Consider the following 144,179-nt stretch of genomic DNA (forward strand, 5'->3'; position numbering starts at 1 on the left):
CCCTGCTTGGCTCCTTCCTCTTGCTCCAGTGCCAGGCACATTGAGGAGGGAGGGAGGGAGGAAAAGAGAGAGGCAGGAGAGTCCAAGGCCACTGGGAAGGATCCTTTCTTCTGAACCAGCTACATGAGCACTTCTCTAACAGTTTCTGGGAATCCAAGGGTTCCAGTAGGGGTTTGGGGGCAGGCTGGGGAGCTTTGGGGGGAGCACTGTCTTTTTATCTGGGAGTTTGGCATCATGGTGTATTTAGAAAAAGAGTTCTCAAGACTGAACCATTGATCTGGTCTGGCAGGCAGAAAAGAGGACCCAGAGAGGTCAGAGATTGGTCCAACTTGCCCAGCAGTGGGGTGGGGTGAGGGGTGGGATGAGGGGTCAGGGGAAGAACCTCAGCTTTGGGGCTTGGGTATGAGGTGTGCAGTAGTCTCTTCCCACAGAGCTTCCAGCTGGGGTGGGGAGCTGGGGGAGGAGAAGGAGGAACTGGATCTTAGGGAAGCTGGGTGTTGAAGACTGGAATCCAGGGCCTCAGGGGAGTGGGTGATCCTGGGGGCTGAGGCTGGCCCCCAGGATCTTTATACAGCAAGGGGTGTTGGGAAGTGGGGGTACCACTCGGGCTGAGACGTGTTGTGCTGTACCAGGCCCTAATGAAGCCTGAAATGCACCTGCATATGGGTCGAGCTGTGATGGCCTCTAGCGTCCTCTTACAAGCCCAGGTCTGTCCCACTGAAGGGGCCAGTTTTTCTTTGCTGGGCACCTAGAGGGCCGTTTATCGAAAACTGTGTTTTCATGGTGAGCAGTTTGTTTTTACTTGGATTGGGTTTATCTTGAGGTGGTTTGGGGGAGACTGAGGGAGAGTGGGAGGTCAATGCTACTCCTTCCACCTCATGGATGCCTGTAGGGTCCCCGTAGTGGAGCTGGGCCTTGTGACCTTGGAGTTTGAGGGGAAGCTGTAGGCACGGAAAGAACGGGCCACCTGCACCCCACAAACCTGCAGCCAATGGACATGTTCCTCTGCATCTAGTGCCCAACTGGTGCCCTGAGTTAGATACACAGCAGAGTAGAAGTGGGCATTCCTATCTCAGTTTTCCAAAAGATTCCAGCCTACCTCCTCTCTCCCAGCCTTGGCCCACCCACAGCCCTCTTACACCGTTCAGATCAGTCCCATACAGGTTCCCACCTTTTGGTTACCTTCTCCCAAGCTGGTCTGTCCCAAACATCCAAGGGATGAGCTAGGAGTGGGAAGTGGGGGCTGGGTGAGAAGGAGTCATCCGGGGACCCATCGGCAGTAGCTCTGGCTCCGCAACACGTGATCTGCACCCACTGCCCGCCCTTCCTTTTCCCCTCTCCCCTGCCTCTTCTCGATCTCTGGCGCCGGACGGGCCGAACCCTCGCGGAACTGCGGGCGTCTGGCTCCAGAGAGCCACCTCCGCCTCTGCGGCGGAAAGGCCGGCCCGCCTTGCCAGGAGGCCCGCTGGGTTGGGGAGGGCTGACTTTCAGCTCACCGGGCCCCGTCGAAGCCGTCGAAGATGCGCCTTCGATCCCCGGGCCAGCAGCAGGAGACTCGCGCGGCGCCCCAGCAATGAACCCATCCGTCGCGGAGCAAGGGGATTATTAGTTTGCTCTTCATGGAGCGTCGGTGGGCTGGGTGAAGGCCTTGAGAGATCGAGTGGGTGGAGGGAGGTCTGAACACCGCATCCAAGCACCACGGGGCCTCTAGGGGCGAAGGCCAGGCAGGACCCCGCGGGCGCGGCAGGCTCGGGTCTTCCGGCTCGCTGGGACCCGCGGCGGGTCCTCCCGACGGCTCCGAGCCGGCTCAGCCGTGCGGCTGCAGTGACACCCAGTGGCGGTAGCGGGAAGTGCAGGCGCCTGTCCCTCGGCTGCAGTTGTTAAGTCCGCGCCTCTCGAGGTTCCCACTCGTTGTTACGAGCGGGCACCCCCAGGAGAGACGGCCTCGCTTTGCAGACTGCCCCGCGGGGCACTTCCCTTTCCCCTCCCCCAGTTTCCTCCCCTGCAGTCGCCCGAGCACTGGGAGATCCTGCAAGGCTGCAGTGCCCGGAAGGGCGGGGCGGGGCGCAGCGGCGGCGCTGGGCTGTGACCCTGAGCAGTTTCACTTCTGGATCCTGCTCGCGGTGTGATGGGAGAGTACCTGGGCTGGGGGAGGAGGCGGGGAACACACGGCTCGCCGAGGTCCAGCGCTCAGGACCCCGAGTAAAGGATGGGTTTTTACTTCTGGGGTGTCACGCGACCCACGCCTTCCTCCATTTTCCACCCCGCCCCACGGGTTCCACTCCGCTGTCCCCGGAGCCACGGCTCCTCCCCAGCAGCCGCCGCCTCCGCGGGGGCTGCCGACCCCCGGAGAGGCCCCGAGCGGCGTGGGCGGCAGGAGGAGCGAGCTGTGAAGCCGCAGGCAGGGGGTTAGGCTGCGGGCTGCTGAGACGCCGAGCTGTTTCTCAGAAGTGCAGTTGCCCCTCCCCTCTCACCCCCCTCAGCTCCCACCTCGCACCGCACTCCTTCCCCCTGCCCCCACCCCGGCCTTCGCTGTCCTCTCCCAGGAAACCCCAACCCGGGAATCTGGTGTCAGGGTCCACGAAGATTTAAGAGAAGGTCCTGAGAGAGGACGGCGCGGGCAGGGCCGAGATTCAGACCCAACCTCTCTGCTCATATTCCGAGCCTCGCGCCATCCACTGCCCGGTCCCCACCCCACCCCCAGCTTGTGGGCCAGGGTTGGAATTTTATAAAACGGGTTCCTGTGACCACTTGGGAACATCTTAGGCCTCCAGTCTCCTGGCTCCAGCGCCCCACCTCCCTCCCAGTGCCTGAGTTTTGGGGGAGAGAAGGAAGAGCAGACAAAACCCTTTCTCTCCTATTCTTGTTTCTGGACAATGGGAAAGCCCTGGCTAGAGCAGTGGGGTTGAGGCCAGGCTGAGTCTGTTGGAAAGAACTTCAGAAACCCCTGACTCCGGGCGGGGTAGGGTGGGGGTGGAATCTAGGCGCAGAGAGAGAAACCAAAGTGTCCAGAGTGACCCAGAGAGCGGCAGGGCTGAGGTTGCAACCCAGGAGTCCGGACACTCAGCTGGAATCAGTGAGGCCAGCGTTTGTTTTTTGGAGACTTCAGGGCTCTGCTGGATTCAGTGACTCGGCCTGCTTTCTCCTGCTTTCCCCCATCGCGGGCGCACGCACACAGTTTGTGAGGAGAGGGAGGTGAAGGTGCTGAGGATGTGATTCCAGTGGGGGTGGCATGGGGATGGAACCCCAGGAAGGATGAGCCTGGGGAAGGAGGCAGCATCTGTCCCCCACCCCACACTCTACTTCCCATCCACCAGCCGCCGCCCCCAGGGCTGTGGTTTATTTGACTAGGCAGCCCTGTGGGGCCGGGGGGTGGGGGGCACTGGGGGGTTGAGGGGAAAGGCGAGGTGATGGGAAAAGCTGCTCTGGGGCTCCCTGCCCCCTCAGTCCTGGGGAAGGGGGACGCTTGACATCACCCGCAGGCCCTCTAACCCCATTCTTTCCACTGCAGGCTCTTTCCTTGTGTATGTTCGGTTATTCTGGGGGAAGGTCTGTTATTTGGGGGGAAGGGAGGCAGCTGCCTACTTCACAGGTCAAGACAGAGTTAAAAACAAAACCGCAGCAAATTCAACACCCCGTGTCCTTCAGGGACTTTCCATGACACCTTCCTTCCCCCTCTCCCCTCAAGCCAGGGAGCACCTCCCCAGAGGGCCTCCCCACCCCAGGTGCAGTGGCTTTTGGCTTTTATGCAAACAACTGTCTGACTGGGAATGCTCTGCAGCCTGACCTTGTGTGTCCTGTGACCTTGTGTGTCCTGCAGGAGCTCCTCTGCCAGCCCTCAGCTGGCCTGGCCTTCCCAGGACTCTCACCCTTTGCCCCCAACTCTTCCTCAGACTCTGGATTCCAGGGGATGGGAGGGAGGCCAGGAAGCCAGGTCCTTGGCCCTCTGCCTGCCCTGGGGTGGCAGTTGCCTGCAGGTGGAGGTTTGCACCGCAGCAGTGAGCAGTCAGGGTGAATGGCCTGGTTGTGTGGAGAGATGGGGGAGGGGGAGGGTGCAGGTGTGGGGTGGCCTCCAAGGCCAGGCCCACCCTGCTGCCTCTAAAGCATCCACTCAGTTCCTGAGAATTAGTAAAGGAAGCTATCCTCAGGCTGGAAGAAAGTCCATTCAGCCCCAACCCCAGCCCAGTCAGCTGCCGAGCTGGCTCCTCAGCCAAAGAGGAGTCTCCCTGCCTCCCTTTCCTCTTCTTCCTGAGCTGCTTCGGCTTTGGGAAGGGAGTTAGGATGGGGAAAGCCACAGATCATCCTCTCCAAGGCTACCGAGTGGCCATTTTTAAATGTATTCAATGCTTCCAAACATGGGCAGGCTGCCAAGCCGTTCCTCCCTCCCTGGCCTTAGTGTTGAGATTGGAAAACCAGCTGGACAGCCCCAGGACAGTCTGGTGGTATTGAAGGGAGGGAGATGGGTGCTGAACTTAGAGCCGTGAAAGCTGCCACCAACCTGGCCCCATGTTAGCTAGTCCTGAACTTCAGCAGTGTCTTCCTCCCACCTCTTCCCCAGGGGAAGGGAAAGGTGCTCTGGGTGAGGCTGAGCAGAAGGCCAGACCAGCTCTCAGATTCTTTTCTGAGAGAGAATAGAGGCTATCAACACAGGAAGAGAGCCACGTGATCCCGGCACCACTCTCCTAGGAGTTACCCCCAGAGGCACCCAGTTTGGGCCTCCAAGTATCTACAGACTACATCTCAATGTGGTGGCTGAGTTCAACTGCAAGTTGAGTTTCCCAGCGTGGATGTTTCTGAGACCCCAGAGATGGAAAAGTCAGGAGTTGCCTATCCTTTAGGAAGGATCCCTGCTGGGAAGGGAGGGTGGGGTGGTGTCTTGGAACTGGGAGACACCATGCCCAGTGTGTTGTGTTTGCCATATCCAGGCCCCCAACCTCCTCAGGTCCCCTTAGTGAACTAAGGGCCAGCGGACCCAGAGTCCCACCATGGGGACACGGGGCCAGGAGTAGGACACCAATGGCAGGCTCAGCAAGGCATCAGGCAGGATGTTTTAGTTCAGTGATAATTCTGCTTATCTAAGTATCTGAACTTTAAGAAAGAGCCAGAGGGGGTAAATTAAGAAAATACTCCTAGGGGCAGAAGGAATTCCATTTTCCAACAACAGCAACAACAAATGACAGGCATGCGCGATGGTTAAACACACCAGTATTTTTTATTTCATTTTTCAATGTAAAAATCAAACATAATAAAGAAACTTTGAAAACTATCAGCAGGGTTGTTTTCAAGGCGGGAATGCACTCATTAGGGTTCTGGCAAAGTGAGCATTGCTACATTTCAAAAGCTGAACCTGTACAGTCTTTACAGAGGAGTAGGGCGCTACAGTGCTCCAAGGGGTCGGACTCCAGGTCAAGAGGGAAGGTCACTGCTGGGCAGGGAGGGCATTTCTGAGAAACCCAGAACAGAGTGCTGTGAGCTCAGACTGCGTCAAAACCACTCAGCAAGGTCTCCCTCCCTCACTCCTGGTGGGAAGGCAACCCTGAGCCCCAAACCCCGTTCCCTTCTCTGCCCCCTCCTCCACCCCGTCATTCTGCAGACAAGGGTCATCCACAGACCACACGTGTGGTGGCTTTGGCAGCCAGAAATTAAAAATAAGCTACGGTTTTTCCAGTAGCCAAAATGATCCCTCACCAAAGCTTACAGACTGAGAACTTGAGCATGTAAAACCACAGTCTGGGTAAAGGGATGTCTGCTTTTCAAATGACCTGCTAATTCTTTGCAACCCACAGTAATTTGGTTTCTGTGAACCCACAGAAGCAGGCCCACTGAAAAGGGCCTTGTCTGCTAACCTGGAAAAGTCCTTGTGTAAATGAGTCACTGGCAATGGGATCAGTCATTTTTAAGGCTGCCCCATTTTCCTAACATGTCAAAAGGTCTATTCTCAGTCTTCTTAGGAGAGGAAGAAGCAAAGCTGCCCCCACATACATAAAATGAAGTAGGCCCCACAGACGCGTGACTTGGGCTTGGTGACACCGTGGGACTGCTCTTGGGCTTTCTAGAGTGGGACTGATGGAGAGATGGATGGTGAGGACCACTTGAGGGAACTAAATCGCTGGGAGAATTAATGGTGGAAGGCTCATAAGATGGTGAGGGAGCAAAGCCAGTCTACTTATCTGACAGCAAAGTCATGATGTTTCTGTACCGTGTGGTTCATACCCATTGGTTCTAAGGCTCAGCACAGTCTTTACTCTTAGGCATTAAAACAACATGAAGCAAACTGTGTGTTCGGGATCAGCTGCCTCTATTGCAAGTGAATTTCTATCATGGTCTTAGTATGATTTTTGAATATTTTCCATGTCTTTAAATCCAGATACAGAAATATGTGGGAAATCTACAGCCACCCAACATAATCCACCCCCTTGCCCCTCAAAAACAAAGTAATGTTACCTAATAGACAAAATTACATAAAACCTCACAACATCCTTGGGAGGTAGATATTGTTATGTCCTTACATTTTTAAAAATCAAAACATTAACATTCCAGTTTCAAATAACAATTCAATATCACCATATGACAGTTCACTATTGTAATATTCAGAGGAAACTTGCATCCAGCTTCTTCAAAGTGCAAAGACCTGTTTCTCATGTTGATGACACGGCGTGGGATAGGCTATATACAGCTTGGGTCAACAAAGGTACAGTCTTGTGCTAGGAGCTACACAAGTCGAAAGCCTAGACCTCTCTTCTAGGCTCTTCCAAGTTCACAGTCTCCAACCCTGGGTTCACTGATCATTCTCAGACCTTTTCAGTCGGTTAGGCTTAGAGACGAGTCCTTTCCCTGGGATGGCCCAGGTTTAGCTTTTGGTTTTAGGTCAAAATTGTCCTTTTCACAGGCACTTAAATCCCCAATCATTCTGCTTCCTGAACTCTGCCTATAGAGAGTCTCTGAACTGTACTTTCTGTCTGAGCATAAACAGCTCCTAATTCTTTAAAAGATGAGGAGGATCACTGCATATTTCTTATCTTCTGCACAGCCTGAGTCCATTTTCTAGGGCAAACTTTTCATCACTCCCCTTTCTTTTCTCTTCTTGAGCTCAAACTTCTAGTTCTCTTTGTCAAAGAGCCTGGAGACTCCGAGGACTCAAATCTTGAGTGTTATAGAGTTTCCAAATCTCCACTAGAGACCAACGTACCTACTCATAGTGGGGTACACTTTAAAGTTAGGACTTCAAACACTAGACATTTAACATTTACACTGCAGTCTTACTGCCTGTCCTGGGATATATATCAGAAGTATTGCTTTTCCCCCCTAAAAACATTCTAAACCTCACACTTAGCTGAGGGAAAAAAAGCAGAGGGGAATAAAACAGTGATACAGAAGCTCCTTGGAAAAAGCATTATGCTGGTGCTAGATTTGTTACTAACACAGTGTTTCAATTGAATAAAATGTGTTTTTAAACATCTCTCTTTGCAAAAGAAATCTGAGGTCATTTTACTTCTGGGTCTGGCAAAATGTTAAATAAGCCTTGCCTTTAAAAGGTGAGACATTTTGTCACTGATAAAGTTGGAAGCTGAGTCAGGAACAGCTTAGAATGGATAACAAAGCATAACATTAGCTAGCTTATCTGTGTCAAGGTTAATATCTTCTTGGAAGAATGACTTAAAGAATCTAAAGACTGCTGGATTTCTTAACATTTTTTCCTGGTGGTGGTGTGGAGTGTAAGAGGGGAGACACCTCTACCAGGGAACTGCAGGAGGGAACACAGGCAACACTTCCAACAACAATAAAGAACGTTTGGAGAACAGCTCTCTTCCTTTTCCACTCTTACCACCTTGGCTGTAAGGGAATTTTTCACAGGTTTGGTTGCTCCTCAGATTTCGGCCTCCTGGGTGTGCAGTGGGGGCCTGGCTAATAAAAGGATTGGGGAAAGTGAAGGAGAGAGAAAACCTACACAGCCCACAGTCACAGGGACTCTGGCTGAAAAAAGAACTGTGCTGTCAGAAGCTGCCGAAGACCTCTCTGTAAAGCAAGGTCAGATGTAAATCTTAACCTGCCCTCCTCTCTAGGCATCTCGCTAAGGTTCTTCTTCACCTCCTTCCCCAAGCAAGGGAGAGGGTTAAGTAGGATAAGGAGTGCCTGCAGAAGCAAGTGTTTACCTGTGTTGTGGCAACTGCTACATTCCACCCTGTTCAATTTCAAGATTTAAGAATGTGGAGTTTCCACATACACATTTTCTCTGGACTTGACATGTCCCAATCAGAGGCCCAAAATGCAACAATGAATGTGCAGCCTGTGTGAGAGGTCACCTCACTCAGAAAACTGACCTCAGAACGATGGAAATCATTCAGAAAATCCATTAGTCACAGAGAAAACCAGGGTCATAGCTACAGAGTCCCCATCTTGGTGGGAAGGGCTTTAGTTTCACTATCTTAAGGTGCAGAAGATGATGTCTTCTCTAAAGACTCTCCCACTAATCTGCTGGAAATACTCGCTTTCCCTAGCTTTCTCTTCTGCTAATCCTTGCTTCCGGATTCTCTTCCTTTTGTCCCCTAAAGAGTCAACAGGATGTGTGGTATTTCAAAAATATAACAAGCAGCTCCTCTTTCACAATGGGTGTAAGCAACCTGGTGTGGCTTGGGGTCTAGGATTACAGAAACACAGTGATGTTCAGAATCCCGCACACTGAAATCCAGCTAGTCTTCTAGCTGAAATCTCAAACATGTTGGGACTGTTGCCATAGAATTTCACAAAATCTTTTTTTCCTGAGACAGACGCCATGCTACAAAGAAGGATAAGCCATTTGTGCAGTCTGAGGTGGAACATTTAAATTACTGGCAGCACACAGACGCGTTGAGTTTGAGCCTAATGCATAAAGCCCTTTCGAAATATCAAGGCAGATACATAAAACACTGTTCTACCAGGAACTGGGGATTCTTGCCTCTGCTAGAAATGTTCTCACAACTGACTCTTAATTTGTAAATAGGCTCCATGAAGTGGTCCCTGGAAGCAGCATCTATTTTTCCTAACACAGTTACTTTCAAAGGAGAGAAAAAATAAGGCTCTGTAAGCAGCAGCAGGGGCCAGTCTGTGTGCTCACTCGGGGGCAAGATCAAGATACCTTCCTGTTTTTTGTTCCTCCCCTTCACAACTCACAACTCAGTGGTTAAAGGAAAAGCTATACTACCATTTTCACACCAAAGAAATGTGAAACATATATTCATAAACACATACGCTTCTGCTCAATACCCATACATCAAGAGGTTAAAAAAAAAATTGTGGTTACTACACAATCACATAAATTTAAAGCTGGAAAAGATCTTCAGAGAACATCAAAATCCAATCCAACCCCTAATTCTATGGTTGAGGAAACTTAGTTTTAAGAGTTACATGATTTGCCCAAAGTCATTCCGCTAATTAGTGGCAAACATGGAATTCAGCTAACAGATTGTGTGACCCCTATTCCAGTGCTAATTTTACAATTATCACAGCACTTTTCCTTGACAGCATGTCTCCCATAATTAATGAGAAAGATGGCCAACACATCTGCAGAACCAAGAGCAAATTTTCAGGAAACTGTGGAATACAACAGCTCCATTTAAAATGTGTGTGGGGGAGGTGGTGGAGTCCCCAACCTGCCTGATGGAGGAGAGCCTGCCAGCAGAGGGGCTCTCTCCTCATCCATTCTGAAGCTCAGCTCTGATCGTGGTGTTTAGCCTTGATTCCTTCCTGTGGGGTGGGGGAGACTAAGTCATACTTTGGGTATGATTCTTTGTTTTTTTTGTTGTTTTTTTGTCAAAAGTCATTGGCAAGTTTGCTTTGGATTTGTACACCAATACTCCAAGAAGGAGATGAAAAACTTCCAGGTGGGTTGTTCCTCCCTCCCTCCATCCCTGGTGATGCTGCTGAATCATTCCCCCTTCAGAACCATGCCTGCCAATCTCCATCATAGGAAAAGGATGCCATCATCCAAGCAGACAACCTCCTGGAGTTCCAATGACGGTCTAAGTTTAAACCACCGGTTCTTCTGATACAGAGTTTCTTCTGTGCATGGTTTAACCCAAAGCAACTTTAATGGGACAGGGGAGGATAAAAAGTAGAAGCAGAAGTATCATCGGATAACTTGGGTTTTTTCGCTTGTGTGATAAGAGGTGGATCTGATGCTTGGAGAGTAGGGGCTTTTGGTAGCTTATTTTATGGCTGCTCTTTTCCTTATTGTTAGACTCTAATTTGGGATGGAGAGTTCATATTCTAACCCTTCAAACTTGTGTGAAGTGCACATGGGCCAGGTTTCCCAGCAAGGTTAGCTGGTCAACAGTTCTTCTCTGTGGACCCGAGCATAGGACTATGAGGCTTCTCCACATATGGCCAATGTATTTAGAAAACAATGTCTCACACAGCACAACCAAGGGACTCTTCTGATTGGCAACAGACTCCAAAGAATGCCTGTCTATTGCTACAAAAGATTATGACCAAATATTTCACTGGCTTTTAAATATAAAATCCATTGGCTTTTAAATTTCCCTGATGGGAAAACACAGGTCTCACAAAAGTAGTAACAAGATATATCTGCAAATGATTTCTGAATGCGGACAGCATTTCTCTGCTGCCCACACGAACGTGATCCTTTGGACACTAAAATGTTGTGGAAAGGGGTTTGGAACTGAGTTTGAGAGTGACTTGTTAGGTGAGTGGCATTATCAGTTTTTTAAGAATGACATGGAATGATCAGGTGACGGTCGTCTCTGGGCCTGGGTGTTCACTTCAGCATGGCTCTGTGCTCTCCTCTGGCTATATGAGATGAGAACTCATAACGATCATGGCTTCGATATCCACACATGTTACACTCAAAGGGGTCACGAAAGCCATGGCAACCCATGTGAATAGTGAACATCACGTAATCCAGGAAAAGGACTCGGCAGTGGTCACACCGGTACACATCCGTCACCTCCCCTTCTTTGCTGATCACTTTGATGGAGTCTCTTGGGCAGATGGGTGGGGGCTTGAGGAGTTCATAAGAGCGGGGGCCCTCCTTCAGAAGTGGCATCCCATTGCGGGCCCGAGGAGGGACCATGGGGTTTTGCTGGTAGATGTGATTCTGGCGTTCCTCGTGGTTGCTGTCAGTGTCCGTGGAGTCGTGGCCACTGTTGGTGGGGGACAGACCTCTTTCAGAAGGCAGGCTCTTCTCTGGCAGGTGGATGTTCTTCTTTTCCAGCTCCTGGGAGGCACCATTTGGCATCTCGGCACGGGTGAGGGCTATGGGGTACATGCTGCTGATAACCGGGACCATTTCTGAGGTGGGAGCAGGTGGTGTCTGGACCAAGGGGCGCAGGGCTTCGGCCCCAAGATAGCTGATGGCGTTATTGATGGCCTGGTCCATCATTCGGGTCTGGATCATCTCGCTCTCCTTCTCGTACATGTAGCTAGGATTATAGCTGACATCAAAGCAGTGGCGCTTCTCACCTACAACAAGGGAAAGAAACAGTGACAAAAGGAACAACACAAAGGCACAGAGTTTTTAGAATGATTTTTCTGGAGTCCTTGAGAAATGAGGAAGGACAAGCTGCCTGCTTAAGAACACTCAGCCCAGGCGAAATGGTCCTGCACGGTGCTGAAGTCTCATGGGACAGTGGTTGACAGCACATGTTTGGACAGTCAAAATAACTGAAACCAGCAGGCAAGAGGGAGTCAGAGATGTCACTAAGTTTAGGCTACAATGTGAGTTGTTTCCACTGCTCATGTCAGAGGGGAACCCTGGAGAAAAGAAGCAAGAGAACATTAGGAGGGGGTTTAGGAGGGGGCGGGGAGTTGCCAGTGTCAGGAGCGTGGGGGCTTCTGCATCTCTACTGTTCGTGAACTCTGAAGATGCAGTCCATTCCTGAACTCTTAGTTTGCTTGTCCTTTTCTGCTTGTAATACGAGGGAGCTAGGGGGCCGGATGTGCTGCAAAAAGTGGGGATGCTCTGCCCTCGGCAGTTTTTTAAATAGCTGCAGAGGCAGAAAAAATAGCCCCCAAAACTCCAACTTACCACTCCTGAAACACATCGGTCATTAGATGGACTGAGATTTAAATAAAAGCGCTTCAAAGGCAGGGAGTTTTAGAAAGGCTCTCTTGATGAAAGATCATGATGTTTGTCCTCATCAAGTGTGTTATTCTTCTTTTGTTTGAAAAGATGTGTCATTGATACATATGTGATCATTAGGACTTATCTCACACTTAACTGAAAAATTTATTTGTGGTCACCCTCTCCTACTTCTCAGGTCAAACTGCTGAGAAATTTTAAAAACAGAGTTTAGCCACCTTCAGGGCGTGTGGGTGTTCTGTGTTAGAAAACAGGCTCTGGCCACAGGGAAGGCAGAAGCTGGGTCTGCAGTGATGGCAGGCGTGCTCAATGGTGAGTGGCTGGTGGAGGCACAAGAAAGTGGGGAAGACGTGTCAAGGGTTGAAAGTGAGGCCAAGGTCACTCCTGATGCTTTTTCATTCTGTAGACACTGGATTCTGAGAGATTTGGTAAATGATAACCTGTCTTCCCTAACATTTCCGAAGCATGTTATGCTTGTTCCAAAACTTGTCACTGCCACACAGTAAAGGCTTCAGGGAGGAAAAAACACAAAAAGACAAAAAGGATTGAAAGAACCAGTTTCTGTTCTTGAGGACTCTCCAACCTAGGGAGAGAGAAATAAGACTTGGATAGTTGGAACTGGGGAAAAATAAATGCTAAAAGTTTAGAAAGGGCTGCCTTGCTCTATAGAAGTTTTTATTCTAAATGCCATGTTTGAGGCATTTAAGCGGGGGTGGGGGAACATGTCTTCTGTAAAAAGGATTATAAGGCAAGGGCAGGGCAGTCTGGTACAAACTATTTAAATGTTAAAGGAATACAAAAACTTCAGGAGTACTTTCGGAAGGGAAAGTATTCTTGGGAAATCTAAATTTTGAGAAGGGTCTTGATGAACTGGTTGGATTTAGATTTTCAGAGATGCAGAAGAGACATCCTAATTGAGACATGAGCATGAATCAAGACAGACACGAGGGACCAGCCAAGCTATGAGCAGGGAGGAATGAGAGTCTGGATACAGCAGTATCAGGAAGTATGGAATAAAGGATTTCTTAGACTCCACTTATCCCTCCACACTGTGCAGCAGCAACACCCCAGGGCAGAGCAGAAGCTTCGAGCAAGAGCTAGACGGCGTGGATTGGATGCTGCCTCCTCATCACCAGTGGTGTGAGCTTGGGTAAGTTCCTTAACCTGTCTGTGGCTCCGTGTCCTGATGTAAAATGGGGATAATAATTGCATCTACCTTAACTAGTAAGAGCTTAGAATAGTACCTGGCACACTGAAAGCACTTGGTAGACATTAGGGTTTTGGTTTTTTTTTTTGGTTTGAATCGGCTTGCATTTTCTTTCTTTCCTTTTTTGCTAAAAGAAATTTGTTTTTTTTAAGGAAACTTTATATCACCAACATAAATGGAAAACCAGAGTCACGTGCCACAAATAGAAGGTAACTATGAAAAATAAAGACAACGAAACACAGCAATTTATTAAAGTTTGATCAGATACTGTAAGTACCTGTAGACAAAGATCCCCTCTTTCTTTGCTAAAAATAGAGTTTACGAGTGTGCGATTAGTGCTGAAGACAGCTAACATCTAATAAAGTCAAAATCTTTCTCCTTGGTATAATCAGGAAGATTCAAAGAGAACTAAAAAGAAAACAATTTTCTAGCCATGTAGATCAAGGTTTTCAAATGCCCCGTGAGCCTCCCAGCCTTTTGCCTCCAACATTTTGGGGAATGTTGAAAAAAGGTAACATGGTGGGACCAAATGATGCCCACTCTGAACAATCAACAAACAGTAGGGCTTAGATCTGGACAATGGCAAACCTCTTATGCTCTGGAGCAAGAGAGGCTTGCGGTCAGAATGTTATTTTAAGGATATTAATGTAACAGCAACGTGTAAGGTGGACCAGAACAGTGAGAAGTTGGAGACAGAAAGACTTGCTAAAAGACCTAATCAGATGGATTTGTCCTGCATCCCCACTACCTAAGGCCAACTTGACAGCTTCCAGACAAATACCTGAGAGAAAAAATATGTTAAGAAAATCACCATGCCTTAACTACTCAATAAAAAGGAATAGAAAAAGACCTTTGCCAAAGTAATCAATAGTTCTTTCAAGTGCCAGACTGGCTGTCTCTCTGATCAGAGCTGTTTGGAAGAATGAGACTGGAATACGAAAGCTGGCTTAAGTCACAAATATTCATTCCCCTGAAAGTGACACAGAAATGATGAACTTTGGTTTCCTGGCCTTTTCAACGTTACTGATGATTTTTCAGTGAGCTAACTCTACTCAGTTCCTCCAAATACCAGGAATCTCTGGAAGTCTTTTTTATCTTTTCGCCTATCAGAGAGGCTCCAAAAAGTTTCCTAGGTGGGGCAGGCACATCCCAACCTCTGCTTTTATTCTTTCTCCCAAGAGTTTGTTTCGCCTACTTAGGCCAACGATTTCACAGTCTCTACCACCTGCAGCACATGTCAGAAAACAGCTGAGTGCTAAGGTTGTAAGAGGCAAAACAGCAAGAGGAAAATCAGCTCTGGATGTGGAAATATGTGACTGAGTTCTGTGGTTAACGCAGACCATTGTTCATTTTTAAGAAGATGGGAGAGCCTCAGATCTTCACGTGCACGCAACCTGCCCTCATCAGATCCCCTCATCTCTGAGTTACGGTAACTTGAGTAGTGCAGATGATTATCAGTCACCTGTAGACACGATGACTCAATGTGTATGAAACTCAGGAGGGGTAAGCTACAGTAATTGAAAAGCCAGCAGCTCACGTTTCTTTAGTAACACACTCATAAAAAAGGTTAGTCAAACCACAAGAGTGTAACTGCTCCCAAACCTGCTCAGAGCCTCCAGTCCAGCTTCTAGTCAAAATCAAACCACACCTCTGCGTGATTAATGAGAGCAGCTTTGGGCTGAAGTGGAGGTTTTCTTCCAATGAGAATACAAATGGCAACAACAAGTCCTAAGTTTAGAAACCCAGGCTGCCTCACTGGGCTGTTCCCTACCTGTGATTCCTTTTAAAGGTGTCAATCCCTACTGCCTAGGCTTCTGGTAACCCTGAACTGAGCATCTGCCCGTCCTGAGTTGTGGCAATGTGGTGAGGGCATATGGTTTTTGGCTGCTAAGTGCCAACCTGAAAGGACAGAATCATAGCCTAGAGCTAAAAGGGACCTTAGCTGGGCATGTGGATTCAGATTTCTGCCTTGGGCATCCAGGGACAAGATCCACCCCTCTAATCTGTTTACGTCTCTACTTCACAGTACCAAGCACTGGGCCTTATGTGTAAATACGAAGAAGAATAGCTACTATCTATTGAGTCCTACTATATACCCAGTGCTGTCCTAGGTACTTAGCCTATTAACTCATTTAACCTAAGATGAATTATCATCTCTTAGTCAGATGAAGGACTTAAGGCACAAACAAGTTGACTAATTCGCACAGGTTGCTCAGCTGGTAAATGGAGCTGTGATCCAAGGGCCCATGTATTTCAGTAAGTGTTTGAGCATTAACTGTTTCCTGGCTGCTACCTTACCCGTGTCTCAATCCCACCACCAGCAATGACTCTGGATTCTCTGCTGGGATGGTTCCCGTAAGCATAGAAAAGCAACTGTGCTTTGTTCTATATGGACCAGTACCATGCATTCAATAAAGACCTAGATGCGTAGAGTTGTCATGATGTCCGTAAGTGCATGACAGAGTACGGGCACATGTGAGCACTCAACAAGTGGCAGATCTATTATTATCATTGTTGTTAGCTTCATACCATGTTAGGAGCTTTGAAGAATACAAACTTAACTGCAATCCAACAGGAGATGTAGCATGTACACAATTTCATTACATATTAGTATCCTTAATACTATGCGGTGGAACAAAGTTTAGAGTAGCCAAGACAGCAGAGAGAGGAAAATACATACCACACCTCAAATATGCCAAATAACATGGGACAAATATTAATTTATTCTTCCTCTAAAGTCTGCTTGAAATCTGAGGTGGTGGAAGTGATGGTGATGGAGACAGTTATATATATCACGAAAAGCAGACTGTTAAACCCGCCTGGATTGCAGGGGGAGGGCAGAGAGAGGACTCAGGACAGTGTGGGAATGTAGCCCACGTGGAGGTTTAGGGCAGATGGGAGGGAGGGCATTCCAGACAGTGAGCATGGAAAGAATGATAACACAGAAGTGGGAGTAGTTCATTACGGCTGACTTAAAAGATTAGCTGGCTGAAATGATACATTTAGAAAAGACAACTTAGAGACAGATTGTGAAAGGCTCAGAGCGCCTGGGTGGTTTAGATTTTATTCTGATGAGAAGCCATTGAAAGATTTTTTTTGACGAGGAGGAGAAATGATTTTGACATTAGAAAAATAACAATTCTCATGTGATAATCATCACAACAGGGTAATGTGAAACACCAGGGTTTTCATTAAGGCTTTAAGCTTCTTCAAATCACTTAATTGTATCTGCTGATACCTTCATACCATTTCCCATGTGTATCATCACTTACTCTTACTCCAAGCACATATCCTCCCCCTAAAAAAGGGCAGGTAAGTAGGGTGAATGGAATATCTGATGATGGTGATGGCTTTGCTCTCACTCTAAGTGAGACTGAAGTGGCTAACACCTCTTCCAGAAGGAGGGGAACAGAGGGTAGGAAGCCACAGAACAAGAAGCAGGAAGGAGGAGAAAGAAAAGAAAGAGCTGTGGGGGTGGCGGTGAGGAAAACTGAGCTGGAGACCACGTTCGGTTGCTGCAGAAGCTTTTGTCCTCTGTGAGTCACCATGAAGTGCTATTTGGTTGTCATCTGCCCTGATGGAGTCACCACAGCTCTTTTCTCAAGAAAACACACCCTTAAGAGAGAATGACTGGCCTTCAGGAATTTTTCTTCCACCAGCTTTCAGTGACTAGATCCTCCCCTTTTCAAAGCCCCCGTGTAGCGCACATGACATGTACAGCTCTGGGTGACTTTCTGAGGAAGGCAGGCCTTGGACCGCAGCATATTACAGACCCAGGCTCTGGCCCTGCTCTGTCACCTACTAGCTGCTTCTCTCCATCTTTCCCATCCCCCTTCCTCCCTTAATGAACAACAAACTTCACCTACTGGTTCCTAATATTCCTTCAAGTTCAAAAAGGCTATGACTTTGGATGCTTATAGGATTAGGGATTTCGGCCCTTTGGGAAGGGACGGGAGAAGATACTTTTTGCTTTTAGAAATAGGCATTAAAACTGCTTCCTGTCACCCTGTTAACCAAAGCAGACAATTTCTCATTAGTTACTTCACAGGGAGAACCGACAGTGTTTGCTGAAGTGTCAAAACCTCACGACATGTTTACCGGGGGTGAGTGAGATCTTTTTTCATGTTCTTTTCAACGTGAAAACTTCCTTTAATAAAGTAATACATGAAATTTAAAAAAATAGGGAGATGCTATGGTAACCACTTTGGTCTGAATAACACATCTGTTTTTGGAGAAAGAATGAAAATCAGAAAAAGAAATATGCAGAAATGTAGTCATTTTTCTCCTCCCTCCAGGAGAGAAATCTGGCCTCTATTTTGAGCCAAGTATTTGAAGATGGCCTAGTTAGAAGTATAGTCAAGCAAGTCTGTAACCGGAGAAAAAGATTCAGAGAAAAGACAGTCCCTATGGGGGTTAGGTGCTAAAAGCAAGGTCTTCTTTGGAAAGAACAACTAAGAAGAATTATTTTGATGACGTAAAGATGCTGATTTCTAATGAATGTGTGTCAATTTATTTCCCATTTTATAGAAAGTGATACAACATTTCTTGGAGAATTTAGAAAAAGGTGATTCATTTTTCTCCTCCTTGGGTGATTTTCTCCTCCTTACTCTTCAACAGAGGCATGTTTTTGTGTTTCTAAATGCATTTAGACAATACAATCCATCCTGCTTCCTCCGTCATCTCTAATGGGTGAAAATGCTTTCTACAGGTAATTATCTCAAGCCTGTTAGGAAAGTAACAGGCTGATCTGATGGTATAATCTTCACCTTTACCCTCACAGTTCAAGAGGTCAGAGAAGCCAAGGCTGGTCTGGGAGCAGTGCAACCATCAGCCAGGATTAAAGGGAGTGACTCATTCTTCCTTCACATTTTACCCACTGCCATTTCCCTGGCAGCTGAATCCTTTCAGAAAATGGTGCCTTGGAGAGGAAATAGAGGAGAGAAAAGAGGGAGGGAAGATATTAGCTCCACAAGTCTTATATCACCACATCCTGAATACTGCATGGTGTCATAATGTTCCTTTAGTTCCCCTTTGAAATTATTCTTTTCTATCAAAAAGGTTGATTAAGTTAAGTGATTCAGAGAGTTTTAGTAAAAAAAAAATCTCTTAAGGTTCAGGGTATAAGCTAATGCTAGAAGATGAGAACAGTGCTAGGAACCAGACTATCACATACATGGCAGGACCTCTATAGACATTTGCATGATAAATGAATGGACAAAAAGAGTGGAAGAATTGGTAGTAATATTCTAAGTAAAATACGTAAATGTTGAACTAATGTAGATGTTTTACAGTTACTCAGGTTAAATGACACCTTTCTGAAGAAAACACCCTAAATTATATGATATGGTTTATAACATACAATAAACATATAATAACATATCATATCTACACAATCTTGAGAAAAAAGTTATCTGGAGTTATACATATTGACTTAAAGTGGTGCTCATAATTGCTGGCTTTTATACTTCATCTTACAGACTTACAGAATGATGGAGCTGGGAGGGACCTTCTCAATCATTTTATCACCTGTTCAGTCTATTCATTTCACAGATGAGTAAACAGAGGCACAGAAAGGTTATGTGATTTGTCTAAACACACACAGTTAAGAAATGACTGAACTGGAACCAGAACCTGGTCTTCTGGCTCCTAATCCAGTGCTCTTCCTACTGCACATTACCACAATTTACAAAAAAAAAAAAAAAAAAAATTCCCCCAGCTATTCAGGGCCCTAAAGTCCTGAAGTTGCTACCTCAGCTCAAATCAAGAACTAACTAGACTGGGTTTCCTGATGCCAGCAGAGAGAACATGATGGTTCAGAAGATGAGAGAAATCAGTACCTACCAGATCAGCATCCCTCCTGAGTCTGGAAATGGAAGAGTGAAAACCCTCTGGTCATAACGGTCTTAAACAAATGGAATGGATCCCTGATGCAATAAGCAAAATGGCATGGACTTGGACATACAAAACGTGTTTTTAAACCCATGAAAATACCAAAGCAACTTATTAAGTAGGGCTTTAGTTCAAGGACCGGTTTAAGGAAATTATATGAACTAAGTACCTTCTCTCATACTTTAATTCTCTTAGACCAACATGCATGGACCATAAGTGGATTGAAATTAAGTCACTTTACATTTTTTTCTTGCCCATTTCTTCCCATATTCCTCCACCTACATCAGCTGCAGCCATTTCTACAGTCAAAACATCCCCCAAATTACATTATACTCATGGCACAGAATAATAATTCAAGCTTCCTTTTGTACTCCAGACAGAACCTCTTTACACAAGTACAGCTCAAAAGATGTATGAGCAATATTTTAATATAATGTCTTGGTGTCATGACTCGTCCACTGTGCCTAAACTCCATATGGAGGTCACTGCATGTCCCCTGACACTTCCCTCAACGAGAGGGGAGTTGGTGATGAGGAAAGAGTCTCTAAATTGAAATGCACCAACTTTAGTCTGACACGATTTATTCTTACAGTAACTAAAAGGATACAAAAACTTCTCAGCCAATCAACATAAAATAAATAAGCATAAAGACCAAACTGGATAGCTTTGGAATATATGGGTTCCTTCAATATATCTCTATAATTCACATAAAATTAAAAAGCTAATTAGACCAGAATTTAGAAATTACCTATACCAGAATAAAATTTAATCAGATTGAAAAACCAGGCAGGTGCTTGATATCTGTAAAAGCTATTGAAAAGAATAAACACAAAATAACTGAAGTAAAAAATCAACAGTAGCAACAGCTTTGGAAAAACAGACTGACAGGTTTCTAAAATATTATTGGTGTTGAGGAAGGTCTATTTTTGTGTGATAACTATTTTTGTTCAATATCACCGACTTTCAATTTATAGCAAAACCGATACACTCAATTCAGCTGCCTAATCCACAAATACAAATCTATTTTAAATATCATAGTCACATTCAGGTAAACATCTGGGAGAGTTCAACAAAATATTTCTGCCATTTGGCAGTCCTAACACTTTAACGGACATAATTATTTCTTAGCCATCTCCTTGCTGTGTTTTTTGACAATGTGAAAACCAATGGTATAAAAATTAACTCCAGTAAGACAAGTGACTAAATCAAACCTTGTTATTTAAATCTATGCATTCTCAACCACATTCTTTTAAAACCAATTCTCAATCAAATTCAAGAAAATATAGCAATACATTTTAGAGCCTGAAAAAAGTTTGAGCATGATAAGGGAACCAACTTGTAAAATATAATTACAAAAGATTACAAAAATGCTATCTTGAACATCTTACTGGTGTAAATTGCACAAACTCTCTCATGCAACATATGTCATTCAAAATAAAGAGGAAGGAACAGCATTTCTAACACCAACTTCATTTAAGATACTGGATACCAAATACTCTCTTTAGTAGTGAAGATTTTTTAGTTAAAAATATTTTATTTTATTTGCTCTAGTTATCAAAGTGAATCCCAAAGAATAAAACTTGTAAATGGAAAAATCAGTTATCTTAACAGAGATTAAACTAGGAAAGGCCTGGGTAGTAAGCATCCTATGTTATCTCATTCAAACTATCTGCTAACAACAGCAGGAAAAAGGGTTGTATTCTTACCAATGAATTTCTGAGGCATTGAGCTTTTTCGCTTTGCCACATTGCTTGCTAATCTGTCCAGAACGAGAGCTCTTTCACTTCCCATCTCTGCTTTGATGTGTCTTGCCTCCACACTTGCTGGTTTGGAAAAATGAAAAAAGAAGAGGGAAGAGAACACGATGATAAATGGAGAGAAAAAGAAATACACTGGAAGGAAAACTGTCAGAGGTCTGATGCAAACTCTGTTGTTACCTGTTATTACTGCTCAGATTCTTGCTTGGGGTACCTGCTGTGGTCAGTGAAGCCAACACCAGGGCACATTCAAATCTTGCAGTCTTATGCTGACATGGGAAAGCCCGACCCATCCCCAACAAGTACCTTCATTAGCAAGAGGAAGTATTAAATAAACAGCCTGGACGTGGTTGGTTGCAAAAAGATAGATAGATGGAGATCTTCTAACCCCTGATCAGCCTTCTTTCTGATTCTGAGTAACTGCGTGTGACACCTGCAGACTGATATAATTCTTCTTAACAACTTTGAAAAAAAAAAAAAAAGGATGGTGCCCCAGATTTACTGCTCTGTTTATGTTAATAGCACTTTTGAAAATAGATACACTTACCGAGACAGCAAGAAATCTACTCAGTGATTTGTGTATTGAAATTCTGAGCGGTTTTTTCTTTTTCTTTTTCTTTTTTTTCCAGCATGCTCCTTTCAGTTCCTATCTTTTAAATTCTATTTTTCTGGTCTCGGCATTGTCTGTTTCTTATGCTCTTCACATTTCAAAACTGTCTCGGTTAAAATTTCCCTGAGCAACACTTCTGTCTTGAAATTATAGAGCAATTTGTATAATGGATCTTTATTATATTTCTAATGAAAAATGTGAATAAAAACTGACTAACAATATGGTCTGATTGTCAATCCACAAACAGAACTTCAGGTGGTATAGGTCTGTAGTTCTCAGACCTGCCTGAATATTAGAATCACCTGAAGAGCATATAAGACACACTTATGCCCAGGGCCCCTTTCAGATCAGTTAAATCAGGATCTCTGGTGTAGGGGCCTAGGAAACAGTATTTTTAAAGCTTTCCAGATGATTTTTAAGATGTAGCAAGAATTGAGAAGCACTGAAATAATATATAAATAGTGCCAACATAGAATCAAACTGGAATAAATGTAGTATAATTTAGTCTGGTACAGCATGTGGTACCCAATAAGAGTTTACATCTGAAGTTCAAAGAGACACCAGCTGCTCTAAATACAAGCCTTTAAATTTTAACACATGATGCTAGTCCAAGGCAGGGGGTCAGTAAACTTTTTCTATAAAGGGTCAGAGAGTATTTTAAACTTTGTGGGACACATACAGTCTCTGTTCCATACTCTTTGGTTCTCCCTTACACTTTACAAATGTTTAGCCCTAATGTGCACAAGTAAGTTGCTGACTGCATTTGGCCTGAGTGTCATAGTTATACACACCCCTGCCCTAAGCAAACACGTTGTGATGCTACAAACATTTCTCTGTTTTATCATAAGCATTTCCAGAGGTCCAAACTAAATGAAGTATCCATACACTCCCAATGTCTCTAAGGAAGAAGAAACTGAAGTCAGTTTAAGGGACTAGAGTAAAAAGCAAGTGATGAGTGCAGAATGGAATTTCCCACCCCCCTAAATATATACACAAATTTAGGAATTGTCGGTACTCATTCTGCAGTTAAAAGAGTTTACTGTATGAAGAGATTCTAGGGAGATGGTGAAGGACAGGGAAGTCTGGTGTGCTGGGGTCACAAAGAGTCGGACATGACTGAGCAACTGAACAACGACAATATACAGAAATAATGTTCCAAGTTTCATGGTCTCTGGGACATTCAGAACCACAAATGGACACACCCAGAGAGAAGAAAACTGGCCATCTCTGCAGTAAATGAAAGACAAAGAAAGACCTCAAGGGCAAGACTGTCAAGAATGGCCAGGGTGAGGGTTCAGAGCCAAATCAGAAAAAAAGAATTCAAAGTATTAAATAGTTTTCATTTTATTATTGGCACCTTTTTGGTTTTGCTTTTAAAAAACTCCTTGCCAGTCATTACACAATAAATTATAAAACTCAATTCAAGAATAAAGTTCAAGAATAAAATGAAATCTGGCTCCAAAAGTGAATAAGAGAAGAGACTGATGACAATGCCCATATTTACTGGACTTTGTTTCTTATCAAAAATAATTCTGTCCTCTAAAGAAATAAATCCCAGCCTCCAGTTTAAGCTATAATAACACTGTTTGTATAAATGAAGATAAGAAGGATAAAAATAAGGGGGCTGGGCAACTTTGGGGCTAGTAGTAAAGCACTGTGACTTCAGCTGACAGATCGCTGTAAATAACGGGTACTTTAGTGACAGGACGCTGCTGTTGAGCGAAGTGGGTCAAATTCTGTCCAGCACAAGGATAGGTTTAAATGACCAAACAGGAAACTATTATACATATTATTTCCTTTCACACAAACCACCACCAGATGTGGCACTACCCAGAGCCCCAAGAGCAGAGAGATGAAAGACAAAGGCCTGGGATTTGAAGTAAGCTCCTGAGGCTGTTTTAAGGAGGCTTTTCTTAGGAGTGTCGAAGAGGCAGCTCAGTTTGTGCTTTGACTTGGTTCCAGCAACCTTGAGGGGATTAAATCTAGGTAAGGTCTTTCCCCACCCCACCCCTGCCCCATGTATTTACTATCAAAAAGATTCATAGTAAAATAAGAATGAAAAACACTACTTTGGGAATTTTAAACTTTCTCCCCATCTTACCACTACTCTTTTTCAGTCTTTCAGTCACTCCTCTAAAGGCCCCGTTATCACCCAGAGATCTGTCAGTCCCAGGACTTCCTGCAAGCATTATGCTGTCAGTTTGGTTTTCCCGTTTGGCTCTCGGGAGTCCCTGTCTACATTTTACCAAAGTCACCATCAATCACCACAAGCATCTTTCTGAGGACACATATTCTATGTATTCTATATCTGGGAGGATGCAAAAGCGGGTATACAATGACCTGAATAATGTAATTGGGGCATGCCACTAAATGGCAACCTTTAGAGATAACATCATCTTTTATCCCTGGTTACTCACCAAGCTTGTCTTGACAGTCATTTCCAGGTAAATCGTACTCTGGAAATCAGTGACCAAATGCCTGACATTTAAAAAGATAAAATTCTGGAGTGTTGATGGATATACAGATAATTTGAGGCAAACGGGGAGATTTTCCCATACTTCACAACCCTGATTCAATTGAAAGGAGTCCCCTGAAACTACTAATCTTTTCTTTTGTCATACCGAGAGGCCTGTGGGATCTTAGCTCCTCGAACCAGGGACTGAACCCCCACCCTCAGCATTAAAAGGCAGATTCTTAACCACTGGACCACCCTGGAAGTCCCTGAAACTCCTAATCCACAGGGCTGCCATCTACCAACACCCTCCTGCAGGGCCATTCACTCAAAATATCAGCTTCATGATGCCAATCCTCAGTGTATATGTGCATATACTCTAGAGATTAAGTTAATCTTTACTAAATTAACTTGTTTTCCAATTGGCAAGTTAGGCAAAGGCTACAGTTTCAATTGATTATGGCTTGGAAGGAAAGTTATGACCAAGCTAGATAGCATATTCAAAAGCAGAGACATTAGTTTGCCAACAAAGGTCCGTCTAGTCAAGGCTATGGTTTTTCCAGTGGTCATGTATGGATGTGAGAGTTGGACTGTGAAGAAAGCTGAGCACCAGATAATTGATGCTTTTGAACTGTGATGTTGGAGAAGACTCTTGAGAGTCCCTTGGACTGCAAAGAGATCCAACCAGTCCATTCTGAAGGAGATCAGCCCTGGGATTTCTTTGGAAGGAATGATGCTAAAGCTGAAACTCCAGTACTTTGGCCACCTCATGCGAAGAGTTGACTCGTTGGAAAAGACTCTGATGCTGGGAGGGATTGGGGGCAGGAGGAGAAGGGGACAACAGAGGATGAGATGGCTGGATGGCATCACCGACTCGATGGACGTGAGTTTGAGTGAACTCCGGGAATTGGTGATGGACAGGGAGGCCTGGCGTGCTGCGGTTCATGGGGTCGCAAAGAGTCGGACACGACTGAGCGACTGAACTGATACTCTCATTTTCTTCCCCCAAACTTTCAGTCTATTGCCTTGCAGTTATTGGACAACTGCTGTACTAAATGATGCACCCTGTAAAACACAAAGAACTGCTTTGGAGTCAAGACAATCTCTGGGATTACAAGGAGTCCAAGCAGTAGACTGAAAAGGGGAAAAAAAAGGACTTGGCGTTTGGTCCTCTGCTTCAACTTTAAGACCCAACTGTCTATTTATACAAACAGTCTAGACGTGTTATCTTGCCACATCATGTCTCAGAATTTAAGTAGAGGGAAACCAGTTTGGCAAGATAGTGAGGGAACAAGATAATGGGTTTAAATGACGAAATAGGAAATCCGTTCCTGGGTGGTGTTTGGCAGTTTAATGTTGCAAGGGGTGGGTGTGGGGAATATGGGATGGTGGCAAGGAACAATTTGCACACTTGCTTCATGAGTGAGCATAGTAGGAGTAGGACTAATTCTGGGTCAGTTCCCCTTCATGTTACTTGCCTACTAGTATACAGGGGAGATAACCATTTTCATTAGCAAAATGATTTTAATGACATATTGGAAAAATAAATAATCAAACATACTAAATCAAAATTATAGAATAAGTTACTGTCTTTAATCTCTGTACAAGTGTTAATAGTTCATCTGGTTTTTAGTTAACTGGTTGCATGATGTCATTTCTATTTCAAAGTGATTGTAGATTTAACTATATAATTTGTTATGTTTTTGTTCAAAATCATTCATTAGATCTTGAAGTGTTAAATGGAGCTCAAATAAGAGACATTGCTTCCTGTCTCTTCTATAGTGTGGTCAGCCAGTAGCTGATGGAGAGTGGAACAAAGGGGTGATATTACGCAATAAGAATTGTCTAACAAGAGATTGCTATCAAGCAAACCAGGTTCTAGCAAAAAAGTTGCATAAAACCGTTGCCTTTTGGAGCATGTACAATGAATACTACTTGTGAGTTAGTATTGACTTTCTAAAAAGAATAATCTGTTGGGAAAACAGACATTTAAAACATTTTAAGCGCTTTCTTTGGACTGCTATTTGGTAAAAGTACGGATTTTTTCCTGAAATTCTCATGCTTGTATTATCTCAACCACAACAATGAGGATGAAGATAAAAGGTTTTGACTTCTAGATTCATAAATAAATATAATTACTCAATTACTTTAAAAATCTTGTTATTGCTAGAACTCATTGTCATACAAAAATATGTCCCGCTCCAAGTATTCATAATTTGTGTGAAATGAGGCTAAATGAATCTCTATACCAGCTGTTAGTCCCTTTCTGGAATAAGGATCAAGCTAATGAGAAAATGAAATCTGTGGTTGTCTATATTCATTCTTCTTTACATATATACTCCATTAAGACAGCAGAATTGGGAGTATCCTGATGATGTCTGGTATAGAAACTTGAGCTGAAGTAACACCATTACATGTGTCTCTGTTAGACCTTTATATTAAATTAATAGATCCAGTGCTCAGTCCCTTGTTGGACTGAGTTCTTTGAGGGTAGGGGCTTAACCTCCACTCATCTTTACAAATAGCTCTGACACAGAGCCTGGTCCATGAGAATGCAATGAATGCTATCAGAACAAATGAAAATGATCAGCAAGGGCAGGAGTCTTGTTGCCCAACACGACCTTCTTTTGCAGACTGGTCTCCAATCCAAGGTCTTTTCATTTGTCCTGCTTCCATAAAGGCCCGATTCCTGACTGGGGCAGGTTTGTCCCAAGGCTCAGCTCTCACAGTACGCTACACTTCAACTTACAAGAAGCACTTGATGAACGGCTGGATGGCATCACCGATTCAATGGATAAGAACTTGGGAGAACTCCAGGAGATGGTGAGGGACAAGGAGGCCTGATGTGCGCAGTCCATGGGGTCACAAAGAGTTGAACATGACTGAGCGACTGAACAACACTTGATGAATAAGTGCCGCATCCACAGTAGAGCATCATCCCTTTAAAAGCTAGTAATAGGACTTCCTCAGTGGTACAGTGGATGAGAATCCACCTGGCAAGGCAGGGGGCAAAGGTTCGATCTCTGGTCGGGGAAGATTTCACACGCTGCAGAGCAACTAAAGCCTGTGCACCACAACTGCTGAGCCAGTGCTCTAGACCCACAAGCCATAACTACTGAGCCCATGAGCTGCAACTACGAAGCCTGCACACCCTAGAGCCTGTGCTGCACAACAAGAGAAGCCACCACAATGAGAAGCCTGTGCATTGCAATGAAGAGTAGCCCCAGCTCACTGCAACTAGAGAAAGCCCAAGTGTGGCAATGAAAACTCAATGCAACCAAAAAAAAAAGAAAAAGGAAAAAACCCTAGAGATGAAGGGATAAGAGGTACCACTGGTGATACAATATTGGTCAGGTTCAAAATGGAACACTATGTCCAGACCTGGACTCCCAATTTTAAGAAGGAAACAACAGAAACCCTATAGGGAGCTCTGACAATAATCAAAGGATTGGCTTGTGTTCAATTAAAGATTCTTTATATTTTGGATTTTAGGAAAAATCATGAGAACTATTTGAAATATCAAAGATAGACATGACATACAGTGTTCACCATTCATGATTAAACTGTGACTTTATACATTTTCTAACCTGAAACCACCATAACAATATATATATATATTTTTTAATCAAAACTTGCTGACTTAGTTAGCCTTTTATTTTTTTGCTGAGACTTTAAATGTTTTGCATGCATTCATCAAACCAACCTATGAAATGCAAATTAACTCAACCTCTGTATTTCAGTATTTCCTGAATCACTTTGTACCACTGAAGATAACAAAAAAGATTCTTTGAACACTTTTATTTTTTAAAATTTAATTTAATTTCTGTATGTTTGGCTGTGCTGGGTCTTCACTGCTGCTTGGGCTTTTCTCTGGTTATGGCGAGCAGGGACTACTCCTTAGCTGTGGCATGTAGGCTTCTCATTGCAGTGACTTCTCTTGAGCACAGGCTCTAGGATGTGCAGGCTTTAGCAGTCGTGGCATATGGGCTCAGTAGTTGTGGCTCCTAGGCTCTAGAGCACAGGCTCAATAGTTGTGGCACACAGGGGCACACGGGGTTAGTTGCTCTGAGGCATGTGGGAACTTCCCAGATCAGGGCTTGAACCCATGTCTCCTGCATTGGCAAGCAGATTCTTTACCACTGAGCCACCAGGGAAGCCCCTCTATCACCACTTTTCTAATTTGAAATTCCTAAAAAGGTCATGGGGATAGGAAGTAAGGTGGTAACCTTTCTTTAAAATCACTAATTTTGAACTTATTGTTCATAGAGGATATTTTACTCATGTTTTCCCCTACCTCCAGGACAATCAAGACAAATATACATACAAAAGTGTCTATTAATAAGTATGTGTGTTATTCTACTTTTGCTAACTAAGTAATATATAACCTTCAAAAATACATAACTAATTAAGCCATTTTTCCAAAAGTAGAAAAAAACTAAATGCCCATTAACTAATATATGAATGGATAAAAAGCAGTGAATCCATATAATAGAATATTATTCAGCTATAAAAAGGAATGAAGTGCTACCACATGGATGAACCCTGAAAACATTATGCTGAGTGAAAGAAGGTAGATATAAAAGGCTACACATTTTATGATTCTATTCATAATAGAATGTCAGAACAGGCAAATTCTTAGAGACAGAAAGTAAATTAATGGTTGATAGGGGCTGAAGAGGGGGGAACAGGAGTGATTGATAAGGGGTACAGGGTTTCTTTCGAGGTGAAAAAAATGTTATGAAATTGGAGTGGTGATGGTTGTATAACTTTGTGAATACATTAAAAACCACTGAATTGTATACTTTAAAACAGTGAATTTAATGGTATGTGAATTACGTCCCAATATGTCTTTGAAAATAAAAAAATAGCTAATCATGAAAACAACAAAAGTTCTATTGATTTTTAAGCAAGTCATTGAATTTTTGATGAGTTTCAGTATTCTCAATTCTAAAATGAAGAGGTGGGATCAGATGCTCTCTTTAATTTTTCTTGCTTTAAATATTAATGATTCTACTTGGAATATAAGAGTTTCATAACTTGAGAATTTCTCATAATAAGAGCTTTGTCTATTGTATGAAATATGGAACTTCAAGTAAAGATGCCCAGGTATTGCCTGACTAAGCTTAAGCATGTTGCTTAAAGATGTCAAAATCCAAGTTTTAGGTTTTTAAGAGTAAACATTTCTCTTTAGAAATAAGGAGGAAATCCAACTCCTTGATAAAACTAAACATGCCATCAGGATAAAAAGCAGAAGCAGTGCACACCAACGGAATTCAGTTGGCCAGCTCCTAACACCATAAAATAGGCTTTATCTAAAACAAAAGTTTCCTTTCACTCAAAACGGATACAGTTAAACTACTCAAGATTTCCACTCCATTTTTCCTGAGTTTCACGTTATTTCTGTCACATTTTTGTAATCTTTCTGTTTTAGAATTTTCAAACTATTCAATTGCAACTACTACCATCAAACACCAAATCCCATGAAGATTTATGCCTACTCTAAATAAGCAACTGGTTTAAGTAACCAAATAAAAATAGCAGGCAGTCCATGGAATTCTCTAGGCCAGAATACTGGAGTGGGTTGCCATGCTCTCCTCCGAGGATCTTCCCAACCCAGGGATTGAACCCAGGTCTCCCACATTGCAGACAGATTCTTTACTGTCTGAACCACTAGGAAAGCCTAAGAATACTGGAGTGGGTAGCCTATCCCTTCTCCGAGGGATTTTCTTGACTCAGGAATTGAACCGGGGTCTTCTGCATTGCAGGCAGATTCTTTACCAACTGAGCTATCAGTGAGGAAGCCCAACCAGGCTGATGGTCAATTATATGGGTCAAAGGACAACTGCAGGGATGTTACACAAAAAGGTTTCAGGTTGAGAATGAATGAATGAATTCATCCAACTCAAGAATGAAAGGAAATAAAACCACAACTGATACACGGAAAGACATCTGGTGTTTCAACCAATTGCCACCAGGCATGTAATTCAAAACATGGAATAAAATTTGAAATTCCCAGAGCCAAATATAAACATCACAATAAATCATATGAGTGGACAAGTACATGATTTGGGGGCCCTGTACAAAGAAAATACTTGTGGTTTTAATGAACTCTGCCCTAGCCACCCCTCCAGCTGCCTCTACCCTCAATCTTTGCCATTGTAGTTAATGGCAGCTGCGTTCTTCATCACATTGCACATCAATCTGTTAAGAAATCCGGCTGGTTCTATCTTTATACTATATAGAGTTAGAACACTTTGCATCACCTCTACAATTACCAAGACAATTTTCTTTTGCTTGAATTATTGCAATGGTCTCCTAACTGGACTCCCCAGTTTCTAACCTTGCCCCCAATACAACCTATTCTCAGTAGCAAGTAGAGTGATTTTTTTTTTTTTCAAATGAGAAGTCCAATCATGTCACCTCTCTGTTCAAAACCTTCTAAAGATTTTTAATTTCACTCAGAGTAAAAGCCAACATCTTTACAATGGCCTACAAAGCCTGGTAAGATCTGGTTTCCTATTTCCTCTCTGGCCTCATGTCCCATTACTCACTTTCTTCCAGCCACACAGGACTACTTACACTTCTTTGAATTCAAGCCCCAGGGCCTTTGCACTTGCTTTTGCCTAGTGATCTGTAGGGCTCTCCCCTCATTCTTTTAAGTCTGTTAAAAGGTCAGCTGGCTGATGTTTCTCCTAACTCACCTTCAGCCCCCAGTACCTGCTTTATTTTTCTCAATAGCAATTAATATCCTTACAAAACATCAGACAAAACTGTGTGTTACTTTTTCACTTTGTTTCTAGTCTGTTTTTCCCAATGAGAATATAAACTCCACGTGGGCAGGGTTTTTTGTATTTTGTTTACTATTGCAACCTACCTCGGAGAAGGCGACAGCACCCCACTCCAGTGCTCTTGTCTGGAAAATCCCATGGATGGAGGAGCCTGGTGGGCTGCAGTCCATGGGGGTGCTAAGAGTCGGGCACGACTGAGCGACTTCACTTTCACTTTTCACTTTCATGCATTGGAGAAAGAAATGGCAACCCAGTCCAGTGTTCTTGCCTGGAGAATCCCAGGAACAGTGGAGCCTGATGGGCTACTATCTATGGGGTCGCACAGAGTCGGACATGACTGAAGCGACTTAGCAGCATTGCAACCTACCACCTAGAACAGCAGGTGCTCACTAAATATGTCCAGAACAGGTGTTGCACGAACTCACCAGTCTCACCCAGGTCAGTGCTCTGAAGAAATGTACGGCAGCGCTCCTTGTGCTCCTCAAGGGAACTTCTCTGCTTGTAACTCCTTCCGCAAAACTCACATTTATAAGGTTTCTCAACTATAAGGAGAGCACAAGGGGCACTCAGTGACCCTCAGGGGTTATAGAACAAACGGTGTATTGGGGCCCTGTGAAAACTGTCCCCTAGTAAGGAGACTGCTCAAAGAAGCCAGAGTACTTGGATACTCGTGCATCTACATTACTTTCAAATTCAGTAAACTGAAACAAGGTTATGGCCTATGATTGATTCTCATGTACTCTTTGAAAGGATAGGTTCCTTCCACAAATGAAAGGATTTAGACTTAATCACTATCCTGGAGCACAGTGTTTTGGGTCCAAATCCAATCTTGCTTTTTCAGGAAAAAAATACAAACATGAACATTTTATTTTTCAAGGAGATTCATGTGGTTTAAGAATGAAGTAGGAAGAGATCCTGTATTCTGTGACATCCAGCTGGCTGTAAGTAAAGAATACTGCAGTCTGTGGGTATTAGCCACTAAAAGTCTTTTTAGAGCATTGACCTATTTCAATAAATGTAGCTTGTCTTTGCCCAGTGGCTATAGCAAAGTCTGGGCTCAATTAATAAAAACTGACCTAATCAACTGAGGATCGTTTTGAATAATAGAAATAAGAAGGAATTTCAAAAAATGACTTCATCTTAATTTCTAAGATAAAGCAAAAATTTCCTCAAAAGTTCATCCATACAGTACAGGCCACCTTTACTCTCCTAACTCCTCCAAATACCTTACTGTTACAAATAATACTTCAACTCTGCATGCAGGGCTCACCTTTCTGACTTGTCAATAAAATGTACACCAGAAATTTTTCAGAATTTTAGGGACTGAGTTTTTTTTATTTTCATGTCCTCTTGCTCTGTTTAAAATAGAGCCTTTGGGGCTTAAAGCACTGAAAGATCCTTATGGAATCACAAATTAAAATAAATGCAGGTTTTCTGGGGCTAGGAATGTTAAGTTTCTACATAAATTGAGGTCCTCTAGAATCTTAAAAATGACGCTATTGTTGGATCTTACCTGGAAAAAGCAATAGAAAAGAACTACTCTAATTTTTTGGACCAAACTCAGCCTTAACTCATTACTTTGAACAATGAGCTGTAAAAGAAACCCTTCTTTTACCCTTTACCATCTCTCACAGTGGGTTTTCTTGGGGCTGATTTGTTTAATCCTTAGTCTCTGAATTGTGACCAGTTGCGGGTTTAGGGCTGGGTTTTAGTCAAAGCAGAATGTGGATTAACATAAAAACAAGCCCTTTTTTTCCCCTTCAATTAAAATTTTGTCAGATAACATCAAGAACATGAGGTCCCATATTTGAAAATAAACCCAGTTTTATTTTTCTAGGAGGGAAATTCTAAATGTTAGTTTAATGTGGTTAAAATAAGGAGTGAAAACATCAAGAGAGAACATAGCTTTTTATGAATTCTTATTGCTGCTCATCTTTTAGATTAAAAATAAATCGGGTGATCAAGAAGAAAGTTTGGTTTAAGAAATTTAGCTCATATACACCTAAAACTAATATAATGTTGTATTTTTAATTATATCTATTAAAAAAAAGAAAATCTAGACCAGAATGGCCCAAACTCCCCAAATTAGCCCAGATTAGCCAAAATTTACCTTCAACAGAGATTCATACCCAGTTTACAGTTTTACACAACTTACAAACTGTACATCATTTACTTTATCCAGACTTTTGAATGAATAGTATGTGTGTATATTTTTAGGAAAATATTCTTTTAATAAAGTTTGACATAAAAATATTGATGGCTATAATGTTTTTGCAAAAATTTAAAAAGCATTTTTACAGTGTAGGCTTCTCCTGTCTGACTGTGTTGTTCTCTAGGGGTGCAAAGATGGTAAGGAGATGTTCATCCCCATTGAGCCAGACGGAGAGCAATTAATGTCTTAATGGAAGTGTAATTAGCCCTAGAGGTCTCTGCTGTTGTAACCCTTCAGAACCGAGTGACAGATTAAAACCTCCACACTTAACTCTTTCTAGTTTCCTCAATGGGCACGGAGAAAGACATATTTACTAGATATGGAATGCTCATTGCTCTCACTTACCAGAATGTGTCCTAAGATGACCTGTGAGTGCATCTCTTCTCTGGCATGCGTAGTTGCAGAGGTGACACTTAAAAGGTTTTTCCCCTGTGTGCAGTTTAATGTGGCGGAGGAGGTTACCTTTCTGAGTAAAAGATGCCCCACACTGATTACACTGGAATGGGCGTTCACCTTTAAAAAGGACAAAAAGGAGATTTCTGATCACCCAGCAATTGGCGAAGCATATGCACAGATTCGATGCCTATGGCAAAAGCTCATTTTTCAGATAGTTTCTGTTCATTTTGGGATCAGATGGGAGCTGTACTTCAAGGGAAGCCTAGGACTGACTTAAGGAATCCTCCTTCTAGAAGAGAAAAAACATTCATCTGGCAAGGCTAGCTATCACCTTGCCTTGGATCAGAGCAAAAAAAATGAGTAGCTTTAGAAGTGCTTTCTAGACTTAAGTTTTCGCATTACTTAGCATTCCTTTTAAATAATCTCAATCTATAAACAGTCACAGACTGAAGTCCTAATAAGGTATAGACAGCCAGAAATGCTTTTTTTTTTAAATTGAAAAAATGCTTTTTAAAGTCTCCATATCCTATGTTAGATGAAATCTATAGGGCTTGGTGGTGTTAAGTTTGCATGCATCTCTATAGACTGCCTTTTGTTGTTTGAAAATAAATTTTTTAAACTGTTAATAAAAACTGAATCCTTTGATCTACCAAATTTGAATCCAATACTATAAGGAGATCTGCTGTTTTAAATGGGTTGCCATTTCCTTCTTCAGAATTCTCGCCTGGAGAATCCGAGGGACGGAGGAGCCTTGGGGGGCTGCTGTCTATAGGGTCGCACAGAGTCAGACACAACTGAAGTGACTTCGCAGCTTAGCAGCAGCTGTTTTAAAAGTTACACAAAATATATGCAAGATGCTTAAAAAGCATATCACAAAATTTAACTCCCACTTGTTACTGAAGAAAAATATTTGGCTGACCTAGAACACTGTGATCTCTACAGTCTTACTCATAGCATTTGTGATATGCTTGACAAATGCATGGTAAAGCAGGAATAAAAATCACTTGGTAAATGGAAATGCAGAGAGGGAAAGAGATATCAGAATCATGTAAAAAATCAATGAAAAGTAATCAAAAGTAAGTTCTAAATTACACCACTTCTTTTTTTATGTGGTTGAATTAGGACAGTTTTCAGAACAATGGATAGAACAGACTATTTACCAGTATGGCTCCGCTTATGAACCATTAAGACATTGAAGCTAATGCAGGATAATCCACACACATCACAGTTCATCTTGCCACTGGTTGGCCTGCTACTATCATATGAGACAACATGTCTCTCCAACTTAATGTTTTCATATTCATTATATTCTCTTGAATAGCTGTAAGGAATTTCAGGCTCTTCTGCATTTCCCATGGGCTCTGGCTTTAAAACATTCTCATCCCTTTCACTGTATTCATCTTTCACTTTCATTGAATCATCTGCAGGAAGGAAAATGCAAGAAATGAACAATGATTGTTTTTGCAGCTATCAAAGCAGCTCAAAGAACAGAGACCCACAACTGACAAATACCAAATGAAGCTAAAAATATTGTACATCTACAAAACAAGAAAACACCATTAGGATGATCACTGATTATTTGAATTCAGAGCCACAGTCAGGGGAAAACACAGACACACGTGTACACACACACAAACACACACAAAATAGATGACAGCATTTTAGGCCATTCAGAAAATTAGAGATAACAGATTTTAGCTATGACTGCTCAGAGCAACTATGAAAAAAACATTTTGAGCAATTTTTCTCCAGTACCGGGGGAAAAGAAAGGTTCTCAGATTTAGTACCTTTTTTGGTGGCTGCAGTTACAAGGCAAGGTGATGTGCTCTTTGGTTTCAAGAAGAAAATACTATTTTAATTCTTCAGTTGCACCCAATTTAAGCCACTAAGACTGAGAATTGAATAGTTAACAATTTTTTTTTTCCCTGATTTTAAGACATGCCTTGCCTCTTCCCCTTCCATGTACACAAACTGCTACAATGAGTCTTATCTCTCTCTCTCTTGGAACTGATAAAGAGACAACACTGAACATAGAGGAAGCTGGCAGTACTAGTGAAATACTGTTGAGAAAGATAAAAGGAGAAGTAATCCTTTAACATAACCTTCTAAGGAGTCACTTTCATTGACACAGGTAAATGAAGCTCAACCTAAGCAAGGGGACAGCACCAATAACCAATACCCAAGTTGAGTGAAGTTGCTCAGTTGTGTCTGACTCTTTGCGACCCCATGAACTGTAACCCACCAGGCTGGAGTGGGTTGCCATTTCCTTCTCCAGGAGATCTTCCCAACCCAGGGATCGAACCCAGGTCTCCCACATTGTAGGCAGACGCTTTACCATCTGAGCCACGAGGGAGGGAGGGCTAAACTCGAAGCCCTAGAATAAAGCACTGGATAGGAGAGATGTGGCTGGCCCAAGTGAGTTGGCTGATCAGGTACTATTTAAATAAGAGCTGCAACACTCTTAAGCTGAAGAACATAAGAAATGAAGAAGGCAAATTTATGTACTGATACTAAGAAAACCTAAAATATTTGCCTGATATAATAATAATAAATATTTACAAGGGATTTTTCACATATAAAACATGCTGCATAATGCTCACTTAAAAAAATCATTCTTAAAAACTGGAAATTGTAATGCTGCATGGGAATCACAAGTCAATGGGATTTCAGGGCTGGAAGAGAATTTAGAGATCATCTGTTCCAACCCTTGTTCTTCAGATGGGGGAATCCGGGAACAGAGATGTTTTGGGGATTAGCCCACAGTTACACAGCCAGTTAATAGCTGATGAACTGGAATTAGAACACTGAACTTGGATTTGCTCTTGCACTCTGACACATAGAGTCTAATTTGCTCCTTATATCATATTGCACACTCCCTCATTAGTGGTGTAGATGTTAAAGACCAAAACACTCTGAAGAAAAGATATTTAAAAAAATGACATCCCTTCCAAACAACACCAGTAAGTGCAGCTCCTGTTGCCACACAGGAGGAAGTATAACTGCAGCTGTGCCTGGCTTGCTACCTTCTACTCAAGTTTCAATTTTCACTTCTATCAAGGTTACCTTTCATCTGTATTAACTGTGTTTGCTTAATAGAGCAAGACAGGGCCTAACCACCAACAGAGGAGCCATTGCTGCAGCACGGTTCCACTGCTTCTCACCACGGTTCATGGTTCATAACCTTTTACTCTTTGATTAGAAGAGATGGAGGGCTGCAGGAAACATCCAGTGTGTTTCAAAGTGGCCCATCCTATGTATCTGGGTTGTATATGAATTGATATCTATTTCCTACATGGAGAGAGAGTCATCCCCTTCCTTGGACACATCTTGCCTGCTTTCAGATGGAATATGTTTCCTTAAGTGGTTTTTGCTTTTTAAATTTTTTTTAAACAGAAGGATGCACCTGAAGCTTGTACCCTCCTCCTCCTCCATCACTCCAGCTGCGGGTGATATCCCACCAAAGCTTGAGTGCTCTTCAGTTTGCATGTAGGCGTTTAAAACAACCTCAACGGAAAACTTCAGCTACTGAAAACCAAAAACAGCATATAGAAAAGGCCAGCAGAAATGGATCCTTTTCATTTGGGTTATAAAATGTTAATATGAACAGACTCAGGCTGTTCTGTAGTCCATGATAATTAAAATCTGGTAAAATCAATGTTTTGAGTCTTTCTGAAAACACAAGACATAAGAAGGTTGCTCCTTCTCTCAGGATTTTGGTTTTAATGGGCTTGACCTAGAAGTCAGTACTACACCGACCTAGCTCAAAACAAGTCCTTGGCTTTTGTTCTTGAGGACTTAGCTGTATAACAAGGAAGACAGTATTTGAGACTCTAAGGGAACAGATCCAAGCACATGAACAGGAAATTGAGGCAGTCCCTTGGACTTACTGGACCAAGAGAGTTCCTGATTTGCTCTTGGGGTCTTACCAGTTTTAGATAAAAGATCTGGATGGCCTCTCTGCATGGTTACTGAGGATCAACAATTCATCATGGTTTACCATGTGAAGATAAACAAAGCTGAATGCTAGAATACAGTAGTATATAAGACACAAAATGGATTCCTGAGAGATTATTGGGCTTAGCACCTAGTCTCCAAATATAGTCCACCAAAACTACCAGAAAAGAAACTAGTCTGCTCGAAGGACTAAGAGATTCATTCCAATCCTTGGGAGGAAAGTTTGTAGGAGCAGAGGAAAGGGAGTTGGAGGGACATTCTACTTAATGTCCCTTGAAAATATTAATAAATATATCTAGTGGTAAATAACCCACCTGCCAAAGCAGGAGACGTAAGAGATGCAGGTTCAATCCCTGGATTGGGAAGATGCCCTGGAGGCGGGCATGGCAACCCACTCCAGTATTCTTGCCTAGAGAATCCCATGGACAGAGGAGCCTGGTAGGCCCCAGTCCATAGCGTTGCAAGGAGTCAAACACAACTGAAGCGACTTAACACATGCACACACTAACATCAAACTTACCATTTTGAACTCCAAACTGCTTCTAATGTTTGATGTCTTTTTTTCCCATCTGTACCTGCAGCATTCAGGATCTTAGTTCCCCGACCAGGGATCAAACCTGGGCATCCTGCATTTATTGGGAGCTCGGAGTCTTAACCACTGGACCACCAGTGTAGTCCCTATGATGTCTTTGGAGTCACCATGGCATCTTCCTTCTTCTATTCTCCAAATATTGAAACTGGACGACTTTTCCATCCAATCTCCACATCAAGTCATCTCCAAGACCTATAGATTCTATGTTCTCAAGATCTCTAGATGCCAACACCTCTTTTCTATTCTCTTTGAAATTTAGTTTAGCCTCTTATCCCATCACACCCAAACTCTCTCAACATTCCCTTTCTAGATAGATTTAATACAAAAGTAACCTGTGCTTACTGTCTCTACAATCTCAAAACTGATATAAAATTGCCTGTAATCTGGATTCTGTCTTCTTAATTCACTGAATCTGCTCCCCTAAAGATCGTCAATAAACTCATGATTAAATCCAGTGGTTTTTTGTGTGCCATTCTCCCCAACTTCTCTGCAGCCCTTGATACTGTTGACTACCACTCCTTCTTCTTCTGTATTCCTACTTCTTCAGTGAAACTGAAACTTCTTTCCTCACCTTCTGTGAGTGAGTGTGAAAGTCGCTCAGTCGTGTCTGACTCTTTGTGATCCCATGGACCATACAGTCCAGATTCTGTATGGCCAGAATACTCCAGGCCAGAATAATGGAGTGGGTAGTCTTTCCCTTCTCGAGGGGATCTTCCCAACCCAGGGATCGAACCCAGGTCTCTCGTATTGCGGGCAGATTCTTTACCAGCTGAGCCACAAAGGAAGCCCAAGAACACTGGAATGGGTAGCCTATCCCTTCTCCAGCCGATCTTCCCAATCCAGGAACTGAACTGGGGTCTCCTGCATTGCAGGTGGATTCTTTACCAACTGAGCTATCAAGGGAAGCCTACCTTCTGATTACTTCCTTCTAGCTCCTTTCTCCGTTTTGCCTCCTAAATACTGTCCCTATCCTTCTTTCTTCTTCCCTGCTAGACCTCCTTCCCTATTGCAATTTTCTCCACTTTTAAGACTTCAACTAGCACCCCAAATACATAATTTCTCTCCCCTTCTTCTGTCCTGTGTTCCCAAAGGCCTCCTAGGTATCGTCACAGTTACTCAGGTTAGAATCTTTACAGTCATCTTTCCTCCCTCTCTTTTTTCCTACAGTCTCTTTTTCCTCCCTCCCCCACGTTTAATCACTCATTGATTTTATTTCCGCACCCTCTCTCCAATCTGCTTCTCCTCCCTACTATTTCGCATGCTCATTATCCCAAATCTCAAACTCTGATTGCTCTCCTTACGATCTATTGTGGTAGCCTCCACATGGTGCTCTCTGCCTTCCTTCTCTCTTCTTTCCAGCACATCCTATGCTCTGCCACCAGATGGTTCATGTAAACGATAGCTCTGGTCACATCATGAGCCTGTCCAAATTCTCCAATAGTCTCTGCTGCCAACAACATGAAATGCAAACTCAGAAACAAAGAATTTAAAAGACCTTTCAATATGTGGCCCCAACTATCTTGGTAATGTTGATTTGGAATACTCAGGTATCTTTAATGAAACTAAACAACTTCTGAATATTCTTCCTTTTATTATTTCCACTGCCAAAAAGATCTTTCTCCAACACTGCCAAAGGTCCAAATCCAACACATCTTTTAAGGCTAAATTAATTTGCCATTTTCCTCTATTATGCCTTCCCTGTTCCCCCAGCTGCAAAATAATCCATTCCTTCTTTCTCTGAGTTACTAATAAAGTCACTTCACCTCCCATATGGACATATAAGCTATCTGAGGTCAGAAGTTACACAGGTTTTTTTTTTTTTTTTAAACTCAGTATTCCCTATGACACTGCTGGAAGGTTGTGGGGTTTTAAAATACAAATTTTAGGGGCCCCAAAATTTTAGGGTGTGAGGACTGGAAACATGCATTAAAAATATGCTTTCCAGGCAAATCTTATGCACGATGGAGTTTGAGAACCGCGCTCTGCGTAAAGTACATACAAAGTAAATACATAGTACATGGATCTACTACTGTGTTAGCCTCCTAACTGGTCTACAGTGGATATGACCTCTCTTTTAGACTATATCCTATTATCGAATTAATCAGCCTGTAGTATACTAAAACCCTTGTTCAGAAACTTTCAAGGATTTCATTTTGTTTACAGAATCCAAACTCCTTATTTAGACATTCAGGGGCCTGTCCAGAACCTGCCCCAAGCTGATCTGACCCTCTCATATCTCACTAGATTTCCTGAATCATCCTTCTCTCTAGACTAGAATCTTGCCTATTCAAAGTGAAGTCCTTGGATCTGCAGTTCCAGCATGCCTCCCAGGAGATTATTAGGAATGCAGACTCTTAGGCCTCACCCCAGACCTACTGGATCCACTGTGCATTTCAACAAATCCTCAAGGATTCTTATACACAGCAAAGTTTGAGAAGCACAGTAGTGATCTTACTAAATGCAGCTTTCTAAGCCTCTTCTCCAGTCTTTTCTTTACCTAAAATGCCCTTCCCCACGTCAACATTCTATTCAAACTTGCAGATGCTGTTTAAATGCCATTTCTTCCATGAAGTTTTCCTTGATACTTTAAATTAGCAAAAAATCCTCCTGTTTCTGTTTTCATACAGCACTACACATAAAATCAATAATACTGTTCCACAGATTTATATTATACATTCAGAGATGTTTATCTTCATTTTTCCTTGATTTTTCAATTGTCAGTGACTGGCAACACCTGAACTGTTAATAAAGGCAGAAAATCTTAAAGATCTGGCAAGAAATACTTGAATATACTTGAGGAATAGCCCCACAGTAACCCGAAGTCTTTTGTACAGTGAACAGACCTTTTGTAATATGAATAATCTGCCATTTCAGTTTTGTAAATTATAGTCGCTTATTATATGTATCAGGTTTCTTAGACACATGACTTTGATTGCCACTTAAAAGACTATCAAGAATCTTCTTAGGCACTAGCAATATTTTATTTCTTAAGCCAGGTGGTGGGTCCATGGATGCTTGTTATTATTCTTTATACATGTAAATATATTTGCCTTTTTGAATGTATCATATACTTCATAATAAAAAATGTTAAAGGCTCCTGAGTAAATTTTTTATAATCGAACTTGTAGAGAAAAGAACACACCAAACCACAAATTGCTGATAAAGGTAATTGCTAAACATTCCCAGAGGGGGGAAAAAAGATGTCTAAATTGAATCTAACCCATAGAAAATTAGATTAGGTTGCACTTCTTTCTAAAGGACCTACTCTGGGGTACAATTGCTCCCATCTTTGTCTATGTTCTAGAGGCCACTTAGGAAGATGACACACACTAACACACACACACACACACCCCAGAGAGAATTTTGCAGGCTGAGGAGAACAAAGGCTTGGCTCACTGGGGCTGATGCACATGGTTTCATTTCCTGGGGTGATGGTTATCACATGAAAGGCTTGCACTCCAGAGTAGACATTTTTGGTTTCACCTGAGACACTGCAAAAACAATGGGTCTTGGAAAGGATCCAATATCTAAATCCTTCAGGGGCAATAGCAGTCTCAGCCAACTGTGCCTCAGTTTGTTTTTACAGGCACATAAAATGCTCAGTTGGAGAGAAGAACCTATCAAAGATGGCAAACAGAAGAGGCAACTTGGATGTCTTGGATAGTATGTTTTTAGTATGAACTTCCCAGTGTAAAAAGCGGGTTCTGAATTTCCACTCTGAACTATGAGATCTCAGAATCCAACTCAAAGAACAAAGTTTGGAGTAATAGCTTCTAGTTTGCCAGAGATGTTGTGAGAAGGGACAAAACCAGATAGCAGCTTTAGACAGGGAAGATACAAAAGGGGATGTTGTTTAAGTGTTTTACAAGGATTGGGGGTCATAACCATGAAATCCTCGGCACATGCAAAAGTCAACTGGATAACAAAGAAGCTTAATCATCTTAATGTGGCATTTTAATGATGCCACTGATTTGCTATGCCAATTCAGAGATAATGAGGCCCTAATGCTACAGATGTTCAGCCAGGCTAAAAGAAAAGGGGGGTGGGCTTTTCTAGCATGCCATTTTCTAACTATCCAATTAAACAAATTGTGAAAGCATCTAAATAGTTTACCAGGTTTTGACAGCTGTTAATAGGATTTAGAAGCTTGAAGCACTAAAGAGCAAAATGGGAAATACATGTACTGTAGGTATTTAGTCTATAGAGTTTGTTGCTATCACCCAATATAGCAAAAATAGATTAACTAGAACAGTTCTCCTTATAAAATTAATGTCTGTACTTCTTTCCCACAATGGCTTCTTTGTAGTATAAACAAGAACACTGAAATTATGGGTCATTTTCATTTTCTAATTTACATTTTTATGTGAAAAGTGAGGAGGGAGAAAAACCAATGATATTTTGAGAAGTAGAGAATATGAAGTTTTAGTATTTTCTAACCAGTAAAATAAAATTTCAATGAAAGTAAAACTTTTGGTCATTGATATATCTATTGTGTTTTTATTCTTCTCTTCCTTTAAAATTTAAAATGATAGGCATCTTGTGACTTTAAAACACTTATTTTAAAATTAGGAAAAAAAATTGGTAAATATGAATTAGACTAAGAAGAGATAAAATATTGATATCAATAGTGATGAGATAAGAGGCAGCAGTTTGGATAATATTTGATTTGACTTAAGTTCTCATTAAAACATATTCTTATCAGACTTTAAATTTGCTCTTAAAGAATCTAAACTAGTAATCAGTAAATCATGTCACTTCAAAGTCAAGAGCATTAACATGAAAACATGAAGAAAGTTACAGTTGCAAGGAACCACCCTTGATTTTACTAGAGACATTAATCTTTGTCTTATTATCTGACTATCAAATAGCTCATTCATTGCCATAATAATAAGTAAAAATAATTTTGCTTAATAATTTCAGTGCAACTCTTGCTTCTCCATTAGAACAAGAGGAGATTTATTACTTTTAACAAGAATACACTACACATCAGCAGTAGATATCATCCAAACTGCTACCTCTTATCTCAACACTATTGATATCAATATTTTATCTCTTATTAGCCTGATTCATTTTCCAATTTTTTCCTAATTTTAAAATACGTGTTTTATAGCCGATCAGTTGGGCTAAGTTCTTCAGCTACCATCAGGCCAGGTGAATTCTTTATCTTTTGAATTGTTGTGAGGAGTGAAAAACATGATGTGTGGAAGCTCCTTCTAAACTATAAAAAAAGTATACAGTTTTTCATGTCTGTCCATTGTAGCTATGAACTTTATTGATCAATCTTTGTGTTTATTATTTTATATTTCTGAGAAAGAACTGCCATCCACTGAAAAATAATGATTGAAAAAAATATATTTAAAGAGGTTAAGGTTTTAGATGTTGCCTAAACATACTAGAGATAGACTAAAGTATGGACCTGGTAGATATTTCATTTATAAATCCAGAAGAAAAAGCTTTCTTTTCATTCACGATTTTCTTGTGTATAGAATATTCACTTTATCTTTCTATCTTTTAAAAAATTGAACAGAGCTCAATCCTAAAAATTTAAAGTATATTAAAACATAATTCTTAGGGACTTTCCTGCTGGTCCAGTGGTTAAGAATCTGACTTCCAAAGTAAGGGACACAGGTTTGATCCCTGGTCGGGGAACTAAGGATATGCCTCAGGGCTACTAAGCCTGTGTGCTGCAACTACTGAGCCAAATAAATAAATAAATATTAAAAAGAAACATAATTCTTAGAAAAATTAAAAAATTGTTGTCCAAATACAATTAAATTGGTTAAAAACATCCTAACTGTCATAACACCAAACTCAGCATCATGGGTGAGAGAAGGAATGAAAATGTCTTCTAAATATATTCAGAGCATAAGTAGTTCTTGTTGTACATAGTACATGTGTGTGTTATGTTAACTGTACAACAGTTAACATGTTTATTTATTATTTATTTCACATACAGATTAGAAGTATCATCAAGGCAGAAGCCAGGTTTCAGTAATATTTGTGTCCCTAGAACCTTTCAGAGGGCTCACTTATTGAATGAAAAAATGAATGCATGAACGAACTCCTTGGGCAGCCTGAACCAATTTAATGATAATAAAAAGGCCAGCCAAGGAAGACGTCATAAGAGAAGAGGGTTACATCCCTGGGTCAGGAAGATCCCCTGGAGAAGGAAATGGCAACTCACTCCAGTATTCTTGCCTGGAGAATCCCACAGACAGAGGAGCCTGGTGGGCTATGGTCCACAGTGTCGCAGAGTTGGACATGACTGAATGACTACACACAACATGAAAAGGAAGAAGTCAGTCCATTTGCTGAACCACCCCCTAGCTTGTCTACAACAGTCTGAAAATGAGCTGTGCTATGAAGTTTCTCCTCATGATACATTAGGAAAAACCCCAAGCCCCACAGTGATAATAAGTTTTCTAGTTGATTTCTTTGCCAAGTGTGGTCTGGCTTCAGGCCCTCTTATTCTGCTACTTTGGAGCAGGCTGCCACTGACCAGCCCCAGCTCCTTGAACCTCTTCCCTGAACTCTAGTCATTCCTTCTTCTATTTCTACCTCGTTTATTTTCCATGTTTACTTGTCTTTCTGTCTCCTAGGTGTGAACAATCTCCAGGGCTCTGTTTCTTGAACTTTTCGGTTTTTTCACTCCACATATTCTCCTGATCCAACTTTTTTTGCTAATGACTCCCAAATCTGTATTTTCAGCCAATCCTGCCTGCTGAGCCCAACAGATACTGCCAACCACCTCTTGGATTTCTTCCACTTGTTTCATACTCAGTCTAATGCACTGTCTCTCTCTTCTGTACTTCCTTTCCACATCTGCGCCCCATGTTACTTCCCAGTTTCTTCTCTGTGTAGTGGCTCCTTGATGTCAATGTCTACACCCTCAACATTTAGCACTCTGCTGGTACAAAGTTTAGCAACCACTTACCAAATGAACAGAAGGAAGGGAAGAAAGAAGTCAAGAAGGAAGGAAGGAGCAAAAATTATTTGTTCTTTGCTTAGAGTACAAAATTAGGCTGGAGATGTTTCTAAAATACTGCACAGTTTGTAATTTTGCTTAAGGCTAGTGTCTTAGGCCATGGCAGAGGAAAACAATAAATTGTATTTCTAACTTAAGATATACCAACCAGACACAAAGGGTATAGAGGATTCTTGGAAGAGAGAAAAATGAATATAAGGATTAAGATTGAAAAGATTCTTGCTTTTTTAAACATTAAATTAAAACAAAATATATACAAACTAATATAAAATTTACCACCTGCTACACATTATTTGGACTTTTCTTCCTCTCTGCTTCATCCATTCCCCTCTCTCTGTTTTCCAAATGATGGAAATAGAGCACTAAGAAACAATGGAAGGAACTCAGTACTGATTTGTCCTAGGTAAATGTACATTAAAAGCACATAAGGGAATAAGCTATTTTGTCACTGGAACATGTTAGTCCCTGAGGGTAAAGTATAACTGCTTAACAGCTGCCCAGTGACACACTTCAAGACTGCAAGCAAGAAATGCATCCTAGCTCCACCAGAAACTGTGGAGGGAATATTGACTGGCAGAATAAAACCAGGACGGAATCCAGCCAACAAACTGGAGTACAAGCCTCTTTCTATTTCAAAAGGCAACTTCCAATGATCATAAATAGATGTTTCTAATAACAGTATTCAACTAGCACCAGAATGGCTACTAATCATCATAAAGAAAGGACAATATCATATTTCACTCTCATTCTGCCCACTGAAAATGGATTTGAATGTCTTTTTTTTTTTTTTCAAAGTTCTGATGAAAGAGAATGAACTTCAGAGTAACACAGAATCTAGGTTCAAGTTGTACTAACTAGCCATGTGATCTCAGCAAGTCACTTGACTTCTGTGAATTTTCTTATTTGTGCAATGAAGATAACATCTACACCTAACAAGATAGTTACGGTAATTAAATTGGCAAAATAATGTATATAAAGGCCAAGCATATTAGATGACATATAATATCTTTGTGACCTTGGAATCGATTTCTTACATTTGATACCAAAAGCATGATTCATAAATGGAAATATCTTACGACTCAATAATGAGACAAATAACCCAATTTGAAAATGTGGAAAAGATCTGAATTGACATTTCACCAAAGAAATTACACAAATGAACAATAGGCAAACGAAAAGATGTTCAACATCATTAGTTACTAGGGAAATGTGAATGAAACCACGATAAGATACCTCTTCACACTCACAAGAATGGCTAGCATCAAAAAGACAGATAAATGAGTGTTGGCAAACGCATGGAGAAAATGGAACCCTACCTAGTACACTGTTGGTGGAATGAAAAATGGTACGGTCATTTGGGGAAAAAAAAATTTGTCAGTATAATAGGGAACCTTCTGAAACTGCTCCCAATAATCCCTGACTGCTAGTATGCATATCTTGTGTAATCTCACTTTGCACGTGGGTTGGATGTAGGTGACGTGCTTCTAATTAACAAAACATGGCAAAAGTGATGGGAAATCACTTCTATTTATTTTAGATTTTTTTGATGTGGACCATTTTTTAAAGTCTTTATTGAATTTACAACATGCCTTCTGTTTTATGTTTTAGTTTTTTGGCTGCAAGGCAGGTGAGATCTTAGCTTCCCGACCAGGGATCGAACCTGCAACCTCTGCACTGGAAGGCAGTCCAACTAGTGGGCCACCAAGGAAGTTCTCCACTTCCTTTATTATACTGTAAAAGAATATGGCTTCCATCTTGTTCTCATTCTCTTACTCTCTCTTTCTCTCTCTGGTGCTTCTCACAAGCTTCTCTAATGAAGTAAGCCAGACAGCTCACATGGCAAGGAACTGAGGGTAGTTTCTGGCCAAATGACAGTGAGGAAAGGAGGCCCTCAGTCCAAAAACCTTCAAGGAACTGAATTCTGACAAGCACACGAGTGAATCTGGAAGTTGATCCTTCCTTACTCAAGCCTTCAGATGAGACTGCAGTCCAGGTCAACACTTTAATTGCTGCCTATGAGAGATTATGAAGCAGAGGAACAAGATAAGCTGTGCCTCTGTTCCTGAGATAATAAATCTGTACTGTTAAGCTTCCAAGGTTTGGGATAATTTGTTATATTGCAACCAATAACTAATACAGACTGTTTCTTACAATCCAGCAACTCCACTCTTAGGTATCTACCCAAAAGACATGATAACCTATGTCTACACAAAGACTTGCACACAAATGTTCATAGCAAGATTATTCATAAAAGCCAAAACAAAAATGGAAACAATCAGAGTATCCATCAAATGGTGAACTAATAAACAAAATGTACTTTATCAATACAATAGAACACTATTCAGAAATAAACAGAAACAAATTAATGGTACATGCAACAACATACATAAACTTAAAAACATTATGTTAAGTAGAAGCAGCAGAGCAGAAGAGTACATATTGTATTATTCCTTTTATATGAGATGTCTAGAAATGCTATGTCTATAGAGACAAAAATCAAATTAGCTGTTGCCTAGGGCTGGGAGTAAGAATGGGAATTGACTGCCAACAGGTACAAGGAATTTTCTTAGCGTGACAGAAATGTTCTAAAACATGGCTGCCCAACTCTGTAAATTTACTAAAAATCACTGAATTGGACACTTAAAGATATGGAAATTATAACCACATTATAGCTGTGGTTTTTTTTTTAAAGAAAACTATAAGAATTTTTTACAAAATCAACAACTAATAGCTAACAACACTGATAAATACTCTCTCAAGAGGGAAGAGTTTAGCAGCTCATTCACCAATTATTATAAGAAACATCGTAACAAGTGTAGCTTTTGAGCTATGATTAAGCTCATATGAGAAACCCTCATAAGACTATCATTAACTCCTTTTATTCTTGTGCAACTGATTTCATGCCCTTTTCCAACAATTTAATAAATTCTGTATTAAAAAAACACAAGATGTATCTGCTAACTGGTAGTAGGAAAGAGGCTAAAACAAGCAACTGTAAGAATTGGCCTCATAGGACATTTCTACAGTACTTAATTATTTTATTATCTACTACTTCAGATAATACCTAACTATTGATTTTTGCTTTCTAAATTGTACTAAAATCCATAAAAATCCAGACTTTCTAACTGTATTAGCTCTTTGTCACATTTTGCGTTTTTATGTCTTTTTATGTGGTTTTATGTCTCACTTTCTATTCTGTTAATGGTTGAGTACGCTTTACTAGGCTATGACTATTACTTGATTAATGAGTGCTATCTCGGACCTACAAGTTAGCAGTGGTATAAAGCAAATGGGGAAGCTCTCTGAGGATTCACTCAGGAATGTGAGAGTTTAGTTCTCCCATTAGAAAAGAAGAAAATAAAGAATTATCTTTTCTATATAGTCTTAAGAGAGAGAACTAGTACAACCTGAAGGACTAGAACTGGAAAATCAAGTTCATGGTGAGTAAGAGTTCATATAAAAATGCCAGAAATAGTTCTGGACTGCAAGCAATGAAGAAAGATAATAAAGGTACATTAAAGTGGATGAGCATTATGGCCAGAAGCCTAGGGTGACTTAAGAGACGCTAATAAAGAGCCTTTTCTATATTTTCCAGGGCTGCTATGAACTTCCTTGAGGAGTAACAAAGGCATGACTGGGATTTCTGCTTCTGCAGACGCAGGTGCAGAAAAGCCTGGTCCTAACAAATCTTGTCAACGTTTTTAATGCCACCAGACTGACTAATATAGTGAAACATCTACTTCCATCCTGTTATTACTTATTCAGTTGACATAATTAACAAATCTATTACGGGTAAGGCCACAAATTATTTTTAATTATTAAACCGTGGAGTTCCACATGTAATGTTTCAACAGCATCATTCACTGCAGAATACAGTTTTCAAGACTGTCATTTCTGCAGCCTCAAATCTAGATCCAACTGCAGTCGGTTAAAAAGCAGATTTCAACCAGGCAGCTGAATGAGAAAACATCTGGACCTACCAGTCAGAATGAGAAAGGTCGCATGTTAAATCCAGATAATCTTGTTTATTGGTGTTTGAAGGTTATACACCAAGGGCTGGATTACCAAGGTCCTCCTTTAGGCCTGGTTCTGATATCTTCATTCATCTGCTCTGTGTGTGACACTTTGAAAACTCAAAGCTTTAAAACTACTGTGTTGTCAGTCACTTCCAAATGTAATTTTCCTAACTCTAAGCCTGAATACTATGTCAGCCTACCACTAGACTGCTGAATATTAAGTGCTAGGAGAAACTACATAACAGAATTGTCAGGGGCAGATGATGTCTATTCTTCTAAAACCCTGTTTTCCAAGTTGCCACTTGGCATTTTTTGTGGATAAAGCATTTCTAACATTCTCTATCAAAACTTAAAATAAAAAAAGGAAAGGCTTTTGAAACAGCAAGGAATATAATCAAAAGGTTGCCCTAGGATAGGGTTCAAATTGGTGATGAAGAAAGAAAGAGGATTGTGCTTATTTCATGATTTTCATAATTAGTATATATCAGTATTATTTTATACACACACAAGAATGAACCAAAATTGTTTATGTTGAAAGCATAGGGACTATTACATATAAACTATTAAAAAAACAGCAAAGTTAAGAAGCCTTAAGACCTTACACATGTTGGTCAGGGAATTTTCATCTTTCTAGGTTGTGGATCTACCTGTGAGAACTATATTGTACATAGAAAAATGCACACATATCAAAAAACAAAATTTTACATAGTTTTGAAGAGGTTTTCAAACCTTGAGGTATCAAGTCTATATTAGGCTTTTAATCAGGTCCAGTCTTAAACTGATGGCTCCTTATATTACACTGCATTTATTTTACATGATAGCAGTTGGTCTTCAATTTTTTTGCTTGCATAGTCTCAAAGAATTTTGAAAAATTATATTTACCCCTGGTATATAGTGGACATTAAGTGGATATTAGGTTGATATCTATAACTTATCATAATTTAAAAGTTTTTAGAAAAAAACACAGTTTTGTTTACTGTAAATAATGATGGTTAAAACTCACTGCACCCTTTCAAATGGGCGTTGCTGCTGGTGCTGCTAAGTCGCTTCAGTCGTGTCCGACTCTGTGCGACCCCATAGATGGCAGCCCACCAGGCTCCCCCGTCCCTGGGATTCTCCAGGCAAGAACACTGGATTGGGTTGCCATTTCCTTCTCCAATGCATGAAAGTGAAAAGTGAAAGTGAAGTCGCTCAGTTGTGTCCGACCCTCAGCGACCCCATGGACTGCAGCCTTCCAGGCTCCTCCATCCATGGGATTTTCCAGGCAAGAGTACTAGAGTCGGGTGCCATTGCCTTCTCGTAATGGAATATAAATATTAGTGATTTGATTTACTCCCTTATAAACTTAAAAATATATAAATAATCTTTAAAAAATCAGAAAATTTCTCCTTGAACTTCTATTTCCATTTTCCTTTTCCCATAGAATTTTATCTTTATGCTATTCTTTTATGTTTGAGTCTTCTATTGCTCATTCTATCATATGTCTCTATAACAAAAACAACTATAAAAAGAAAAGAAAAAACAACTATATACAAAAATAAAATATTTTTATTACCATGAATTGCTATGTGTCAATAAAATTTCTTTGAGATTGAGTTATCATTAAAATTATTAGCATAAAATTGATGAAAACAATATAGGTATGTTAAAAATCTTGATCAATAACTATTAAACATAAAAAGTAAAATGTTGAGAATGCATCTCTAAATGAAATGGATGAAGGGGGCATGCATTTATGAAAGTTTGAGTAGAGGAATTATCTCTTGCCCCTTTGTTTGATATCTTGGAAATATATATATACACATACATATATACATATTTTTTATTGGAGTATAGTTGCTTTACAATGTTGTGTTAGTTTCTGCTGTACAGCAAAGGGAATCGATCACATGTATACATATATCCCCTCTTCCTTGGATTTTCTTCCCATTTAGGTCACTGAGTATAGCTCCCTCGGCTACACAGTCTGTTTTCATTAGTTATCTGTTGTATACATAGTAATGTAAATATGTCAATCCCAATCTCACCTCATCCTCCCCCCTTCTTGGAACTATTTACAGTTTAGGGCAAAGAATTAAGATTTGCGATGGTGAGAGATGTGCCTTTCTTCTATAAAGTGAAGAAGGGTCACTGTGCAAGAGGAGGTGGGAAATAAGAACCTCAATGGTAGCAGCCTAGTAGGGGAGATCAGTTCCAAAAAAGAGAACATGATGAAGATGAAGAAATAGAAACTGATTCTCTTAAAATTATCCACATCCATGTAACCCTTGGAATGTCTCCCCATATCCTGGTTTGGGGAACACTGCTAAAAAAGACCTCAAGGCCAAAATGTACTCACATGCTCTTCTTCACTTAATCAATTGACAGTTATTTAGTGAGCACTGGGGACAGTGCAGATGATGAATGGATAAATGAATAGTTGGATGGAAAGGCAAAAAGAAAAATGGATAAATATTGACCATTTACTGTCAATAAATATTGACCACTTGGCATAAAAGGAGAAAGAGACTAAAGACTGTCCTTGCCATGTCAGCAACCCTTTGAGGTCAACGAAGTACAGTAAGATCCCGCCACAATGCATCAATTTGAATATAACAGGACTAGCGATTGCCTGCAGCTGTCCACTCTTCCTTTCTCTGACAGGAGCAAGCTAAAATTCTTATGTTATGAGATTAGGTAGGGAAGTAACTGCTTCATGATTACTTGAGACTTTAAAAGTTTAATATATGGCCAGTAATGTCTAGTCTAAACTTCACTGTTGTTGCTTTGTGCTTTTTGTAATATTATCTACCAAAACCCTCCTATATTTCATTAACTCTGTAAAAATGTGACCCCCATATCTTAAAGACAAAAATTCTGGATCCTGCCTACTATGCTGTGGAGATATTTCACATACTCTTCTCCAACACTATTCGCCTTTGTGCAAATTACAAAAAAAAAAAGCCCCTTTGACAAGTTATGAAAAATGATGACCTAGTGAGCCAGCACAGGATTTCATTCGGTCCTCAGTCCAGTGGCATGCTGGGAAATGCTTAAAAACCCAGAGGGGGGCCAGAGCTTCTTCACAGCATTTGCTGATGGCAGTGGTATAAATATCATAGCCTATTTCAAGCTATCAACATGAAGTCAGCGGCTCACTGAAAACGTAACAAGCAGTTATGAGCTGCCTCTGGCGCATCACTGGGACTCCTCTTACCCCACAGCAGGATGCATTCATGTGGTTACCACAATGTACCAGGGCACAGAATGGCCCGGTCACCATGCCTGGTGCCAAACTCAGTTTGAGCAGCTGAACTCCCTTGGCAAGAGCAGATGCTGGCCAAGTTACTGGGCACAAATGGGTGTTTCATGCATACTGCTAACCAACTGGAGTAATCTACATTTCATTTCACTCCTCTTGCCTCCACTCCAAGGAGGCGCCAGTATTATTGTTCCACAGTTAAAGGAAAGTCAAAGGAAGGAGAAAGAGTCTTGGAGAACCCACTAAGGACAGTGGGCAGACCTATTTTCTTGTCCATTATTACAACTGTACATTTCTATGAATGACAAATATCTTCCTATAATTTCCTTGTGGTTCACTGTGCCACAGAGGTTGGTGAGAAAAAAAAAAAAAAAGAATCCTGGGGTGTTTTTTGTTTGAAAAAACGTCAGGGAGGGGTGTCTGGGTTTTATCACCAACAGAACTTACCCGTTTGACACAGTATGAGCCGTGAAGCCTCTCTGCCCATTGTGAGCACTTACAGAAATCCCCTGTGAGTGAACTTCTGCAGCAAAGCACTGCTGATTTTGTAAGATAACCCCCGCATCCCATGAGCGGCAGGTCTTGATCTGGGCTTGAGAGATGTAATATTTTGATAAAAAACGGCACTTCCTTTTGAAGCATGTACTTGCGTGTGCTTAGCAGTACCACTGGAACCTCAGTGAGCGCCTAGGCGAGGCTGACTTGGTCTCTCCCAGCTCCCTCCAGCCATAGACCCCTCCTTCACACATCTAAATGTAGCAGTAATTAGCATCCATAAGCCACAAATGTGGCTTTTTTTTTTTCCCCCTTTCAGAAGCATCAAAATAGTTTGTATTTCTCATGAGTGCAAAAAAGTTGTACACCTCAAAAGACAATAAGACTCTGACATGGAAAACTACTGAGGACGGGAGCTCTAGCTCCTAAGGGGAGGAGAATGATTTGTTTTCAGCAAACTTTCTAACTTTCTAAAGTTCTAAGCATAGCATCACCATAGAGAAAATTTAAGGCCTTTCGAAAAATGATCAGATTCAAGTTTTCTCATGGTTACGATCCTAACTCTTACATAAACAAATAATTAAATAAATACACTACTTGATCACCACTGTATATTTATTTAAAAAGAAATCTATTTCACAATGAGAACCAGGTATAGCCAATATTCGGTCCTAAAGATTCTGAAGATGAAGAGTGTACCCCCAAAGTTCATGTCTGTCAGAAATTTCAGAACGTGACTTTATTTGGAAATTGGGTCATTATAGGTGTAATTAGTTAAGAGGAGGTCACACTGGATGGGCTTTTAACCCAGTGACTAGTGTTCTTGTAAGAAGAGGAGAAGACACACATCAATACACTCAGAGAAGGCCCTGTGATGGTTAAATTGGAGTTGTGCTGGTACAAGCCAAGGAACACCCAGGATTGCTGGGAGTCACCAGAAGCTAGAAAGAGGCAAGGAAGAATTCTATTCTAGAGCCTTTTAGAGGGACCATAGTGGTGCTGACACTTTCATTTGGAATGTCTAACTTCCAGAACTATTAGAGAATAAATTTCTGCTGTTTAAGCCACCCAGTTTGTGGTAATTTGTTATAGAAGCCCTAGGAAACTAATACGAAGGGTAAATGTGCCACTTAAGCAGAGTAAACAGCCGAAGCTGATAGATACTGAGATATATTGTGTACTTTTTGCCCAGTAGCAGCTCAAGAATAAAATGCTAGCCTAAGTAGAAAGAGATGGTAGTTGATAGGGGAATGCTGAAAAATGGAGGCCAGTAGAATATTAAATGCAGGGTATTGGTAGCCAAATTTATATTCCCTAATTATTCAAAGAAGAAAAGCAATGCCATCACCATATTCAAAAACTCAAAACATACAGATGATGGAATTTTTCCTTCCCTATTCTAAGTGGGAAATGGCAAGGGTTAGGGATTCAATTTCAGAGGAAGAAGGACTGAAACAAAAGCTGTGAGGTTCTATGTCAGACATGCTGCCTTTAACTGCATTTCTTTTTCACAGGGCCCTGCTAGGATGACATCCCACCATCTGCTGTGTCATCTCTACCTAGTTATATCCTAGGTACAATCACCGTTAAAACACATTTTACCTCTAACTCTGATCTCCAGAGGCTTTAACTTATTGTATTCTTCTGTGAACACAGGCCAGATACAAACAATAAGAATATTTTCTCTTGTGATACATTATGATTGCTTTAATTTCTACTTTTGACAGTACAATATCTCAATGACATTTTCGATCCAATAGGAAAGTCCCAATATCCTCTGTATTCAGTGAAGCACCTATGATACTCCCAGCACTCATCCGATGCTAAACAAAAATAAAGACCTGGGGAACCCTTGGTTATTTCTTACTGCTCAAGATCAGTTCGACTTAGGGGAGTTCAGGGGAGAATGGATACATGTAGATGTATAGCTGAGTTCCCTCACTGTTCACCTGAAACTATCACAACCATTATTTGTTAATCAACTATACCCCAAAATAAAATAAAAAGTTAAAAAAAAAATCAGTCTGACAACAGATGGAGTTGGTCACTGCTAAGAAGAGAAATAATTGTTCACAGGAGTCAATGACTAGGCTGGAAAAAGAACTCTCAACCTCTTCAAAAATCCAGGTGGATTATATCACTTCCTAGATGAGTATTTTTGAAAAGACGTAAATGTGGGCCACAAGGGTTTTTTTTTTTCTCAAAAAGTTTATAATGTAATGGGGTGAAAATCTGTCATGCACAAACAAATCCAGATAGAGTATAATAAAGCTTAAATAAACAGTAATTAAACACACACCCAAACATCAGCTCTAAGACCATACTTGAGGAGGTGGGGGTTGGCACAGTACAAGAAGGCCTCATGGAGGAAATAAACTTGAATTGATTTAAATATCTCTAGTGCTTCAGTCTACTAGATTTACATTTTCAGGAAGAAAGGAGGAACCGACTGAGTGGCAGACACAACACTGAATCCACAAATGGTTTTATTTGTGACCAATTGGCTTATATAAACTATAGTGGCATAAAGCTATACCCACAGTACATGTGTGTGATAAACAGAGCTGTTAGTGATGTATATTTTTCAAGTTTAAAAAACAATCCTGTTAGACCCCCACTGATGCCTTTTTGATATGGTTACATGAACCCTGTTCCTTTCAAGAACAATAGCTTTCTCAAGCTATCACACAAAACATGCATACACTAGGCCAAGAGTCGGCAAACTATGGCTTGCAGGCCAAATCTGACCCACTCAGTGCCTGACGTTGTAAGTGAAGCTCTTGAAGGCCATGCACATTCATTTCTGCACCTGCTACAGTTGCTCTACATTACAGCAGCAGCGTTGAGAAGCTGCAACAGAAATTGTGTTGCCCCCAAAGTCTAAGGTATTTACTAGCTGGCCCTTTACAGAAAAAAAATTGCCAACTCCTACACTAGGGAAACAAGTATGGGAAACAAGTAAACATAAGTTAAATGTTTACACCTTTTAAAAGTTTTTTTCCCAAATATTTTATTTTGTTTTTCAAACAATACTAGTTGGGTAAAGCCTTTTCCCTCTAAAAATTTAGTTGGTCTTTCCACAAAAGAAAAATAAAGTAAGTGTTTCTAATTTTTCTATAAAATAACTTTTTAAGAGTTGGAAAATTAGAAAGAGGCACATGACACATTTAAATATGTACATTAAACATGATTACAATTATTCTGAATTTAAAACATTACAAGATTGGTCTGGTCTTAACTTTCTGGAGGACATTAAAATACACTTCCACAAATTTAAAAAAACTAAGATCCTCTAAAGCAAAATAATCATTATTACATTACAGCTAAATTTCTCTAATTACCTTTTTTTTTGGCATGCAGGATCTTAGTTCCTTGATTGAACCCATGCTCCCTGCAGTGGAAGTCTGGAGTCTTAACTACTGGACCACCAGGGAGGTCCTCCTAATTCCCTTTAAAAGTATAATCCTAATTCTAGTCTTAATGTTTCTCCACATTAAATATAGGGCTTCCCTGGTTGCTCAGACGGTAAAGAATCTGCCCGCGATATGGGACACCTGGGTTCAATCCCTGCGTCAGGAAGATCCTCTGGAGGAGCGTGTATTCAACCCATGCTGAATATGGCAGAAGTGCTTTAATATATTGATATATTAAGATTCATTACTATATATCTTTTCTCAGGCAATGCTACTTTTCAATTCTGTTATTTCATATTTTAGCATGTATAATTTGTATATACTGATCATATGGTATCTTTTTAAAAAGCAGACACCTGGTAACAATCTTTCCCAAGATATATGACCCCGATCAAGTGCCAGCATTATGTTACATTACATGACAGTAGTCAGCTTAATCATGAAATGAATTAATCTTTCAATGCTAAAGGTAGCCTATTCACTTCTAAATTGGACTTAACTGTTTCTTCTCTTTCCCAAATTATTTAGAATGATTGATAATATCTTCTAGTCTCTACCAAGAACTACATGACACTCCCAGACCCCTAACAAGTGAGAAAAATAGACAGATATTCCAGTAATCCACTGACATGTAGCTGGACATGACAGCAGTTGGAGATGACCCTCAGAAGCACCTCTTGATCAGGGTCATAATACTGTTGCATGGACTCCTCAAGAAGTGATATGCCACATGGCTTTTTATAATATTTGTTTTAAATTCCTATAGTTGAACAGTTATTTGGTTTCTTCTTTACATTTCAATATTTAATCTTTTCCCCCCAACTATCTGAAAACATAAAACTCAAAGGCTACTTCTGAACCCAGAGCAAATTCTAACATAAATTGTAAATTCCCAGACTGAAAGCAGTATAGGGATCGCCATTTCAATCCTAAACTTCATGGTGTTATCCACCAGACCTCAGAAACCCTAACCTGGAAAAATGCAAGCCAGTGACATGGTTATCATTTGCCTCATTCTGATTGTGACTCCATGGTTGTCACCTTCAGAAAGTTGCACAAAGTTGGTAGAACACCATATGCCTTTCCTCAGCACAAATGACCACATCCTGTGCCAGGTAGCAATTTTCAGTCTCTGTGGTTAAGAACTGGTACAAATTAATGTATAGCTAGGCAGAGCTGGAATGTTAGTTGAAGCTGTGATTTGAATCTCAGAAGTTTTAGATATAGACCTTCATTTCTTGGGCCTTAAGAATCTAAGACAAAGAAGACGATTCAGAGAAACAATTTTTGTCTTTTTCTTTTCTTTCTTTAAGGAAAATGTGTGTGTGTGTGCATGTGTGTATTTTTAACTGAACAAATATTTACTGCACATGTACTACCAAGTACTATTCTAGGTACTGCAAATACCTAGAGCAAAAAAGAAAACTCAAGATCCTAGCTCATGAAGGGGGAAAAAGAGACACAATAAACAAATAAAACTCCAAAATTATCCATTGCAAAGTGACATGCAGAGAATTAAAATAGGCTACTGTGTTAAAATAACTGGGTTGTCAAGGAAAGTCTCTCTGAAGAATGTCATTAAGATGAGATCTGAGTGATATTCACAAAGCAGTACTGATAATATTTATCAACATAAATATTAATATAAAATGTTTACAATGCTAAATAAATATAGTGCTCAAAAGTCACAAAAACAGTCTGGAAGTATTTCATATGCTAATACAGACTATATTTGAGTGGTAGATCAGAAGTCGATTTTTCTTTTTTCTATTTTTATGAACTTTCTGAACTGTGGTAAAACACAAAAATACAGTTAGTCTTTGTCCCCAATTCCTTACACAGAGTTCCTAAAACCCTTGAAATTTCCTAAGTGATGGGAGCATCTTTTGCTATTCATAACAAGCTCCTTTCAATCATACCTGAACTTGTGTTACTGAGGTAACTTGGGGTGCAGCCCCTAGATAGCCTCAGGATGGGTTGGTCACCAGAAACACCAAGTGATTAGAGGACTGGAATTTTCAGTGCCACCAACCAACCTCCAGGAAGGGAACTGGAGATTGAGCTCTATAATACTTTTGAACTGTAAGATTCAGAGAGCATCTGGTGAGGACACCAAACTGCTGAGCAGGTTGTATGCCCAGGGAGGGCATGGAAGCTTTGCACCCCACCCCACCCTCCATCCCATAGCTTGCCCTATGCACCTCTTCCATTTGACTGTTCCTGAGTTGTGTCCTTTATGATAAACCAGTAATAATATGCAAAGTGCTTTCCTAAATTCTGAGTCATTCTAGCAAATTATCAAGCCTTGGAGCGGGGGGGGGGGGGTTATGGGAAATCCTAAATTTGTAGTCAAATTGGACTAAAGTGCAGGTAACCTGGGGACCTGGTACTTTCAACTGGTGTTTGAAGTGAGGGTAGTCTTGTGGGACTGAGCCCTTAACCTGTGGGTTCTGTGCTAACTCCAGAAGTTAGTATCAGAATTGAACTGATGTCTGGAGAATCTGTTGTTGGTGTTGGAAAATATCCCAGAATAGGTGTCAGGAGTGGGATTTGCAAGAACGGCCCTTGCTCATAGAACATATAGTTTGGGAAGAAAAAGAGGGGAATGAAGAACCTCTGATTCTTGTCCATATGGTCACCCATGTTACAGAGCAGCAGTTATGCTAGGATCAGTTACTATAGAGTAAAATTACCCAGAGTATTCAGAGATGGATCCAACTCTTGGGAAGCTGATTCACTGGATATGTGCAGAAATGCAAACTAATAAGAAAAAAGTGAAATGCGTAATTCCTTGGTCACTGTTATTGGCAAGAGCTGAAATGAAGAGAGTTCTGGGTCAGACCTTGATGACAGATCAAGCTCAGATTTCAGTTGGATTCTGCTTCAGATACGAGGCTCAAAATTTCCCCTAAAATGAAAAACTATGCAGAGATGGCAGAGAGTACCTCTAAGAAGGTACTTCATGTGGTAGGAAGGCAAAACCAAGAAACTACTGAAACCAGGGGGTAGAACGTGAAAGAGTTGTCTTATTTTGTGAATCAGTACCATCAGTTTCCTGGAGAACTTTTAGTAAAACAGATTGTGAGAGTGACTAATTCAGGGGCACTGTCTTTAGTTCTGAATGCTATAGAGTGGAAGAGCATGTCTGGGTTGATAAAGGACCCACTGCTCACTATGAAACAACTGCAGATGGTTATGACCCAGCCAGACACACAGCATGTTTTCCAGGAGGAAATGGTCAGCCTGATGGACTGGATAAAAGCCACCATAAGGTCTGCTTACGCTGAGAAAGAGGACCATCCAACTCCCTCTGTAAGTGCCAAGTAGAACAACCCAGATGAAGCAGCTGATATGTTTCATATGTAAGCCAGATGAGACTGACTTTATGACAACCAAGATAGTCACTCACTGAATATGCCTATTACCCAGGTCATAGTAAATGCTGTGGATTAAGGGGGTGTTCTGATTGATTTCAAACATATACAGCAGTAAGTGGCAGCTTGCAGCAAGTAGCAGTAAGCAGCAGCTAAAAGCAAGGTCTTAGCTTCCCAGACTGAGAGTCCTAACCACTGGACCACAGGGGTCAGAAGTTAGGGTCTGAGTCCCTAGTCTTTGTCTGCCTAGTCAAGAACAAATTCAGGTGAGAAGGTAGAAGGTGAAGAGTAAAGTAATAAGTTTATTAAAAAGGAAAGTACATGCAGAAAGGCACACAGGTGAACTCAGAGAAAGAACTGCACCTTTGGGAAGTTTAAATTCTTTATGAGGGGGCAGTTTTTCAGGTCTTTTGTCTTCCCTTAGCCCAATCATCTTTTTTTGTCCCCTCCCACCAGCCCACCAGTTAATTTGTCTCAGGACTCTCCCCTGAGGTGTGTAAGCACCCTTAGCCAAGAAGAATCTTGAAGTGAAGGCTTCTTGGAAAAGCAAGACTCACTATGGCCTGGCATTAATGCCTTTTTTTTGACCCCAAGGAGCCTTTCTGCACACGTGTAGTGTCTCCGTTGTCCCAAAGTGTGGGGGTGGGGGGGCTGAGATCCCTTACTCTTTCATGCAAACAGGGTTTGGCCCCTCTTTGTCCTTGCCATGACTATTATCTTAAGGTTTTTACAAGAGACCAGACTGGCTATTTACTCTGTTTCTTCTGTTACTTGCCTTTTGGTGGGCAAACAGGAGGCTGATTGTAAATGCCTTAACTAGAGCCCACCTATCTCTTGTCTCAGGAAATGCAAACAGGAGGCTAACTGTAAGTATCCAGCATGAAGCCCACTTCTTCCTGCCCCATGAAATGCAAACAGGAGGCCACTTGTAAATGTCTAACCTGGAGCCCATGTATCTCCTAACTCATAAGCATGCACACGTTGTATATAGCATGGTAAAGTTACTGCAGCCACAGAAGGAGATGAGAATAAGGCCTGGAAGGAAGAAGTTTATTACACTCACATGATCCACAGAAGGGGTCACCACATAACAAACAGGGCCACAGGGGAAAGTGCCAGTGCCAGTCAGAATACAGAAAAGAGCAAGGAAAATCCTAGGCTGAGAGCCTTCATTGGACTTTCTGAGAAAAGGTGAGGCAGGCAGGATAAACAGTTAAGGACTGGTTGGTTTGAATAATTACAGCAGGCTTTGTGACAAGTGGTCTCTAGTTGTTTGGTACTTGGCCCTGGATTGATTACAGGCAAGAGAAATATTAGTTGAGTTCATGAGATTTAGATAAGGAGATAGTAGCTGGGGGGGTATAGACTCAGGATTTGGTTGGTTTGTATATGAAAAACATGCTCCTGGCCAAGTCCTTTGCTATCTCTAACAGAAACAGAAGAGATTAAGAAGAGGTGGCAAGAATACACAGAAAAGTTATACAAAAAGTGTCTTAACGACTTGGATAACCACAATGGTGTGATCACTCACCTAGACTCAGACATTTTGGAGTACGAAGTCAAGTGGGCCTTAGGAACTCCAGCTGAGCTATTTCAAATCCTAAAAGATGATGCTCTTAAAGTGCCACACTCAATATGTCAGCAAATTTGGAAAACTCAGCAGTGGCCACAGGACTAGGAAAGGTCAATTTTCATTCCAGTCCCAAAGAAGAACAATGCTAAAAAGTGTTCAAACTACCATACAGTTATACTCATTTCATATGCTAGCAAGGTTATTCCCAAAATCCTTCAAGCTAGGCTTCATGAACCAAGAAATTCCAGATGTACAAGCTGGATTTAGAAAAGGCAGGGGAACCAGAGATCAAATTGCCAACGTCTGTTGGATCATAGAAAAAGCAAAAGAATTACAGAAAAACATCCACTTCTGCTTCACTGACTACACTAAAGCCCCTGACAGTGTGGATCACAACAAACTGTGGAAAATTCTTAAAGAGATGGGAATACCAGACCACCTCACCTGTCTCCTGAGAAACGTGTATGTGAGTCAAGAAGCAATAGTCAGAATCAGACATGGGAGAACTGACTGGTTTAAAACTGGGAAAGGAGTATGACAAGGCTGTATATTGTCACGTTGCTTATTTAACTTATATGCAGAGTACATAATGTGAAATGCCAGGCTGGATGAAGCACAAGTTGGAATCAAGATTGCTGAGAGAACTATCGACAACCTCATACATGTAGATGATACCACTCCAATGGCCAAAAGTGAAGACAAACTAGAGAGCCTCTCAATGAGGGTGAAAGAGGAGAGTGGAAAAAGCTTAAAACTTAAAGCTTAAAAGCTTAAAAAGCTTAAAATTCAACATTCAAAAAACTAGGATGAAGGCATCTTGTCCCACCACTTTATGGCAAACAGAAGGGGAAAAAGTGGAAGCAGTGACAGATTTTATTTTCTTGGGCTGCAAAATCATTGTAGATGGTGATTGCAGCCGTGAAATTAAAAGACGCTCGCTCCTTGGAAGGAAAGCTATGACAAACCTAGACAGCATACTAGAAAGTAGAGACATCTCTTTGCTGACAAAGATCCATATAGTCAAAGCTATGGTTTTACCAGTAATCATGTACGGATGTGAGAGATGAACCATAAAGAAGGCTGAATGCTGATGAATTGATGCTTTCAAATTGTGGTGCTGGAGAAGACTCATGAGAGTCCCTTGGACTGCAAGTCAATTCTAAAGGAAATCAGCCCTGAATATTCATTGGAAGGACTGATGCTGAAACTGAAGTTCCAATATTTGGCCACCTGATGAGAAGAGCCGACTCACTGGAAAAGATCCTGATGTTGGGAAAGATTGAGCGCAGGAGGAGAAGGGGGCAGCAGAGGATGAGATGGTTAGATACCATCACTGACTCAATGGACTTGAATTTGAGCAACTCTGGGAGATAGTGAAGGATGGGGAAGCCTGACGTGCTACAGTCCATGGGGTCACAAAGAGTTGGACACGACTTAGCGACTGAACAACAACAAGGACTGGTTATCCCTGAAAAGTCAGTCTTATGGAAAGTTGGGTGGACCAAAGGGACCCCCTGCTAGTTCCCCTGCTTTAAAGGGCCCCAAAGAGTCAGACACGACTCAATGACTAAACGACAACAAAATCTACTCTATTCACTCCAGTATAAAAATCAGAAGGTAAAGATTGCAGTGAGAAATCTGATCTGAAATCATCTAAAGCAAGTCAGGCAGATTAATCTCTGTCATAACAAAAGAGCCAGGGTCCCCGGCTCAACCTGTCACTTAGGGACCCAAAGTCTTCTGTCAGTCAGGAGAGAGGAGAAGAAAAGCTTTTGGAACTCCATGACATGGGTACTTCAAGCAACATGGTACCTGAACTTGTTAGCGGAGCCCTAAGTGAGTGAAGTGAGTGAAGCCGCTCAGTTGTGTCTGACTCTTTGCGACTCTGTGGACTGTAGCTCACCAGGCTCCTCTGTCCATGGGATTCTCCAGGCAAGAATACTGGAGTGGGTTGCCATTTCCTTCTCCAGGGGATCTTCCTGGCTTCAATTAGATTGAGAGAATAAAGAAATGTAAGGTTTGATAGGATTAAGGTGGTGGTTTGGATGAAAATTGGGATGTTTTAAACAGGTTTTGTTTGGAGAAATTGTGCCTCCTTTACCTGAATGTTTTATAAGAATGGATATTATGTCTGATTGGGAAACATCTCCCTTACCTAATATTGTAAAATTAACCCCTGTGGAGGAGGCTAACTTAGAGTTGTAATTTAAAAAACTGGGATGAAGACCTAAATAGACATTTCTCCAAAGAAAACATACATGCCAATAAGCCAACAGGCCAACAGGGACAAGATAAGATGTTCAAAATCACTAATTATTAGAGAAATGCAAATCAAAATTACAATGAGGTTCCACCTCACACTGATCAGAATGGCCTTAATGAGAAAGTCTACAAATAATAAATGCTGGGGAGGGTGTAGAGAAAAGAGAACCCTCCAACACTGTTGGTGGGAATGTAAATTGGTGCAGTTACTATGGAAAACAGTAAGGAGGTTCCTCAAAAAACTAAAAATAGAGTTGTCATATGATCCAGCAATCCCACTCCTGGGCATATATCCAGACAAAACTATAGTTCAAAAAGATACGTGTGGCCCAGTGTTCACTGCAGCACTATCTACAACAACCAAGATACTGAAGCAACCTAAATATCCACCGATTGATGAATGCATAAAGATGTGGTATATATATACAATGCAATACTTGTTATTATTGTGTAGTTGCTAAGCCTTGTCCAACTCTTTTACAACCTTATGGACTATAGCCTGCCAGACTCCTCTGTCCCTGGGATTTCCCAGGCAAGAACACTGTAGTGGGCTGCCATTTCCTTCTCCAGGGAATCCTCCCCACCCAGGAATTGAACCCACGTCTCCTGCAAGGGCAGGCAGATTCTTTACCACTGAGTCACCAGCCTCAGACATAAAACAGAATGAAATAATGCCATTTGAGGTAACATGGATAGACCTAGAGACTGTCATACTAAGTGAAGTAAATCAGATAGAAAAAGACAAATATCATATGACATCACTTATACATGGAATCTAACATGTGACACAAATAAACTTATTTATGCAATGGAAACAGACTCATCGACTTAGAAAACAAACTTATAGGTTACCAAAGGGGAAAGGAGCTGAGAGAGAAATAAATTAGGAATTTGGCATTAGCAGATACAAACTACTATATATAAAATAGATAAACAACAAAGTCATAAAGAACTATATTCAATATCTTGTATAAATCATAATGGAAAAGAACATGAAAAATAGTCTATATTTATATATATATATGCAAAACTGAATACCAGAATACCAGACCATCTTACCTGTCTCCTGAGAAACCTGTATGTGGGTCAAGAAGCAACAGTTAGAACCCTGTATGGAAAAACTGATTGGTTCAGGATTGAGAAAGGACTTCAACAGGGCTGTCTGCTGTCACCCATTTGTTTAATCTATACGCTGAGCACATCATGAGAAATGCCAGGCTAGATGAGTTAAAAGCTGGAATCAAGATGGGTGGGAGCAACATCAACAACCTCAGATATGCAGATGATACCATTCTAATGGCAGAAAGTGAAGAGGAACCAAAGAGCCTCTTGATGAGGGTGAAGGAGGAGCATGAAAGAGCCAGCTTAAAACTAAATATTAAGAAAACTAAGATCATGGTATCCAGCCCCATTACTTCATGCAAATAGAGGGGGAAAAGATGGAAGTAGTGACGAATGTCCTCTTCTTAGGCTCTAAAATCACTGATGGTGACTGCAGCCATGAAATCAGAAGGCATTAGCTTCTTGACAAGAAAGCTATGACAAACCTAGACAGTCTTTACTCTGCTGACAAAGGTCCATATTGTCAAGCCTATGGTCTTCCCAGTGGTCATGTACAGTTGTGAGAGCTGGACCGTAAAGAAGGTGGAGTACCAAAGAATTGATGCCTTCGAACCGTGGTGCTGGAGAAGACTCCTGAGAGTCCCATGGACAGCAAGATCAAACCAGTTCATCTTAAGGGAAATCAAGCCTGAATACTTATTGGAAGGACTGATGCTGAAGCTGAAACTCCAGTACTTTGGTCATCTGATGCGATTCACAGCAGACTCATTGGGAAAGTCCCTGATGCTGGGAAAGATTCGGGGCAGAAGGAGAAGAGGGCGTCAGAGGACGAGATGGCTGGATGGCATCACCAGTGCAATGCACATGAACTTAGGCAAACTTCGGGAGATGGTGAGGGAGAGAGAGGCCTAACGTGCTGCAGTCCATGGAGTTGCAGAGTCGGACATGACTGGGTGACTGAACAACATGTACACCTGAATCACTTTGCTGTATACCAGCAACTAACAGAACATTGTAAATCAACTATACTTCAGTTTGTTTAAAAAAACGAATATAAGGGTTGATGGATTAAGGTGAAAGTTTGCAGGAAAACTGGTATGTCCTAAGTGATTGCATCTCTTTTACCTGGATGTATTATGGGAATGGTTGCTGTGTCTGACCAGGGAACTCTTTCGTAGAACAGGAGGCATGAAAATCTATCCTTCAAGTAATATTAACTGGACATACTAAATGAGGATGAATAAGATTGCCCAAGTCCACACAGGGTAGAAGAGAAGCTGGAGCACTGGCATGGGCAAATTCTATGCAATAGTTCTTTGTGGAGCACAGATTGGGGCTTATGGCAAAAACCTGGGAGTGCTTCCTAGTGACAACTATGGCGATGACAGAAAAGAGAATTTCTACTTGAGGGGAAAGTAGTAGGCTTATATCAGACATTAACTGAAACTGCCCCAATGACTGCAGGACAAACAATAATCTCAATATCTGAAATACCCATGGTATCTTAGATGGTATCAGAAAAATGTTCTAATGAGGAGGGCAATGCCCACAAGAGTGCCACAAGAAAATGGAAATGGCTTACACAGGATTATGCTACAAGAGAATGCAAGCTAGAGATATAAGCAGGGAGCCTCTTTTCTATTAGGACTGACTTTGGAACTGTGTAAGGAACTGCCAGATTCTATCATCACATGGACAGTGCCCTATAAACTGCTCTCTTTTTTTAAAGCTTTTTATTTTTTATTTTTATTTTTAATAGCCGATATCCTATTTGAAAGACCTTCTTCAATCAGAAGATTGAAGAAGGTAAAAACAATTCAGTTTGGTGGGATTAATTACACGCTGCTTTCCTAGCACTGATGGAAGAATCGAACAATAATGAAAGCCTCTATGTTTTGGTTTTTATCTGACTAATGTGTGATGGTCAATGACCTGGCCATATTGATAGGCAGAAGGCAATAGAAATCTGGCCTATTAAAGGGATGCCCACATGGAGTGGAACCCTGCAGAAATCACTATGGAAACTGGAGAGTACATTAAAGTAGGACAGGTTGATGTTCAACAGAAGAACCTCCTTCTAGACTAGATGATGATCAGTCATCCATGGATACTGTGGTTGGATATCGTGGTATATTAGCTTGAGATGGCAACCTGGGTCCATGAAATGAGTAGACATTTGGGGACCAAAGTAGTGCAGAGGGCTGAATCTGGACATATTCCTTTTGCACTCTTTGAGGCTCAAAATGCCAACAAGAACTGTTCAGTATGCCAACAAGAGAAACAGAGGCTGCAGATGGCTATGGGGGGATTCCTCAGGGGGAAGACCCCATGCATAGGTGGTAAGTGGATTATACTGAACCAATGTCAGTAGCCCCAGTAGGGCTACAAATGGGTTTTGACAGAATAGACATTGACTCTCTACTGAGTTTTGCTTACCTGGTGATAGATGCAGAGTCCAAGTACTATAAAAGAATTGGAATAGAAGATATTGAACACATTTGGATCATCAAATCACATTTTATCAGAGAAAGGAACACACTTTACAGCTTATAATGCCAAATAATGAATAGTAAGAGAGATTCTTCTCAGAATGTTTCATAGAAAATTGGAACAAGCATTTGAAATACTCCTTGTTTAAAACAGGGGGAGATGGAGGCATGAAGGGTTGGTTAACATGTTTTCAAGAGTAAAAAAAAAAAGAAGATACAATCTGTTTGTAGGATATATATTAAATTTTAAGTTGACCTTAAAATGCATTCCAATATACATCAGGTACAGACAAATACTGTTTGATTCCATCTACACAAGACACCTAGAATAGTCAAATTCATGGAGTCAGATAGTACACTGGGAGACAGAAGGGGCTGGGGGGTAGAGGGTAGGGAGAGGGAACGGGGAGTTAGTATTTAATGGGGACAGAGTCTCAATTTAGGAAGGTAAAAAATTCAGGAGATGGATGATGGTGAGAGTTGCACAATAACGTGAATGCATTTGGTGCCACTAAACTGTATTAAATATGGTTAAAATAGTATGTTTTATATTATGTGACTTTTACCATAACAAAAAAATTTTAATAGATTAAAACATAAAAAAAAAAAAAAAAACATAATAGGGCTAAGGCAGCATTGTTCCCACTAGAGGGATTCCTCTGTTTTTCTGGGGAAGAGAGGGTGGTGAGAGGCTGCTGGTATGATTATGCAATTTTTTTCATGAAAGGAAGATGATGGTCTGACCATATGATTCTTTCCAAGGAGAGAGGACACTGGTATGATAAATATACTTTTTGTTTTCTTCTCCATATACCTCAACTTTCTCTTTCCAATCTGATGCCCTGTGGTCACAGGACCTGGGATGCAACTACAAGTGCCAGAAACAGGGATGATTCCTAGGCAAGAAATTATAACTATAGTTTTACACCTTTATGTCAGAATTCCTAAAGGCCTGGCAGGGCAGGTAGTGCCTTCATTCTATTTGACAAAATCAAGGTTAACACTTGAAAGTAGCTATTGCCTGGTGGTAAAAAAAAAAATAGCCCAGTGGTTATGTAGCTAAGTAATTCTACCCTATATGAATAGAAATGAACTGAAGGGGAAGCACTTACTACACTAGTATGTTGCCTGAAATCTAGAACAGCACAGTTGCTAAATCCAAAGTTCCTTCCAAATGTGGAAAAGTTTAGGTATAAATAAATGGAGAGAAGGAGGAACAGTAGTTCAGGGTAACGGAATGAATCAATGGGCTATGCAAATGAAGGAAATCTAATATCATATTACAATCTCAACAGAGGCTCAGAGCAAGGGAATAATACTGTCTTTTAGCTCAATTATGGGCTTCCTGGGTGGCTCAGAAGGTAAAGAATCCACCTGCAATGCGAGAGAGCTGGGTTCAATCCCTGGTTTGGGAAGATCCTCTAGAGAAGGTACTCATTCTGGTATTCTAGCCTGGAGAATTCCATGGACAGGGGAGCCTGGCAGGCTACAGACTGTGGGGTCACAAAGAGTCAGATGCAACTGAGCAACTTTCACTTTAGCTCAATTACACCAAATGCTTGAAAAGATGAAACCATGTATTGCTGAGACTACTTGTGCCTTTGTAACTTGACAAGATCAAATAGAAGCACACAAATCTGAGTGGTCTCACCCCTGAAGACATTTTCATATGATATGATGATGGACTAGACTAATTAATGACTGAATGTGACTCTAGTGAAGGACCAGTATCTTTTGACTTATATGATGCTTTTGCTATAAGAGATTAGTGGTCAGAGACAAAATATACATTTGGTCTTTGTCCCAGGTTCCTGGTATGAAGTTCCTAGTTCAGTTAAGTCACTCAGTCGTGTCTGTCTCTTTGCGACCCATGGACTGCAGCACATCAGGCCTCCCTGTCCATCAGCTACTCCCAGAGTTTACTCAAACTCATGTCCATTGAGTCAGTGATGCCATCCAACCATCTCATCCTCTGTTGTCCCCTTCTCCTCCCGGCTTCAATCTTTCCCAGCATCAGGGTCTTTTCAGATGAGTCAGTTCTTCCCATCAGGTGGCCAAAGTATTGGAATTTCAGCTTCAGCATCAGTCCTTCTAATAAATATTCAGGACTGATTTCCTTTAAGATGGGTTGGTTGGATCTCCTAGCTGTCCAAGGGACTCTCAAGAGTCTTCTCCAACACCACAGTTCAAAAGCATCAATTCCTTGGTGCTCAACTTTCTTTATAGTCCAACTCTCACATCCGTACATGACTACTGGAAAACCATAATTTTGACCAAATGGACCTTTGTTGGCAAAGTAATGTCTCTGCTTTTTAATAGGCAGTCTAGGTTGGTCATAACTTTTCTTCCAAGGAGCAAACGTCTTTTAATTTCATGGCTGCAATCACCATCTGCAGTGATTTTGGAGCCCCCCCAAAATAAATTCTCTCTCACTGTTTCCATTGTTTCCCCATCTATTTGAAGTTCCTAAAACCCTTGGAATTCCCTGAGTGATAAGAGTGTCTTTTGTTATTCATAACAAGCCCCTTTCAATAACACCTGAGTTTATGTTACTGAAGTAACTTAGGTTGCAGCCCCTAAATAGCCTAAGGATGGGTTGGTCACCTGAAGCATCAAGTGATTAGAGGACTGGAACTTTCAGCGTCACCCACCAACCTCCAGGAAGGGAACTGGAGATTGAGCTCTACAATACTTTTGAACTGTAAGATTCAGAGAGTGTTTGGTGATGACATCAAGCTGCTGAGAGGGCGGTTTGCCCAGAGAGGGCATGGAAGTTTTGGACTCCCCATCCCATAACTTGCCCTATGTACCTCTTCCATTTGGCTATTCCTGAGTTGTGTTCTTTATGATAAACCAGTAATAGTATGTAAAGTGTTTTCCTAAATTCTGTGAGTCATTCAAGCAAAGGATCAAACCTGAAGAGAGGGTGGTGTGGGAAATCCTAAATCTGCAGTCAAGTTGGACAGAAGGGCAGGTAACATGGGGACTTGGAACTTTCAACTGAAGTCTGAGTGAGGGTAGTCTTGTGGGACTGAGTTCTATGAGTTCTGTAATAATTCTAGAAATTAGCATAAGAATTGAATTGAATTGTTGGCTGCCCAGTTGGTATCTAGAGAACTGGTGGAAAACATCCTAGACAAACTTTCTATCATGAGCATGTATTACTTTAATAACAAAAAAGGGCAAAATAAACATGTTATTTTAAAAAATGAAATATGAAGACAACCAACAAAATGAGAAAAAATATTTGCAAAGTGACCAGCAAGAGATTAATCTCCAAAATATACAAATAGCTCATGCAGCTCAATATCAAAAAAGCAACCAACTGAATCAAAATAAGGGCTAAAGATCTAAATAGACACTTCTCCAAAGAAGACATACAGATGATCAAAAAAGCAAATGAAGAGATGTTCAACATCACTGATTATTAGAGAAACGCAAATCAAAACTACAATAAGGTACCACCTCACACTGGTCAGAATGGCCATCATCAAAAAACCTACAAACAATAAATGCTAGAGAGAGTGTGAAAAACAGGGATACCTCTTATGCTATTGGTGGGAATATAAATTGGTACAGTCACTATGGAAAAGAGTATGGAAGTTCCTCAAAAAAAACAAATAATATAGTTACCATTTGATATAGCAATCTCATTTCTGGGCATATACTCAGAGAAAACCATAAATTGTAAAGATACACGAAACCCAATGTTCATTGCGGCACTATTTACAATAGTCAGGACATGGAAGCAAGCTAAATGACCATCACAGATGAATGAATAAAGAAGATATGGTGCATATATACAATGGAATATTACTAAGCCATAAAAAGGAATGAAATAATGCTATTTGCAATGACATGGATGGACCTAGAGATTGTCATAGTGAGTGAAATAAGTCAGACACAAAGACAAATATTATATGATATCACTTATATGTAGAATCTTAAAAAATGTTACAAATTAATTTATTTACAAATCAGAAATAGAGTCACAAACATAGAAAACAAATTTATGGTTACTAAGGGGGAAGGAGGGGAGGGATAAATTGGGAGATTGAGATTTACATATGCACACTACTATATATAAAATAGATAACTAATAGGAACCTACTGTTAGCACAGGGAACTCTACTAAATACTCTGTAATGACTTATATGGGAAAAGAATCTAAAAGAGTAGATATATATTTATATTTAACTGATTCACTTTGCTGTACAGTAGAAACTAACATTTGGCACCCCACTTCTGTACTCTTGCCTGGAAAATCCCATGGACAGAGGAGCCTGGAAGGCTGCAGTCCACGGGGTCACTAAGAGTCGGACACAATTGAGCGACTTCCCTTTCACTTTTCACTTTCATGTACTGGAGAGGAAATGGCAACCCATTCCAGTGTTCTTGCCTGGAGAATCCCAGGGACGGGGGAGCCTGGTGGGCTGCCATCTGTGGGGTCACACAGAGTCAGACACGACTGCAGCAACTTAGCAGCAGCAGCAGCAGAAACTAACACAACATTGTAAATTAACTATACCCTAATAAAAGTATTTTTTCTTTTTTTTAAATTTATTTTAATTGGAGGCTAATTACTTTACAATATTGTGGTGGTTTCTGCCATACATTCACATGAGTCAGCCATGGGTGTATATGTGTTTCCCATCCTGACCCTCCCTCCCACCTCCCTCCCCATCCCATCCCTCAGGGTCATCCCAGTGCACCAGCCCTGAGCATTCTGTCTCATTCATCAAACCTGGACTGGCCATCCATTTCACATATGATAATATACATGTTTCAATGCTATTCTCTCAAATCAGCCCACCCTCACCTTCTCCCACAGAGTCCAAAAGTCTGTTCTTTACATCTGTGTCTCTTTTGCTGTTATACCCCAATAAAAGTAATTTTTAAAAATTTTTAAATGAAGTTATTATAGCTTGAACACTTAAATTCTCAAAATCTGCTGATACCCTACAGCAAATTATTAAATGCAAATATTTGTAAAGTGAATAAAACTGAATTCCTCCCAACTCAATCCACATATATAAGTTTTCCTGATTTCTTCTCCATACTGAGCCTCAATTGTCTCTTTAGTTCTGGTCTATACACTATGGCTCACCTCCTATGTCTTCATCCTCATTGGCTGGGCCTTCTGTACCATCCGCATTTTCTGTTTCATGAGCTTTGGTTAAATCGTAGTCATTCAAAAGCTCTGAACCTTCTAGGAGATAAAAAGAATTTTAACTATGAAGTAACCTTAAAGGATTTTTATAACCCTGTATTAAGTAAGACTCACATTTCAGCTTTATCCAATCCCTAAATGATAGACAATATCCTTTCACATACACCCAAGCGAGATATATGTGAAATTTTAGAAATATGCCCAAGGTTTATTTGCCTTTCAATTAGACATTGTTTTCTTGAATAGTTCTTTCACCTTAAATTCCACTCAAGTTCCTTCTGGATAGAAATTCTCTCTCCTTTGGTGTATTTCAGGATATTCAGTAAGATGTTAAGACCAAGAATATTAACATATACTGATGAGAAATACTGAGCCTGAGACTACTGGCAAAACTCAATTTGGGAAAGATGCTTTCCTGAGAGGAAGCCTATAAGCTTCTGTACACCAAATTCTATTTTCCCTTTCTGTTCACATTATAAATATGATTTTGTAGAAAGCATATTGGCCCCCAAATTCTTTTATTTCTTCAAACATTTACTAAATGTTGACAAGGCTACAGATATGAATAGGTCATAATTCCTGTATTCAAAGAGCGGATAATTCACAGATGTAGATAAAACAAACCCACAAACACAATGCAAGATTCACCCAAGAGATAAGTCCAAAATGTAGACTCGGACAAGAGATTAAGGGAAATACAAAGTGCTATGGGAGTTCCTAAGTAAAAGGCAGTAGATATGATAAAAGCATGGTTAAATAAACCACAAACTTGCTAATAATTAAGTTTAACAAAGACACAATTTTTTACAATAAATATCGAAAATAATAAAAGTAAGGAAGAAGGCATGACATAGCTAGAATTTTTTCACATATAAGCATGGTAGCTTAATAAAAAAAAAAGATAACAAAAGAAATGAACAGAAAAGACCCACTTGCCATCAAACTCCTTCCCAATATTCAATAAAATATTTGCTGAGAACCTATTACATGCAACAAATAGTCAAAAACACGGAATCCTGCAGCACTAAGGAGCTGAAACAGGAGAGGTGATAAGAACTCTGCAGTGGCTTCCTTTCTGCTGCAACCATGACTGAACACGTGGAACAGGACATTTTACTGGAATATAGGTGTAAAATGGAAACATATCACATACGATACATGACTAAGAGGTCCTGAAAATGTAGTCGTCATGGATTCAGGTAAAGTTTCTCATTTCTGCATATCATATACTCTTAGACACTAAGACACTGCTCTAAACAATAGTTTTCTTTTCTCAAGCCTGAAATGATAGATATACAGTGCACGTCTGATAGAACAACTGATATGAGGTACATGTTCAATTAAAACATAAGGTTACAACTCAGAGTGAAATAAAGACACCTGTGTGGTAAATTTTGTAATATAGCAAAAGCTTTGATTCAAACAAAGTGAGTATATCAATAGAGAAAACACAGAATTTATATTTAGGAAATAGATTATTTAAAGTATTTATAGTTTATTCTGGAGCAAGGGTCAGCAAACCATGGCCTAAGGCCAAATCGAGCCATGGCCTATTTTTACTAATATGTAGACCCAGGAAGTAGGAATGGTTTTACAGTTTTAAAGATTGTAAAAAATATAAAGAAGAATATACAACAGAGACCATATACGGCCCACAAAGTCTAAAATATTTACTCTCTGGCCCTTTACAAATAAAGTTTGCTGAGCACTGTTCCTGAGTGAAAAGCACAAGTTTCATAAGCTATATTGTTCAACAAAAGCTGTCTTAATTCAAATGAGTCAGCTGAAATATTTTTTAAAGAAAAAAAAAAACAGTGAAAAAATAAAAAAACATTGGGTGGGGTGGTTTGGCTCTGTGATGTCAGATAACTTATATGATATAAACGGATGCATTATTATTGTATCCGGAAGACATAATTTTGTTTTTTCCACAACACATTTCCATAGCATTTGTATCGCAATCAGAATATTCCTCTTCATTTGAACTATTCAGTAAAGGTATATTTTTAGAGAGGAAAGATCTGATGTTGTTACCTGTGGGCACAGACTGCTCTTGAGTGCTTTTCAGTTCCACATTTGGTTTTATATCTGAAACAAAAAGGATTATAAATATTAGCTTTTTAGAGTAAATTTTTTTCAGATTTGAGCCTTCTAAATTTAATAAGGATACCACTTTGGAAGATTTACTTGCTGATTTCCTCTCCAGAGCAGGACTATTACCTACATCCTTCCTAAAAAGTGTCTCAAGGAGAATAAAAAGAATCCATGCAGAAATTATATTTTAAAGAGATTAAGAGGAAAAAATTACTATTCTGTATTTATTCTGATATTTTAATTTTTCCATAAAGACCCGAGTTCCTATCTGGTATTGTCTTGTTTCAGCCTAAAGATCTTTCTTCAGCATATCTACTAGTGCAATTGTATGAATGACAACTTTTCTCAACTTTCCATTTATTTGGAAGTATCTTTATTTTGCCTTAAAATTTGAAGGATATTTTTACTTGACATAGAATTATGGACTGACAGTTTTCTTCTGTCACTTTAAAGACGGCATTCCACTATGTTTTTATCCTCTATTGTTACTGATGGGAAGAATATTTTCTATCATTGTTTTCCTTTATATATTCTTTTTCTCTGAATGCTTTCAAGATTTTCTCCTTAGTTTTTAGCAGTTTAACTACTATATGCCTAGGTGTGATTTTATTTGCATTTATCTCACATGGGTCCACTTAACTCCTTATCTGTAAAATTGTGTTTTTCACCAAACCTTGTAATTTTTCAGCTATTATTTCTTCAAATTCTTTTTCTCCTCCATTCTTTTGCCCTTTTTCTTCAAGGACTTCATCTACATGTGCATGTTAAATTTTTTCATATTCCTACATTTTCTTGAGGTCCTGTTCTTTTCCCCTTAAAGTTCTTTTCTCTGTTGCTCAGATTGAATACTTTCATTAATGAATCTTCAAGTTCATTATCCCTTCTTCTGTCATCTTAATCTGTTATCAAGCCTATTCAGTGAGTTTTTTATTTCAGATACTGTAATTTTTAGTTCTAGAATTCTATTTTGATCTTTTTTATAGTCTCTCTCTGGAGTAGGAAATGGCAACGCACTCCAGTATTCTTGCCTGGAGAATCCCATGGACAGAGAAGCCTGGTGGGCTACAGTCCATGGGGTCACAAAAAGTTGGACACAATTGTGTGACTGAGCACACTACACATAGTCTCTCTGCTAGATTTCCTATTTGTTAATTCATTACAAGCACATTTTCCTTTGCATCTGAGTATAATTATTACACTTGTTTAAGAGTCTTGTCCTCCAGTTCTAATATCTATATCATTTTGGGGTTAGTCACCTATAATTTCTTTTTCTCTTGAGTATGGGTCACATTTTCCTGCTTATTCAAATAACCTAAAAATTCTGGATTGTACCCTGAAAATTATAAAGATATGTTACAGAATTTCTGGAGTTTGTTATGTTCCTTTGAAGGATATAGGAGAATTTCTTTGTTTATTTCACTTTTTAAAGCACGTAGTTAAACTCACACTCTGTTTCACTGTGGTGGGAAGCATCTAGGGTAATCAATTGTCCCAGTACACCTGGGATTGAAGGTTTTCCAAGACTACAGAACTTTCACAGCCTCAGGAAAACTGGCACAAATTGGTCACTCTTGCAGAAGCATAAATTTCTGTTCAGTTACTTTCACCTCAGATGGACTGCTCAGGGTGTGAACCATACAAGTATAGTTCAAGGATTAGCTTAAGATTTGGTCCAGCTAGAGCATTTATACACAAAAGACCCTCTCTACCCTCTCCACTCTAGGATTCCCCCTTTGCTCCTATGATTGCTTGTGATTGCCATGGTTTTTTAAGCCAGTAAAACTGTGGATTATCTATTCAAGTTTTGGTCACCCAGATGCTAAAACTGGGACCTGCCTTTGAGCAAAACAGCCTTAAAAACAGGTTGGTTTTGGTTATTTTCCAATTCCTGCAGGTAATAGATTTTTCATATTTTGTCCAGAATTATAATTGTTATCTGCTGGAAGGTTGGTTCAACAAGACCAACCTCCTCTACTACTAGAAATGGAAACTCTCCATTTGTTCTTTATTTCAATGGTGATCATATACCCATAACTGCTCCAGATACCACTGATTTCAAATAATCTACATTTTAGACGTATTTCAATTTTTGTTTTGAAAAATACAGTCACTGCACTTACATTCTATCTTAATATTAAAGTTTAACACACCACCCATTAGATGTTAGCAGCAAAGCCTAAGTGCAGGAAAAATGCAAATATTTTTTAAATAAGCAAGCATTAGTCAGTCAGTCAGTCATGGCCGGCTCTTTATGACACCATGGGCTGTAGCTCACTAGGCTCCTGTGTCCATGGAATTCTTCAGGCAAGAATACTGGAGTGGGTTGCCATTTCCTACTCCAGGGGATCTTTCTAGCCAAGGATTGAACCCAGGTTTCTTGCACTGCAGACAGATTCTTTACCATCTGAGCCACCAGGGAAGCCTTTTGTAAAATAAGCAAAGGGGCAGCCTAATATGCAGTGTTAAAACCCAAGATGGGTGAAAGAAATGTCCATACAAGGAATAGGGACAGGCCAGGGTAGGCTGTTGGAAACCAACCAATATGAACAGCGTGCCTGTATGGGGTGCACATTTAGCATGAGATGAGGAGGGATTCTACATGAAAGGGCAGACAGATTGGCAAGTCAGAGCCTAAGCAGGATGAGAAGGGCAGGAGAATCACCTGGGATGGAGTGATGAAGAACATATCCAAGTAAGGGATGGCCTAGCATGAGGAGTCAGAGCCTGAGCATAGAGAAGAGGCCACCTATGCCGAGGGGTGCTCTCATTTCAGGGAGTAGACAGGGTTAGCAAGGCACCCACATAGGGACAGTGGGGGCGCCAAGGAGCCCAAATGGAGTGAGGAGAGTTTCTATGTTTGGGAGTATCCAAGGCAAAGTGTCAGAACTTGATTGGGTTGAAGAGGGCAGCCACATATTAAGGGCAGCTTTGCACTGGGATGTGTGCTGTGCTTAGTTGCTCAGTTGTGTCTGACTCTTTGCGACCCCATGGACTGTAGCCCACCAGGCTCTTCTGTCCATGGGGATTCTCCAGGCAAGAATATTGGAGTGGATTGCCACGCCCTTCTCCAGAGGATCTTTCCAATCCAGGTCTTCTGCATTGTAGGTGGATTCTTTACTGTCTGAGCCACCAGAGAAGCCCAAGAATACTGGAATGGTTAGCCTATCCCTTCATCAGGGGATCTTCCCGACCCAGGAATCGAACCGGTTTCCTGCATTGCAGGTAGACTTTTTACCAGTTGAGCTATCTGGGAAGCCCATTAGACCCCAATAGTTGAAAAGGGTATCCACATAGATCAGTGCCTGCAGTACAGGATGTCAGAAACCAAATGAGGCAAGGTAAGAATCTTCACTGAAGAGGAAATGGCAGTGGCAGTGGATGACTGTTTATACAAAGGAGGATTGATTAAGTAAGAAAAATATAATAAGGATAATAAGACACAGGTTTTTCTCTGTCAGAGAAGGGAGTTATAAATATGGAAACCTGTGGTCCTATATTGGAAATGGAAGTACTGGCAGGAACACGTGGCTTCAACTATATATAAATTGATACAAAATACAGATGGAAATGTGTGTATATGTATGGTATAACACACATGGTCTCTAGCTCTGTCCACTGAGAGCCCCTGGGAGCAGTGACACCACAACAGCTTTCAGGATATGGATATTAACTTCTAAGCATCATTCTCAACTTATAGAAACCATATTCCTTGGAGAAAGGGCTGACTCCAGCACTGGGGGAGGGAGAGTACAGATGAATCTGGAACATTTTGTTGTGCCACAAAGCAAGGAAGTGCTCACATAAACAAGAACATATATTAAAAGGATATGGAAATTATTTTGAAGGGATTCCCACTGGTCAAATCTGAGACAAGGAAGCATCAAAATTATAATGACAGTATTGGATTACAACCTATTAAAAAGCATAAATTCATGAGTCCATATTGACATTAGTAAGTAGTTGATAAATTTAAAGTCCAGTAACAAATGGAAAAATTTACATAGTTTCAAAATGCTTCTTCTCAAAATATTATTACAAAGATAAAAAGAGAAACTATATAGTGAAGAACCTTGTAGACACCACTGAACTGAGTAAAGTGATCATTATCAGTAACAGGACAAATGAAAATTATGTGTCCACTGATAATGAAAAGAACACAGCTTCACTTCTGTGATATACCTGCCAGACATGCACAATCTAAATCTAACCATGAGAAAACTAACTCTAATTGAGGGATAATTTACAAAATACCTGGTTTGTAATTCTCAAAAGTGTCAGTCATGACCGACTGAGGAACTATTCCAGACTGAAGGACAGGGAAGAGACGTGACAACTAAATGCACATGTGATTCTGAGCCAAATTCTCCTGAGGTGAAGGGCATTATAGAAGCTACTGGAGAAACCTGAGTGGGGTCTGGGATTAAATTGTAGTAATGTCTCAATGTTAATTTCCTGATTTTGATAGTTGTTTCCTGGTTATGTAGGAGAAGGTAGAACACACACTAAAGTAGTCAAGGTGGATAGGGCTTTATGTCAGCAACTTACTCTCAAAATTTCCGGAAAAAAAAAAAATTAGTTTTTTGTACTGTATTGCAACTTTTCTGTAAGTTTGATAGTGGGAGTTTTTTTTAAAGCTTTTTTTTTTTCAGCTAACTGTGAAACTTTTAACTGCACACTAAAGGGATTCTGAACCAAAAAAAAAAAGAAAGAAAAGTAGCTCAAAAGTTTCACACAAACAATCTTCATGTGAAAACACCTTTTAGTTATTACAGAACAAGATGGCTTTTGATTTGGTGAGCTAAAGAAAAAAGGTCCTAGTCCCCTGAGCCTTTTAAACTCTCTGACAGTGATATTTAAATAGCTCTTAATATTTTTTCAAGCAGCCTTTGTGTGGCATAAATAACACCAGAAGGAACTGAGTACAGTTTCCAAGGGAAAAAAAGGGGATTTTACTATCTGAGTATTCAAAATTTGAAGGAGACATTTAAACCATCTAAGACTTCCCTGGAAGTCCAGTGGTTAAGACTCACGTTTCCACTGCAGGGGACACAGGTTCAATCCCTGGTCAGGGAACTAAGATCCCACATGCTGTGGCACAGCCAAAAAGAAAAGAAAAGAAAACCATCTATAATCAGGCTATATGGATACTCTTCTTAGGTGCTAAAAAGTACTTAAAATACAGGAACAAAGCAGACTGAAGTGTATTTCCCCTTCTTGAATGTAAACATCTTTATAAAACTGTGAAGTCTAGTAGTGAATAGATGATAAAGGAATTCCCACCTGAAGACCAGAAACCTATATTTATAAGTGCAGCAAAAGTTTTACAGTTTTTAATGGATAATTTTGCAATTCCTTCATAGTTCAGTCCAAAAAAGACTTCCAAAAATTTCCATGGTGGGGTCCATTTGGGTATTTTTAATGTGTTGGCAGTGAACATAGTTTTAAACTATTTTCCAAACAAAAAAAAAAGTGCTCTAGAAAGCTAAGAAGGAAAGGTCCCTATACTTCTTTTGACAAAAATATTAATTCCCTTTACTGATATTAATATATACAGTACAAATGATGGAAGAATTCCAAAGTGGATTAATTCTGTTAAAATCTAATTTCTGTCAATTTTCTACCTCTTCTATTACTTAAATTGGGTAAAGTATGTTCCTGCCTCAGGACTTTTGCTTTTACTCGTCCCTCTGACCAAAATGCTCTTCCCTCAGACAGCCACCTGCCCTACCTCCTTTCTTCATTCAGGTGTGTGCTTAAAAGTTACCTTATCAAACCAGCTTTACCTAACTACTCTATCATAAGAGGTCATTCTTCATCGTCACTTTTTTCTCTTACATTATAAAATTTCCTTCATACAATTTCTTCATTTTCACCACCTTACATATATTTATTCATTTTTTAAAAAAAGTATTTATTTATTTGGCTGTGCCAGCTCTTAGTTGTGACATGCAGAACCTTTGGTCTTCATTGCAGCATGCAAGATCTTTAGTTATGACATGTGAACTCAGTTGTGGCAGGTGGGATCTAGTTCCCTGACCAGGGATTGAAACCAGGCCCCCTGCATTGGGAGCACAGAGTCTTAGCCACTGGACCACCAGGGAAGTCCCTATTTGTTCACTTTTTAAATGTCTCCTCCCCACCCCACCAGAATGTAAACTTAATGAAAACATGGATGTTGGCTGTAATTTTTATTGCTTTTTGCTATATTTTCAGCTCTCAAAATAGTACCCATTATGACAGCCACTCAATAAATATTTGTTGAATTAATACATGAACTTTTACATCTCTATCTTTGCTACTTATAAATACTCTAGGTCAAGGTTCTACAAACTACAGCTTATCACCTGTTTTTGTATGACTTGTGAACTGAGTTTACATTTTTTAATGGTTGAAAAAAATCAGAAAGATGTATTTCATGCAACTTGAAAATTGTGTGGAATTCTAACATCAGTGTTCATAAATAAAGTTTTATTGAAGCATGGCCAAATCCATGTTGTCTACAGCTGCTTCTGTATTCCAAGAGCAGAGTTGAGTACTTGCAACAGAAACTATATGACTTGCAAAGCCAAAAACATTCACTATCTGGTAACCTTTTAGAAAAAGTTTGTCAAGACCTGGTCAAATCTACTATTAATACTAACACTAACACTGCACTGTCCAATACAATAGCCACTAGCCACATGTGCCAATTTGAGTTTAAATTTAAGTTAATTAAAGTTAAAATTTTAGTTTCTCAGTTACCCAACCACATTTCAAGTATTCAACAGAACATGTAGCTAAGGGTCTTTCATATTGGAGAATATAGATAAAGAATATTTCCATTCCCGTAGAAAGTTCTACTGAAGGGCACAGCTCTAGATTTTAGAATATCTCGTTGCCGCTTGGGATACCACTCAATGCAAAGTTATTTAAAGCAAACATTACAACTTTGGGTCAGGAAAGAAAACATGTATAAAAGTTAAATCAATGAAAATTCTAAAGAAATTATACTAGGAAACAGCTTAACAATGCTCATCTTCTATCAATGTTTTCTAAACTCCTACAATTGGAATTTTAGGGGAAAGCACTTTCTATTAATGCAGTCATCAAAAAGGTAAAGAATATAGACAGCATCTTCATACAAAGAACTTTATAAATTTTACTGATTAAAAAACTAATGTGACTCTTCAAAGGGTTAAGAAAGAAAACCCACATGATGCCAAACATCCAGATAAAATATTTCTAAATTTACCTATATGGGGCCTCCCAAGTGGCAGAGTGGAAAAACAATCTGCCTGTCAATTCAGGGGACATGGGTTAAATCCCTAGTTTGGGAAGATTCCACATCCTGTGGAGCAACTAAGTCCATGTGGCACAACTACTGAACCCACTCTCTAGGGCCCATGAGCCACAACTACTGAGCTTGTGCTCCGCAACAAGAGAAGCCACCACAATGAGAAGCCCATGCACCACAACTAAGAGTAGTCCCCCACTCACCATAAGTAGAGATAGCCGAGCAAAAGCAACGGAGACCCAGTGCAACCAAAAATAAAGTACTTATATATGTGCATACAAAATAAACTCAGCATGTTCATTAGAATTTTTATATCATTAGATAAAATCATTTTTCTTACCTAATTTAAAAGCCAAAATTACAATCCCTACTTAACACTCTTTCATATCAATTTCCCTCCTGCTCTTGCCATAACTAAATAATCTCCTGATATATTTTTTGTTTAATTAAATAATTACTGTTTTCCATTGACACTGGTGTTGTACTGTGCTTTCCAATGACATTTTACCTCTTAAACAATAAATCTTATGGAAAGATTCTTTAAAAGTTCAATCTTCCAAGACTGGACCAAGAATAAATAGAAATTATGAACAACCCAATTACAAGCACTGAAATTGAAGCTGTGATAAAAAAATCTCCCAAAAAACAAAAGCCCAGGACCAGATGGCTTCACAGGAGAATTCTATCAAACATTTAGAGAAGAGCTAATGCCCATCCTTCTAAAACTCTTTTTAAAAATTGCAGAGAAAGAAACACTTCCAAACTCATTGTACAAGGCCACTATCACACTGATACTAAAACCATACAAAGACAACATAAACAATAAATCTTATAAAAAATACATAGCTTCTGTAACTGATATAGTTCACAAATATATTGGACTGTTAAAGTTAAAGGTTATTTCTTTTGTAGTTTTCCAAGCACTCTACAAATTCAAAGCTTTATTAGCAATCTCAAATTGTTTTCTACCAGAAGTGAAAACAAGCCTCATCATATGCTTGCTGAGAGATGACAATTTCAAATTTGTTTTTACTCCTTAAGATTCTCTCTTTGACAAAGATGCTGTTTAAAAAATTTCATAAGTTAGAATTTTTGTTAAATATACCAAGATTTTTCTCTGAGATTCTAGCATTTTATGTGCTACAAAATGAAAAGGGGTAGATTACAAATAAAATTTAAAATTGAAAATGGTAAGGTTCTGGTTAATTGAGATTTCATCAAAATTCACACGTGAGTAATATGTTATCTATGAACAAAATCAAATATTTACATTAGCAACAAAACATGCAACCATACTTTTAATTCGAATGATTGTAAACTTGTTTTCATTTTGTTACTTTAAGTAATTAGCATTCAGTAAAGGATATCCGCTAATAAACATGGAACTCTGCTCAATGTTATGTGGCAGCCTGGTGGGGAGGGGACTTTTCAGGAGAATGGATATAAGTATATGTATGGCTGAGTCCCTCCAATGTTCACTTGAAACTATCACAACACTGTTAACTGGCTATGCTCCAACACAAAACAAAAGTTAAAAAAAAGAATACCAGCTAATATAATTCTATTCTTAATTTCAGAGGTCAGATTTCCACTTGCTGGTCTGTCTTTCCAGCATAGCGTAGGAGCTAAAAGAGACCAAAATGTCAGTCTCAGAAAGAGCCCTGCACTGAGTTTGCCAGCTGTCCTCAGCACTGGTGCCTGACAGCAGCCAGAAAGTTGTCTTTGAGTGTCAGCATTTCCCTTTACCTTCATAACAATAAACTGATTTCTCTATCCCCATACCTCTTTCTTAAATTTAAAATGTCCACTTTTACGTTTTAACAAAAAGCTTTGGAAACTGAGTCACTGACTACAAAATGATCCTTATAATCAATGAAATTAGAAATGTTGGAATTGAAGTAGATATCTTACCTATCTTATCTCTTCTTTCCCTGCCACTTAATATTTGAATTTTCTCCAACATCCAACTATTTGGATTATGAAGTCTCTGCTTAGACACTTCCAAGAATACAGAAGTTATACTTTTCCTTTTCAGAAAAATTCTAATGTTTTAAAAAGTTCCTCCTTAAATACAGTGGAACTCAAAATCTCCTGAACTGTCCATTTCAGGTCCTACTTCAGCTTTCTGGGAACATCCAGAATAAATTATTACACAAATGCTACCACTCAGTTCCCTAACCATGGTGAGAGCTTTCTTCTGAACCTGGTTTTGTTTGCCTATGGTCCTCCAAAAATGTGGCATCAAGCACTTAGCCCAGGAATGCAAATGAGACTTCATATTATCTCATAGCATCTCTGGAAGATAAACAGGTGCAATGGCATTTATTATTCTTCCCATTTTACAAACAAAATTTAAGACAAAAGAATGACAAAAAATATAAAGTCATGTAATTGTCCAAAGGTACAATGTCAGTGGCATATTATGAAGAGAAACAGGATTCCTCTCTTGAGTTTCAACCTTTGTTTCAAAGAATTTAAATAATGTTTTAAGGTGCTTTCCTACATAGATTATAAATCTTGGAAGAAGGTCAGAACTAGAAGACATTTTAGACCCAATTAATTTCAAATACCTCAAGTGAGAGGAAAGGAAGATATTAAAAAAGGGGGGGCATGCCTTAAAATGAGAATAGTCTCTCCAACCATGAAATCCTTCCTTTCCTTCCTCTTTGGACCAAGGTAAAGGTTAAGAGACATCAAGAATACTTCTCTAAGAACATCAGATCAATACAGCCCATGTTACCCTCTATTTTTTTTAAACAAAATATTCCATTTTCCCTAGATTAAATGTGAAGAAATTATAGACTGCAAGGCACAGATCTTAAACAGCAAATTCAATATCTAGTGTTTTTTTCCTTAAAAGGTCTGTTACTCTAAAGTTGTAGAAAAATATATTTTACCATGGGTATCACGTGCCAAAAAACATGCAGAGAGAAAAGAAAGAATGAGCATTTCATGCCATTGACACTTTTAAAAATTGTCTGTGCTAAAATGATTGAATCCAACATACTGCAAGTAAGATTTTCATTTCGTAACTGTAAAATGCCTAGTTGGTTATAAAATAACTGAAGTTAAAAACAAAATATCAATTGAAGATGGGTGACAGACTTAAATGTGAAAACTACAACAATCAAATTTCTAGAGCAAACTATAGGAGAATATTTTCATGGCCTTGGATAGGCAAAGACTTAATCCCCAAAGGAAAAAAAAGAACTTAGTCTTCATTAAAATTAAGAATTCTGTTTATCAAATAGATTAAGAAAATAAATAAACAAGTTACAGACCCAGAGAAAATATTTGCAATACACATCTGATGAAGTTTATGCTTTTAAATTTTAAATGCCTACAAAATCAATAAGAAAAATATAAACAATCCAATTTTTTTTAATGTACAGAAGACTTATAGCACTTCAAGAAAAAGAATACGTAAATAGCCAATAAACATACAAAAAGGTACTCAACATCATTATTCATCAGGAAAATACAAATTAAAACCACAATAAAATACCACTAAACACCTACCAGAATAGCTAAAATTTAAAAGACTGACAACAGCAAGTGTTGACAAGATGTAGAACAACTGGGGATCACCAGTGAGAGGGTAACAAGTCCAACCGCTTCAGAAACTGTTTGGCAGTATGCATCATACCTAAGAACACACCCACACTATGACTTAGAAATGCCAGTCCTAGATATATATCCAAGAGAAATGAATGTATATGTCCATCAAAAGACATGTACAAGAATATTCATCATATAGATAAACAATGGAAACAAATCCAATGTCCATGAACAGTACAATCAATAAACAAGTTGTATATTCATACTACTCAATAATAAAAAAGGATGAACTATTAATAAATGTAACAATATAGATGAATCTCAAAGCTAGGTTGAGTAAAAGAAACCAGATACCCAAAAAGGACCTACTGTATGATTCATGCAGAAGTTAAGAACAAGAAAACTGATCTATGGTTACAGAAGTCTGAATAGCGCTTTACTTGGTGTGCGTGCTCTGTCACTTCAGTCACGTCCGACTTTTTGCAATCCTACGGACTGTAGCCCATCAGGCTCCTCTGTCCATGGGGATTCTCCAGGCAAGAATACTGAACTGGGTTGCCATGCCCTCCTTCTGGGGATCTTTCTGACCCAGAGATTAAACCCGTCTCACTTAAGTCTCTTGCACTGGCAGGAGGGTTCTTTACCACTAGTGCCACCTGAGAAACCCTTTTTACTTGGTGTAAAGGGAGGTTTTATAAATGGGCACAAAGGGAATCTTCTGGAGTGATGCAAATGTCTTTTTCTAAATTTTATTTTACTGAAGTATAATCGATTTAAATGCTATGTTTCTGGTATAAAATGTTTCCTATCTTGACTTTGAAGGAATGCATATAGATAAAAATTAATCAACCTGTATATGTAAGAAACGTATACCTCATTGGATAAACTATTCCTTAATTAAAAATAAATCTATTGAACACAATCATTTTCAAATATCTAAAACACCAAAGGAGTTCCTGGAGGTCCAGTGGTTAGGACTTGGCACTGTCACTGTTGGGGTTCTGGGTTCAATCCCTGGTCAGAGAACTAAGATCTTGCAAGCCACATAGTTTAGCCAAAAAAAAAAAAAAGCCCAAACCTTAAAAATGCAATTATAGCAGTATCTTCTTTTAAAAAAAGTTTGAAATTTGGGAGATTTTCATAAGTTTTCTATAGTTTTTATGGACTATATCTATACCAACCATCCTCTGAATGGGCCCCGTGTAAAAATTCTTATGGTGAGGAAATTTATTTACATGTTATGTACCACCTAAATATGAAGATATTTTCAGTGATAGCTAATTCTCCAATCAAATTTTCCTGAGGATTGAGATTTCAAGATTTGTTTCAATTTTGATCTTTGATTTTTTTCCTTTTTTCACCAAACTTAGGCTACAGATAATCTGTGTCATTCATCTTTGGAAAACAAAAACAAACAAACAAAATCTCTTGATCCACATCTATGCGTCTCTCCAGCAATAGCCCCACTTATTTCTCTGCTTCACTTCCTAGCTAAACTTCTGGAGAATATAACCTGTACCCAGCGATTCTACTTCTTCTATTCCCCTTCCTGCTTTAACCATTTCAGTCTGGTTTCCATCCCCACAACTCCACAAAAACCACTTTTGTTAAGGTCATTAACAAGTTTTACATTGCCCCAAACCAGCCCACACTATTTGTCCTCACTTTACTTGATTTTCCAGCAACAGTGAACATAGCTGTTCACTCTCTCCTCTGAATTCCATTACACCACACTCAGTTGGTTTTTCTACTTGTCTCGCCATGCTGTTTCTCTTATGTTAGCCCCTCCGCCTCTACATGACCACCTAAGTAGGACGAGTCTCAGGGCTTGATCCCGAGCCCTCTTCTCACAATAGGTGGCCCCAGTCATTCTCATGGCACTAGTCGGACATTACTGAGTGACTGAACTGAACTGAACTGAACTGAAAGATCATCTATGTGCTGAGGATGACCGAATTTCTATCTGTAGCCAGACTTTTTATTCAGAGGAGAGGTGCACCAACCCTGCCCTGAGCATTATTCTTCCTTTTAGCACTGTTCTTTTATAACACTTCAAATAATTCAAATCTTTTCATTGGGGGTTTATTTGTTTGGGAGCCTACCTTCCTCAGTTCAGTTCAGTCGCTCAGTCATGTCCGACTCTTTGCGACCCCATGAATTGCAGCACGCCAGGCCTCCCTGTCCATCACCAACTCCCAGAGTTCACCCAAACTCATGTCCATCGAGTCAGTGATGCCATCCAGCCATCTCATCCTCTGTCATCCCCTTCTCTTCCTGCCCCCAATCCCTCCCAGCATCAGAGTCTTTTCCAATGAGTCAACTCTTCGCATGAGGTGGCCAAAGTATTGGAATTTCAGCTTTAGCATCAGTCCTTTCAAAGAACACCCAGGACTGTAAATTCCAAGCAGGCAAAAGCACTGTTGTCTTCTTCACCATTGTATTGCCAATATTTTGCATACAAGACACATAACAGTCAGTGAACAGTTTTTGAATGAAGAATGAATGAATAAACATTTCTGACTTTTGAATTACATTGCTATTAATATAAATGTTATATTACAAGGTAAGTCAAAATCAAATGTTATAAAAACTTTCATTGCTCAGCTTTCTTTTAAAACCAGGATATAAACAATAAAAATATATTCTAGAACAATAGGAATACCAGACCACCGGACCTGCCTCTTGAGAAACCTATATGCAGGTCAGGAAGCAACAGTTAGAACTGGACATGGAACAACAGACTGGTTCCAAATAGGAAAACGAGTACGTCAAGGCTGTATATTGTCACCCTGCTTATTTAACTTATATGCAGTGTACATCATGAGAAACGCTGGGCTGGAAGAAGCACAAGCTGGAATCAAGATTGCCGGGAGAAATATCAATGACCCCAGATATGCAGATGACACCACCCTTATGGCAGAAAGTGAAGAGGAACTAAAAAGCCTCTTGATGAAAGTGAAAGAGGAGAGTGAAAAAGTTGGCTTAAAGCTCAACATTCAGAAAATGAAGATCATGGCATCTGGTCCCATCACTTCATGGCAAATAGATGGGGAAACAGTGGCTGACTTTATTTTGGGGGGCTCCAAAGTCACTGCAGATGGTGACTGCAGTCATGAAATTAAAAGACACTTACTCCTTGGAAGAAAAGTTATGACCAACCTAGATAGCATATTAAAAAACAGAGACATTACTTTGTCAACAAAGGTCCATCTAGTCAAGGCTATGGTTTTTCCAGTGGTCATGTATGGATGTGAGAGTTGGACTATAAAGAAAGCTGAGTGCAGAATTGATGCTTTTGAACTGTGGTGTTGGAGAAGACTCTTGAGAGTCCCTTGGACTGCAAGGAGATCCAACCAGTCCATCCTAAAGGAGATCAGTCCTGGGTGTTCACTGGAAGGACTGATGTTGAAGCTGAAACTCCAATACTTTGGCCACTTAATGTGAAGAGCTGACTCATTTGAAAAGACCCTGATGTTGGGAAAGATTGAGGGCAGGAGGAGAAGTGGATGACAGAGGATGAGATAGTTAGATGGTATCCATATGTCCATACCAACTCAATGGACATGAGCTTGGGTAAACTCTGGGAGTTGGTGATGGACAGGGAGGCCTGGTGTTCATGGGGTTGCAAAGAGTCAGACACGACTGAGTGACTGAACTGAACTGAACTGAAAGATATAAAGATGATCTACTGCTAACCCAGTGTGTGCTATGAAAGTGATGTTTCACTAATACTTTTCAAACTGTGGGCCATGTTTATCAGATTTTAGTGTGCACAAGAATGCCCTAGGAATCTCATTAAAATGCAGATTTTGATTCAGCATGTCTGGCCTGAGATTCTGCACCTGTAACACATCCCAGATGTTGCCAGTGCTACTGGTCCATACACCACACTTGGATTAACAGGTGTTTAAAGGATCTTTGTAAATGAATTATGAATTAAACTGAACATGTGCTGGATCCTAACTTTACTTCTGGTAGAATGCAAGGTGATTTTTGTACACATCATCTTATTCAGACTTGCTGGTCTCTTGCAGTATTATAAACTTAGAGGAGTTCTCAACCTTATCAAGACCAAGTGCCCTCCTCTTTTAGAAAAAGTATTTTATAATACCTCTTTACCCCAGGTCGACCCCTGGGTTGGGAAGATCCCCTGGAGAAGGGAACAACAACCCACTCCAGTACTCTTGCCTAGAGAATTCCATGGACATAGCAGCCTGGCAGGCTACAGTCCATGGGGTAACAGAGAGTCGGACACAACTGAATGACTAACACACACACACACACCATCATAAATTAAAAATAACCTATCCACACATCGACGTTTTCTAAAAATAAAAACCTAACTGTAACATAAATGTGAAATAAATAAAATAATTTGTTTTAATATCTAAATGTACTAGTAAATTATTATAGAAGACATAATAAGAAGGTAGTCAGATGTGTTTATAGAATCATCATGAATGCAAGAGACAAAATATGCAAGATATAGCTTGTATCAATAATGGCAAAAGTCTTGGCTCTAAACTAAAGAAAGAATCATCTTCCTTTAACTTATTGGGTTGGTCAAAAGGAACCCAGACAAACTTTTTGGCCAACCCAGTAGACAGCAGTTTCATTCTTAAACAATTTAGATTGCATTAAAACCATGCAAGAATACTTTATGCATAAAATACAGTTAGGTTCTAGCAGTCATTAGGTGACATAAAATACTACTAAGTTTCAGAAAAGCAAGAGATTCCAACCTAGAATAGGGAACAGCTTCCTAAAAGACTGCCAGTTGCTGATCTGTGGTAGAGGCAAAGGGTCAATAGCTAAGTAGCAGTGGTCCCTATAGTAATATCCTTACCTAAACAACTTTACATGAGCACATATGCATAGGAAAAAAATATTCTGTGGATAAAAATTGAGCATGCTCAATAATCAACTTTTTATGAATGTGGAGTTATATCATAGCTGATGTAAAATATAATAGCTCCACTCTGAAAAAACGGTTTTCGTAATATTTAACAACTAATCATTTTTGCCATCATCTGCCTTTATCTCTGCAATTGAAGATCATCTGTTATACACTTGTGCACAGTGTAGACAGTAGCACAAATGTATATCAGAGGCTCAATTTGACTTTCATGTGTATCATTTACCAAATATTAGCACATTGAAGATCATCCCTATAAAATGTATATTCAGACCTCAAAATAAAACTTTTTAACCAGCTCTTTGAAAATATTAAAAATTTATAAATGTGGTTATGAGTAAGATCATGGTTGTGCACTGAATTTTTTTCCTGTGCATATTTGCTCATGTAAAATTGCTCTCATGTTCTAAATATTCTGCTATGTTAACATTCTCTCAAACGGATAATACTTTGCAAATAAACTGATCATTGTGTGATAGAGAAATCAAATGAAGTAAAATATGGTATTCTCAACTTTAAAAAGCAAAACATTTGTTGTGAAGAAATAGTTTATTGTGGCTTGCTGAAACACTGCAAAAAATGTAGCAAAGCCAAGGATTAGATTTCACTATGTTATTTTGCCCAAAGTTAAGCCAGTATTAGATTAGAAAAAAATAACAGTATTCATCCTGTTGAATTCAGCCAACATTCGAAGCTCTTCTATCAAACCTTTAATAGCACCTCTGACAAATTAACCGGAAAAATTAACTAGCTTTCATGTCACTATTTTCTTTACTATCTTTACCATAAAAGTTGAACAAATAAATAGTCAAATGACCAAACACAGGCAATTTATTAGTTGATTTATTTAATAAATATGACTGCAGTCCTATCATGTGCTAGGGACTAGGCAGGGTACTAGTTATCACTGGTGATAAAAAGATCCCTACACTTTGGAATCTGACAGTTTGGACGGGGCAACAGGTGTACTAATGACCAAAATATGCAAGAAATCCAGTTAAATAATCTTTAAATAATTAAGAGCTAAGAGTAAAAAATACAGTTTTGCACTGCTTCATCAGTGATGCTATTGAAATGTTTTCCATTTCTCTTATTTTAAAAAGTTTCCTTTATAAACCCACAAATAACCTGATGTGCCAAAAATGTTATCTCTAAAAACAGTTGCTAATAAATACAATTTGTGATATGTTGCCAATTCCATTGACATAATAAGTCAGGAGGTAAGCGGCTTTTGAATTTTTGATGCATAAAAAGCACTGCTTCATAAATGGTTTTATTCTGTTTCATATCTATTATTAAACATTTCGTTTTTTCTGTCTTCTAGATGGGCTACCTGTCCAATATAATATGGTATTGACTCCAAATTATATTGATTTACTGTACATCACTTTGTACTCTAAGAACTTTAATTCTGGATGCAAAAGCAGATTTCATTAAGGCTGAAAAAATTATCTCATTCAGGATCATTAGGGATTATTTTGACAGATTTTACAGCAATAATAATTAATAGTTTTATATATATATACCACTTTTCAAATAATCCCCCTATAATAGAAATACAATCATTGTTTCATTATTTCATCTTTTTTAAAAAAGTGATTCAAAAGGGCTTACGGTCATCCTTATGATTTCTAATTATTATGAATGTGCCAGTTAATGGGAAAGTTGTATTTTCAAAAGGCTTAACAGCAGCCTACTCTATGTTCTCGTGATGTTTAGAATCTTTTTCCACAATAACGAATGTATGTTTAACACATTCAGAAAGCATTTATTGGGTACTTACTACAGGCAGCTTCTGTGTTAATCACTCCTTTTTCACACATGGTCTAGAGCTACAGCTTGAGTTAGGAGCCAACTCATACTGGTTATCTGATAAAAGACCTACCGATAATCTTTTAGTCGTAAGTGTAAATACATACACTGATGACAAACTTTTAACAACATATTAAAAAGGTATCACCAGGAAAATGTATGATAATTTTATGAGACCATTCATGTATCTTACTGACTGAGAAAGTAAATTTCCCCTCATATTTGATCCATATTTTAATGGACTAATATGTGATCCTGAAATCTGCTCATGTTAAAAGGTAAGGTTTAGCATTAAGTAATATGCTAGTCAAAAAATCAATACCATTTTTGTTTTCTAACTTTTCCTTTCTGTTATACCATTTTAAATATTTAAACATTTTTCTGAGTTCTAACAAGGAATTGCTAGCACCAATCCCTTATTCACAAAGAATAATAGAAGGCATCATAATAAAGATAATGAAAATGACTTTTCAGCACCATTTTTTCAAAGTTTTTTTATGTGGACCATTTTCTTAAATTCTTTATTAGATTTGTTACAATAATGCTTCTGTTTCATGTTTGGTTTTTTGACTGTGAGGCATATGGGATGTTAGCTCCCTGACCAGGGATCGAACCTGCACCCCTGCAGTGAAAGGCAAAGTCTTAACCACTGGACCATCACCAGGGAAGTCTCTTTTGGGCACCATTTTGAAACTTTAATGTCACAAACTCTGAGGATCTTTTATGAACCAGGAACTGCTCTTTGCACTGAGTATACAAAAATAAGACATAGTTCCTGCCTTCAGAAGCTTAAAGACCAGTGAGGGAATAAACACTTAAATCGGTGAATAATTTCAATATAATTGGGAGAAGTATGCACAGTAAGGAAAGGCCCTTAGCCCAGTTGGATGGAGGTGAGGGACTGAATAGAATGACCACCAGAAAGCACCAGGAAAAGTCATGAGGAGGTCCTTCATGGTGATAATGCATGAAAAAATGAGTAGGCATAACAAGGTAAAGAATGGGATGAAAATTTTAGGAAAGACATGGAAGTATGAAACAGCATATTAGATTGTAGCAAACACAACCAGAAATTTTCTTAAATTATGTTCTACCAGGACCCCATGACCTTTCTGTGGCTTTTGTTCCTTTGAATTTTATCAGTTCAACCTTCACATGTTCATAACGGAGGGCTAGTAAACCACCATCTGGAGGCTGTATCTATGTAAATACCATCCATCCAGAACAGAGAAAGGAAGCTAGAAATGAAAAAAATGGCTACCACAAAAGCCATGTGGTGGGAAGCTGACATCAAGAAGGAGACAAAAATTACACAATAACCTGGGAATATTTAGCGTAGGGGGATTCAGCTCTGCACAGTTCAAAACCCCATGAGAATATACTACAGAACGATATATAACCTGATGCTCAGAATACTGAGTCTGGGTCCCTAAGATAAAGTTTTCTCTTGTGGACCTCACTTATAAGGGGTCTGTGTAACAAATACTCTTAGAAAGATTTCTTCCCAATAATGTTGAAATAAAAAAGGTTTTTAAAAATATTTATTTATTTAGCTGCATTGGGTCTCAGCTGTGGCACATGAGCTTTTCTCATGGCATGTGGGATCTTCATTCCCAGACCTGGGATCGAACCTGCATTGCCTGCATTGGAAGTGGGATTCTTAACCACCAGACCACCAGGGAAATCCCAGAAGTTTTATATTAAATAAGAAATATGCCAATATCTATAAAATTCATATTTGTGAACTACCCATTTCTCAACTATCAGATAGAAGAGATATTATTATAGCACAAATAACAAAATTCAGTAACATAAAGAATCTCTGTGTAGAAAATATTCAGGATGACAAATTGGGAGAAAAGAAAACAATTCTAGTTCTCGATTTATTACATGCATTAACTCTTCATCTTTACATGACAAACTTTCTGTTTCAAAAGCTTATTTCATCTGACATCTTAACACACAGAAATTCTCAATAAATGTCTGGTGATGAGTGAAAAAATGAATAACTTTTTAAAAAGATTTTATATGTTGAAGAAATACTGACTATATAGTTTCACATTTCACAATAAACCATAGCATATTAATCTGGCCCCCAAATTAGGCAGAAAATAAAAGTACTTCATCAAGTACTCTACTTGCTTACAGTGCCAAGATATGACAGGTATACACTATAGGTCAAATTCTAAACTGGGACCAAAATATCAAAATAATATAAAAGTACTTTAAATATCAAACACATAGACCAGATTAGCCAATCTTGAGTGGCTATAATAAACCAGATATTTTATTACACCAAATACTCTGATCCTCAAGGACGTGATGTTAGAATAGGCAAATTCACATCACTAACCCTTCTGTTAATCTTAGTTTTTAAGTGTGAAATCTTAGCATCAAGCATACCATGTAACATCTATCTCCACAGATTATGAATATAATCTACTCATCTAAACTCACCTAGTGATTCAATTCTGTATTCTCTTTCCATTTATAGCCTGTACATTCCAAATAAAATTCTATACAAATTTTCATTCCCTTTTTATTCAGCTTATCAAAAAGTCAGTTAGGGCTTTAATATCCTGAATTATGCTATTTAGTTAATAATTTATTTCACATTAAATAAATGAATTCAGGGGCATTAACATTTATAGAGAAACATTCCAGTTTCCACTATCTTACACTAATTCATATGTTATTCTTGAGAATGAAATGATAATGACTAAGACTAGGAAAAAATAGTTTTGGAGTATTTATCTATCACTTCACAAAAATAAACTCAGGAATTCATCTGAAATAATTAAAGCCTGAGTGTTTTTTAAATTATTTTTTCTACTGTACAACAACCTAATGTTTTCCTGTTCTTGGTCAATGCAATCTTTACATGATAAGAATTACACATCATAAATCATTTTTCAAATATTCAAAGTATAAATTTTTAGATTTACTTTTAAACCTTGATTTAAAGCAAAAAGTTTTTCATAAGAGAAAACCCTCAAAATATTTTTCAATAATGATCATTAAAATTTTTTTTTTACAGAATACTAAATATGTACTGTGCACTGACTTATCATTTGGCACTCTACTTAGAGGAAAAAAAAAACACGTATAAGTGCCAAGTCAGTTTAAAATTATAAACATACCCATGTGTAAATTAAAGATTTACAATCACAGTACTCTGCTCAATTATACATGAAACAAAATTTATTTTGTGTCCTGACATATTCAATCAAGTTTTAATAACTTCATAGATCCTAGACCTAAAGCAGCCAAAGATCAAGGTATACTGGCAATAAGAGAGCCTTCAATCATTATGAAGAAAATATCCAAGCTATTGATAATTATTTATCAAGTTAACATTTTAATTAGGTGTCAGTGTCTCATTTACTAATAGAATGAATACGTTTCTCACAAATTTTGATTTTCTATTTTCTGATTTTCTCCTCCAACTTGAGATGCACCTGCCATTTTCAAGGTTTTAGAAACACTTGTGGAGAAAACTGTTGAAAAGTTTAAAATAACACTGTGAAATTTTAGTTATCCCAAGGAAGTATATATATCCCAATAATACTGAAAATCTGGGGGGAAGTGAGGATAGTTTAATAACTTTCAAAATTAATTCAAATGAAACTTTTCATGTGAACTTAATTTTTTGCTTTGAGTAAATAAGTTATCATTAGAAGATTGAGTACCAAGGGAAGCACAAATGCCATTACTTAAAAATTTACCTTCCCATATGACAGCATTTACCCTTAGGGGGTTAAAAAAAAGTCACCTTTCATCCTAAAGAAGTCACTCAGGTTAGCCCAATTCCAACGGACTTTGAAGCCATGGACGAAAAAATCATGCAAAAGGATTAGTTATTCCACCTTAGGTTTGCTGCCATTTCAGGGACACCCCATAAGTACTCCTCCTCTGCAGAATCAGAGTTGACCCCTGACAACCCCTAAGAGGTAAAACTGCGGAGAAATTATCACTGTCCAAAGTTAGGTTGGGGGTGGGGGAGAGGTAGCAAATGAGAGATGTATGAAAACCGACACGCTTTGCCCTCTGAAATGCCTATTTACTTTTGACAAAAGAAATAAATAGAAGCAAAACCGAGATTCAGAAGGAACTCTCTCTGCTGCGTGCACCGGTTGAGCATTTCAAAGACCCCTTAGAAAAGAAGCAGGCTGGAGGCTCACCTTCCATCTCGCCGCCGGGCTGGGCTGGAGCTGCCGCTCTGGCTACCCAGCCGCTCCACGTGCTCCTGCCTTCGCCGGGACGCAGCGTGCAGCTGGCGGGAGATTCGCAGCGCGCAGCTGGCGGGAGATTCCCAGCGCGGGGAGTCCCCGGGATCCGGCCGCCGCGTCGGCGCAGATTGAAAGGGGCAGGAGCCGGCGACCGGACTGTGCGCGGGGTTACAGCGGCGCTGGCTGGCGGCGGCTTTAAAGGACGCTCACCGCCAAGGTATCTACTGCGCCTCCAGCCGCCTTTTGAATGTCAAAGCCGAGAACCCCAATAGGAAGGAAATGGCAAGACAGTCAATTGTCTCCAAATGTCTATTTTAGAAGGATAATGGAGAAGAGAGTAATATCACATGGCGGGAGGGAGGATCTGGATTGCTTTCTTGCAAGTCTAAGTTCAAAGAGGTTTGTCTTGAGCAAAATCTGGAACTTTTGATCTAGATTCAGGGATGATAGCCATAAATACCATCAATGAGCACTCTATTGAATGTAATATGTTCTTCTTCCTCAACTGTTCATCTCACATAGTAAAAGTTCTCGGTCCAAGTTTTCAGGAGGTTCTAAGACAGTTCCAAAGAGTGTTGGCACTTTCATCAACTCAACTTTTTCAATTTTGGAAGCAATATTCTCACTTTATTTTCCCTTTTGGAAACTGCTTTTTCCCACCACTCACAAAACACTACACATTGTATTTATGTGTGTTTATTTTCTACTACCTTACCTTCTTCCTAATAGGATCTGAGACAGCTTACAAAAACACATATATAAGGTATCAGTACTAAGAGATTGGGGTGGGAAGGGGAAGATACACTAAAGACAGTAAAATGTTAGTTGTACACAGAGTGAACATCTTTTCCCAACATCCTTCCCACATTATAGAGATGGAGCACACATTTGACTATAGGGAGAGGGAAGGGGAGGTGAACATATAATTTTTAAATAACAGAATTTTTCTTCACACTGAAGTTGAAGTTACCCAGTATGTTAAACATGTAAATGATTCTCAAAAAGACCACTTTGCCTTTGTTAGAAACGTATGTGGTTGGTATATACAAGTATATTTGAGACTTAAGGTTGGGAGTTTATGCATCAGAAGTCCACACCAGAGTAAACCCATTCTTATCCAGTTAAAGAATACATATTGTAATTTTACGAATTTTAGTTTATTTTAAATACGCCTTGGTATAGGAGACATATATATAGATATAGGTACATAATTTTTAAATGAGTTAATAACTTGTAATGGCTTTGTTTTACGATTATGGCACCATGACAACATCTCTATAACGTGTATGGGATGGAGTTCTACAGGATAATAACAATTTCGGAGAAATATTCTAAACACTAGGTCTAATTTTAGTATCGAAAGGGGAAATTTGTTGTTTGTTAGTTTCTAAAGGCAAAAATAGCACATCAAAAGTAGCAGAAGAGGAACTGTAAAATTTCACAGGGATGGTGTAAGGATGAATAGTTATTTGGTTATTAAAAGTTTTAGAAGGTGTTTAGCTTCCATTACAATGTTCTTTATACTTATCAATGGCATGTGTTACTACTCTGTGAATAATTAGCTCAGTATTGAGTATTTCAGACTCAAAAACATGATACTTAAGGGGATAGATTAAAAGTAAGTGGGTGAAATAATTGATGCAGCTATTTCACCCTCAAGGAGGTAGAGCATAAATCCCCACTCCTTAAAGTGTGCAATACACTTTTGGGTGCTTCTAGTGGCCTAGTGATTAGGATTCCTGGCTTTCACTGCCATGGCCTGGGTTTAATCCCTGGTCAGGGAACTGAGATCCCACAAGCCACACAAAGCACCCCACCCCAAAAAAAAGGTGTTTTTTTTTTTAAAAAAAGAATGGTATTCACATAGTGACATCCTTCCAAAGATTACAGTATGAAAAGGTATAGGAAAGAGAGTAACTTTATATGACAGAAACCAGATAAATACTACCTCAGGCAGGTGATCAAGTTAACAACAATGATATAAGGCATGTGACAGTATGTGCCCTTGATATATACTTGAATATGGTACTTCACCTCCATAGCCTTCCATCCATAAACCCTAACCTAGAGGGTTAACTTAGACTGGTTAAGCTCCAGTCTAACCTAGAGGCATTCTGCAAAGAGCCTGACCAGTTCAGATCAAGTCAATGTCATCTCAAAACCCATTAACTGTCAAGGTCATCAAAACCAAGAAATGTCTGAGTAACTGTCACCGCTAAGGAGACTTGATGACTAAATGTAACAAGGGATCCTGACTGGGATCCTGGAGCAGAAAAAGGCCATTAGGTAAAAACTAAGGAAATGTGAATCAAGTATGGACTTTATTTAATAAGGTATCAGTATTGGTCATTACTTGTGAGAAAGGTATCATAACAAATGTAAGATGTTAATTGTAAGGAAATAGGTGGGCATACATGAGAACTCGGTACTATCTTCACAATTTTTCTGTAAATGTAAAACTATTCTAAAATTAAAAGTTAGTTTTAAAACAGTAGATGGATTCTTTGAACAAATCACTACTCATTTGGTTAAGTCTCTTCTTATAGTATTCAAAGTTGATCACAGAGGGTTTACAAGGATCAATTACTTATAACTGGGAAGCTAATAAAACGCTGTGGGTTTAATGATAAACTTCCAGGGAATCAGAGATAATGCCTAAATTTGTCTTTATTATCATTACTTTAAGAAGGGAACAGTTGAGACTAAACCATGAATCTAGACACGGTAACTGACAAGGGTGGATCTGACTCACCGAATCACATTTCATGGTTTATGCTATGTAGTAACATTAACAGTGACTAAAACTGAAATCACTGACAAAGGCTGCTCCTGGACCATCTGAGACAGTCCAAGTACTGACTCGGCTCAAAGGAAATAAAACTGAAAACTCTTGATCTCACCCCAAATAATCATTCTGCACCCTGTCTGAACCTTGGGCTCTCTACCCACCAGCCTACTCAAAACCACGACGGAGGGTGTCCCGCTGCTAAGAAACAGACAATACGCAGGGCTTTCCAGGCCACTAAATGAGTAGCCAAGAAGGAACCATGAAAGACACTGGCCTGGTCTCTTTTGGAGCTCGCTGATATTGACTGAGCATCTACCCTGCAAAAAAAGCATTTGGAGATCTTGCCTTTCAACTGGGCTCGTGTTTTTGTTTTTGTTAAAGCAGGCTTACTTCACAACCCAGGATACACTTGTAAGTGGAGTCTCTCAACATCATATGATACTGGAAGTTGAAAATGAAGGTTAAAGGTTCCTCTAGAGTGCAAAGCCCTGGAGACGCCTTGTTGGTGCACTAGTTCTTCGGGTTCTTCATTCTGTGGGTTAGAACACAGGTGGGTGAAAACTTGGAGTTAAGAATTTGAAAAAGATTGTGCACACAGTTTCAGACAATTCATAAGAAAGGCATAGGGAATTCGCACGCGGGGCTCTCTGCTTCCTGTGAAGTGGAAGCTTCTCCTTCCTCAGATCCTAATGTAATCTCACCCCCTATCCGCCCTATCCCATTGCGCCCACCGCGTTCCTCTCATCGATTTCTTCAGCTCCTAGACTAAGGAAATGACTAAAACGCCAACGCTTTTCTTCTCTCACCGACTGCCCAGCGAACTAAGCGGACAAGAGCGCAGGAAAATGGCGCCAGATTGGAGGCGCGAAGCACCGGAAGCATCCGCATGACAGCGACCGCGTGCGCGCGAGGGGCGGGGCGCTCGCCTCCCGGCACCTGCCAGGGCCCTGCCCTCTGCACAAGCCCCGCCCCCCAGCCCCACCCACGCGCGACAGGCCGCGGAGCACGCTCGCGCTCTCCTGCGCGCCCGCTCCCTTTGTAGCTACGCACGGTAGGGGAGCGGACCCTGGCGGTTTGCTCCGCTCGGTGGAGAAGAGATGGGGAGGCGTGGCGCTGGGGCTGAGGTAGGAAGGAGCCCGGCCCTCGACGCCTAACCCTCCCGCGACGCTAGCCCCTGAGTCGTGATGCGAGCGTGGGTCCTACTCTCCGCGGTGCTCTGGTACCTCACAGGAGGTGGGGCTCCTCCCGCCCGGCCCCCAGGCTTCCCGCAGCTTCCCGGTCCAGCCTCCCCGCTTCGCCCCGCCCCGCCCCAGTCTGAGCTCAGGCTCCGCTTCCACTTGGTCAGTGGGGTTGTTTTTTTTTTTTTCCCTCCGCAGTTGGATGGCAGCGTAATTCCGAACGCACTAAGAAAGGTTTCATTTATGGCAAGCCGGGACACCCAGGTAATGAGGACCTCTTCACTCGCAGAGTCCATCCGAACAGCCGGGGTCCCCGTGGCTCTGCTGAGGTTTTTCCCGAGCAAGGAAATGCAGCAGAAAGTTACAGAACGTGTACTGTGTGCTCTGAACTTCCTGGAGGTTGTTTCATCCTTACAGCAACGCCACTGCGCCTCAATTGCGTAAAGAAGAATCTCGCCTAAAGAAGCACGGCTCGTGAGGAGCTAAGATTCAATTTATAGCTCTTTCTCTGATAGCACCTCTCTTCAGAATGTCCCTGCTGGTTTGCAACCTGTGAGGCCAGCTCAGAGGAGTGATTTCCGGGGCTGGAAGTCCCTCTGTTTGGAATGTCCTTATCCCTTCATTAACTAGAACTCCTACACATCATTTCCGGCTCCGCTCAGATGTCATTTGTCACTGTGATAAAACTTTCACACACTCCCCAAGGAAAATCAGTCACACAGCTAACTTTAGCTGACTTTGGGCTGGTTCGTAGCGTTGGTTACATTTGGGATCACTCCGTTTTTGGAGCCCCTCCCCCTCCATGCCACCGCCGAATTGTGGTACAGTATCTTTATAGGTTCAGAGCCCGGTGTTCAGCAGGCCTTATAATTACTATCTTATGGGACAGTATTGTTCAAAGCACATTGTTGCTGCTTCCATCAAATCCGAGATAGAGTAGGAATTGCAGAAAATCTTCTTTATGTGTCCCACATAGACTGAATTATTGTTCCTAACAGAGGACACTTACAGCTAAATATCACATTTGCCTTGGGGATGATAATGATCATCTTTAAAATAGTTTTGCAAGCAAAAATTTCCTTTTCTGATCTTCAGGTTGATTCTACCAACGCTTCAAAATTTTTTGATTCTAGTTCTTCTGAATCTGTACACTAAAATGTATTATACTATCACAGAAAAAAAAATAATGACTCTCTGGCAGTCTAGAGTTTTAAAAGTCTATGAGAAGTAAAAAGGACTTTAGTTTTCCAAGTGTTATAATGATATGCTGATTTTTAAAACCGTGAAATCCAAAGAGAACTAATCAAAGTAACTTTGGGACAAAATGGTAGGAAGTGTGTTTATTAATTTAAATTTTGCTATATAATGTAGTTATATACTGTTTTATTTGTCATAGTGAAAGTATATGTAAAATTACATCACAACAGCCCAGTCCTTGTCTGTATGGACTTTAAACATGCGGAAAAAGAAACAGTGGACCCCACCTATTTATGGGTTGGGCCTAATGAAAAGCCATTATCAGGTAAGTTATTTGATTTTAATATCTTCCTTTTTTAATGATGCCAACCTTTTTTAAGAAAAGCACTATTATTTATGAGAATGAAAAAGCTGTAACTTAATTTTAACTGAAGTTTCGCTTACTCAGTATTTAGACAGTCATAACCTGGTCTGTGCCTTATTTTCTCCTTATTCATAAAACTGAAGCAATAATTTTTGTACCTTTCCTCCCAAAGCCTTATTAGTTCAGAAGTTTTTATAGAACCTAAAATTTATCTTTGCAGCATCTGTGATAGGAAATGAGGTAACTAATTTGTAATTTTTCATGATGTTAGAAGGGTGTCTTAGAATGTAAGGATTATTAATTTCTATCATATGTGAAGAAATTGCATTGTACTATAAGGTACTATAATCTCATTTACTGAATTACTGGTATAAATAAATTGAAATTAGATGCCAAGAATTGAATTAAAGAAAACCAAAATATATTTCAAAATTGTACTTATCGTGTGGTTTTCCATTGAGTAATACAGCAGAATTAAGACTGTTGAATTCTTGAAGTTAAAATTGTCCATTAATTTATAAACTTTCATATGTATTTGTAACCCCAAGTTTACTAAATAGTGTTTGAATTGTTACATGTTAAATAACCAACTCATTTACTCTTTCTGTTTAGGAAGTAATAGAATAAATATAACTAATACAGGAAAGCTGACAGTGAAAGACTTTCTGGAGCCTTTGTCTGGACTTTATACTTGCAGTTTTTCATATAAGACTATCAAAGCAGAAACCCAAGAAGAAAAGGTAGTAAAGCAGAGATATGACTTTATGATCTTTGGTAAGAATATAGGCACATTTTAACTTATACATTTAGTTTGGATCAGAATTAAGTATATGGTTTCTTCATTTAGTATAAATGAGTCTGTTATATATAATCAGTATGGCTTATAGAGTATTTTAAATGTGGCTGGTTCCAAATAGGAAAAGGAGTATGTCAAGGCTGTATATTGTTACCCTGCTTATTTAACTTATATGCAGAGTACATCATGAGAAACACTGGGCTGGAGGAGCACAAGCTGGAATCAAGGTTGCCGGGAGAAATATCAATAACCTCAGATATGCAGATGACACCACCCTTATGGCAGAAAGTGAAGAAAAACTAAAGAGCCTCTTGATGAAAGTGAAAGAGGAGAGTGAAAAAGTTGGCTAAAGCTCAACATTCAGAAAACTAAGATCATGGCATCCAGTCCCATCACTTCATGGAAAATAGATGGGGAAACAGTGGCTGACTTTATTTTGGGGGGCTCCAAAGTCACTGCAGTTGGTGATTGCAGCCATGAAATTGAAAGACAGTTACTCTTTGGAAGGAAAGTTATGACCAACCTAGACAGCATATTATAAAGCAGAGACATTACTTTGTCAACAAAGGTCCGTCTAGTCAAGGCTATGGTTTTTCCAGTGGTCATGTATGGATGTGAGAGTTGGACTATAAAGAAGGCTGAGCGCCGAAGAATTGATGCTTTTGAACTGTGGCGTTGGTGAAGACTCTTGGTAGTCCCTTGGACTGCAAGGAGATCCAACCAGTCCATTCTAAAGGAGATCAGTCCTGGGTGTTCACTGGAAGGACTGATGTTGAAGCTGAAACTCCAATACTTTGGCAGCCTCATGCGAAGAGCTGACTCATTTGAAAAGATCCTGATGCTGGGAAAGATGGAGGGCAGGAGGAGAAGGGGACAACAGAGGATGAGATGGTTGGATGGCATCACCAACTCAATGGACATGGGTTTGGGTGGACTCTGGGAGTTGGTGGTGGACAAGGAGGCCTGGCGTGCTGCGGTTCATGGGGTCACAAAGAGTCAGAGACAACTGAGTGACTGAACTGAACTGAAATGTGTCTGACCAAGGAACCTCAAAGTGACATCAAAATCAGTTCATTTCAGTTCAGTCGCTTAGTCGTGTCCAACTCTTTGCGACCCCATGAATCGCAGCACACCAGGCCTCCCTGTCCATCACCAACTCCTGGAGTTCACTCAGACTCACATCCATCGAGTCCGTGATGCCATCCAGCCATCTCATCCTCTGTCATCCCCTTCTCCTCCTGCCCCCAATCCCTCCCAGCATCAGAGTCTTTTCCAACGAGTCAACTCTTCGCATGAGGTGGCCAAAGTACTGGAGTTTCAGCTTTAGCATCATTCCTTCCAAAGAACACCCAGGACTGATCTCCTTTAGAATGGACTGGTTGGATCTCCTTGCAGTCCAAGGGACTCTCAAGAGTCTTCTCCAACACCACAGTTCAAAAGCATCAATTCTTCGGCGCTCAGCTTTCTTCACAGTCCAACTCTCACATCCATACATGACCACTGGAAAAACCATAGCCTTGACTAGACGGACCTTTGTTGGCAAAGTAATGTCTCTGCTTTTGAATATGCTATCTAGGTTGGTCATAACTTTCCTTCCAAAGAGTAAGCATCTTTTAATTTCATGGCTGCAGTCAATATCTGCAGTGATTTTGGAGCCCCCCAAAATAAAGTCTGACACTGTTTTCACTGTTTCCCCATCTATTTCCCATGAAGTGATGGGACCAGATGCCATGATCTTCGTCTTCTGAATATTGAGCTTTAAGCCAACTTTTTCACTCTCCTCTTTCACTTACATCAAGAGGCTTTTTAGTTCCTCTTCACTTTCTGCCATAAAGGTGGTGTCATCTGCATATCTGAGGTTATTGATATTTCTCCTGGCAATCTTGATTCCAGCTTGTGCTTCCTCCAGCCCAGCGTTTTTCATGATGTACTCTGCATATAAGTCAAATAAGCAGGGTGACAATATATAGCCTTGACGTACTTCTTTTCCTATTTGGAACCAGTCTGCTGTTCCATGTCCAGTTCTAACTGTTGCTTCCTGACCTGCATATAAGTTTCTCAAGAGTCAGGTCAGGTGGTCTGGTATTCCCATCTCTTTCAGAATTTTCCACAGTTTATTGTGATCCACACAGTCAAAGGCTTTGGCATAGTCAATAAAGCAGAAATAGATGTTTTTCTGGAACTCTCTTGCTTTTTCCATGATCATTGCGGATGTTGGCAATTTGATCTCTGGTTCCTCTGCCTTTTCTAAAACCAGCTTGAACATCAGGGAGTTCACGGTTCACGTATTGCTGAAGCCTGGCTTGGAGAATTTTGAGCATTACTTTACTAGCGTGTGAGATGAGTGCAATTTTGCGGTAGTTTCAACATTCTTTGGCATTGCCTTTCTTTGGAATTGGAATGAAAACTGACCTTTTCCAGTCCTGTGGCCACTGCTGAGTTTTCCAAATTTGCTGACATATTGAGTGCAGCACTTTCAAAGCATCATCTCTCAGGATTTGAAATAGCTCAACTGGAATTCCATCACCTCCACTAGCTTTGTTCATAGTGATGCTTTCTAAGGACTTCACATTCCAGGATGTCTGGCTCTAGATGAGTGATCACACCATCATGATTATCTTGGTCTTGAAGATCTTTTTTGTACAGTTCTTCTGTGTATTCTTGCCACCTCTTCTTAATATCTTCTGCTTCTGTGAGGTCCATACCATTTCTGTCCTTTATCGAGCCCATCTTTGTGTGAAATGTTCCCTTGGCATTTCTAATTTTCTTGAGTTCTCTAGTCTTTCCCAATCTGTTGTTTTCCTCTTATTTCTTTGCATTGATCGGTGAGAAAGGCTTCCTTATCTTTTCTTGCTGTTCTTTGAAACTCTGCATTCAGATGTTTATATCTTTCCTTTTCTCCTTTGCTTTTCACTTCTCTTCTTTTCACAGCTATTTGTAAGGCCTCCCCAGACAATCATTTTGCTTTTTTGCATTTCTTTTCCATGGCAATGGTCTTGATCCCTGTCTCCTGTACAGTGTCACAAACCTCAGTCCATAGTTCATCAGGCACTCTTATCTATCAGATCTAGTCCCTTAAATCTATTTCTCACTTCCACTGTATAATCATAAGGGATTTGATTTAGGTCGTACCTGAATGGTCTAGTGGTTTTCCCTACTTCTTCAATTTAAGTCTGAATTTGGCAATAAGGAGTTCATGATCTGAGCCACAGTCAGCTCCCAGTCTTGTTTTTGTTGACTGTATAGAGCTTCTCCATCTTTGGCTACAAAAAAATATAATCAATCTGATTACGGTGTTGACCATCTGGTGATGTCCATGTGTAGAGTCTTCTCTTGTGTTGTTGGAAGAGGGTGTTTGCTATGACTAGTGCATTTTCTTGGCAAAACTCTATTAGTCTTTGCCCTGCTTCATTCCTTATTCCAAGGCCAAATTTGCCTGTTACTGCAGGTGTTTCTTGACTTCCTACTCTTGCATTCCAGTCCCCTGTAATGAAAAGAACATCTTTTATGGGTGTTAGTTCTAAAAGGTCTTGTAGGTCTTCATAGAACTGTTCGACTATAGCTTCTTTAGCATTACTGGTTGGGGCATAGACTTGGATAACTGTGATATTGAATGGTTTGCCTTGGAAATGAACAGAGATCATTCTGTCATTTTGAGATTGCATCCAAGTACTGCATTTTGGACTCTTTTGTTAACCATGATGGCTACTCCATTTCTTCTAAGGGATTCCTGTCTGCAGTAGTAGATATAATGGTCATCTGAGTTAAATTCACCCATTCCAGTCCATTTTAGTTCGCTGATTCCTAGAATGTCAGTGTTCACTCTTGCCATCTCTTGATTGACCACTTCCAATTTGCCTTGATTCATGGACCTGACATTCCAAGTTCCTATGCAATATTGCTCTTTATAGCATCAGACCTTGCTTCTATCACCAGTCACATCCACAACTGGGTATTGTTTTTGCTTTGGCTTCATCCCTTCATTCTTTCTGGAGTTATTTCTCCATTGATCTCCAGTAGCATATTGGGCACCTAACCTGGGGAGCTCCTCTTTCAGTATCCTATCATTTTGCCTTTTCATACTGTTCATGGGGTTCTCAAGGCAAGATTACTGATGTGGTTTGCCATTCCCTTCTCCAGTGGATATCAAAATAGTGTATTCTAAATAATCCTCTTTCAGCCTCCCACTTCTCACTGTCTAGGTATGCAGGCACAATCAGCATTATCACAGTTTTGCTAGGTAATTTAAAAATTGATGTTTAATTCCATAAAAGCAAATTAATGATCCTTTTCACTGGACAGTGCTGACACCAATGATACTTCTGTAAACTAAGACTCTCCCCACCAAAATCTCATTCTTTTCTTGATACTTTTAACTTACATATGTAGGGCACCCACAGAAGCTATATCTTCTCTTGTACTGAGTAGATAATGTATCAGACAAAATAACCTTTTTCATTAAAGTCATTAGTTTTACATGTCTTCATGAGGACAAATTGTTAAAACATTTGTGCTCAGTTGCTCAGTCATGTCTGACTCTTGGAGATCCCATCGATTGTAGCCTGCCAGACTCCTCTGTCCATGGGATTCCCTAGGCAAGAATACTGGAGTGGGTTGCCATTTCCTTCTCCAGGGGAATCTTCCTTACCCAGGGATCGAACCTGCATCTACTTGCGTCTCCCGCGTTGGCCACTCATGCACTGTGCCACCCGAGAAGCCCTTAAAACATTTTATTAGATAAATTAAGCTTCTTTGGTGGTTTGTAAGATTGATGGTATTTAATATTACGTGTTATTTGGAAATTGATGCTAGGCACAATTGTTTTATTATCATCTTTTTTTTTTTTTTAAGCCTATCGGGAACCTGACTATTCATATCAGATGGCTGTACGTTTTACCACAAAATCTTGTGAAGGAAAATATAATGATCTGCTTTTTCGAGTCCTGAAGAAAATCTTGGATAATTTAATCTTTGATTTGTCATGCCATATCATAGAACCATCATATAAATGCCATTTTGTTAAAGTTCCAAAACATGGCCTCATTCATGAGCTATTTATAGCCTTTCAAGGTAAAAAATTTTAATATTTCTTTAAATTTATGAGTTTAATCTTATTACAGAATTAATTACCATAGTAATATGAGAAATAAGTAGTAGGCTTTAAATGCTTGTTAAGCACTCAAATCTATTGTTGTTCTTAGCCTGGTTCAACTATGATATATTGTTGCCTACTTTTGGGAAGTCAGTAGCATTTTATAAATATGGTCTTTAACTATGCAGCTAATATTTAAGTTATAACTTCTTATAGAATTTTAAATTGTATTTTTGAGAACTTGACAAAAGGGGGAAACCAAACCAAATTTATTTCTATTCATTTTAAAGCCTTGTAGTTACCTCCATTAGCCCCCAGATGGAGTGAAATCATAATATATAAAGTATTCAAACTGTGCACCTTTCTGGGATTACATAGATTAAACACATGCACACATGTATACTGATCAGCATTTGGAACGTTATTGGAATGTTTGGAACTTTTTGGAATTGTTTTGTGAAGATGTCATTTTCTACCCCCTCCAGTTAATCCGTTTGCACCAGGGTGGAAAGGTACATGCAATGAGTCTATTGACTGTGAAGATACCACTAATCATAATATCCTCCAGGTAAGAATTTCAGTGTAGGGGGAAAGTATTTGAATAGTAAACAAAGCTGTTTAAAAACTTAAGCATGAAATATTACTGATATTGCTTTCAGTTTTATAAAATGAGATTGTGAGAGTTTTAGCTATTTTAAAATGTTTTGTCTTGGAATAGTATGTTTGGAATATTATATAACTCCCCAGGTTAATATTATGTATTTTTCCTATGATAGAAGAAGGATGGATCGCTGGTCTTTGTTCTCCAAATGTAACCAAGCAGCAGCTTGAAAAACAGCCTTACAGGGCTTCCTTGGTGGCTCAGTGGTAAAGAATTCACCTGCCAATACAGGAGACACAGGTTTGATCCCTCATCCAGGAAGACTTCACATGCTATGGATTCTGAAAGAGATGGGAATACCAGACCACCTGACCTGACTCTTGAGAAACCTATATGCAGGTCAGGAAGCAACAGTTAGAACTGGACATGGAACAACAGACTGGTTCCAAATAGGAAAAGGAGTATGTCAAGGCTGTATATTGTCACCCTGCTTATTTAACTTATATGCAGAGTACATCATGAGAAATGTTGGGCTGGAAGAAGCACAAGCTGGAATCAAGATTGCCAAGAGAAATAACAATAACCTCAGATATGCAGATGACACCACCCTTATGGCAGAAAGTGAAGAGGAACTAAAAAGCCTCTTGAAAGTGAAAGAGGAGAGTGAAAAAGTTGGCTTAAAGCTCAACATTCAGAAAATGAAGATCATGGCATCTGGTCCCATCACTTCATGGGAAATAGATGGGGAAACAGTGAAAACAGTGTCAGACTTTATTTTGGGGGGCTCCAAAATCACTGCAGATGTTGACTTCAGCCATGAAATTAAAAGATGCTTACTCTTTGGAAGGAAAGTTATGACCAACCTAGATAGCATATTCAAAAGCAGAGACATTACTTTGCCAAAGAAGGTCTGTCTAGTCAAGGCTATGGTTTTTCCAGTGGTCATGTATGGATGTGAGAGTTGGACTGTGAAGAAAGCTGAGCGCCGAAGAATTGATGCTTTTGAACTGTGGTGTTGGAGAAGACTCTTGAGAGTCCCTTGGACTGCAAGGAGATCCAACCAGTCCATTCTAAAGGAGATCAGTCCTGGGTGTTCTTTGGAGGGAATGATGCTAAGGCTGAAACTCCAGTACTTTGGCCACCTCATGCGAAGAGTTGACTCGTTGGAAAAGACTCTGATGCTGGGAGGGATTGGGGGCAGGAGGAAAAGGGGATGACAGAGGATGAGATGGCTGGATGGCATCACGAACTCGATGGATGTGAGTTTGAGTGAACTCCAGGAGTTGGTGATGGACAGGGAGGCCTGGTGTGCTGCGATTCATGGGGTTGCAAAGAGTCGGACATGACTGAGCAGCTGAACTGAACTGAACTGAACTGAGGCCTCTGCACCACAATTACTGAGCCTGTGCTCTAGAGCTTAGGAGCCGCAACTACTTAGCTCATGTGCTGCAACTACTGAAGCCCCTGTGCCCTCGAGCCCAAGCACCGCAACAAGACAAGCCACCACAATGAGAAACCCATACACTGCAGCTAGAGAGTAGCCCCCACTCTCTGCAGCTAGAGAAAAGACTGCCCAGCAATGAGGACCCAGCACAGCCAAAAATAAATTAATTCATTTAAAAAAATGAACAGCCTTATAAAAATAAATAAATAAAGAACAGCCTTATAATCATGTCATTCTAGGTTAAAACATTGGTTTTTCCAAAACTGTTCTTTATTGATCATGATAGTTGCTCTCTCCTCTGCCTTATTCGAGGCTCAGGACATAATCTAAAAAAATACCTTCATTCTCCTCCTCTAGTCCTTAAGCCCATTACCCTTAACATTGTACATGGTTTATGGGTTATTATTAGTTACTATTTAAGCCCTGTGCTCAAAAAATAAAATTTACACCATTAGTCTGTAATGCTAATTAAAGTTTTGGTTTCCATCTTGCTTGGCTCTTTGGAGTTAGAAACAATCAACTCCCAGTTATCTACATATGGGATAGACATGCTGCAAATAATTCAAAACAAGTGCTTTTTAACCTCATTTCAATTCTTAACTGTTGTACCTAAAAATTGACAGTTGATGAGTTCAAGCTAAACTAATTTTGGTATTAACATGCAACTTTTCAGGAATTCACCTGTTGTGTAAAGCAGTGCCATGCTTGTATTACATTTCATTGCCTCTGATATAGGAGAAGAAATTTGGTTCACAGTTTAGTAATTGCACGTCTCTCTGGTGTTTTAAAATCTTAGGCAAGAAATCGAATAGAAGAATTTTTCCGGAGCCAAGCATATATTTTCAACCATGATCTAAATAAAACTCTACCAGCCATGCATTTTGTGGATCACAGTTTTCAAATAGTACGTATGGATAGCTGTCGTCCAGGCTTTGGAAAAAATGAAGGTCTTCACAGCAATTGCGCTACCTGTTGTGGTAATTATAAAATACACATATCTAGTTATTTAGGTTATATAGTCAGAATTCTCTTAGCATAATTGAATATTTATAGTGATTTTCTTACCAAAGAAATGTATTCAGTTAAAGGGAAGTAAAAATTCAAAGCCCAAATTTCTAAACATAGTTATCTTCATGTATATTAATTCTGCCTAGTATAATCTTTTGTATTACAAAATATCTCTATAGCATTCTGACTTGAGATACTGTACTATGAAAGGAAACAAAATGGTCCTGCCTAGAAATTAGAAATAGGAACTAGACAACCAGAAATAGGAACTCATAAATGGAGCAACACAGAAGTTATTGGAAGATGCTACTAAAGGACAAAGTAGCTAAGATTCTAACTTTCTTTTACAGTGCTACCTCGGATCATCAGATAACAATATTGAAAACTCATAAATAGGGAGTTCCCGGACAGTCCAGTGGTTAGGACTCCACTTTCACTGCCATGGCTCCGAGTTTAATCCATGATTGGGGAACTAAGACCCTACAACCTGCTCAGTGGAGCCAAGGGAAAAAACAACTCATAAATAGTCTTCCACAGTTTAATTGGTTGAACATTACTGGTAGTAGAACATAGATATAGAATGTCAATGGTGTGACATTGATGGCAATTTGTATTATTGGTATAAAATACCTTTAACTGAAATGAGAATAATCTGTTCCATTGTACTTTCCTCTGCAGTGGTTTGTAGTCCTGGTACTTTTAGTCCTGATGTTGATGTTACATGTCAGACCTGCATTTCCATCCAAATCTATGGAGCTAAATCATGCCAGTGAATTTCAACATGAAGACTAGGGGTGAAAGCATCATTACTTGCTTGTAGAGGTGGAAGACGTAAGATGATTTGTTCACATCCCAAATTGTCATAGATATTTTCTTTAAGGAAGATCAGTAAGACCAAAACATTGGAAAATGTACATTGTAAAAACCATAAAAAGATAGTCAACATGGTATTTCTAAGAAGGCATTTAATCTCAGTGGATGATTTTTAATGAAATATGTTTTGTTGCTTACAAACAATCTTGTTTCTTTGTACCTAAAACTATGTTAAGGTCAAGAAGAGTAGACAAGTATAATAAAATTTTGTACTTTCCATATATTATTTTGTTTGATATCACTCATATGATATAAAGGCATATGTATTACTTTTATAATTAGAACCAAAAAAGTTATTTCTTTTAGTCTCTTTGCTTTTAGTCTATTTATTTTAGAATAATAGACTTTGTTTTTTAGTATAGAGTTAGGGTTACAGAAAAATTGAGCAGATATTACACAGAGTTCCATATACCCACTTCAGCCCACCCCCTCACCCCTCCCCGTTTCCCCTGTTAATAACATCTTGCATTAGTGTGATACATTTGTTATGATTAATGAACCAATGTCGATACATTATTATCACCTATAGTTTTAATAGTTTATATTAAGGTTCATTCTCTGTGTTGTACAGTTCTGTGGGTTTTGACAAGTACATATTGACATGTGTCCACCCCTACAGTTTCACACAGAATAGTTCCACCACCCTTAAAATGCCCTCTGTTTAATCTATTCTTCTCTCTCTCTTACCCCACAGTCCTTGACAACCACTAATCTTGTTACTGTCGCTACAGTTTTGCCTTTCCCAAATTAGATTAAACTTAGAACCATACAGTATGTAGACTTTCCAGACTGGCTTCTTTCACTTACCAATCGTCATTTAAGATTCTTCCATGTCACTGTATGGCTTTGATATATCAGTTTTTATTGCTGACTAATATTCCATATCATGGGTGTATAAAGGACATCTTGATTGCTTCAAGTTTTTGATGATTATGAATAAAATTGCTATAAATATTTGTGTACAGATTTTTGTATGGACATGAGTTTTCAAATCAATTGCGTAAATACCTAGGAGCATGATTGCTGGGTTGTATGGTAAGATAATGTCTAGTTTTGTAAGAAATTTCCAAACTATATCCCAAATTGGTTTACCATTTTACATTCCCACTGCAATGGATGTGTTTCTTGTTCCTCATCTTCACCAGCTTTTGGTATTTTAAGTGTTTTTGATTTTGGCTATTCTATTAGGTATATAGTGATAGTTCATTACTGTTTTAATTTTAAATCCCCTAATGACATCTGGTCTCTGCATTATTTCACGTGTTTATTTGTCATCTGTATATCTATCATTTAGATCTCCTTGTTTTTATTGAATTTTTCATTCATATTGTTGAGTTCCAAGAGTTCTTTGTATATTTTAGATACAAATTCTTATCAGATATGTGTTTTGCAAATATTTTCTCCAATTTTGTGGTTTGTCTCTTCTCACAATGTCTTTCACTGAGCCGAAGTTTTTAATTTTAGTAAAATCCAGTTTACCAGTTTGGGGCTTCCCTGGTAGCTCACTGGTAAAGAATCCCCCTGCCCATGCAGGAGACACTGGTTCAGTCCCTGGCCTGGGAAGATCCTACATGCTGTGGAGCAGCTAAGCCCATACACCCCAACTATTGAGCCTGTGCTCTAGAGCCCAGGGACCCGCAACTGCTGAGCCCTTGCACTGCACCTGCGGAGGCCTGTGCACCCTGGAGCCCACGTTCAGCAACAGGAGAGGCCACTGCAATGAGAAGCCTGCACACCAACTGGCGAGCAGCCCCTGCTTGCCCCAAATGGAGAAAAGCCTGGGCAACAAGGAATACCCATGTAGCCAAAAATAAATAAATCAAAGTATAGTCAATATTTTTCCATGGATCATGCTTTTTATGTTATATCTACAAACTCATCACCAAGCCCAAAGTCATGTAGTTTGCTCCTGTTGTATTCAAGAAGTTAGTTTCGTGATTTACATTTAGTCTACGATGAATTAGTTTTTGCGAAAAATGTAAGTTGTATGTTTAGATTCTTTTTTTTTTTTTATTTTTTTTTTGCCTATGGATGGTTCCAGCACCATTTGTTGAAAAGACTGTCCTTCCTCCATTGAATTGCCTTTGCTCCTTTGCCAAAGTTCAGTTGACTGCATTTATGTGGATCTATGTCTGGGTTCCCTACTTATTAATTCATGTATTCTTTCCTCAGTATGGTTCAGTTCAGTTCAGTCGCTCAGTTGTGTCCGACTCTTTGCGACCCCATGAATTGCAGCATGCCAGGCCTCCATGTCCGTCACCAACTCCCGGAGTTCACCCAAACTCATGTCCATCGAGTCTGTGATGCCGTCTCATCCTCTGTCGTCCCCTTCTCCTCCTGCCCCCAATCCCTCCCAGCATCAGAGTCTTTTCCAAGGAGTCAACTCTTCTCATGAGGTGGCCAAAGTACTGGGGTTTCAGCTTTAGCATCATTCCTTCCAAAGAACACCCAGGACTGATCTACCTTGATTACTGTATAGTAAGGCTTACGTTTGGTTGGTTGTCAGTCCCCTGATTTAGTTCTTCCTCAATATGATGTTTGGAGAAGGCAATGGCAACCCACTCCAGTACTCTTGCCTGGAAAATCCCACGGACGCAGGAGGCTGGTAAGCTGCAGTCCATGGAGTCACTAAGAGTCAGATACAACTGAGCATCTTCACTTTCACTTTTCACTTCCATGCATTGGAGAAGGAAATGGCAACCCACTCCAGTGTTCTTGCCTGGAGAATCCCAGGGACGGGGGAGCCTGGTGAGCTGCCGTCTCTGGGGTCGCACAGCGTCGGACACAACTGAAGCGACTTAGCAGCAGCAGCAGCAGTATGATGATAGTTATTGTCTTTTGCCTTTTTGTATAAATTAAAAAAATTTTTTTATTTATTATTTGGCTCTGCTGGATCTTCATTGCTTCACACAGGTTTTCTCCAGTTGCAGCGAGTGGGGGCTACTCGCTAGTTGTGATGCTTGGGCTTCTCATTGCAGTGGCTGTTCTTGTTGCAAAGCATAGGCTCCAGGCACTCAGGCTTCAGTAGTTGTGGCACACAGACGTAGTTGCTTTGTGCGTTGTGGAATCTTCTTGGAACAGGGATTGAACCCATGTCCCCTGCCTAGGCAGGTGGATTCATAACCAGTGGACCACCAGGAAAGTCTATGGTCTTGTATTTTTAATTTCAAATTCCAAGTGTTTATTGCTGGTATTTAGAAAGGCAATTAACTTTTGTATATTTACCTTACATCCTATGATCTTTCTCTAATTGCTATTAATTCCAGGAGGTTTTTGGTAGATTCTTTGAGATTTTCTACTTAGACAACCATGTCATCTGCAAACAAAACAGTTTTATTTCTTCCTTCCAATCTGTATATCTATTATTTCCTTATCTAGTCTTACTGCATTAATTAGCACTTCTAGTATGACATTGAATAGTAATGGTGAGTGGGCACATCCTTGTCTTGTTTCTAGTCTTAGAGAGAAAGCATCCAGTTTCTCACTATTACATGTGATTTTAGGTATAGTTTTTTTTTTTTAATAGATGTTCTTTGTTAAGTTGACAACGTTCTCTATTCCTCTATTCCTTTGATTGATATATGATATTTTCATCTTTAGTCTGTTGATGTTGATAGATAAATCGATTTTCAAATGTTAGAACTATTCTGTATTCAGAATAAATCGTTTTTAGTCATCGCTTCAGTTCAACATTCAGTCGTGTCTGACTCTGCGACCCCATGGACTGCAGCACACCAGACCTCCCTGTCCATCACCAACTCCCAGAGTTTACTCAAACTCATGTCCATTGAGTCAGTGATGCCATTCAACCATCTCATCCTGTCGTCCCCTTCTCCTCCTGCCCTCAAGCTTTCCCAGCATCAGGATGTTTTCTAGTAAGTCAGTTCTTTGCATCAGGTGGCCAAAGTATTGGACTTTCAGCTTCAGCATCGGTCCTTTCAGTGAATATTCAGGACTGATTTCCTTTAGGATGGACTGGCTTGATCTCCTGCAGGCCAAGGACTCAAGAGTCTTCTCCAACACCACAGTTCAAAAGCATCAATTTTTAGTCATAATGTACAGTTTTTTATACATTGTTGGATTTGATTTGCTAATATTCTGTTGACAATTTTTGCATTTATTTTATGAGACATATTAGTCTGCAGTTTTCCTTATACCATTATCTGTGTTTTAGTACTAGGGTTATTTTTTGTTAGTGTTAACATTGTAGATAAGTGTGTCAGTCGGGTCCAATCAGGAGACAGAAAAACATGAAGCATTTTGAACAGGGAAATTTTAATATAAAGAATTGTTAACCATAACGGGATTAGAATAACAAGGAATTGGATAGTAAGATGTAGGGAACCCTAAAGACTCTGCTACAAAACCACACAAGGAAGAAGGGTTGGTGAAGCTACTGGCCACCATGCACTGCAGGATGTGGCCAGTGGAGACGCTGCACATGCTGCAGGGGCCTGTCAAGGGAACAACCTGCTGCTTTTTGATGTCAGCTCAGTTTGGCGTTTCCTTCCCTCTCCTTAGAAAATCCTGCAGCGTGTAGGCACTGCTCTTGAGTTTGAGAATTTCTTTTTTTTTTTCCTAAGCCAGAAAGCAATTTTCTCTTATATTTTGTTTTACATCCCCCAGTGCCCCTGTACTCTTTAGGTTGCTGCTGTGTTTGCTTAACTGTGTTTGGTTAACTGTGTTCACCGTTAGCAGACTTCCCTTACCCCATAGTTCATGAATCTGATAAATGTTTCTCAGGGACTTCTTGATTTCCTCCTTTAGTTTCAGAAGCTTCTTCATTCCCCTCAAAAAGGAAGAACCATAGATAAACTGACAGATTAGTGTGATTACCTCTATGAGTAGAAATAGGTTAATAGTCAAAAGCAAAACCTGATCTCAAGAAACATTAATTTTTAAGTTACAATAATGGGGGAAAACACATCACTACCAGGTTTGTGCAGGTGTCAGTGGCCTAGAGTGGAAGTTATTTTCTATCACAGCAGGCTTATTGTTTCACCAATAACCCATTCCTCAGAATTGAAAATTAAGTAGCCAAAGAAAGAATTTTTGTATTTCTCACTGGGCCAGAGATTATAACTATCGCAAAGTAATATAACTGCAGCAGCTCTTGCACAGTAATGAATTGTGTAGGTCTGAAGAACCCTAACGTTGCAGAAACATGATTGGTCCCAAAGTATGGTTGCTGAGTGGCAGTGTTTATTTTGAAGACTGCTAGATATGTGAGTTGAAGTTTGGATAAACAGATACAGTATTATCACTTTGGGTCATCCCAGGGTAACGCATCTAGTATCAAAATCTGTAAACAAACAGACCACAGTGAAGGTATTTGGAAAACAAAGACAGTAAGGAAATCGGGAAGCAAAAAGAAAAGAAAGTGGCTTTAAGCACAAAACTTGGACTGGAGAGCTCTAATTTAGGCTCCTGGACCCTACCTCATTTCTGTTATCTGGAATGTGACTCAAGCAGAAGAAAGTCAACCAAATTTGTAAATGCAGAGGAAAGACTAAATTGAGGATGGAGGTATGTGTGTCTGCCTCCCTTGTCTTTCTCATGGCCCAGCTGATGAAGTCTAATGTCCAATGTCCAAAGCATCTTGCAAACTATGTCTCCCTTGAATGACAGAGAGCAAGTGAGAAAGATGTCTGCAGTCTACAATGGAAAGACCTTGGCTTTCTGATTCTAGTCCTGACTGGATCATTTTCTATCTTGTCAAAGACCATTTTCTCATCCCTGCTGTGGGGAATCTAATTAATACCAGGCTCAGCCCCTCTTAAAATATAACTTTATGTAATCTTTTTTTTTTTTGTCTGAAAATGTCTTTTGTTTTTATTTAAGGACAAAATCGAGATATAACATATACCTTTGTACACGGAGAAAAAAAATACCAGAAAGGAGTTTACAAAACCTTGGTCCCTGCCATCCTTATTCAGTGGCTCTGGGGCTGTGTCAGCTGGCAGCTTCAGGGCTACCTCTGGGTAGGCCCCAGATGCCCTGGGTTGGACAGCTTTTTGAGAAGTCCCCTCAGTCTACCCACCCACTCCTACCATCTCTGGAGGACAGGATACAGGTTTTAACCTTGAACTCCTAAGCACCCATCAGAGTGACACAATTCCTGGGGAATCCCCAGGACTAGTGGAAGGTGATCTAGACTCTGCTTGGGGAGTATGGGAGAACCCTGGGGGATTAGTCTGGAACACTTAAAAAGGTGGCTTGAAGAATGAAGTTCTGAAATCATTCCCCTTGCCCTCCCTAAGAGTCATACAAGCTAGATACTGCTGATGGTGGGGGGGCAGGGATGGGCAAGAATATGAGGCCAAGCTAAAGGGCAGCTGTCCCTCAGAAAGAGAGGAAATCAAAATGAATAGGGCCAAACAAACCACACCAGGACAATCAGACCCACCCTAATACAAGACTGCCAAAAGCTGGGCAAGACAACTTCGGGTCAGTGTCCTCTGTCCCTCTCCATCCCCAAATCCCAACCAACCCCATTGCACATTCAGTAAGTCTAAACAGGGAAGGGCTTAAGAGGGGCCCCAGAGGGCACCATGTACTGCCCACATCAGGAGGATGCGGGGGCCTAAAGGGCTAGGAAACTGTTAGAAACATGAGGCAGGACAGAGGCTGGAAGCCCACCGTTCATCCTAGAGTGATCTGAGGAAGAGCCCAGACTGCAGCTCATCTAAAGCGGAGCCCTTAGGAGGCTCCCAGAGTCTGAGCAGGAGGGAAGGGCAGGACTGTGGAAGTCACAGGCTGGGTCCATGAAGCCAGATTCTAGTCAGGCCTGCTGGGGAGGAGTGGAATCTCAGGACTCCAGCAGAAATAAAACCCCAGGTGGTTGGGCCCAGGACAGCCAGTGATCCCAAGTGTGTATGTTTGTGTTTGTATGTGTGTGAGTACACGTGTGTATCTGTATATGGGAAGAAGAGAACTTCAGTCCCACTGCTTCCAAAGAGACAAAAAAAGTCCTATCAAACCACCACCAGAGAAGAAAAGACAGCTTTTTTTTTTTTTTTCTCTCTCGTGTAAAAAAAAGTCCCTGTCTCTCCCTCCCCTTTCCTCAGGTGGAAGGGAGAGATGATTGCTGAGGGAGGAAGAAGAGCCATGGGCAAGACCCTCCCCAGGTCTGTGCTGGGCATACCCAATAGTTAAGGCACCCATGGAAAGTGCAGCTCAGAAGGCAGGTGAGAGAGAAGGCCAGGGCAGAGGGAGGAGTCAGGAGGACTAATTCCCCTGGAACGCTCCTTGGGCAGCAGATGAGGCAGCACTGCGGAAGGTCCTGCTACTGAAGATGCCCTGGGAAAACTCCTCCTGGGCCTGCTGGAAACTGCCCGTGTCCTGCGGTACAGGGAGTGCACCCGCTTCAGGAGGAAGAGTGAGAGCACGGCACAGAGGGTGAAGAAGCCACCCACCACCATCATGATGACCAACACAGCCAAGTTGTGCTTCATCGTATAGACAGGGCTGCAGTCCAGCCACTGTCCCCAAAGCCAGGGATGCCGATCCACTGGATAATGTAGATTTGACAGAAAAATACAAAGAAGAACACGAAGAAGCTGAAAGAGTTGTCAGACCTGAAAGCCTTATAGATGGGTCAATACCAACAAAGGAAGGCAGAGCGGGTGAAGATCACAAACCACAGGATGGAGAGGCCAAAGTCTACTCCCCTGGAGGTGTTGACTAAGAACCAGGTCAGGCAGGCAAGCAGGTTCAGAAACAGTGTCACTGAATGCAGCATCCAGAGATAGGAGAGCATCTTGCATATCCGCCGGTAGTCGGCAGGGATCTCTGCGGAGAAGTCCTGATAGAAGCAGGGCTTGACAGGGCACCACACAGGCAGGGGCGGCCAGTTGTTCTCTCTGGCATGTAAGTTGGCCACCGTGTTCTGAAGCTCCCGCTCCTTCCGTTCCAGCTCGGCCGCTTTCCTGTCCAGTTCTTCCTGCTGCCGGAGCAGGCTTGCCTGGGCTGCAGAGGCCACAGTCTGGGGGGTTGGCTGGGTGGGCTCCACTGAGGGTTGGAAAACTGCCGGCTGCGAGGGCCCAGGCATCTGTGAGACAGGAACCGTCGTCGCTGCATTTGTCTCTGAGAAAGGGTTGAATTCAGCCAGGCCTCCTTGTGGGGCATTGGTCAGCTGGGTCTCAGAGGGATCCTGGAAGGGGTTTACGTCCACTGGGTCTGCGAAGGGATTGGTGTCGAAGGACAACATGGCGGTCGGCGGCCGATGAGCGAGCTCCGAGAGCGCTTCTGCCTCCGGGCACCCAGACCCAGCGGCGCTCTCCGTGCAGACCCTCCACTTCCGGGAGCGAGGCACTATGTAATCTTATCGTTTATATGAAAGAGCTATGTAGACCATAAAACACCAACAGTTTTAAGGCTCTGTATTAGCTTTGTGGTGGTGGTGGTTGCTCAGTCATTCCTCCTTTGTGGGCCTGTGATAAACAATGGAGAAATTCTACACAGCTAGGAATCCAGAGCTTTCACCATAATTTGCATTATTGTTGTTCACTCAGTTGTGTCCGATTCTTTGTGACACCATGGACTGCAGCACGCCAGGCTTCCCTGTCCTTCACCATCTCCCAGAGCTTGCTCAAACTCATGTCCATAGCGTCGGTGATGCCGTCCAACCATCTCATCCCCTGTCATCCCCTTCTCCTGCCTTCAATCTTTCCCAGCATCAGGGTCTTTTCCAGTGAGTCAGCTTTTTGCATCAGGGGGCCAAAGTATTGAAGCTTCAGCTTCAGCAGGAGTCCTTCCAGTGAATATTCAGGGTTGATTTCCTTTAGCGTTGACTGGTAATTTGCATACATTCTATCAATAAACTTTTATTTACTATAGGTCCAGTGTTCAGTAGTCTAGGTCCCTGTCACCAGGAAAGGCCCAGACTAGTGTCTGAGACAAATAAACACTGCAATTAAGTGCCATTGTGACTTAGATAGTAGCTCTGTCCTTTGGATGTTTAGGTGGTAGATTTGAGGGAAGATTTCAGAAGACAGGCAGAGGAAGGATTATACTGCCTCGATACACAAAAAGCTTAAAATGAAACAATAAACATCACCATTCTTTTTTTTTTTACCACTGTTATTGTGAAATATAACATGCATACAGAAAAGTGCATTAAACACTAATTTACTGTTTAACATAATTATCAAACATCTGAAATACCCACCACACAGTGAAGAAATAAAATATTTCTACCATCCTCAAAACCCACCCCTTTCCCATGTGCCTGTCCCTGATCTTATCATTCCTCCGAGGAATGATAATAATTATTTCCTGCCTTTTCTTAGAGTTTTATCACCAAAGTTGGATCCCTAAACCATCAAGTTTCTCTGTTTTTGAACATAATGGAATCATAATGGATATACTCTTTTATGCCTTATTCTTTCTAAAGATTACTCTCACATAGAGTTAGTTCATTTATACTTTTGCTGTATAGTATCAGTTCAGTTCAGTTCATTTGCTCAGTCATGTCCGACTCTTTGTGAACCCATGAATCACAGCACACCAGGCCTCCCTGTCCATCACCAACTCCCGGAGTTCACTCAAACTCACGTCCATCAAGTCCATGATGACATCCAGCCATCTTATCCTCTGTCATCCCCTTCTCCTCCTGCCCCCAATCCCTCCCAGCATCAGAGTCTTTTCCAGTGAGTCAACTCTTCGCATGAGGTGGCCAAAGTACTGGAGTTTCAGCTTCAGCATCAGTCCTTCCAATGAACCCAGGACTGATCTCCTTTAGGATGGACTGGTTGGATCTCCTTGCAGTCCAAGGGACTCTCAAGAGTCTTCTCCAACACCACAGTTCAAAAGCATCAGTTCTTCGGCGCTCAGCTTTCTTCACAGTCCAACTCTCACATCCATACATGACCACTGGGAAAACCCATAGCCTTGACTAGATGGACCTTTGTTGACAAAGTGATGTCTCTACTTTTCAATATGCTATCTAGGTTGGTCCTAACTTTCCTTCTAAGGAGTAAGCATCTTTTAATTTCATGGCTGCAGTCACCATCTGCAGTGATTTTGGAGCCCAAAAAAATAAAGTCTGACACTGTTTTCACTGTTTCCCCATCTATTTCCCATAAAGTGATGGGACCAGATGCCATGATCTTCGTTTTCTGAATGTTGAGCTTTAAGCCAACGTTTTCACTCTCCTCTTTCACTTTCATCAAGAGGCTTTTGAGTTCCTCTTCACTTTCTGCCATAAAGGTGGTGTCATCTGCATATCTGAGGTTATTGATATTTCTCTTGGCAATCTTGATTCCAGCTTGTGCTTCTTCCAGCCCAGGGTTTCTCATGATGTACTCTGCCATTATATAAATATACCACAGTTTGTTTATCCATTCTATTGTTGGGGAACACTAAAGTTGTTTCTGTTTTGACTATTACAACATCCTACTAAGTAAAATTCTTTATATACCATGTGATGCATATGTTCACAAGTTTTTCTAGAGTTTATACCTAGCAGTCAAATTTTGGGGTTATAGGGTATGTCAGTGTTCCATTTGTAATGATGAACTGCTATTCAAAGAGTTTGTACTAATTTATCTTCCCAGTGATAGTGTATGGAAGTTCTCATTGTTGCAGATACTTACCAACATTTGGTATTGTGAGACCTTTAATCCTTTTCCAGACTGGTAATTGAGTAAATAGCATCTCCTGGAGATTTTTATTTCCTGATTACTAATCAGGTTAATCATCATTTCATGTTTGTTAGCCATTAGGATTCTTTTTCCAAATATTCTTTAGAACACTTTTGACTCTCTTTGTATTGAGTCATCTTTTTTATTGATTGGTACAAGCTCCTTATACTAGCTCTTATTATTTTGTGAGTTACAAGTTTTAAATATCTTCTCCATGCTATAGTTTGTCTTTTCACCTCTTTATGATATCTTTTGATAAACAAATGTTTTTGTTTTGTTTGTTTGGGGTTTTTATTTATTTTTGGCTGTGCTGCACAGCTCAACTGTGGGATCTTAATTCCCTGACCAGGGATTGAATCTGAGCCATTGGCAGTCAAAGCGCAGAGTTCTAACCATTGGACTGCCAGGGAATTCCCTTGAACAAGTGTTTTTAATGTTAATATAGACTTGCCTTATAGAATTCAGATCTATTTACCTAAATTCACATTTAGATCTAAATTCTAACTGGAATTAATTTTATATATGCTGTGTGCTAGGCATCATTTATAATTTTTTATCTATATGGTTACTCAATTGTACTGACACCACTTACTGAAATATCTAGCCATTCCCCAGCGCTCTGCAATGATACCTCTCTCATATAGCACGTGTCTGTTTATGCATGAGAATCTATGTCTGAGATGTCTCTTCTATTTTACTATTTGTCTCTCCCTGCTCTAATGCTACACCAAAATATTACAGTTTTTATCTGGTAGAGCAAGTTTTTCTATCTTGTTTTTCAAGAATATCATGGCTATTTGTGCCTCTTTACACTTCCATATAAGTGGAAGTGGATAACTTATTAAGTTATATGCACAGAAATGTTGGGATTTTGGTTGAGATTGCATTGAATCCATAAATTATTTCGGGAGATTTCAAATTTTTGCAATATAGTGGCTTCTAACCCTTCAACACAGTATTCCTTCTTTAAGTCTCCTAGGTCTCTCAATAAAAGTTTATAACTTAATGTGTCTTTCAGGCTTTTTGTTAGATATATTCCTAGGTATTTCACATTTTTGGTGCTATTATAATTGGTATTTTTAAATTTCATGTTCAGTTCAGTCGCTCAGTTGTGTCCGACTCTTTGCAACCCCATGAATCGCAGCATGCCAGGCCTCCCTGTCCATCACCAACTCCTGGAGTTCACTCAGATTCACATCCATTGAGTCAGTGATGCCATCCAGCCATCTCATCCTCTGTCGTCCCCTTCTCCTCCTGCCCCCAATCTCTCCCAGCATCAGAGTCTTTTCCAAGGAGTCAACTCTTTGCATGAGGTGGCCAAAGTACTGGAATTTCAGCTTTAGCATCATTCCTTCATGAAATTGTATATATATATAAATACAATTGGTTTATATATATTTTAGCACTTACTAAATTATCTTACTCCTTTTAATAATCTATAGACTCTTTTGGACTTACTATATACAAATTAGATCATGTGCAAGTAATACAATTTTCTTTTTTGGCAATTTTGTTTTTAAAATAGTAACCTTACATATTTTGTTTCTCTTTTGGCTTCCTATACTTGCTAGACCATCTATGTAATGTCAAATCAATAAAGGCAGTGGCAGTAGGCATCCTTGTCTTGCTTCTGATTGAGAGAGAAAACTTATTTCACTACATTAAATATGATATTTACTGTAGGTATTTTATAATATGTGTATCAGATTAAAGACATCTGTTTTATTCTTGTTTCTCTAGTAGGAATTTTTTATGCACTTTTTTCCTTCAAAACAAACAACTTTTTAAAAATTTTATTCAAGTATAGTTGACTTACAGTGTTGTATTAGTTTCTGGTGTACAGCAAAGTGATTCAGTTATATATATATTATATATTATACACACACATATGTACATTCTTTTTCATATGCATTAAATATGATATTTACTGTAGGTATTTTATAATATGTGTATCAGATTAAAGACATCTGTTTTATTCTTGTTTCTCTAGTAGGAATTTTTTATGCACTTTTTTCCTTCAAAACAAACAACTTTTTAAAAATTTTATTCAAGTATAGTTGACTTACAGTGTTGTATTAGTTTCTGGTGTACAGCAAAGTGATTCAGTTATATATATATTATATATTATACACACACATATGTACATTCTTTTTCATATGCTTTCCTATTATGGTTTAGCACAGGATATTGAATATAGTTCCCTATGCTATATAGTAGGACCTTGTCGTTCATCCATTCTCTACATAACAGTTTGCATCTGCTAATCCCAAACTCCCAATCTATCCCTCTCCTATCCCTTCCTCCCCTTGGCAACCATCAAGTCTGTCCTCTGTGTCCATGAATGTTTCGTAGATAAGGTTACTTGTGTCATATTTCAGAGTCCACATTTAAGTGATAGTATATGGTGTTAAAGCAAACAACTTCTTATTGAAGTCTAGTTGATATGCGATATTGTATTAGTTTCAGATATACAGGAAAGTGATTCTGTTATATATATTCCAGAAATATATATCTATTCTTTACAGATTCTTTCCCACTATAGGTTATTACAAAACATTGACTATATTTCCCTGTGCTATATAGTAGGTCCTTGTTGTTCATTTGTTTTATATATAGTAGTATGTATCTACTCCTAATCCCAAACTCCTGATTTACCCTCCCCCACTCTTTCCTCCTTTGGTAACCATAAATGTATTTCCTATGTGTGTGAGTGTATTGTAAATTATGTCACTTGTATCATTTTTTTAGAATCCACATGTAAGTGATAGTATATGATATTTGTCTTTGTCTGACTTCACTTTGTACAATAATCTCTAGGTCCATTTTAGGCATTTTTATCAAGAATGAAAATTGAATTTTATCAAGTGCTTTTTCTGTATCTACTGAGGTGGTCATGTCATCTTTCTTCCTAAACTTTCAATGTGATAATTACATAAATTGATTTCTTACTGTTAAGCTAACCTTGAAGTTCTAGACAAACCTAACTTAGTCTTAATGTAGTCTTCTTTTTATTTCTTGGTTTGCTATTCATTTTCTATTTTTGCATCTAAGTTTATGTGTGAGACTGGCCTGCATTTTTCTTTCTCATGTTCTTGTTAGATTTTGCTAGCATTGTAAACAATTTGGAAAGTGTTGCCTTTTTTAATTCTCTGGAAGAGTGTGTATAATGTTGGAATTCTTTATTCTTAAATACTTCATTGAATTTACTGGAGAAACCATCTGAACTTAGAATTTTTGTGGGAAGATATTTTTCTGTTGATATAATGTCCTTTGTAGTTATAGGATTTTTCATATTTTCTATTTCTTCTTGGGTTAGTTTTAGCAGTTATACTTTTCTAGGATAGTTCTTATTTAACCTAAAATCTTAAATTTATTGGCACAATGTTGTTCTACTATCCTTTTATCTGTTTAATGCCTGTAGCATCTATAGTGGGCTTCCCTGGTGGCTCAGATGGTAAAGAATCTGCTGCAATGCAGGAGACCCAGGTTTGATCCCTGGGTTGGGAAGATGCCCTGGAGAAGGGAATGGCAACTCACTCCAGTATTCTTGCCTGGAGAATTCCATGGGCAGAGGAGCCTGTTGGACAGGGATCGCAGTCCATGGGGTCCCAAAGAGTCAGACATGATTGAGCGACTAACACACACATAGCATCTATAGTACTGCGTTTGTGAAATTGGTTATAGGTGGTTTCTCCCTTTTTCTTTTTATCACTCTTCTCAGAGGTTTGTCTATTTTATTACTGATTTCAAAGATCCAATATCTGTCTTTATTGAACCTCTTTATTATTTATTTACTACTTTATATTTGCTGTGCCCTTTCTTTCCTTCCATTTATTTAGATTTATTTTGCTAATTTTTTTTTTTTAGTTCCTTGACATAGATACTTAATTCTTTGATTTTTTCTTTTAAGCCTTTCTTCTTTCACATAAACAATTAAGGTTATACATACATATTCTGTTCTCTAAAATATCAGCTTTAGCTAATCTTACAAGTTTGGGTTTTTTTTTTTTTTAGCTGCCCTGGGTCTTTATTGCTGCACTTGGGCTTTCTCTAGTTGTGGTGCATGGGTTTCTCATTGTGGTGACTTCTCTTGTTGCAGGACACAGGCTGTCGGGCACATGGACTGCAACAGTTGTGGCCTGCAAGCTCAGTGGTTGTGGTTTGAGGGCTCTAGAGCTCCAGCTTAATAGTTGTGGTGTACAGGCTTAGTTGCCCCAAGGCATGTAGAACCTTAGTTCCTGGACTGGGGATCCAGTTATGTCCCTCGCACTTGCAGGAGGACTCTCAACCCCTGGGCCACCAGGGAAGTCATCTGACAAGTTTGATATGTATATTTTTATTGCTAAAAGTTTTATTCTTCAGTTATTGTTGGGTATAGCTTTCTAAATATGTCCATCAGATCAAGTTTGTTAATTATGTTGTTCAAATCATCTGTATCACTGACATTTTAGCTGCTTATTCTATAAATTACTAACAGGAGTGTGTTAAAATCTTCACAGTAGTTTTGTGCTTGACTATTTTGTTGTCTGTCAATGTTTGCTTTCTATATTTTGAGATTATATTATTATGTACATAGCAATTCAAAATTGTTGTATCTTCTTGGTAAATTGAAATTTTTATCATTGTGAAGTGGTCTTCTTTGCCACTAATAATGCTTAATACCTCAAGTTTATTTTGCCTAATATTAACATAACTATACCAGTTTCTTCTTGGCTAGTATTTACAGAGCTAATGTTTTTCCACCACTTTATTTTCAATATTTTATATCTGTATGTTATTTAGATGTCTTACAAACTGTAAATAGATAAATGTATCCATTCTGACAATATTACATTGTCGCTGCATCATTTAGCCCTGTATACATGTAATTTCTAATACATTTGGATTTCATTCCACCATTTTCTTTGGGGTTTTTTGTTTCACCTGTTTAAGGTTTCATTTTCCCTTGTTTCATGTATTCTTTTTGTTGATAATCTTTTTATCACTCTGCTTTTTTCCCTCCACTCATCTGTTCCCTAGTCTTTTGATGGTTACCTTAAAAATTATTGAATACATACAATATCATCAAAGTCTAAAAGTAAGCAATATCTTTTCTCTTTTCCCAAGTAAGATAAACCCTTTAGAACACTTTGAATTTATTATATTATATTATTATCCTGTATTTAACATCAAAAGATGCTATTAATAGTTTTATTATTTCTATATATAATTACTGCTCATTTAGATGTAACCATATATTTACCAGGATAATAAATAACCTAGCTTGCCACTACCAGAAACAACATTGGCATCACCATTCTTGAGTGTTTCTCACCTTTCCACATCGAGAAGTTTTTATTATTTCATCTAGTCTCAGTCTCTCTCTGCCTTTCTTGTGCTTCTCTTTAGCTCCATTCTCTCTCCTTTCAATGTTCCTCTCCTCCATCTTAAAATCAATAAATTCCTCAATTTGTTACCTGCAAGGTAGTTTTCCCTCTTCTCCAAGACCTGTTGACATCCAACTCTATCTATCCCAAGGTGGCTTAACTTGCATTTCTCCAAAATGGTTTCCTTCCCAACAGGGTCTCTAACTCAGACTGGAGAGATGTTGAAACTGTCAGAAGTGGGTACTGCTTGAGCTAAGAGTTCAGAAGAATGAGTAAGAGTTAGTAGAATCTCTCACATCCCTCCAAGCTCAAATAATGACTGTTCTGACTGTCCCCATTTCAAAACCATCCCCTTCACCAGTTTCAGGTTCTGGAGCAGGAAATTCCTTACAGACTTACACAGTTAATGTATTGAGCTTCACTCTGGAATCAGAAATGTGAAATGAAAAGGAGAGAAATCAGCAGATCAAATATGAACCTCAGACTTCTGGGTTAGTTTAATCTCCTTTAGACAAGTAGTCCCTTGCTTGCACTCTAAGAGGACAGAAAAAAAAAATCTTAATGACAACTGGTTGAGACAGCCTCATGAAATTCTGAATGTGTCTCCCAAACTTCCCCCAACTCAAAGGCACTTTGGAAAAGGGCCCTATTAAAGTGGCTCAGCTGGTAAAAAACCCACCTGTGATGCAGGAGACCCTGGGTTGATTCCTGGGTTGGGAAGATCCCCTGGAGAAGGGATAAGCTACCCACTCCAATATTCTTGGGTTTCCTTGGTGGCTTAGCTGTTAAAGACTTGGATTCAATCCCTGGGTTGGGAAGATCCCCTGGAGAAGGAAAGAGCTACCCACTCCAGTATTCTGGCCTGGAGAACTCCATGGACTGTATAGTCCATGAGGTCGCAAAGAGTCAGACACGACTGAGTGACTCACTTTTCACTTTTTCAGTAAAGAAAAGTAAAATTTAAAGTAAACCCTGTTCTCCAGAAGCTTTCACATCAGTGGAACAGACATATGTGTTAATAATTTCTGTATGGTATAATAAGGCCTTAACAGAAATGTATTCAACATGCTCTGGGTCAATGAGAGGAAGAAGTAACCAAATTCTTTGGGAAACGGGGATAAATACTGAAGAAAAGATATTTAAGCCTTAGCTTAAGAGGTGGTTAAGGCAGGGGAAGGTAATCCAGGCAGAGGAAGAATACAACCTGTATTTAAAAAGCACAGCATTGTAAAAGTGCATGTCATGTTCAAATTGAAGACCAATAGTTTGGCATGGCTAGAATCGGCATTTAAGGAAAAGGCTAAAACACTGTCAGAGGTAAGATGGGACCACCCTGTTACCTTCTATTAAACACTCTCATAGTACCCTGTATTTTTTGTAACACTTTCCTACTGTGAACTTCTTGTTCAGTGTCTGTTTTTTCACAACATTCATCCTTAATCCTGGGTAATCAATAGATACTACCCATGGCTCAGATGATAAACAATCTGCCTGCAATGGCAGGAGACGTGGGTTTGATCCCTGGGTCAGGAAGATCTCTTGGAGAAGGGAATGGCAACTCACTCCAGCTTTCTTGCCTGGAGAATTCCATGGACAGTGGAGTCTGGCAGAGTACAGTCCATGGGGTCTCAAAGAGTCAGACACAACTGAGCAACTAACACTTTCACTTTCTTTCAAAATTAATAAATCAAGAATAAATTCAAGAATATAATTTTTAGTTGTAATAAACACTAAAATTGTTAATATGGCTATCACAAGGAAGTGGGACTAGGTGATAGGGTTAAGGGGTTTGAGAGGAAACTTTTACTTAATTTGTTTATATTCCTCTGTACTGCTCAAATCTGTTCTCATCTGTTCTCATTCTATTTTTAAAGTTTTTATTGAGATAAAAATTCACAGTAAAGTGTGCAGATCTTGTGTTTAGCTTAATAAACATTCACACATGTAAACATGGTTACACATCCATGTAACCCCTATCCAGATCAAGATATAAAATATGTCCAGTGCTCCCGAAGAGTCTCTCAGTACTGCCCCTTCCCAGACATACTGCACCCCCCGAGGTCACCACTGTGGTGACTTCTTCCACCATCGTGTAGTTCTGGTTGTTTTTCACCTCATTTACATGGAGCTATATAATATGTACTTTTTCAAGCCTTTCTTATTGATGTATAATACACTTCCATTAAAATATACTGATCTTATGTTAGCTCAGTGAATTTGGATATATTTCCAGCACTCCAGAAGATTCCCTCATGCCTCTTCCCAGTCAATAATGTCCGCATGAAGATGATCACTATTTTGACTTCTACCACCATTGCTTTGTCTGTTCTTGAGCATCATATAAATGGAATCATACAGTCTCACAGAGGACACCACCCAGATTTTCTTTAGGAGAACCTGCTGTAGGAAGCAGCTTGATGAAGGACCTCTAACCCACCCTCCTATAGATCTGCCTCCCGAGCCTCTCCTGAGCAGCTCCCTGCCGGAGGCTGAGCGTGGCGTCCCAGAGCCTGGCCCTCCTGCCTGATGGGGAGCCCCCTGGCAGACTGCTTTTGCTCTGGTTGGCTTGGCAGAGACCCTCAGACGGTGCTGGCGTCTGAGACTCTTCCTGCTCAGTCTCTCCCTCCTCCTCTCCTTTCACAGGTTTTAGATCACGTGCTCTGAAGTTTTGCCATATCTATTCCTGTTCCCTCTCCCTTCATTCTTCACGAGCTTTCCCCCTATCTTGCATAGCTGCTTCCATTCTGGCACCTACTTCTCAGAGGACCCAAACACAAATATGCATTTTTGTGCTGACTTCATTTGCTCAGCATTCTGTCTGTGAGAGCCATTCGTGTTGTTACGTGTAGCAGTAATTTGTTCTCTTCTATTGCATAAGTATAGCGCAATATATGTATCCATCCTGATGGTACTGGGTATTTGAATAGTTTTCAGCTTAGTGCCCTTATTTTGATGTTTTTATACATGCAAGTATTTTGGTGAATATGGGCACTCATTTCTCTTGGGTATATGCCAAGGAAGTGGAGTTGCTGAGTCATAGGCATATGTTTAGCTTTAGTAGATACTGTTAAAGTTTTCCAAATTAGTGGACCAAGCTACACTCCAAGCACTTGTAAGAGTTCCTGTTGCATATAATATTTTTACAAATGTAAATGTAAGAATAAATAGTTCAAAAGATAGATACAAACCAGATGTATGCCATCTCATCCTAGTTTCATGTTTAAGTTACCATTTTTAAAACTGCCCAATAGAAAAAAAATGTTCACACACCCTAAAATGTGCATAGTGGTTATATTAAAGGGAGACGGGAGATCACTGGGTACCTTTACCTTTGACTTGGCGCAATATCTGAAATGCTTTACAGCAAGTACATATTTCTTTCAATTATTGTCTTGAAAAATATTAACTAGAACTAAAAGGCTTATGATGAAAACCAGCAGGCTCCTCCTATACTCCTCCACACCCCTCAGTCGCGAGTCTCCTAGCTTACCACTCCTTTAATTGCTTCCAAAGATGTGTTGAAATCCCTTATCAGCTGCCTAATTCTCTTTATTCCTTGTGGGTTTCTATCATTTCCATCACTTTATTGTCATTTAGTGAAATTTGAAGAGAGAGAGAGAGGTAATTAATATGATCAGTCTCCCACTTTTAATCAGAAGTTCATGCCTACAATCTAGCTGATTTTTGGACATTATTGTAGGGAATGGGATGTATCAAAGAATAGCAGCTCGTTTTAAAGACATCATTCTGGTGATTGAGATTAGGGATGATGAGGATGGACTGGGGAGGCGAGCACTCAGAGGCTGGTGGGGCGAATGCTTAGGAAGACACAGAGGTGGGCTTCTCACCCAGCTGCAGCAGGATGGAGACAACAACATAGAAGGCATAGAGAGTCCATGCCTCAGGATCACAGCTCACATCTAGGGGCCCCTCACCCCAGTTCTTCTTCAGGATGGGCTCCACCTGAAAGGAAACCCACCAGGTGGTAAAAGCTGAGAACAAGGAAATATACCAAAAATGGCAACTATGTGGCCATACATACCCCTTAGTCCTGAGTCCATAGCAGAGGTTGTAATCCACCATGGCACACTTTCCTGCAGAGCCTGGGGAGCCTCATACTCCCAAATGGTAATAGACACTGCTGATGCATCAACATGGGGCCAATTGCCCTCCTGGAACTAGTAGCCTCCCACCCCCTCTCTTGCCCACAGGCAAACAACAGAGCCTAAAGACCCCATCCTGAATTGTCCTGAAAACTACATGTCCAGGGAATTGCCACAAACCAGCTGCATAGACGTGAGCTGGCAGTGGACTATGAAGTAGGAAGGGACTGGTCATTGAGGTTTCTGGGGCCCTTGAGAGCATGGGCAGTCACTTCCACTAAGACCTGGACGCTCAGCCCAGGCTGTCTTACCGTGTCCTTCATGTGGAGCAGGGTCCCCTTATCTAGGGCCTCAGCAACAAACTGCCGGTATTCAGACAGCTCTGGGGACAAGAGAGAGGGTGGTCAGCAGAGAGGCAGGGCACATAGTGGGACAGGGCTTCGCTGTCTGATCAGACCTGGGACAAAGCATCACAGGAGGTTCCAGAGAACCCCAGCGTGGCTAGACAGGGGTCATTCCCACTGGGTTTCTGCTTTCCTCTTAGCCTGCAGGAGGTCAGAGACTGCACCATGGGGAAAGAGGAGGCAGTCCCTCCATCTCTGGCCTGGGGAAGATGGCTGGTTTGTGAAGTGTGAAGTCTATGCCCCACAAAATGTAAAAGGCAGTGATATCCCCTTCCTCCCAAGAGTTGACTCCGCACAGGTCCCTCTGCACAGCATGTCCTCCACGCCAGCTTATATCCAAGCCCCTCCTCACCCGTCAGGGCATCCAGGACATTCCAAATGGTTTCTGCGCGTGCCTCTATCAAGACCCCAGCAGCGTTGAAAAGACTGCTTATGAGAGAATTCGCTGGGCTGTTCATCTGTAGCTCCCCGGAGCACTGGATCTCAGACACCTAGGACCAGGAGACGGGAGAGAGGAGCCCAGTCCCATTAGAGTGGATTGTCTCTCGACTCGTCCCTCCCTCTCTCTGCCCTCTTCCTTGGGCCTCTTACTCTTTGCTCTAGATCCTGCAGCTCTTCATCACTGCTGAGGCACTTAGTGAAGCAGTTTAGCACCTCTTTTTGCTCCTCTGGTGTCAGATCCTGGAGGACTCGCACCATGTCCTGAACCCTCTCTTTTATGCTTTGGAAATTCTCCAAACTCAAGGACTTCCCTGTGGAGGCAGAAATTAAGAATCCAATCCCTCCAGCCTAGCAAGCTCCATTACCAAGGCCCCCCAGACCCCATTCTTGATCTATCGTTCTTCTGGAGACCACCTCTCTGTAACTTCCCTTCTTCTAGTCTTTTCCTGTTAACATGAAGCAGATAGACACCCACCATCACTGCCTTCTGCTGACCCCACTTCCACCTCCCAGTTCACCTTCAGTCTAGTACCAACCCCCAATTCTTCTCCACCACCAGGAAGTCAAAGCTTATGTAGTTCTTGCCATTCAAAGTGCAAGCTTTGGACCACAGGAGTAATGAGGATTTAGAGGAAGTTAGAACAGTGGTTCTCAGCCTTGACTGTGCATGAGAATCCCCTGCGGAGTAATTAAAACTCCCAGTGCCCAGACCAGGCCCCACCCCCAGATCAGCTAAATCAGAATTTCCAGAGGTGGAACTCAGTTATCACTACTTTCAACATTTCCCTCAGGTGATATCTGTGTACCAGTGAGAATCACTGTGTTCAGAGGAGACAGATGCAACCTCTAAAGTGGAAACCTACTTTTGGCACTGCCCTACCCTTCTCCAGGGCATGGCAACCCACTCCAATATTCTTGCCTGGAGAATCCCAGGGACAGAGGAAACTGGCAGGCTATGGTCCATGGGGTTGCACAGAGATGGACATGACTGAAGCGACTTGAGCATGCACTGCCCTTCTCCTCCCAACATTCTCCACTACTACTGCCACACACACACAAGCGCGCACACACACACACTCAGCGGCCCTATTTGAGCTGCATTCCTTGGGGCCAGAGGGCTCAAAGGTGAGGAGTGCAGCTACCCTGAACATAGCTGGCCTCCCCATCCTTACCCAACCAAGATGAACCGCCATCTTTCTCTGCAAAGAGAGGAAGAATAATCTCAGAGAGTCCTCAGGTCACCTCCACCCCAGCCCACCCCATGGACATTCTTGTCCCAGTGGTGGGGGTTCTCAATTCTAGATTCTGAGCCCTCGCTGCCTATGCTGGGGAGCCTGCATCCTCATCATGGTGTATAAATGACAAAGTACTATATTTACAGACCCCTTCCTACACTCGGAGACAGGCAGCCATAGGCATATACTTCAGATGACTGAAGGAGAAAGGGAAGTCCAGAGAGAAGCACCATGCCCTTAGCCACTCAGAAAATTTGGGGGACAGCAGGAACTGGAATCTATTCCCTGACTCCTCTGTGATGGCACTTAAGAATGACAGAGAATCTCACTTGAGCTAGCAAGACCTTGCCAGAACTGAACCTGAAGCTTCTACAACTTTCAATAATTTCTCTGGAGTGTTCTACTCCACCTAGACCCCTCCACTCCTTCACAAGGGCTCTTAGGCAGTACAGCCCGTATGGGATTCAGGGAAAGACTGAAAGGCCAGAGGAAGCCACACACAGAATCATACGGGTCTCCTGGTCTAGTCCCAGTTCGTTTTAAGGTTAGTACAACCATGACTCTACAGGCTGTAGGCCTAGTGAGCAGCAGAGCCAGGACAAGCCCCTGAGACTGTCTGACTCCTAGTCAAGTGCTCATGCTGTTGTGTAGAACTGGCCAGGCAATTCAACTGTGCTTTGTAAGCCAATAGGCCTTCAGTAAGGACTGTGAACCCAGGATCCAGCCCACTGACCTATACAGAGCAGGTCAGAGTTGGCGGAGCCTGGAAACCCTAGGCCAGCATGCAATCCAACCTACTTCTCCAACAGGCAGATTTTCCTCCTGCCCTCTCACCTTGGCTCAAACTTGAGTGCATCCTGTTACATTCTCAGTACTGATGACTCTATAATTCCAGGTCATTTGCTATCCTCTTTTTAAAACCAGTATCCTTGCCCATTCTAGAATGATGAACAGGAGGCCCACTCACTCACCTTCTGGAAAGGAGCTGGTTTTGCCCAAGAAACAAATATCTAAACCAGTTTTTAAAAAGAGAGAAAGAGAGATCAGTTGTTAGAAAGCCCAGGTCTCTCTCTTTAAGTTCCTCTTTCTAATATCTCCCCAGTCTTCCCACCCTGCCCAACAGGAACAATAAATTGTGGGAGAGAGACAGGAGCTAACAGCTCTAGGGAAGAATTGGGTCCCCAGGTTGCTCAGCAGTAGAGGATCCACCTGCCAACACAGGAGACACGGGTTCGATCCCTGTGTTGGGAAGATCCCCTGGAGAAGGAAATGGCAACCCACTCCAGTATTCCTGCTTGGGAAATCCCATGGACAGAGGAACCTGGCAGGCTACAATCCATGGGGTTGTAAAAGAGCTGGACATGACAGTGATTAAGTAACAACACCTTCCATCCTTCTTCCCAGTCCCTGAAACTTCCTCCCACCTTCCAGGCTACCAGGACCCCTACAGACTGACACAGACCCCAGTTGAACTGACCCCCACCTTCTTCATGTGTTCAGCTCCCCCACCCCACCAGGCCTAGCTTACCCATCCTCTCCGCGCTGGGGAAGACAAGCTGCTTTACCCGATAGGCCAGGACCTTCTCAGGGGGGAGAGTCACTTTCTTTTGGTGCTAGGAAAAAGGAGCGATATAGACTGACTCCTCAGTTCCTGACATAATTACCTTGCCTGATCTCCCAAACAATCCTGGGAAGCAGACATTATTACCCTCCATTTACAGATGAGAGAACCAAGGCTCTGAGAGGATCAGCAGATGAGCCCATTTCACAACAGCAAAGTTCATATTTGACTCCACATCTGACTTTATTTCCATTTCACTCAACAAATATTTATGGGGAATTCCCTGGCTGTCCAGTGGTTAGGACCCAACAATTTCACTGCCAGGGGCCTGGGATCGATCCTTGCTTGGGGAACGAAATTTCCACAAGCCATATGGTGTGACCAAAAAAAAAAAAATTTATGGAGGACAAAACATGCCTGTTTTGTTCCAGGCATCCTGGCTCCTGTCGTCCTGCCTCCTAAAAAGGGAGGAAGACAATGAACAAGCAAGAAATACCCATGTAATTATGAGCCATGGGAAGCCCTACGAAGCAAATGAAAACAGAACATTGCCAGAGAGTCAAAGGGGAGAGACTGTGTGATGCTATATACCTCTTGGGGCAAGAAGAGAAGTTGTAAGGAGGCCAAGGAGCAGGCAAGACTGCTCAGAAAAGTCTAGAGGAAGAGATGAGGAGCCTGGTGTCTGGGCTGGCAGCCCCTGACCTGCAGTGAGTGAGCCAAGCTGGCTCGCCCACAGTCCCTGTCTCCAGAGATCCTAACCTTGTGTTCACATTGGAAACCAAACATTTTTAACAGGCTCTGAAAATCAAATTGCGTTTCATATTTCAGGGTGTCAGTCTCTTTTGTCTTCAGAGTTTGTCACTAGATACAGGTCTTCTCTCTTCGCCTGGATTGATTGGAATGAAGGAGGCAGTTCCTTCTTCAGCTTCCTGGAGGGAGTAAAGGGGGAATGAGAGGGGCCCCACCTCCTAGGCACATTTCTCCCTCCCCACCACAGTTACTCTCTGTTTGAGAGTAAGTGCTCCCAGGGCTGGAAAACCAAGGAACGTGGAACCTCTGTCAAAGTTCACTTTACCCACCATGGAGGGGGAAGGGGGTGCAAAGTGGGAAGGAAACCCACTAGCATTTCTGGAAGATTAGAGTATGCCAGCACAGGGAAATACTTCACACGTCATTTCATTTAATCCTCTCCACACCCCTATGAGATAGGCAGGCTTGCATCCGTTTTTCATAGGAAACTGAGGCTTAGAGACAGGTCATGAATGGCCCAAGGTCACACAGCAAATAAACACAGAGCTGGGATTCAAGCCCAGGTCTACATGAGTCCAAAGCCTGTGCCCTTCTCACGGCACTGAGATGGGCATGTGCCCAGCCCACAGCAGCCCCTTCTCTGAGAAGCGGTCCCAGCTCCCTACACGGGTCTCTGGGACCTGGTTGCACATTGTCCACCTTTGGGGTCCATGTGCCATTTCTGATTTCACAAGGGAATGCGTGGGCTTCCCTAGTAGCTCAGAGAGTAAAGCATCCACCTGCAATGCACAAGACCTGGGTTCAATCCCTGGGTTGGGAAGATCCTCTGGAGAAGGAAATGGCAACCCACTCCAGTATTCTTGCCTGAGAATCCCATGGATAGAGGAGCCTGGTGGGCTACAATCCATGGAGTTACAAAGAGTCAGACACGATTGAGTGACCAACACACAAGGAAATTCATTTCGTGACTTAAAACAGCCTGTTGGAACTTCTGGTATTTGCAGCCAAAATACCTACCTACATCCTTGCCTCTGGTGACTTTCCTTTACCTACCTGCCCCCACACAACTCTATTTACACACTCAACATAGCCTCACCTTAGAAACAATGCATTCTAGAAAAAAATGAGTTCCCTCAGCAAAGGCCCCTCCCCAGCAAGACTGTGGTAGTAGGAGCAGGTCAAAGGACCAGTACAATTTCACTGTAAGCCTTTCAGTTCTTAATTAAAAAGGGGAAACAAAAGGCATCCACCCTGCTGGGGGAGGGCTAGCCCAGGAAAACAGAGGGGCCCCTTTCCCTGAACCATCCACACTTTCCAACAATTCCAGCTAGGGGAGAAGACACCAATACCAGCCATAACATAACTGCTGAGGGGGAAGGCTGGTGGAGTCCCTTGGAAGGACCATGCCCTCAGCTATTAGAATGTCTGTAGCACTTGATAGGTGCCACCCTGGTGGGGTGGGGTGCTGGTACTTCCTGTGCAGGAAATGTTCAACCAGGGTGCTTTGATTTCACTGTGCTTCACCTCAGCTCTCTTCTCGAGTACTTACCATGTGCTGTGGATAAACAGAGAGGTTAGTAAAGACGGTCCCTGGTCACAAGTTGTTCTTAGTGCAGTGAGGGACAGGTACTTGGAAACTACTGACTTGCCACAAGGCAAAGTGAAACAAGCACAAAATGAAGATTTGGGCAACACGGTTTAAGAAAACAGGGGAAAGTGGTCTCGAAACCAGCCAGTTTGCTCCAAGTCAGAGTCATCAGTTACCCTGGAGAACAGCAGGAAAGTAAGTGAATTGGGGACCTCAGAAGAAGGGCTCCTGGAGGCTGGTTCTGGATGAATGAGAAGGCTTCGACTGGAGAAGAGGAGGGCATGCTTGAATAAGGACTGGGTTGTGGGGGCGAGGTGTACTGGGAGTAGGGAGTGGGAGGCAGCACCGGCCAGGGCTCCCCACCTCCGATGGCCTAGGTGCCCCAAAATACGGGCTTCTCCCTCTCTCCTTCCCCCTTACTGCCCACCTCCAGCCTCACTTGTTCTGAAGGGAATCCAGGAATTCCTGGGGTATCTCACTCTTTTCTAACTTGATATTCTTCTCCTGGAAAATGTGGAATGCTATTTTAAATGTCATTTGGGGGTGAAATCTCACTGTCAAACTTCCCTTTGAGTCTACGACGTCCAGAATTTCGAAGTTATCACCTTGACCTGGAAAGAGAAAGGTAAGGGCACAATGTCGTTATTATCACTGAGGCTGATCCAAAAGATCTCTCTAGAAGATCCTTGCTGATGCGTGCCATCCTGGGCTCCCCTCATGATCCCCTTCTCTTCTGAGCAAGTCTTCCAGCCATGGTTCTCCAGTCAATGCTATTCTCCCTGGAAGTTATCAAGGTTGGAGCCCACTCTGCCACATTCTTACCAAATGACCTTGGGTAAGTCACTTCACCTCTGAATCTGTTTCCTCATCTATAGAAGGAGAATATTCATAGTACCTACACTTCCAGTGCTTGAGGAGATTAAATCACACAGCTAAGCACTTAGCACACTGCTAAAAGCTCAATAAATGTGAACTAGTCCTATTAAACCATTTGAGAGGCTGAAATGAAAGAAAGAAAAGCAAAGCGAAAGAATTAGGAGCCCCGACCACCTGGCTTCCCAGGTGGTGCTAGTAGTGGTAAAGAACCCGCCTGCCAATAGAGGAGACAATAAGAGACTCGGGTTCGATCCCTGGGTTAGGAAGATCCCCTGGAGTAGGAAATGGCAACAGGCTCCAGTATTCTTCCCTGGAGAATAATGGACAGAGGAGCCAGGAGGGCTATAGACCATGGGGTCACAAAGAGTTGGACACGACTGAGGGAATGAACACAACCTTTGGGAAATAAAAATTAAGCGGAGTTCAATCTCTGTGTTTTTGTGACCTGAGCATGTGTAAAGTAAGGCAACTCTGGAAAGTTGCCCACCGGCATGGACTCTGCCCGGCCTTGCATAAGGCCTTGCGTAAGGGCCTGGAGTCTGAGCCCATTGCTGACCCGGAGTTAGTGGCAAGCGTGTGGAGATGCTGCCAAGCTGAGTGCCTTTCTCTTAGACCTCCCAATTCTGAGCCTACAGAGGTGGGAGAGCATCTACTGCTGCATTTTAGGGGTGGGCCTGGATTTCTAGAGAAAAAAAATGCATTTTGAAACTGATGGAAACATGCCAGACCTAGAAACGACACCTGAAATCAGTCCTGTGTGTGTGATGCTAATGTCTCAGGGCCCATTTGTTTCTTGAATAATGTAAAATTTGGTGTACTTTATCAGAGAGAAAGAAAAATCAAACCTCATGCACACAAAGGCTATAGTATGGGAGAATCCCCTGGTCCAATAGTTAGGACTCCATACTTCCACTGCAGAGAGCATGGGTTTGATCCCTGGCTGGGGAACTAGACCCCACAAGCCATGCAACAGAGCCTACACAGTACGGAGAGGGGCAGTGCAGAAGAATAACGGGACAGTGGGGAAACCTGACAGGTACTACCTCAGCCGGGTGACCAAGGTCAATATCAATAGTGATAAGTCTTGTTGACAATACGTACCCTTGATATGAGGGTTTCCCAGGTGGCTCAGTAGCAAAGAATCCTCCAGCAATGCAGCAGACACAGGTTTGATCCCAGAATCAGGAAGGTCCCCTAGAGAAGGAAATGGCAATCCACTCCGGTATTCTTACCTGGAAATCCCATGGATGGAGGAGCCTAGTGGGCTAAGCAACAATAGCAGCAAACTCTTGACATGATGTGGTGAGAATACCACTTTCCCTCTGTAATCTTGCCCCGCCCCCCAAACTCATTTCCTAGGTCTAAGAGACAAAAAAACCAGACAAATCTCAGTGGAGAGGCATCCTACAACACGCCTGACTAGCACTCCTCAAAACTGTCAAGGCCGTTAAAAACAAGGGAAGTCTGAGACCCTGGCACAGCCAAGAGGAGCCTAAGGAGACGTGACAACTAAATGTAACATGAGGTCCTGGACGGGATCTTGGAACAGAAAAAGGACACTAGATGAAAACTAAAAATATCCGAATAAAACTAAAGAAATCTGAATATAACTTTGTTGCTGTTCAGTCACTCAGTCCTGTCTGACTCATTGCGGCCCCATGGAACGCAGCACGTCAGGCTTCCCTGTCCTTCACTATCTCCCGGAGCTTGCTCAAACTCATGTCCATTGAGTCGGTGATGCCTTCCAACCATCTCATCCTGTGTGACCCTCTTCTTCTCCTGCCCTCAGTCTTTCCCAGCATCAGGGCCTTTTCCCATGAGGTGGCTCTTCATATCAGGTAATGGACTTTAATTTTTAAAAAACCTATGTACACCATCCACACCAAATAGTTAAAAATAATAATGTTTCAAAAAGAAGGTCAGATTGCTAAAAATCAATTTAAATGATCAGCTCACCTCATTCTTAAGAATTTTTTTAAAGTTTGGTTTCACCTCTGTCTTTGAATTTTTTATCCAGATAGAGTTTCCCTTAAAGGAAGTTAACCTCGTCAATTTTCCATAATTAAACTTGCCTCTGCCCCTGGAGAATAATATGATCATTGCAAAACATCCTAGTCCTGCTTTAAAGTTTTTTTTTTTTTTTTCCAATGAACTTGTCATTTGGCAAACTGATTTTTTTTTTGGCGGGGGGGTGGCCACAGTGAGAGGCATGCCGGACCTTAGTTCCCCTACAAGGGCTCGAACCTGTGTCCCCTGCAGTGGAAGTTCAGAGTCCTATCTACCGGACCACTAGGGAAGTCCCTGATTTTGATTTTGATTTTTTTGAGAACTAGGTTTTAGTAAATTGACTCTTGGCAATTCAATTTTCAGAAAGTCGACTCAGAGTCTTTGAAAAATGCTAATCTGAAATTTTCCTAAAGCTGCTTGCTTGCTGAATTAAACTTCATTTGTGGAAAAGCCCACCACCTCTGAGCAATCTGGGTACTGTTCTTGATCACTTAATAGTCATACGTGGCAGGTGCTCTAGAACTATACAGTGGTGGTGGTAGAATTCTTTTCCATCTCTTGGGGAGAACCAAAAGGATTTTGGTAGAGATGTCTGAGCTGTAAAACTCCTCACCATGAGGCGTCAGACGCCGTAATAGTCTCCAAGAGAAGGTTCATTAACACCTCTCCTGGGGTTTCTGAAACCCAAGAAACCCCAGGAATTGGGAGCCACTGAGCTTGGAAGCAGGAGAATGGGACAGACTTCTCTCCTAAGGCCTCTGAACCCTTACGGAGTTCTGCTGACCAGCAACTTCCCATTCAACCATCATCCCCAGGGAACAGGAAGGGCTAATAATAATAACTGCCACCAGTAGAAAGTCTGGGGCGAGCTTTTATTGAATGCTCCTTCTTGCAGGCACAGTGGTAAATGATTTACGTAATTTAACTCATTTGATTCTTACAACAGTCTTTTCAAGTTGACAGATGAGGAAACAAGCATAGATAAAGCAACTTGTCCAGAGGTTACCCAGCTGGTAAGTGTGGCAGAGCCAGGTTTTGAAGTCAGATGCCCCCCAGTTCTAAAGCCTGAGTCCTTTCTTAACCACTAAGCAAATTGTTTCCATTTATTTATACATTTAAATGATTAACTTTACAAACACATGAGAAGACCTTAGCTAATTTAAAAGTGAATTATTTACAAAGGGAAAAAATAGGAAAAAAAGACTATTTAGGAATAGTTTCCAAGAAAAACAAACTGTCACTTCCCCTATTCCCTTCTCCCCATGCAGCTCTCTTGAACATTTCAAGTTGAGGTGTATGGATGTGTACATACAAATTTCACGGTTTCTTTGTTGACTGGCTGACCTGGTTGATAGCAATGGGGCAATGAGAGATGGGTAGAGTAGGAGTGGGCAAAGTCTCTCACCACCTCATACTGACCTTGGAATTCAGGAACCACCATATCAAATGGTACTTCACTCTCCAGGATGTCCTTCAGGGTGAGGTTTGTCTTGACATACTGGTATCCAAAGAAACGTCTCCTCTTCTTCACCAGATAGAAGCAGTGGAATTTGTCAGCATCCCCGAGGCTTCTGACAGCAATCATCTCTCCACTGGTGTCTATCTCTTTAACCACAGCTCTTGTGATCGACTCAAATACCGTGGGCATTGTGCCTGGACCAACTGGGGAAAGGAAGCCCACTGCAGTTTGGGGGCAGGGGGATATTGGTTCAGGTTTTTTGATATTCTACTTTTGGCTGATCCAAAAGTTCTAGGCCAATCAGAACTTGGAATGATTTGGCTTCCCTGTTTCTAGAAGGTGTGGCATTTACTACACACTAAGATGGAATGACCATCAGGAAAGCTGGAATGGTGATTGCCCCAAAAGGAAAGTGAGACCTGTTTTCTGAGTCTCCCATAGCAGAATTGTCCCCTTGCTCAGAGGGACCTGATGGGTAGGAAGGCAGGCCCACCATCCCCAAACCTTAATAGTGCTGATGAACAGAGGAACCAGAAAGAGATGAAGGGTCTGGCTGCAGACCTCACGTTACCAACCCCAACAGACGACTTCTTCCCTTGGCTCTGAGTCCTGGGCCTCCCTCCCTTCCTGTTCTGCAAGGCAGTTGGATGGGTGCCCCTATCCACCATTTCCCAGTAAGATGGTGATAAACTGGTCTCAGAAGGAAGCAGAAAGGGTAGTACCCTACCTTTATACTTAAACAGTGGCTTGCAGCTGGATATCCTGGACAGCCTCCCACCCCCAAGTCCTGTCTCCTCTGTTTCCGGTGACCTTCTGAAGGATCCCCTCATACTTGGTAAAAGCAAATGAATCCCAAAACCTCACCTGGGACATCTCCCGCTGCCCACTCTCTGCTTCACCCTCTGCCTGGCCTACTTTTGGCCCCTGTGCCTCCCCACTCGCCGGCCCTCTGGGACCTTCCACAGGCCCACCACCAGTCCAGCCTGACACGGCTGCCCCTCCTCCATTTCTCGTCAGTAGCAGCTCTTTGATCCCCACCACGTTGGAGCCCTCAGGCTCTCTTCCCTCCAAATCCTTCCTACTCTCTCCTCTTCCATCAATCACTCTGCTCTCCTTCCTTTTCAGATCTTTTCCCCTTTCTTCAGGCTCCTCTGCCAACCCTCCTGAGGCCAGACCACACCCCACAGGCTTCCTGGCCACCTTCCCCTAATTCCCTTCTGGCTGACGCAGGCACCTGCTCATCCCTTACCCATGTTCCCTTCTCTGCCCCTGCCCCCGTCATGGTGATCAACTCTCAGCTCATTCTCCACCTAGGAATCCTTCTGGGACTATGGAAAGGGTGTGCCCAGGGCCTACAGATCCATCTGAGGGGCCACACACCTCTTTTTTGTCCTCAGCTACTCACCAAAAATGGAGGTTGTAAGAATCCCGTGTAAGGTCTCTGCACAGTTCCTGGCCACTGTGTCTTGGGACTATATAATATGGGAACTGAAAGAAAAAAAAAAGAACTGGAGAGCTAGGTGCCCCACCTCTCAGAGTTTTAGATAAGCCACATTATGGCCCAGCTAGACAACAGATCAAAGGTAAGAAACCGACTCTTCCTTCCTCAAGGACCCAGGGAGCAGGCAGGTGGGAAATAGACAGACACAGATGATACTGCACAGAACAGGCTGTAAAGGCCCCTCCCTGGCAGGTGAGCCTCAGTAAGTTCTCTTCCCTCCCACTCATGCTTGTGGAGGGAGGAGGAAGCAGGAAGCTTCCTCTGAGGACACAGGGGCCAGGGGAAGAAGCCGCCCTCCAAGGCAGGAGGAGAAGTGACAGGAATTCAGGGGGAGGAATTCAGAGGAAAGGACTGGGCACCCCTTGGGACTCTGGCTTCTTTATGAAGCCATGGCTGAACTGACACCCTCCCTGGCTGTGGCACAAGCTCTCCCTCTGCCAGCCCGGCCTGGCTCAGCCAACCAAGCCCAGAGGCGTTAAGTTCTGTCTGAGGACCAGCCAGGCAAAGTCCCCAAAGCAGACTGCTGCACTCTGGCCAGCTTGCTGTCTCGGCTAGCTCGCCACCAGCTACTTCACCCTGTTCTGCTGGCCCCGGGAGCCCTCCCACCATCCAGGCAGAGGGTCGGACCCATGCGCAACACTGCCCTCCCCCCGCCCCTCCTCCAGAGCCCTCCAAGAAGCAGAGGCCAGACTCCGGAGAAATAGGAACACATTGTCCTTTATTTGCATTTCTCAGAATACTGTACAAAGGGAGTAAAAATCCTATTCACACTTTGCTTAGAAAGATTTTGAGGTGAAAGTTCCTTATGATACATGGGGTGGGGCTTGGGGGGACCAAGAGGCAGAAAACAGGGCCAGTGACCCCCGCAACCCCCACTGCTCCCTCAAGGCCCTGGTACCCACACCTCAGAAGTAACACAGACCCCAGTCAGAGGGGGCGTGGGGAGGAAGGCAGCTCCCCTCTGGTCCCGCCCCGCCTCACCTCCTCAGCCTGAGTGGACAGCCCCCACA

At 40.8% G+C, this 144,179-nt stretch overlaps 3 protein-coding genes and 1 pseudogene across 4 annotated transcripts; 1 reads left to right on the top strand and 3 right to left on the bottom strand.

The window, feature by feature from the left end:
- Positions 1-10,753: 10,753 nt before the first annotated feature.
- Positions 10,754-74,102, bottom strand: IKZF3 (IKAROS family zinc finger 3). The gene is made up of 4 exons (XM_068977039.1): positions 74,048-74,102; positions 71,951-72,052; positions 20,879-20,995; positions 10,754-11,457 (listed from the first exon to the last, which is right to left on the bottom strand). Exons 3-4 carry the CDS (start codon positions 20,961-20,963, stop codon positions 10,754-10,756), a joined length of 789 nt encoding a protein of 262 aa, XP_068833140.1. The 5' UTR covers positions 20,964-20,995; positions 71,951-72,052; positions 74,048-74,102.
- Positions 74,103-99,866: 25,764 nt separating this feature from the next.
- On the top strand, positions 99,867-110,209 carry ZPBP2 (zona pellucida binding protein 2). Of its 2 annotated transcripts, XM_068979013.1 has the most exons (5): positions 99,867-99,915; positions 100,059-100,124; positions 101,257-101,382; positions 102,034-102,195; positions 110,151-110,206. In XM_068979013.1, the coding sequence occupies exons 1-5, from the start codon at positions 99,867-99,869 to the stop codon at positions 110,204-110,206; spliced, it is 459 nt and encodes a 152-aa protein (XP_068835114.1). The 2 variants fall into 2 exon arrangements, 1 of the variants encoding a protein (XP_068835114.1); XR_011145216.1 differs by lacking the exons at positions 99,867-99,915; positions 100,059-100,124; positions 101,257-101,382; positions 102,034-102,195 and adding an exon at positions 107,779-107,877 and having other exon boundaries at positions 110,151-110,209.
- An 8,253-nt stretch (positions 110,210-118,462) lies between these two features.
- Positions 118,463-119,444, bottom strand: LOC138084734 (secretory carrier-associated membrane protein 2 pseudogene; annotated as a pseudogene).
- Positions 119,445-131,011: 11,567 nt separating this feature from the next.
- Positions 131,012-141,857, bottom strand: GSDMB (gasdermin B). The gene is given in 12 exon segments (XM_068978597.1): positions 131,012-131,207; positions 131,659-131,729; positions 132,104-132,242; positions 132,343-132,503; positions 133,365-133,391; positions 134,399-134,437; positions 134,956-135,040; positions 135,748-135,844; positions 135,846-135,917; positions 137,766-137,937; positions 139,304-139,396; positions 141,629-141,857. Coding segments are annotated over 12 exon segments (1,329 nt in total). The 3' UTR covers positions 131,012-131,063.
- Positions 141,858-144,179: the final 2,322 nt, after the last annotated feature.

Source organism: Capricornis sumatraensis, chromosome 8 (assembly GCF_032405125.1).
Source record: "Capricornis sumatraensis isolate serow.1 chromosome 8, serow.2, whole genome shotgun sequence".
Taxonomy (NCBI): domain Eukaryota; kingdom Metazoa; phylum Chordata; class Mammalia; order Artiodactyla; family Bovidae; genus Capricornis; species Capricornis sumatraensis.

What these genes read in the sequence shown, in the direction of transcription:
- ZPBP2 (XM_068979013.1), top strand. Translation starts at nt 99,867, where the DNA reads ATGCGAGCGTGGGTCCTACTCTCCGCGGTGCTCTGGTACCTCACAGGA. An exon ending in GCTCTGGTACCTCACAGGAG is followed by an intron (nt 99,916 to 100,058) that starts GTGGGGCTCCTC and finishes TTCCCTCCGCAG; the next exon opens with TTGGATGGCAGCGTAATTCC. An exon ending in ATATGACTTTATGATCTTTG is followed by an intron (nt 102,196 to 110,150) that starts GTAAGAATATAG and finishes TTAAAATCTTAG; the next exon opens with GCAAGAAATCGAATAGAAGA.
- IKZF3 (XM_068977039.1), bottom strand. Translation starts at nt 20,963, where the DNA reads ATGGGAAGTGAAAGAGCTCTCGTTCTGGACAGATTAGCAAGCAATGTG. An exon ending in AATGCCTCAGAAATTCATTG is followed by an intron (nt 11,458 to 20,878) that starts GTAAGAATACAA and finishes CCCTTGTTGTAG; the next exon opens with GTGAGAAGCGCCACTGCTTT.